The 144,179-nt window shown below is 27.5% G+C and overlaps 2 protein-coding genes across 3 annotated transcripts in view; both read left to right on the forward strand.

The window, feature by feature from the left end:
* The first annotated feature begins 21,680 nt into the window (after positions 1-21,680).
* Positions 21,681-84,604, forward strand: LOC119668038 (bifunctional heparan sulfate N-deacetylase/N-sulfotransferase). Its single transcript, XM_038077408.1, has 5 exons — positions 21,681-23,140; positions 44,376-44,579; positions 74,066-75,917; positions 82,054-82,406; positions 84,271-84,604. Exons 1-5 carry the CDS (start codon positions 22,158-22,160, stop codon positions 84,371-84,373), a joined length of 3,495 nt encoding a protein of 1,164 aa, XP_037933336.1. The 5' UTR covers positions 21,681-22,157; the 3' UTR covers positions 84,374-84,604.
* A 6,068-nt stretch (positions 84,605-90,672) lies between these two features.
* Positions 90,673-144,179, forward strand: part of LOC119673379 (calcium uniporter protein, mitochondrial) — a 151,703-nt gene continuing 98,196 nt past the window's right edge. The window contains exon 1 of one of the 2 annotated variants that reach the window (XM_038084643.1): positions 90,673-91,171. In XM_038084643.1, the coding sequence (XP_037940571.1) occupies positions 91,052-91,171 (120 nt within the window). In that variant the 5' untranslated portion in view covers positions 90,673-91,051. The remainder of the gene's footprint in view (positions 91,172-144,179) is intronic. The other variant, XM_038084644.1, reaches the window with a different exon arrangement.

Genomic DNA, 144,179 nt, shown 5'->3' on the forward strand with positions numbered 1-144,179 from the left:
AAGTAAACAACAACAGCATGGACAGACAGAACACAATCATTTGTTAGCTGCATGAAAACGTTTCGTTAAAAAAAGACCCCATGACGCTTACTTCTGAAATTTTCAACTAGTCCATTGGGGTTAGAGATTTGTTAGTTTCATTTTATTTTTTTAATTTGTGTGTGTTCCATAGTCTATTTGTCTACGATTAGGAAAAAGACTAACGTAAATAAAATAAATGCTCACTGTTTGTGCATTTATCAGTCTTTCTATTTCACTTTGGTGTAGTAATTTATTGATATTTACTAGATTTGTTTAGACTTACGTATTTTTTTTTTTTTTGTAATGTCTTAAAGCTATTGAAGCTACCAAGAAAGTACTGTAGGTCTGTGTTGATGTAAAAGACGAGTTGAATATCTAAATTAATTATAAATGTTAAAAAATTTATAAATATATTAGCCAAAAATTTAATTAATTAAAATAATATATAAAATTAATTTTTATTGTTGAGATTTTCTAAAATCTCTTTATAAAAATATTAAACTTAACTATCTATTTAAATATATATTAAAGACATATATTAACTATAATGGCATTATTAAATGTTAATATCTACACATATTGAGAACATTTTATTTCTGTACATTAAAAAAAAATTCCACGACCTCAAGAAATATACAGTTTGTTTTTCGATTCTTAAAGTAAGCATAAATGAAACACACTAATGATTTACAGTTTCATCAAATTTTTATTGTTATGTATTGAAATTTATTGTTTGAACCTTATCATTTGGTGTGAAATACAACACCATTCAAATGTCATCCATAGAATATATTAGTGTAGGCGTATAAGTGTTATTAGCTCCGCTATAACTTGACAAATTTTCATTATTGCAGCGTCGGAAATTTAAAAATTGTCCCCATCAACAAGATTTTTTGCGTAACGTCACAATATATGTTTTTTATATTACATAATCTTGGTGGATGATAAACAGTTACAAAACATGAAATTATATTTCCGAACAATTTCATATACAACAAAGCCAAAAATTCTACACTGAAATCATATATTTTCCACAATTCTTCAATTTTATCCAAAAAAATATGGTGATCCTATGGGTGAAGTGATCAAAATTAACATACCTGTATACATATTTAAAAAAAAAATAAAAATCTTTTAAATCTCTAAACCAAATATTACCATATATGGTGTTTTTTTATAGATGTTATGGTCTTTCGATAGATACTTGTGGATTTTCGCTATTCCAGATGTGACGACTTTGTATATTAACATATTCACCAAGCGATAAATTAGTCTTATCTCTGAAGAAAATTCGATGCTTAAAACCTTCACCATTTTTGTAGTAATTTTTACAATACAAACACATCCTGTTGATGGTAAGCATTCCATATTGTAAAATGATAAGCTTTGAGCTAAATACACAATGCCATTAAAACAGTGCTGTCAAATTAGAACCACCAAATGGGTGATCCTTAATATATGGAATACCACTAATACTATTTCTTTCGAAATTTCTTTATATTTCTTAAATGTAAAGTTTAATGTAAACACACATTAAAGGAAATAATTAAAGAGTTTTAATTGGGAGTCGCTAAACAAGAGACATTAATATTTTTTACATGATATGTCTTTGATATGTCTTTACATGATATGTCTCTTCCAAACTCTAGAGAAGTTCTAGCTAGTTTTTTTTTTCAAAAATTTATAAAAAATTTTTTAAAATGTATTCATTATTAATCCATCAGTTCTCTACTGTGTCCAATAGTCTATAGATTTTCCGCTCGTGTCTAAATGTGTTCTATAAAATTTTTTTACAAAAATCTGTTAGATAGTTTTGAAGTACATAAGCAATAAAATCTTATTTATATATACATATATGTATAATATAATGAAATATTAAATACATGAACTTAGAATCACTGATGTTTGTATAATAAATTCATTAAATTTTGTTTTTAATTTTGAAACGACTTCATAACTTTTCAGTGAACACAATGTATTATGTTGAATGCAGTAGAGTTTTAACTAAATTATGTTACTCGTACTTATAAACTCTTGCACGAAACTCCACAAATTGAGAAATTCTTTCATTTATTTTATGGACTTTTATTTTTCTGAACTCGAGCAGTAAATTGAATGTGAAACGAAATGAAGCGATACGTAGCAGCGATCTGCGGATGGTGTTAGGTATCCGCTGTTCTCTAAACAGTTCCATTGAATAATGATGGGTGATGGCTTGGCATACGTTGCACGATAACACAAAGGATTGATGTATGGCTGGCAGCTTCAGATGGTGTTTTATGGGTTGTATTTTTGGTATTGGCGCGTGTGTTTAAATTTAGAAAAGGGAAGGAAGGGGTGTAGTGTAAATGGTGTAAATGGTTGAATAATATTAAAGGTCATCAAGCAACAAATTTTATTTTAATGGTATTTTACACTTCAACGATAAAATGATAACGACAAACATTTTAAACACGGGCACATATATGTATGTATTTATTCGTCTATATGATAGCTGATAGAGAATACTGACGTATTTAAGAGCTTAAGTGCTAATTAGAGTCCTTTTATATGTAGAAAGCGATGCGGAGTGAGTTAATAAGGTACACAATTTGTCATTAAATCTCAAGTGCGGATATACATAAGCCTTCATTTAAAATCAATTAGTGGTGACAAGTAATGACACTAATCGATTCTAATATATTTTGTTGGTAATATCTCCATCAAGCTGTTTATATTGTTCCATTTTCAATATGTCAATGCACAATGTTCCTTTCTTTGAATAATTATAAGTATTTAAAAAATTTTTTTTTATTTTAATTTGACAGAGTTTATTTGCTAGGCAATGAAGCGTAAAATTTTTCACCATTTAATTGGAATGAGCTGCCATCAAAATTGACGCTCCTTATTCGTTCTGTTCGTATGCATATATCAACACTTATGTCAATATCAATTATAATAATTACGAGTACTTAAAACACTCAAAAATGTTTTTATTAATTAATGCTTTGAAAGCATTATAAATATTTCAAGCAATTAATTTTTTATGTTCCAATTGAATAAATTTAATAAAATTGAGTCAAAAATTTTTATTAAAAAAAAATAATAAAATTAATTTTATAATGGTCAAGTAAAATTTTTTAAATTTGAAAATCTTTTAAATAAAATCAACATTTTATGAAATGTTTCGTGATATTTTAATATAATAAATTTAATAATAATACATTTATTTTCGCGTTTAAATACATTTGTATTTTATGAACAATTTTTAAAATTAAAATAATTTAAATTTATAAAATAAATAAATATAAAAATAAATGTTTTAATTCACTGAAATAAAAATAAACTAAGAGTTTATTTATTAACAGTTATACGGACTTGCAAATTTGTGATTTTCTCCTGGAAAGCCCATTAGTCAGTTTGCTTCAATGCAAGAAAATAATGTGTGATAGTAACTAAGTGGATTAATTCCTATACCGGTTTTAAGTCCGTAAAACATAATTTAATTTGATGCCTAATATGTCTTCGAGTTCGGAAATTATGGTTATTCAAAGTAATTTTTTTTTGGAAACTTTTCAGTCAATCGTGCTCAAAATCTTAATTTCTCAATCAATGCTTAACTTTTGATTTTTTTTAGGATTCATTTTACACAAATCAACAATTTAATATCCTCGCAAAGAGTTTTCCTACTATCACGCAAAATTTACTGTTCTTCACGCGATATAAAGAAAACATGAATCTATTACTATCATCTATCATCAATCTATTACTAGTGATCAAAAATAAAAAACTCTCAACTGAGTAGTTTTTGGTTTTTAGATTATAGTATACGCATTGCATTTATTTATTTATTTAAAAAATATATATAAAATATTTAAGAAGCGTTAGAAAAAGTATATCACTTTTAAATGAGATTATAGAATGCAAGGAATCTATAGCAAGACCAGCCTGCAACCGCAGACTTTGTATGTACTGGATTCCTGGTCATAAAGGCATAGAGGGAAATGAGACAGTTGATGCTATTGCTAAAAATGGCGCAAAACTTTCAGAGGAACAAACAAGCGAAGTACTTAGACATCTGAAATAAATACATAAACTTCTGGACGAGCACATGATAAGGAGAGCAAAGGTAAGGTGGCGGAACTTAACCACCTGTAGAACAGCTAGAATTATGTGTAGACACATATACGAAGAAAAGTATACCAAGAATGTTATATCGGTTAACCGAAGGAACTGTAGAATATTAATTGGTGTGTTGACAGGTCACTGTTTGGTTGCATCACATGCCCGAAAACTAAACCTAATTCACAACGATGCTTGCAGAAAATGCAATGAGCCGGATGCAAAGGAAACTCTAGAGCATCTGATGTGTAATTGCCCGGCTCTCTCGAGAACTCGACAAAAATACTTGGGAGCTTTCAGTTTTGCGGGACTGGAGTACATACCTGAGGTTTCTGTTGGAATCTTAATAAATTTTGCTAATGAAACGCGCATCCTAAGTGATGCTTACAATCGCTAAAACAAGACTCTGATCTGGTATCGCAATGGACCTTAGTGGTCTACGCGTGGCCTTTTTGGCCTGCCAGCATAATCTAATCTAATCTAATGAGATTATGTTGGTAAGAATGTTGTTTAAAAATTGTTGTTTTATTCAACAGTTTTTTTAATTTATTTGTTAATATCCTTTAATAAAAAAAAAATATGATAAAATGAAATAAATGGTATCGTTGTCCGACAACGTCTATTGCCTATTAATTGTTCCACTAAATATGGTATTTAAGTTACGTTTGTACTAGTTTCTGTGATTAAACTTCATTCAATCAGCCTATCTACCATATATATGCTTACTTCATCAGTTTTTAACTCGGGGTTAGAATTTTCACATAGACATTTTGAAGGTAAATGGAGTTATAGTCCAATCGGATGCAACAAGTATAGCGAATATTTCTGATAATGCTTTACAGATCTTTTTGAAATTGTGTAGAGTATCTTTGCAAATTGATTGTTTTCATTTTTTAAACAAATTAAATTTAAAACTATAACTTGAAAATTATGTTACTACCTGAAATTTATTAATATATTTTTATTTAAATAATTAATTTCTAAAACTTTTGTATAAAATTTCAGTAAAGTAAAATTAATTTTTTTTTATGTTTATGATGAACCATATACAATCAAACTTCCATAACTCGAACTTCCATAACTCGAACTTCCATAACTCGAACTTTCATAACTCGAACTAAGTAGAGTCCAACAGTGTTTAGAGAGCAAATTACATACAATTGCAAAAAAATTCTTTAACTCGAAGTCTTCATAAGTCAAACCTTTTCTTTGCAAGATGGTACTTTCAGTTATGGAAGTTTGATTGTAGAACCTTTTCTTTGCAAAATGGTACTTCGAGTTATGAAAGTATAACTGTATTTAGAGAAAATTAATTTTTCTAACAAATTGATATATGAAATTTAATAAAGTGCAATAAATCGAGTGAACATTTTTGCTTGATTTTAACGTGAGGTAGCTTGAAGTATTTTTTGTATAATACGATTGCAGGCACAATTGCACAATACAAACATAAGTAATATTTTTTGTTTTACTGAAATTGAAACTTTCTCAATATTTTAGTTTTTCCTTTTAAATATATTAGAAAAAGCTCTTCGACTTCTTGGCTGCAAAATGTTTAATCAAGCGCAAAAATGTCCATTTAAAAGAACTTCTGATAATTACTTTAAAGTTTAGTTAAACAAAAGTTAGAAATTCTATTTTTAAATGTAACACTAAAAGTTAAACTAAGTATATTGGTTAATTTAATAAAATTAATATTGATTTTTCAACTTAATATTTATTTTATTTTATAATAAATATGTAATTTAATACTATTTCAAATAAATTTCTTTCTTAGACATAAAGTTTTTTCTTCAGAGTTCAGTTTTTAATATTTATTTTGCTTATGACTTAGAACAGAAATTAATTTATAAAAAAGTAGAGAGAAATTTCTTAATTTTAGCGTAATAAAATATTCTTTATTTATTAAATACAAATTTGGGCTTTTTTTTAGATATTTCTTTTGTGCACAATTTATATTTCGCAGATTTTTATAAATTATCTTAATTTGGCTTTAATAAATTTACAAAACTTCTGAAAAATATTAAATAAAATTAAAAGCAATAAATAATCAATATATATAAAAGTTATGTATGTAGATATATAATATTTATATAAAGATATTTATTATTTGAAGAAAGAATATTATTTAATATATATGTTATAATGTACATATTGATATATAAGTATGTTCTAATAAAAATAGGTTAAAAATAGGTAAAGTATATTAAACATATAAAACCAAATCATAATTTATATAAATAACAATATATTAGTTACTACCATTAGTTAATAACGATGTATAAAAATAAATTAATGATAAGTTGATTGAAATATTTGACATATTCCATTTAGTAGAAATACATTTTATTAATTGCTTTCCTAAATTTGAGCCATTAATTGTTAAGCTTGATTCAACATCGCGTTTATAAAACCTACTACTCGCTCTACAGTTTTCTATGTTCCGAATAACGAATTTTTTCCTTTGATATTAAAGTAGAAAAAATCAATTTGATTTCATCAATTATATTGTCATTTAGTGTTTGGTTGCTTACTCATTTTCAATTCAATTTTTTCATTCAATTTCAATAGCCTCCCCTTGCTGCAAAATAATAACATTTGTTGAGGGAAAGCTTATCTATAGATAAATATTTTGAAACAAATTTCCATATCCAGTGTTTATTTTAACAGATTTACTTGGTTCAATATTGCATTTCAAACGCTTTAAGTAATGGACACTAATTGGTTTGCGCATTAGCACAGCATATTCCGCACCCAGTAGCTGTCTATTAAGTATACCATATTTCTACATTTCCAAAACCATCTAATTGATTTGTAAGTCAGCTAGGAAATAGCTACTGAATTTATAAATTTGTAGAGTTTGATTATTAGATTCAACGTTGTCATAAGCAATTTACGTATTTACTTCAATGAATTTATGTTTCATGATTGATATAACGTAATACAAATATTATTGTTATTAAATTTTTGGTGCTATAGAACCGTAGAACAGTCAAATGAGATCAAGATTGGTGATGAAATGTCTTGATAAGACACTGGCCAAAAGAATTAGTTATGAATCCTCTTGATTTTGCAAAGCATAAACCGAATAATCGAGAATTGGTCAGAGCTTATGTGCACTCCCAACTACAGCAGCGGAAAAGCTTCTCGCAGCAGGCTCAATCGCTATTGAATGGATCAGAGCGAAAATGCGGATGCGCACTGAAACTAAGCGCTGTTTCAGGTGCCATGGCGTAGGACATATTCAAAGAAACTGCAAGGGTCCAGACAGAACGCATATTTGCATCAAATGTGGTGAACCTGGACACAAATTAAAGGATTGCACGAACCCTCCAAAGTGCTACATATGTTCTGACGCTGGCCTTAAAACCGTTGATCACATCGTCGCATCTTTCAAATGTACATCGGTTAAAACTCAGAAATGACAAGACTTCTGCAAGCAAACATGCACCGAAGCTAGACAGCAGACGCCCTTCTATTACAACTCGTGCATGAACGGAACGTGGATGTTGTCATAATCAGCGAACAGTATAGAGAAATCAATAGTGGTGCCTACTTGGCTGATAGCAGTGGAACAGCAGCCATTTGATTTCCATTCGCTGAAAACTTCCCTTTTTTGGTTAGCGGTGCTGGAGACGGATACGTTTGGGTGCGAAACCGCAACTTCACGCTTATGAGCTGCTATCTAACACCTAACGACAGTATCGGCGAGTTACAAACAAAACTAAACGCAATCGAGGATTGCGCCACCCAATCAGGCGGCAACTTCATGATAGCGTCGGACATTCAACTAAATAGATCCAAAAGTTGTATGAAACTTAACAAAAATCACTTAAAATGGTTGAATTATCAATTTACACTAACGAAATTTGGAGGTTCTTCAAGGCAAGTAAAGAGATCGCAAAATATGTATTCAGATACAAATTTACAAATCAATAAAAAATTTATTTATGTATGTATCTTATATTGGAAGAAGAAATAAAATGCAGTAAACTCAATTTAATACTACAATTTATGGAAGGAATTAGATTCAGATAAATACTCTGATTCCTTGAAGATGGCAAAACAAATCATTAGGTTACATATCAAACTACCCGAACTTAAGAACACTTGTATTTAAATTGAAAATGGATATGTTCGAAAGACTTCGAGACCTCTTGATGTTTAATCTTTAAAATGCAGTAAACTCAATTTAATGCTACAATTTATGGAAGGAATTAGATTCAGATAAATACTCTGATTCCTTGAAGATGGCAAAACAAATCATTAGGTTACATATCAAACTACCCGAACTTAAGAACACTTGTATTTAAATTGAAAATGGATATGTTCGAAAGACTTCGAGACCTCTTGATGTTTAATCTTTACGTATATATATATATATATGTGATGACGTAATCAACTTGATAATATATAGAGAGTGTACAGAACACGCCATAACTTTTTAGTATCTGAAATCGAAAATAACATATTCGAAAGTATTTATATTCGAAATTGCATCATAATACAACAACAATCATCTAATCATTAAAGGCTAGGTTAGATTTGTCTCTATATAAAACTTAATAGTTCGTACTGACTCACTGACGCTGGCGAACCTGAAAGTGACTGGGTGAGTGTGGTATTCAAAACCAAAAAAACGTCTTAAGGTCTGTTAGAGAACAGATGGACAAAATGGAAATCCCTCATACTTTTATTCCATACTCTTAGAGAAGTCTTTGAAAAAAAAAAAAAATATTGTCTGTCTGGACTACTAAAGCGATAGTACTGCTTTCGTTAGCTAGACTTGAAAAGTAGCATTCTTAAGTCCACTTGTTAATTACATGTTTCTATTTGTTTTATTAAAAAAAAAAAATTATTCAACATATCTTGTTAGTGTTAAAATCAATCATGGACTAATTTCTATTTACATTATGGTAGACACTTTTTATTTACTGCATTTGTTAAGTTACAATACAATTAATAATAATCATGGACTAATTTCTATTTACATTATGGTAGACACTTTTTATTTATTTCATTTGTTAAGTTACAATACAATTAATAATAAAAATGAAAACATATAAACAGTAAACTGACGTATGTAACCATATCTGTTGCATGTATAAATATTTTAAACGGAATATGAAAAATAAACCCATATATTTAAATGTAACAAACAAATTAAATTGAATTTATTAACTTTCCTATGCCAAAAGAGTAAAAAGTATAACAAATAAATTGTCTCAGCATATATTTATTTATATATTCCAACGTTGACCACTCTATACGTCCATAATTCAAGCACGCCGCCATATCAGGCGCTATCATGTCAAGTTTTTGAAGCATTGTTAAAAAGTAATCAATCTTTTAATAATAAATTTTTACTATGTTCTGTTTTTATACATTTTTTCAATTATTTTGCTCTTTCTGTTCAGTTCATTTGACTACTTGCATTGCATAGACTAATTATATTACTTCTACTTGTATCTACGAATAGATAGATATATGAGTATTGCTAGCTCTTTATGTTTTTATTTATACTCGAAACTTTGTAAATAGTTTCAACAATTCGCGTTCAATGACACTCGAACTCGAACTAAATTTTAGAGTTCAATTACTTTTTCGTGTTACATTTACTTACATTCATCACAAAAAAATAATAATAAAATGACTTCAATTGAAGTAAAAATTGCTTTACCACCAACACAATCACATGCCAACAGATAACAACAGCTCATGTAAATTCACAAAAACATTTAAATGGAAGTAAAAACGAACATTTAAATTAAAAATAAAAATTTTAACTAAAATTAAAAAATGAAGTTTGGATAAGAGAACGGCATTCAAGCTTGTATATTTCAATCGTGGCGGTGAGATGGTTTTCACAATCAGCGAACACAAACATATGTATAAACATGGAAATGGGATGTATATTGTATGTCCTTTAACAAAGTTCCGTACTCGCCTGTAGCAGCTGCAGATAAAATGGCAGTAGAGAGCACAGTGTACGTTAACAATGAGAACGTTTGTTATTATTCTAGCTCACGCTAGCGGAGTTTGAGGTGAAAAGCTGCTGTTCCAGCAGTTCAGCAGCTCCATTTAAACTAATAGACTCATACATTTTATTTTTTATTTTATTTTTTATTTTATTTTTATTTTTTTTTTTATAAAATACCATCGTTTTTACATTCAATTCACTTCAACGTTCCGATATTTTTACTGTATATTTTATTATATTATTTCGAATTGCTTTTAACACGTTTGCAGTTTGAGCTTTATTTCTTCTTTTATTTAAGTGTCGCATTGCTCCAAAGTGTTGCTGCTACTAGTAAATTATCTAAACATTCATTTGTACTACGAGTAGTATTTTGTAGTTGAAAAATCAAATGGGGAAAATCTTCCATATATCGTTTTAAATTAGTACGTCTGTCATTTATTTGTCGAATACGTGCCAGCTGAGGTCAGGGTTAGCATTGCTTTTGAGCTAAATCTGTTATATATTTCCTTTTGCTGTTTAGAAATCCAATAGCTTGGTGTTATCTATGCAAGTAATAAGTACAAATTTAATTTCCGAAAAAAAAAAAAATATAATTAATTAATTCAATTATTCTACAGCTGGTTTATGATTTCACTCTAATATAAATACAGCAAGTGAATTTCTTAATAAAAACTTTCACAGCAAAGTAACAAAACTCCAGAAAAATGTGCGAACATAAAAATTAAGTACGGCTTTAGATCAATTTATTACCCTGAGCTTCAAATTTGGCAGTACATGAGTTCGATTCCTGGTATTTGGAGTCTCAAAAAACTATTTACAAATAATTAAATATAAGAATTATTTCCAAAACCACTCACGATGGGTACTTGGCTATACTCGAAACAGCTCAATATGGTCAGTCAAAAATTCAATTAATTAAAATAAAATAAAATGAATTTTTGTTGTTGTGGTTTATTACTGTTCGATAAAACCTCTCTCGAAAAACGTTATAGTTCAATAGTGCACTTGGATGATTTTATACTATGGTTTGAATTGTATGAAACATTGTCACAAGCTTTATGTAAAAATTTGAATAAACATCTTCTATCATAAAATCCAAAATATTATGATTAAACAGACACAAGTAGCGAGAGCACGAAAATATTGTAATCACAAATAATTAGTGACTTATGAAGATAACTTTTCAAAATAAATATTTTGTTAGTATTTTTCATTATAGCACATAATACTAAAGGTTGAATAAGTGCTAAATGTAAAATAAAAAAAAATATGCTGCACCTTTGTTTGTAAATTTTTGTTCATAAATAATTTGGCAAATATTATTTAATGTATTAGGTTGTCTGAAATAAATATTTTTGTTTCATTTTGATCCAATATCATTTGTTATTCATTGCTATATATATATATTTGTTATTGTGGCAATAGCAAGATTCCATGATCAGAAAAGTTTGAATTAGGTTGTGAATTTAATTAAACTTTAATTTGCTTATGTGGAAAATTAGTGTCTTAATAAAAACTGTAACTTCAAGAAGTTATTTTCGAACCAAAATATAACTACAGCATATCATAACAAAAAAGGTATCCTTAATTTAGTAGCTATACTAAATCAGCTACTTAAGCTATACATTTTCAAAACAATTTATAAAATGAGCTTATATATATATATAATTATAGTTTGAAGACAATTATTTATGTTAAACAATGTTGTGATAGATAGTTCTGAATACATAAGAGATTGCAGTCTGCCATGTCAGCTATTAAGCTATCTGAATTAAATTATTTTGCGATTGACGTAGGCTTAAAAAATATAGAATATATAAGTAAATACTTCAGAGATAAGAGAAAAATTAAATTTGATTGTTTCGAACCTTTCCTACACTTCTTAGAGATAATTGTATTTTAAACTAACAAAATTGGGTTTAGCTTTCGCTATTTCAAATATTTCTGTGTCTTTAGACATTATATACAGAACAGTCTTTTCATTGGTCCAAAGCCTTTCTGTAGGGCGACAAAGAGCTTTACAAATAATTTAATATGTGAACGGGAGAAACGAAATCTGCTTCATTGCTAGAGAGTCCAAACAGGCATGCGGCAGTCAAGAAGATTCATTGATCCGGAATACATCAAAGTTGACGCTATCTTTAACCTTAATAGAAACGATATTAAACTGATCTTCTTACAGGACACTATAGACTTAGTTACCATATGAAGAGTATAAGTGCGGTAGAAACTGATTCCTGTCGACTCTGTTATGAAGAGAAGAAAATATCAGAACATGTTCTATGCAATTGCTCAGCGGCGGCAAGACATAGACTTGACTACCTTGCAAGCGGGGTATTATTCCCAAATTAAGTAAGTCAAATTAGGCACACAGCATTTACAAGATTTAGGATTTATAAATAGTCTAGAATTGTTATAGTTGGGCTTCTAGACGCACAATAGATCATTTAAGTCATTCATAGCCTATTATTTAATAATAATAATAATAATAATAATAATAATAATATACAGAATTACCTTCAACTGATCTTCTAAAATATTAAGCATATTCAAAATAGAAATCGCACAAACAAAAGTTTACAAAAAAGTTTTGTAAAATGGTTTTCGAAAAGTAGTGAACTACAACAACAAAAATTTATTTTATATTATTTTAATTAATTAAATTTTGGCTGACTATAAAGCTGTTTCGAGTATTGTGAAATATCCATCATCGGTGGTCTTGGAAATAATTCTTATATTTAATTATTCGTGAATAATTTTCGTGCTATTTTAATTAATTTTAATTATTTTAATTAATAGAATTTTTGGCTGACTATAAAGCTGTTTCTAGTATTGTGAAATATCCATCATCGGTGGTCTTGGAAATAATTCTTATATTTAATTATTCGTGAATAATTCGTGTCTTGCTTATTTTGAAGCTCAGAGTCAGTGCATCTTAACCAACCGTACTTGAATTTTATGTTTGCACATTTTTCTGGAGTTTTGTTAATTTGCTCTGAATAGTTTTGGTTATAAAGTTCTGTCATTGCTTCTTCTGCAAGCACATGGGGTAATATTTTTGCTTGCTTGAACAGCAGAACAGCAGATCGACTGCTGACATAACTGCCGCGAGGCTCTTATAAGACCGAAATACGTTAAAAGGAATATTAATTTCCAAAGAATATTAGCATATTAATAATTAATATTACAATATATGCAAAAGTACGATACTGATATTATGTTTTTAAAATTAAATTAAATTAAGTCCATACAACTATAAACGGACTATAAACTATTTAAAAAAAAATTCGAATATTTCCTAAGACCACTGTTGATGAGTACTTGGCAACACTCGAAACAGCGTTGTGTAATCAGCCAAATTTCAATAAATTAAATCAATTTTTGTCCTTGTCTTTCCTTTGATATTCGAATCCGTCTAACTTTTAAATAGTTTCTTTTCGTCATAAAGACACATTAGTCTTGGCAAGAAAAAATTAGCATTATAAATTAAATTAAATTTGTAAATAATTTGAAACAATGTTTAAATGACGAATATATTAATTCGTCAATTTATATTAATTCATCAATTTATGTGTTTGTGTGTTCTCATTTATTTCTTCCATGTAATATTCTGATTAAAAACTTATTTAGATTTTTTTAATCAATCAAAATTACTAACCTTGTTCCACTTAGCAAAAACCAATGATGCTTAAAGATTTATCTGCTTCTTCCTAAAAAAAAATCTGCTTTAATTAACGACCTTTGTCTTTGCTCTCTTTAATCATTAAAAATGATGTTCGGGTTAGGTAAGCATTGACCTTTTTGCTCTATTAGATGTGTTCTAATTAATTTTATTTATTTAATGTTTTTTAATGTTCAAAATGTTTATTTTATATTTTATATTTATTTTGGAGCAATAAAATCTGAAAAGTAATTTTCAAATATTTATTACAGTTTTTAAGTATTACACTTAGCAACACAGCATTTTCGAATTTATTGCATTTTTGTTAGTTCCAAGTATGTTATGTTATGTTCTGGTATGGTATTGTATGGTATATATGAGTACGTATATGAGTACATAAAAAACTGAAGTACATTGAAATATAATTGATACTTTTGTGTTAACATCATTAAACCATGTACTGTATGGGACTGTTGCAGTTGTAATCGTAAATCATTTGTTGGTTGGTTCTACTATAAAAATTTTGTGCGTGAGTTGGCAAAATTATGTGTATTTGTGCCTTGTAATGCATTCACTTCCTGCAAAATCAAATTGTTCTCAAATAACATTTTTATTTATATTTGGGTTTCATTTTATGTTGCTGTTTTTGTTTCTGTATTCATAAGAACATACTTACAAATCCATTGACTCCACATATGACTGAGGAGTATTACTGAAAATATTTGTATCTGCATTGAAGCTAAAAGTAAACGAGCATGTGTAATTACAGGAGTAGTTTTGTTATCAAAACTTTTGTTGATTTTATGTTTCTTTGTATGGAAAACGGAGTAGAAGCATTTGCAAAAAGGATTCAATTAAATATTGTTTTAGCAGTTTTAGCAGTAGCCTTGATTAAACAAAGAATTTAATTAATGAATTTGATTTTGTACCAGTTTCATTATTCTGTTGGAATATCTGTATGTATGTTAAAGCGATTTGCAAAGTTTTGTGCTTAATTAGGTATAACATAAAAAAATTACTGTTCGATAGGATTGACTATACAGAGTTTAATATTTAATTTTGATAAGTTTAATGAAATGAACATAAAATGGAAAAAGCTGTGGAAACTTGAATGGTTTTTAAAAATTTATATTGACTTGGAATCTACTGTAATATCTTAATTTAAAACTTGTTTTTTAGTTAGGATAACAAAAATATTTGTTTCAAATTTTTTTTAAATGTATAGATTTTCAAATATAAATTTAATGAAATGAATATATAAAATAGAAAAAGTTATTGAAACTTGAATGGTTTTTAAAAATTTATATTAAATTCGAATCTACTGTAATATTTTAATTTAAAACTTGCTTTTTAATTAGGATAACAAAAATATCTGTCCAAATTTTTTTGAATGTATAGATTTTCAAAAATTTTTGATCCCGTGAAAGAAAACGGGATGTATCGCAAAAAATACAACCATGAGCTAGAACGGCTAGCTAAAACTGATACAATCAACAAATGTATAAAAAAGCAGCGATTAAAATGGGTTGAACACGTGATAAGAATTTCGAATATGAGACTACCGCTTAGGTTTTATGAGAACGAAGTAGGAACCAAGAGAAGAAGAGGGTGATTAAGAAAACGAAAGACAGTGTGCAGCAGCAGGACTTAGAAAAAATGAATATAAGAAATTGTAAAACAATAGCAAAAAACAGAGAAGAATGAAAGACTCTTGTTAAATAGGCTTAGGTCCTACATGGACTGTATAGTCACAGATGATGATAGATTAAAATAATGATAGATAATGATGATGATAGATAAAATATATATATGAATATAATAAAATAAAATTTTGTTTTTTTTATATATCTTTTATGTATTTCTGGTAATTAATAATATTTTTTTTAAATTTATTATATTATTATAAATACTAGAGAATCTTACAAAAGAGAACTCTCCAAAAAATGTTTTAATATTGTTTTTATATATTTGTGTTATTTTAATAATATTTAATTTACTTTACAATAACATTAAATACAAGTACTGAGGAATCCTACAAATCAGAACACATTTTACCAAAATTTATTAGAAATGGAGTCTTAGACATTAAAACGTCCAATTTTAATTTGATTAATTAAAATTAAAAATATGTACAGGTTTTTCAAAAAATTGTTAAGCATACTGTTATATTTGCACGTTTTTCGTGCTATTGACAAGCACTATTGAGTATTTTGGTACTATTTTTCTGACATTATTCATGTGTTCGAATTTTTGACATGAGCCGTAAATTAATTTCGCTAGGGCGTTCATTAATACTTTCAAGAACTACATCGAAGGCAGTTATAAACAGTAGGGGAGATAGTGCGCTGTCTTGTTTTACGTCAATTGATGTCGAGAACAGTTTGTTTAGTCTTTATTCGTGTAGAACTTTACTGGTACACTTCAAGTAGCTATTCTTTATAAGATTATTGATTTTCAATGGTATACCTCTTGAGTTAAGAGCTTCCCATAAAAATTCGCGCATAATCAAATCAAAGTCTATTTCAAAACTACGAAAACGATACACAGTGACAAAAACGATACAATATGGTCTACACAAGATTTGACATGAGTATGTTAAAACCCAGATAACGATATCGACAATTCTAGATAAATTATTTTGTGAACTAAAAGCGTCAATAATTTGATAAATGGTTGACAACTAATTTTTTTTCAAAGCAAATAATTAATCTTTTGATCTTCTCTAAGATTTTGGGGTATTTAATCTAAAAAATCGAAACAATAAAATAATGCTGCTAATCATTTGACAAAAATCGATCATTTGACAATTAATAAAAGAAATTGTAGAAAAAATTAGTGACGTAATTTTAGTCATTATCTTTACTGCAATAAAAGGAACTAGTATATTCTTAGAAACACAGTACTTCTGAACTGTAGCACTCCATTTTTAAAAGAATTTCAAAGAAATTTTAATTAATTTTTGTTTGTGTTAAAAGTTCTTACTGTGCGTAAAAAAACACTATAACTCCAGAAATGATGAATACTCTAGACATAAAGTGGCTGTTAAAATTTTTTTGCATATAATTTTAAAATACAAATGTACACAATATTTAAAAAATTAGTATCCTTGTCAATATCATATCATTATTCTTTTTCAACTAGTTACATTTTATGATTTATGTATACATACGTACATATACATATATTTTGTCCTCATTTATAGAGTCTGCCTTGCCTACCTTAAAATTATACTTCACAACTTTATTGCATACCATATCCCATGAAGCTAGTCCGCTCCATTTCACTGTTGCTATAAAATTAAGCCGAGAAAGAAATAAGTAGGAGTAATTGCTACATGTACATCCGGATAATCGCACGTTTTTGAGCACATGAGTGCTTAAATGTAAACCAACGAATACTACAGTTTTAATATCACTAAGCACCTTTTGTTTTTGTTGTACTTCTGAATGAAAAATTTTAATTGCTTTTTTTTAAACAAAATTTTATTGTACATTTCGTGGGTTTTGTTTTTTTTTTTTTGTTTTTGTTAAAAATAGTTTTTATTGTGGTTTATATCCCTTAACGTGTTATACCACAAATCGTATTAACGAATTAACAATTGGTTTTAGTGTTTTTTTTTTAAGTGACATTTCATAAATATATCATAAAAAATTTTACATTTTTGGTAGAAATTATTTTACCAAAATTAAATTAATGATAAATACATAAAAACTTAATTTTTTTTTTTTATGTGCAATTTCATTATAGACAATATTGTGGATTTTGTTACATTAAAAAAGTTACGAAGGCATTTATATATTAAATTATTTTTATTTTTTTTAATTGAAAAGTTTTTATTGCAAAGTGCTGCGATTCAATTTAAGTTTGGAGCCATTATAATATATTGATATATCAAATAATAAAAGCCTTGTTTTATTTGAATCATATATACGTCATTGCTTAATTAGCAGAAGCGAAGCTAAAAAACGATGTTGCCAATGCCAGTTTATCAATCTACACTTTTAAGTGTTCATACGTTCCACTGTTTTACTGCGTTTCTTTCTCTCTTTAAGAGTTCAAATAAACACAAGTTTTATACGTTCCTGGATTAGGTTCTATACATAAGAAAAAATATATAAATCACGCAACGAATAAATCCTCCACAAACAGAATAGTATTGAAATTTAACGATTAAAAATAATAAAAATATAATTAATAAATTCAATTATTCTACAGCTGATTTATAATTTAGATTTAATATAAATACAGCAAGTGAATTTGTTAATAAAATCTTCACAACAAAGTAACAAAACTTCAGAAAAATGTGCGAACATAAAAGTCAAGTCAAGTACCTCAAATTTGGCAGGACATGAGTTCGATTCCTGGTACTTGCAGTCTCAAAAATTATTCACGAATAATTAAATACAAGAATTATTTCTAATACCACTGATGATGGGTATTTGATAATACTTTAAACAGCTGTTTGGTCAGCTAAAAATTCAATTAATTAAAATAATATAAAATGAATTTTTGTTTTTGTGGTTCACTACTGTTCTAAAAAACCTCCACAACTTATATAAATTTACAAATGAAGATATAGTTAAATAGAAAGTTATGTTCGTTCGCATAACAATATATAAAAGCTGGAACTCATCTGAAGTAATGTATTAATTATAAATATCATTTACCAAAAAATGGCGTGTAAATTAGTGATGCACAAACACAATATGAGAATCCACACCATTTTCAATAATTGCTAAATTGGGCCCTGTGCGAGTTCGAGTAAATTGATGGTAAATTGAGGGAAATAGTAAATGATGTCGGTATGTCTGCGAATGTTGGCATTTACCAAAATTTCGAGTAGGGTAAATTAGATAAAAAACTAGGTAAACTAGGTATTACCATTGCGAAAATTTTTTAATATGTTTAATAAACAAATAAATTTGAAAACTTTTAACCAACTTGAAAACTTTTAATATGTTTAATAAATAAATAAATAAATTTGAAAACTAATAAGTAATTTTGGTGCTTTTTTTTTGTTTAATTAACTTAGCAGCACCGTGAAATTTACTACTGAAAAATTATATCCCCTAATATTATATCCCCTCATAAAACATAAATGTTTACAGCGCGTAGCAAATATTGATCAAAAAAATAGATTAAGAGTATCTATTAGTTATTTTTTTTTATTTTTGATGATTTTAAGATAATAATACATTTATTTTTGTATGAATATCAAAACTACAAGTATATTTATGTACGAGGCATTAAAAGACAAACAAATAAAAAAAAGCTTTTTAAGTAGAAATGGGCCAGAGTAGTTAGTTTGCTACTGAAACATAACAAAAGGTGTTTATTCAAGAAAGGGAATATCAAGAAATTTACCGATTTCGTAATAAAAATTGACATATTTTTATAAAATAATTTTAATACTTAGAATTTATATGATTTTTTTAGTCAATATTTGATTTTTTCAGCTGTACCGTGTATTATATACCGTATCATGCCAAAAACGACACGATACCGCATTACCAACGACATTATTCTGCGCATAAATTTCATATAGAACCAGAATTTAAACCAGCTTAGTTTTAGTTAATATCCCGTGTTCTTTGATTAGATGATTTTTTGCTAAAACGCAGCGATTACAATATTTTATTATTGTCTTAAAGGAGTATAAAGTTTCTTTGAAAAATTAATGCTCCTTGTAGTTCTCTGTTCCGGTAAATCTTACTCCAACAATTGAACGTTAGAGAGATTAGAAGAAATGATAAACTATATCAGGACTATCAGAATTCATAAAAAAAAAATATAAAAAAATTAAAAAGTAGAACTTCCTTGGTAACAGCAAGATTATTGTAAAAAAACTATTATCGATTTCGGTATATTTAAAAAATATCATTAATTCTATTTTATTTGATTACTTATATCTAACCTAATATACTTGAATCTATATAGAGTGGTGGAATTGAACTGCAGCATATTTTAAACAGATATAGCCTTCGATTTAGTGACGAAAATACAGCCATATATCATTCTTATAACATTGAGGAGGTGTTGGAGAGTTGTAATAATTGTCACTTATGGTTTTTAGTTAAAATATAGTGTTATCACATTTTAAATTTGAATTTCATCATTGAAAAAATTTTATCTTAAAAATGGATACGAAAATATTTCCATACGGTTAATGCTACCAGTTCAAATATGATAGCAGTTTGAAGTTTATTTGAGTTAATTGGGTCATTCTGTGAATTTAGTAATGGATATCTTCGTCATATGTTGTAAAAACGGCTATATACAAAAATTTAAATTTCTTTCACAATTGAGTTTTTGTTATTTTGGTTCTATAAATATTTGAAAAGATAAATATTTTTACTGCTATCCTGTCATTTAGTATTTTTTTGGTTGGCATGTTTAAACTACTCAATTAAATTTGCATTGTTGTTACAAAACTAACAGCAATGATATTCTATTTAACGACTGTTACCTAGCGAGGTTTTCTACTATAATCAAATATATCTGATTTAAAATGCGTTTAAAATAGAAATGGTGTTTATTTTCGTTAGCATTACCAATTGTTTACTAATTACATTTTGTAATTGCTTTACAAATTCCATTTAATTTTTATAATTGTAGTTAAGATTTAATTATTTGTACTATGCTTACGCTTTATAGTATATTTATACTATATATATTACTATGTACTGCCAGTTCATTAGTATCAGTACTAAAAAAAAAATAAATGTTAATTTGTATAGAGAGCACGTGCAATATACATATACAATTTTAATTAATTTGAATTTAATATTCTTTTCAAAATATATGAAATATTACTTGTGACAGTATTTATATATTGCAAATGACATATAAAAATAAAAGGCATTAATTGTTTGTCGAGCACATTTACAGAAAATAAAATTTCATTTTTAATAGATTCTATAATTGTTGACAAAGTTAAAGTATATAAAAAGTGAAACTTCGACATTTGTTATCAATTAGTTGTAGATTATATATTTTTGACAAAAAATAAGAATTTTTAATTGCTTTATATATGCGAAAACTTATGAATTAGGAATTTATTGAAATAAATATAACATACACAACTAGCTTTGTAAAATTTCAACTAAAAATAAAAAAAAATTAAAGCAATTTGATTTTTTAATTTTGCACTAAATAATTTATTTATATATTAATTTATTTTTCGTGTTTGTTATTCTTACAGATAAATATGCCACTCACAACAGGTACGCTCGCCTGTCAACTGAAAGCTTAACGACAAAAAATTGGTACTGTTGACAGTTGAATATTAGACAACCGATAAAGCACATATCAATTCACAAGTGAAAAAGCTTTCCATAGCAGGAATAATTTGAAGTACAAATGTTTAAAATTCTGCATCGTTGGAAATATGAAATTTATTCCACAGCAACCAACTCGGCGGCAATACACAAAAAGCAACAACAGTCAACAGTTTTGTCAACAGCATTTAATATATTAAAATGCAAAGATTTTATATTTCGTTTTTACAGTGTTGCCACACTCAACGAAAGTCACAGTTTCAATTTGTTAAACAGTAGACAAAATGGCCTTAGCGCAAAATACACAAATTGTTGAATATATTAAAATTTGGAAACATATCAAGTGGCGAACATTCAAATGATTTTTGTTTTTTACTTAATAAACATTAAACAAAATTAAAAAAATTAAAATTAAAAAAGATTAGGATTTTAAACGAAACGCATGTATACAAGTGTGTGTATATATATTTTAAAAAAATAAAAAAAAAGAATATAATAATTATATATATAATAAAATTATATAAATTGATATATTATATTTTTAATATAGAAAATAAAAGCTTTAATTTAAATTAATTGAAATAATCTATATTATAACAAATTTGTAGTGCCGTACTTAATTTTAATGTAATTTAATTTAAAATCAATTTAATTTAACAAAATAAAAATAAGAAGATAAGAAAAATTTCGCACAAACCGAAGTGTAGTACATTACGAATTTTCGTGCCATAAATAAAAAATTAAAGTTCAATTCTACTACAAAAAAAAGAGACTCAAAGGTCAATAACAACATATCCACTGCTGCCACCAATAACTAACTGTACTGATCGAAAGAGCTACTGCAAGAAATAAATAACGTGAAATAACTTTATTAACTGTCACCACCGAAAAAGGTACGAGACACAGACTTAATTTTGAAAGTTAGAAAACTTTATGACAATATTGATAAAAAATATTCATATAAAAACAGCACATAAAAAATAAATAATCCGATAGTCGAGTCGAGTCGCAGCGAATATTTAATAATTGCAAAACAAGTAAAACAAAACCAATATAAACAAAAATATAATCGTATCCAATATCCACAAGAAGTAGCTCTAATAAAATACGAATAGCAATGCCACGTTCTACGACAAGTAACGCCACAAATGCAACGAATGCAACTAGCAGAATAAATAAACTTTTGCCAGGAAAATCGCTCAAATATGAAAAACTCACAAATCAGAAACGCTCGACCGCTGCCAGAGAAATAAATGAAAACTATGAATACGCACGATTGCTGGAGCAGGAACAAGAGCATCAGCAATGGCCAATTTCAACGACGGAAATGCAAAAATCGGCAGCTTCAATAGCAATGCGAAATTCAACCACATTACCAACAGGAATAACGCCATCAACAACGACAACAAGAACAGCGATAGCAGCAGCAGCAACACCAACAACGGCAGTATCAGCAGCATCAGCAGCGGGACCAAGCAATGGTGAGGAAATGCCTTTACGCTTCAACTATGCCACGTTAAAAACAGCGGAAGAAGGTGGCAATATTAGTTGGCGCACCAGTAGCACCAGTAGTAGCTCTCTAAGTGGCTATAAGCAACAACACCAGGAAAACTATTCACATTTGCATCCTTATGGCAACTCGAGCAATGGCAAATATTTTGGCAATGGCGCCTCTTGTAACGGTTTACATTCGGCGACCATATCCTCATCTATATCTGTGTCCTCGCCTATTACAACAGCTTCCGCCACTACACATTTATTGCCTATAACGACACTGGCAACAACAACATCTACAAATTCATCAGATTTCGCAATTGCACCAAAAAACAAATTATTGAAATCAGCACATCCGTCCACAAATTCTACCACTCCCGCCTCTTTATATACATCATCAGCATCAGCATCATCATCAGCATTATCAACAACGCCAAATTGTGCTGCTGCCTGCAATTGCTGCAGTAATTTAATTGCGCGCTGCTGTTTTGGCATACCACTTTTCAAGGCGATTAATGTTCGTCGCTGTGTGTTGGCACTGCTTGCAATAACAGTTGTAACAATTTTTTATTACACGCATTACGTGGACACTGGCGTTTTTGTGGGGTAAGGCTACTACAATTATTATTTACACTCATATAGTATTAAACACTTTTTTACATTTTAATTAAAAGTCAAAAATAATTGATCTTAGCACACATAAATCGAACACTCAACTAAATGATCCATATTTTAATTGCTAGTAAACAGCACTAATTAATAGTTGACTGATTTTATGTGTATCATTACAGTGAAGCATAAGTAATTTTCTTATGATAATTGTTTGCGCTCTGTAGCTCGTTTATGTAAATCGTTCGAGTTTAACTCGAACGATTTCTTTCGAAAAGTTCTCACTTGCTTTTTCTCACTTCTTTCGAGTTTGCTGTTTATGTAACATGAAAAATTCACCACACGAGAACGTTATGGTGTGATGAGAGAAACTGATGAAAATGGAACGTTTTTTGAAAAAATGGAACGTTTTTTGAAAAAATTGAACGAAAATAAAACAATTTTAAAAGGTTGCTTAGTGCTTGCAAATAGCACTTGTACCAAAAATTTAAATTTATTCACTTTAACTCACTTTTTTTCATTCAAAATTCAAAACTTCTCGCAAGCAATTTGACAGGTGACAAAAACTCGAACGAAAAAAAGTGAGAAAACAATTCACCACAGTTACATAAACACTTCTAGTGAGTAATTGTCATAAGTGAGAAAATCGTTCGAGAAAACGAAGTGAGAAAGTTACATAAACGAGCTACTGGTATTTATATTTTGTACACATTTCTTTGTATGCATGTACAGTACAGCCTATTCGTTAAATTAAAAAATTCGTTAAATCCACTGAGTATATTAAACAAAGATATGTAGTTTTATATAGTTCAGTTACCATTTATTTACTTTTTATTCACTTTAACGCTTTGTAAAACTAGAATTCAGATAAATGTACGTACCTTATTTTCTATAACCTAATAAGTGTTCCACAGCATTTTTATTAGGAACTTCGGATGTTATTTTAGCGAGTGGTTTCTATTCTATTTATTCGTATTTTATTCTGCAATTGGCTATTCTATATAAAAGAAGAGTGAAATTCGTTATAATCGTATGGTCAAGGAATAATACTTTCGCTACATTGAGAAGTTAACGAAATTTAGAATCACCAACAAATAATGCTTATGTATGTAGACGGGACATACGTTAAATTGGGTACTCGTTATATTGGACGTTCACTGTTTATGTTTTTTACATACCTCACATATTTTTATTTTAATGTTACTATATTGATAGAGAGGTTTTGAAAGGTCGTCAACTACAACAACAAAAACTCTTTATTATATACTATTTTATATTATTATTACATTATTTTATTATTATTTTAATTTAATTAAATGAATTTTTGACTGACCATACAGTTGTTTCGAGTATTGCCAAATATCCATCATCAGTGGAACATCAACTTGAAACTATTTCTTGTATTTAATTATTCGTAAATAATTATTTTTGAGACTGCAAGTACCAAGGATTGAACTCGTACCCTGCCAAATATGAATCTCAGAGTCAGCGTTCATTAGCTAACTGATCCAAAGCCTTACTTAACTTGTACGTTCTTTGGAGTTTTGTTAATTTGCTGTGAAAGTTTATTAACAAATTCACTTACTGTGTTATATTAGAGCGAAATCATAAATGTCGTAGATAAAATATATTTATATTTATAGTCTTCAATAACGTAAATACCAACATAGATATAATACATACAAAGCTTTATTCTTTTTATTCCCATGAATGTGAAAACTTTTTTGCGCTGAGGCCCTTTCATTCATTCCTCAAATTCGCTTTTTGTTTTTAATACATACGGTAGATTTCCACTAGTGCTAACCTCTGATAATTTAGATACCCCAGTAATCCGAATAAAATTAGAAAATGCAATATATGTAGTATATGCCTTGTAGCTCGGATCGACTACCGATTTGCTAATCCTGCCTACATAAAAAAAATTGACGGTTTGTGTCATGTCTTCGGCATTTTAAAAAAAGGACTGGACTTTCACGCCTGACTTTTTGTTGTTGCAATAGTCTTTCGATAGAATTGTCATTGCTCATTTGTGACAGTCTTTCTTTTATTTTCTTTTACTGACACATCCACCAAGCGCAAAAAGAAAGTCATCTTTGAGAAATTTCCTTGCAAAAAACCGTCATTCAATAGTTGCTGTTCACATACTTTATCAGTTTGAGTACTACATATTCCAGGATGCATATTGTAAAAACGCAAATCTTGTGAGTAAATATATAATGACTTGAATGACATTTCTGTTGATTACGAAATGGAATAACCATAAATGTTTAAAAATTTCATTTCAATAAAATTTTTAAATTTATAGAAAACAAAAATTATATAAATAATTTGATCCAAATACCCTAATATGTTGATCCTTTTTTCGAGTCAGCGCAATTGGGCACTTTTACTCTTTGATAGCTGGGGGTAGTACAGGGTCCCACCCATCTCATTGGCTAATTTATGTATTGCCTATAAGCTTCACGATTATTCAGTGATTAATCTAAGATCTGCGTACCTCCCCGTGCGGAGAGTGATTACTCTAAGATTAGATAATGGTAAGTATATACTACTTACCTGTCAATTTTCGCATATAACTTTAGGACTCTGTCCCTTATATATTTTTTGATCGGTTCTATTCTGTCTCTTAGCATGACGTTTGTGCGGAGTGGTTGTAGGCAGTGCAGTATATTTGCGCAACTACTTCTTTTGGCTTGTATGTTTGTGCCAAATATGTCATCTGCGTATGTATGAGTTTAATATTAATTAATTGAAATGCATGTTGTTGGAAAAAATCATTAATAACATTTGATCCTTTTAGCGCTTATTTAGTACTGTGCTTCAATTATTTTGTATTATATTGAAATTACAGCTGCTTAAAAGAGATGTGGTTATATTATAACCGTGGCTCATCTTATAAATTGTTACAACAACCCAATCAACGCATCAGCCTCTTCAACGCAATCAAGAATAGCGACTACAATATAATAAAGCAACACCGACCCAAAGACATATTAAATATTAACTTTAGAAATAATTCTTAACATGAATATAAGCACAGGCCGAAGGACCTTGTAGTGCAGTTCCTTATTATTAGATTAGGTTATACCGCCGATCCTTGGTGGATACACTTAAGCGTATTGACCCATTGTGTTACCGTATATATAGAGAAAAAACTCATGGTTTAAAAACCACCTAGAACCTATGGCGAAGCATAAATTGTTATTTAATTCAGTTCCTGTAATTGGTTAAGGTCCTCAAGAAAAGGAGCTCCTAGAGTATTAAGTCGCAGCCGTGCATGAGCTGGGCAAAAACATAGCAGATGAGAGGTACTCCCATCGTCTTCTCCGCAGCTCCGACAGATTTCATTGAAAGGGGGCCTAATGGTTCCCTAATTTAATGTGAGCTGTAAGTAAACCTACCAAAAGACCGATATCTCTTAGTTAACTTTCTTAGTTAAATTTAATATTAATTTTGGAGTTAACTTACAAATAAATAAATAAATATTGGAATTAATGCTGAAATTTAATTGCTTCCTAAGGCGTGAGTACTTGCTCGAAAAAGGATCAACTTTTCTCAATTGATTTAATCTGGTTGATAAGTTTTCACATTTACACTTTACTTTAAAAACAATTTATTACAAAATTAATTTTCCGTTTTAATTTTCACATAAATTACTCCTACATTTCTAATTTCATACTGTAGCCACATGTAGAAGTTTAATTTTTAATTAGCTTTTTTTTTTTGTTTATGAACTTTATTAAAATTTTCCAGCAGCGATATGAATGAAGTGAACTTTCAATGAAGCCATGATTTTAATATTTTGCACTCTGGCACGCTTTACTAAATTCAAATATAGAAGCAAAAAGATACTAAATTCAATGATAATCGATGAATTGTGATCAATGGTACCACAAGTGCAAACAATAAAGTAGCACAAATGTGGATTCTCTGTGCTTCGCCCGAACGAGGGAGGGACACGCATGTTTTACATAAACTTTGTTACATTATATGCAGTAACTACTTTGCATACTGGCGCAAGTAGAAGTAGAAGTTTTTATTGAAACGTTCTAAAATGTTTGTAATTTGTAAACTTTTGTACCGCTTTCGTGAATGTAGGAAATTGTGCGCTCTGCAAGATAGCAAATAAAAAAATGTGCTGTTATATTTTAAAAGTATCTCCAACATTTTATACCCAAATGCTGAATATATAAATAAATTTGTGCGTCAAGATTTTGTGATTGCGTTGCGTAGTTTTACTAAATTGTGGGTTTTGAATGTTACTGAAATGAATAAAATTAGTTAGTAAAAGAATTTAAATTGAGTAAAATGAATAGCGTAATTGCAAACTAACATTTTTAACTTACATCCATTTGTCTGGATGTAGTACACCAATTTTCTCCATAAATTTTGTAATAATGTTATTTAGAAATGATGGGAAAAAAGGAAAAAACGGGGAGAAACCATTTCAGCATTTGCATCCATGACACGTACATATACCCGTTAATAAACAAACATTAAAAACAGCGAAAAGGATGTATCTAAAGTGTTCAGACAGTATGCCTCCTATATGCGGATATTATGCTGTGCAACATTGTCAATGTAAATTATAAGCAAATATACTCGCACTTTACATAGTACACAATACACAATACGTACATGGTTGATAGATGTGACAGTAAACTGGATAGCATTTTGGACTAGGTTTTGCTTTTGTCTTTTGATTTGTTATTACTTTGCAATAATAATACAATAGATACATATATTATAGATTTATAATAAATGATTTATGTAAGTTAATTTTGCCAATATCATATGATGACAAGCTGTTTTAACTCGAATGAGTATTTGTTAAATTTCGAAAAGAAAAGTCTTCATTAAACGTATTTATTTTACTTTTCCACTGAATAGAAAATAAAAGTTTTATATACCATAAGTGTCATTTTTCTTTTATCTGTATTATTATTGCGTGTATGCTAACATACCATAGAAATAAAATATTCATTGTTGTAATGATTATAACTGTAATCTCCTTTATAAATAATCTCTTGTAATGCGAGCTTTAAACCACTGAAGGTTGCTGGTATTTGATGTGCAAACATTTATGCAACACAAAAGGACAAATTCATATATACACATGAAGCGATTGTTCATTTCCATAAAACAATAATGCCGTATTTATGTTTACATTGCAAAAATAAGCACTGATTAAGCTTAAATTTTTAAAATTACCAAGAGTAACAAACTTAACAAAAACACGCAAATATCCATAAAATCGCTTAATGTTTTCATTTGTGGAATAATCGATTTGATATTTGAAATTTTATAAATCCGCTATCAGCGGATAGTTGATAATCGAATTTTGATGGTATACAGTTTAACTGATACGGTACTGTGCAATAGGCGAAATTTTACTATTATTTAGTAATGCCCACTTCAGGATTATGCAGAATTACACAAAAACAGGGTGAGCAAAACAATGCTACATAATTTGAAACATATTTTTTTTATTTAGATTTTTACCAAAACTGACTTTTTATTTAATATTGTTTATTAAATCACCATGAAAAGCTACACAAGTTCATAGCATTATAATTATTTAAATACTTAAAATTTGCATAGTCGCCAGCTTAGTACATAAAGCTCATGAGATACGCTCATAGAAATGAGGTAGCAGTCATGTGGGTTAAAGGACTCATCGGTATTGAGCAAAACGAAAAGACAGATGAACTTCCAAAGCAAAGACGAAGCCATAACTTATGCGGGCCAGAGTCCAGAACACCATTAGCGTACAACATGAATGCAATCTATGTCGATTAGTGGATAACTTCATCTTAACAGATGGAGAGAGATGAGCACCTGCAAACAGACAGGGAACAGGGAAGCGATAAAAGTGCTTAGCTATCCGAGGAGCACCCTAAGCTGGCTAACCTCATTGATTACTGGACTTGAAAAATAAAATTATCACTTCAAAAAGATGACTCTTGTTGAGGAAGACACTTGCTGACTATGCCTAGAAGAAAAGGAGACAGCGGTGCATATATTGTGCCAATGTCCAGCACTGGAAAGTGGGAGAATGACTGTGTTGGAACACCATTGGGTTGGTGATGACTTGGCAGGCAACCTGAAACTAAATGAGCTGCTTGTAATAACAAGAGATGTAGTTATACGAACATAAGTCACTCTATCTTTAACTTAATAACATCCGAGAATTGAAGAGCAAAAAAGGACCCAATACATTTCGTGATCTACTTCGGCTAATTCTTCACTTCAGTGGGGCCACTTGTTCTACGGTGTGGTGTTCCAACGTCCCACAAAATGTATATATATATAAATACTCAAAATTTATTTGCATTATGTTATTATAAAATTTTGGTCAAATTTTAGTGTTTGGGTATTAAGAATCTAATTGATAAAAACATAAATTATCCGCATTTGAGGTCGAGAATATATACATACTGTTCATGTTCATGAAAAATAAATATTTATTAGGGTATAAAAAGTCTAATAGTTTATTGTCTAAAGTCTGAAAGAAGTCATAATGGCCAATAGATGTCTCCAGTTATATTATACGCTCTCTCTATACAATCATAGTATGAAATTGTGATTAAACCGTAATTTTTTTTTAAAAGGCTAATGGTATTGCAGTTAAAGACTGCTACAAAATTGATGATCAATGGATTTTTTTTTTTTCAAAACTCTCAGTGACTTTAAAGTCAGCATTATTTGTAAATAAAATGAAGTAAGTGCAGATTTAGTTGAAAATCTTACAAAAAAATTTATTTTCTAGAAATGAATTTTAAAAAAAAAATCTGTAGCGATCAATTAAGAAATAATTTTGTTTGAATCATAAAATTCATGTTGAAATATCCTATCTCTAATAGATTTATAAAAAAAACTGTATTAACTGTATTATCATCTTATATTGTCCTGCTTGATTTCAAACTGAACATATATCTCACTTAATCAATTATTATAATTTTTTAATCTATATTTTTTAAATTAAAGAGGTTTTTGTAAAGTAGTGAACTACAACAACAAAAATTGTTTTTTATATTATTTTAATTAATTGTATTTTTAGCTGACCATAGAACTGTTTCGAATATTGCGAAATACCCATCATCAGTGGTCTTGGAAATATTTCTTATATTTAATTATTTGTATATAATTTCTTGAGACTGCAAGTATCAGGAATCGAACTTTTTTAAATTTGTAATAATTTCCTTTGATTTAACATGGAATACTTTTAAAAAATTTTTATTTTTGATGGAAATTTTAATCCTTAAATCCTTAAATTCAATATTTTAATATTGAAATATAGTCCTTAATATTTCAAATCATGCAAATTTGAAAAAAAAAAGTTGCTATAAACGGCTTCTAGTTTTATAACTGCTTCGCAAGCAAGAATTCTACTCATGCAATATTTCACTAAAAATCACTTGCAATTTTAATCACACATACGAAGCATATCGCATACTAATATTCACATATGCAGCGTTCGTTCGCTATGTGAAGTCCCCTGATTCGACTGCATTCATTGAAGTTTGCTGGATATAATTTTCAAATTTTCTTGTTTTTCAAATGCATACGGTCACTTTGCGGTCTTGTGGCTTTTGTGATTCAGTTGAGTTAGTTAAAGCTTTCTGTTTAGCATAAATTTTGGTAGAAGCAAATAATTTGTTCGGCACATAAATTATTCCAATTGTTTTTGTTTATATTCGATTTTATGTTTATTATGTTTTGTGTGCCAAGTTGATACAATTTTACAATTTGTATATTAAACTACATTCGGACACCAACACAATTAAATGCTAAATCGCTAAATTCCAAAAAAAATAGATGAAACTTGAAAAATGTTTGTTTTAAAGTTAAGTAAAACTTCCAACAACACTAAATTTAGAAAACATTCCGATTTAAGTTCGTGTTCATGTTGAGTCTTTTTCGAGATAGTGCGTCTGGGCACTTTTACTCGTTGTTAGCATGGGGGCTTCAACAGAGGTCCTCCCTCCTCACTGACTTATTTATATATTCCTCAAAAGCTTGGTGATTATTCGATGACTGATCTCAGATATGCGTACTGCCCATGTGGCTAGAGAATATTTTGAGATTTGAAAGTGATAAGTAGAGCAGCCAGTCGGTTTTCGCGAATAGATTCTGTCCCTTATGTATTTTTTGAGCGGGTCTATTCTAAGGTCTCTTACCATTACATTTGTGCGATTTAAGTGAAACATTTTTAAAACAAAATATTAATTTCACTTGGAAACGTTTAGTGGTAGGTTTTACATAATAAATATTTTTTTTTGTAATGACACTTCATAATTCATTCTTTCATGGGTGATATATTTTTACTTACTATTGATACTATTACTACTGCTATTGTTATTGTTTTTATTATTATTATGTATTGCTGAGTATATACGAATGGATTAAGTCATATTAGAGAAAGATATTCAAATGAATATTTAAGACATGTTAATGAATTTATAATCTTGTCATCTTTATAATTTTATTCACTGATATTTTTGAATCATCACGTGATGATATTATAGCTTTCTACATCAAGAATAAAAACAACGTAATACTCCATGCATCGTTCATAATATTCATGCATTTTTAGTGTAAGGAATTTAACTAAAAAGCGTTAATCGCTTTAACTTCCTCTTAAGAATATGAATTAACAGTGTTTTTGATTTTTTTTGTCAATATAAAACGTGGTGTTATATAGCTTGCACATAAGTTGTACATAAGGCTTGATTTTAAGGTATTTAATACTTGTTTTTTAAAAACAAACTGTTGTTTATATACCACACGACAGACTAATAAAAACAACACCATATTTAAAGAATTTAAATATAGTGATCTTATTCAAAGTGGATACTTTTCTCTTTAAAATACCACATAAAGAAATTTCCATCGCATAAACATCTTTCGAGATTTATAATACCGATTAATTAAAACGCGTTTCTAATAATCCTGAACGATTCATTTATCCCGATAAGTTCACTGCTTATCCATGGGTCTCATAAAAGCATGACAAATTATTACACTATTTGTATAACTATGCATTGGGGTGGAACAATACTGATCCATGCTTTGGAGCATCCATTCATTAAATTAAAGAGCATAAGCCTTGAGTAAGGAAGGAGACACTTCAATAAAAAAAAAATTGAAGTAATTAGAAAACTAAGGCAAAATTAAAGTAGTTTTCAAGTATAGTACTTTTCGTTTAAGATAAACCTTTTTAAACTTAACTTTTGGTTATAACGAACTTTATTTATATATAAAACCATTTTTAATTTTTCAGTTAATAGTTTTTAAAACAACATTCGCTTAATAATTGTTCTGTAACATAATAAGGGTGTAAATTATTTAAAAAATCGCAGAACCATTCTTAGATCTAAAAATAAATATATCCATATATCCTTTATATGTGTATGTATGCAATGTGTTTACGCATATTGATACATAAATTGATATAAGTGTTTGTTTCTTTGATACCAACATTCAGCATAGACTAAAACTTACATGACAAAACATGCCCATTTTGCTTTATGAATTAATTAATGTCAACAAATATTCATTTCAGTGAGACAAACTTGATTAATTTATTTATTAATGTTGCTTAACAAAATCCATTGAAAAAAAATAGAAATTTGAAAATATAAACTAGCCAAAGTGCCAGCTATAACTATTTATTTAAAAACGAACTGTCTTCATTCTTCCTTTGGATTCAAAGTTAAAAAAAAAACTTTTTAATATATATTAACTAATTTCTACTAAATTTGTTTATTGAGTAACTTTAAAGTCTAATATAAGACTATTATATTATCATATTATACTATGAAATTATATTGTCATATTATATTATCTTATTATATTATCATATTGTTATTATATTATATTATTATATAATTTACATATATTTTATAAATTTATTTGTTTTATGACATATTACTGAAAATATATAATTATTATATATATATATATAAATTATTATGTAACATACCTTTTGTTATACGTATTAGCTTTTTTCGTAGTTTTTTTTAATTCATAAATCTTTTTACAAATATGTATATCACTTAGTATTCAATTAAATTTAATAATTACTTCTGTCAAAATTTTAATATTTATTTAAATTGTACTAACTGAAAACGAATTAATTTTTAATTAAATGGAAGTTTTAATTAAATGATTTATTTCTTTAATAATTACAAGCAATTAATGTCATTTATAAATTTCGTTAATATATTCAAAGCATATACAAGGTGCTTCCTAGTCAAATGGAATAAATTTAGGTTGTGATTTCTTGTTACAAAAAACAAAAACAATCATGTCCGAGAGGGATGAGATGGAATAATTATGCTGCCCTTTTTTTTAATAATAATTGAAATATAAATTCAGGATTGTACGAATTCAAGCCTGACAGTCCTGGTACTGGCAGTCTCAAAAAATTATTTACGAATAATTAAATATACGAAATAATTTCAGAAAAACCACTGATAATGGATATTTAGCAATACTCGAAACAACTGAATGGTCAGTTAAAAATTAAATTAATTAAAAATAATAAAAATTTTTTGTTGCAATTCAGTATTGTTCAAAAAACCTCTCTATGGGAATAGAGAATGTTACCAGAATTTCGAGTAGAATAAAAATTATGTAAATTATGTGTTACAATTGTGAAAATTTTATATATTGTTTAAAAAATAAATAAATAAATTTGAAAAATTTTAACCAAAAATAATTAATAAGTGCAATAAATAAATAAATAAATATTTACATAAGTGCAGTGCAAGAAATCTCTAGAAAATTTCAATTTTATTTACCTCAATTTACTCGAACTCGCACACGGCATCAGTATATTCCTTCTTTTTATCATTCCAGAAACATTCGTGTTTCTACAATTGTTTTTTAAGTACCTCATACTTCATTTTTTTATAGAAAAAATTAATGGTAAAGAAAATGTTCATCCATCGAACAGATTATATTTCGAAATACAAGAAAATTGAAAAAAAAATAACATTTACAAAAAAAAAAAATTAAACTTCAGCTTGTAAAAGTATTTGATTTCTAATTAAGTATGCATAAAAACAGAAGGTTTCAAATTATTAAACATTTAATTTAATAAAAATTCGTATATGCCTTTAATTATTTGAATAAACTATTTTGGACATATTTCAGATTTTTGAGCTGAAGATATTTGTAGATATATCTGTATTTGTATTTTCCTTATTGTTGAAAAAAAAAAAAATAGGTCCTCTCCCACATGACATGTCTTCGTTTTTTGTATGAAGAAAATACATTCTGCATTTATTCAATTTCTTTAAGAAACACCCTGTATATATAAGTTCAATTAGTCTGATTTTTTGTTCATACTTTTAATTTTTTTTCACTTAATTATTTGTCATTTATTTAAAGCGTTTTAATTTTTTTAGTTATTTAAATATTTTTACCATTTTTTCTACCACAACATTTTTATAATAGGAAACTGCTATGACTTATTAATTCCATTTTGTTTATATTTTGAAATGCTATTACACCAACCGCATAAAATTAAAATGATTTTTTTGCCATTTAATAATAAAATAAATATTTGCATAATATACAAGCAGTTATGAATTTTTAATATAAAAATTAAAATATAAATTTACAATTAGTATTTTATTATTGCAATTGTAAGTGCAAATGCAAAAGCTTAAATGTCAATTAAATTATAATTATAAATTAGTATGTGATTAGTTACATACATTTACATATAGTTTTTTTGCTTATATTTATTTACTAATATTAATTTAAATTGATTTAAGCAGTGATAATACTGATTGACTTAATACAAATATTAATTAAAAATGTTAAAATGTTGTTCTTAAAATATAAATATTTACAATTCAAATTAAAATTACAAATGTAAATTAAACTGAATTATTAAATACAATTTCATATAATTATTTTTTTTAATTACTGTTTTTTTGTATCATTTTATTAGTACTAAAAAATAGAAATATTTTTTATTGAGATGAAATGCAATGTTGTACGGAAGTTTTTATTTATAATTTCTGCAAATATTAATAAAAATTGCATGCCTTTGCATAAATTTTGAATATTATGAAAAAAACTCAACTGTCAGTAATAATTACAGACAGCTAAAAAAATGTTTTTTTTTATCGACAATATTACTTCAAATGCACAAACAGCATAGACTTGCATATTTACCAAATTGTGCAGTAGATCAGGCAAAGCTTGCAAATATGCTTGCAGCACGCATTTTCGTTATAATTATATGCATTTTCACTTAAGTGGCTGCAGTTTTTTTTATCTCTATGTGGGTGTACATCCTTTTGCTATATAACTGGAAACCTGTATACACTTTTTGCAGTGCTGACTGCTTCATAATGTGCATGAAGTAGTCTGTTATTTTGTCCGTTCTCATTTTATAATGCATTTTGTATGTAAATTTTATGCGTTTGCTATAAAAACTGTTAAAATTAAATTGTTGGTGAAAAAAATTCAATTAATTATAGTAGTATGTTGCTAACAGCAGTGGGTCAGGTTATTATGTACAGGTTGTGTATAAACAAAAAATATTTCCAAAAATTCAATTACAATTCCTTTATGTGGATAATTTAATATTGTGAATGCAATAAAAAGTGTAGTGTTGAATTTTATTAAAGGTGCATATTTATTTACTATCTTTTTTATTCTTAAACTGTGAAATGACGATTGGTCATTGGTCGTTGCTCATTTACCTGCTGCGGTAATTGCTGGCAATTGCAATTTTTAAATTTATATTTTGATTTTTGGTTTTCTGTACTTTAATGGCATGCGACACTTTAACCGCACACCAATATTAAATAACATTAACTGACATTGTAATTAAATTAATTACAAATGAAATTGTCAGCTTCATTTAAAAAAGTTAAAATAATTTGAAATAAACGAGTATAAGCAATTGAAAAATAAGCTTTTTCACAATAAGCTATTTATATATAATTAAATTTAATAACAGTTTAATATAATTTATATTATTTTGCCCGAATAAATAATTTATTTTAATTTCTGTGATGGTTTTTGTGCATGTTGTTATAAATATTCTTTGGTTTAATTAAAATATGCTTAATTCAATTAAAATGACTCAATTATTTTAAATAATAAGTCTCCTAGAATCACAGCAATGAGGTTGCCGACATTAACCTGCGTGGAACAAAGTATTGTTTTAATTTCGCAATTTGCTGTTATAATACAGTTTATAACACGTATTTTATATTTTATATTTATGCTACAAACAATTACTATTATTCATTATACATTAAATAAAATTAAGTCTTTATTGCAGTTAATTTGCCATATAATTTATATGCATTTTAAACTGATTTCCATGCGTGCATTCAACATTGCATGCTTTGAAGTAGATTCTCCTTTGAAGGTATAAACTGTAATGAAAAGTTATAATTAATTTTTTTAATACAAGCAAAAGTTGTTAGTTACTAATATATTGTTTCATAATTAAAAAAGGATTTTTTTGTTTGTATATTTACATTTCGCTTTAGCTTTTATTATAATTGGATGTGTAAACAGTTTTAATGAAATATGAAAATAGCATGAAGGAATTTCCCTTTTTTCAATTCCTTTCATTTCACATTTAACATTCTTTTAACATTCATTTTATTTAAATATAAAAAGAGGTTTAGATTTATTTATCCATAGATAACAATTTTAATGTACGTATATTAATTCTAACTTGCTATTTTATTTTTTACATGTGTTTCTATCTTTCTTGCACATAGTGTAAAAAAGTTATATGTATTATTTTTTTGTCATGAAGTAAACTTTAGGCTTGGTGTTTTCTAACTGAATGACCTAAATAAAAAAGTTAATTCATTGTTCTAATAAACGAAAAAAAAGCTGGATGTAGGATACATATATGGTTAGTATTAACCAAGATACGTGTCAATGAAAATACCATCAAAACTATTTCTGCAATATCTTTTGTTTATGTGCACTGTTAAATTCTTAATATACCAGTTTTTAGTGTACTAAATATTTTAAAAGACTATTCAACTTAAATGTGTTTGGACTGGTTAGTAGGTTGGAGTGGCGGCCTTGTTTCCAAATTACCCACAGGATGACAACTCAGTCACGTCGGTGAGAAAAAGGGATCCGATGATTTTTGATATTCTTCTTCTCTTCCTCCTCAGAGTTACAACCTCGACAAAAGTCATTGAAGGGTAGATCCAGTCTCATAACATGCATTCCTCTCTTGCAATGACTCGTCACCACAGATACCGTTTTGGATTGGACTCATATGATATTTTTTCTTGAACTGAAAATTCATTTATAACAACTCATAGCTACCAATAAGAATTCAAAATGCAAAAATACGAAAATCGTCCTTAAAACGATTTTTTTAAAACAAAATTGAAAACAACGACCATCAGGTCAACAGCAAACTCAATCCAGATCAGCAGTTAATGGAAATTAACTCATGCCATGTGAATAGAAACAAGCCAATTGTGAGTTGCTCATAAGAGTACACGGATTAATCGCCATTTTTTTTTGTTGTTTCAAATTATACTTTCAGAAGAGCACCTACGTGTTCATGTTTAATACAGTCGCTATTTTTTAGCTTATGAATAATTACTAATGTTATTCTTAACTAAATTTTGGGGAGTTGGTCAAGATTTTCCTAATATTCCTTTCGAGCTTATTCTATTTCATTTTATGGGAGAGTAGAATTTGAGTTACCGAGTAGAATTTGGGTTACTAAAAGCAAAAAGAGTTAAAAATGCTAGCAATTTCTAAGAAAGAACGTTTTCTTTATTTGTTATTTTCTAGAATTTATTATTGCCGAACTTAGAACTTTTTATATAAATGCAACTTTTTAATGGCACTTATTCAGAACAACGCTAACTTAATAAAGCATAATTTGGAATATTAAACTTACGATTTTTTGCAATGTTAAAAACTATAAACTAGGTATATTTAAGTAGTAGAGTGTCAGTTATATCAGTTTTTTATTAAGAATAAATCTTAATAAATTATATGCCCTTTATAAATAAATTGTTTATTTATTCATTTATTTTTAGTCAACTATGAACTGTTGCGCATGTGTTTGTTATTTTCAAACACTTTTACAACCTTCTGGCACAGAATGTCAAGAAAAGTTTTCTGCTTTGTACTTACTCATAACATATTACAGAATTACTGCTGATACTTTTTCATTATTATTAAAATTGCTTTATAGTAGTTACCTCTCATTATTTGTTTTCTTTTCATTTTCTGATTGCAACTGATTTCTGATTGAGAGCAAATATGGAGTGTGAATGCACACTTAAGACTCCTTTCATAAAGACTGAATTAGACGGAGTAATTCAGTTGTAGACGGAGTAATGTGAACGGTAAAATACAGATAGAGTAATTAATTATAACAGAATACCCACAACGCAAAACAACATAAAAACAACACAAGCTTAATCCGATCATCAAATACTTTACACACAAATAAAAACAATGTAATCGCTAAATGTTTGTATCAGCTAGCATAAAACTTCTCCTGTCTTAATGTCATGAAAAGAAAACTTAATTATGTAGTTCTTATGGTTTCCCGTGTTTTTACTTCAGTACAAATAATTGAATACATTGTTTTCCACAAGAGTGTCGGATCAACTGATTTCTTACAGCACATCTAATTCAGACTTAAGAAATTTTAAGGCTATATAGTAGATTTGATTTTAGTACTGTTTGTAACATTTAAAACTTTCCGAATACTTATTTATCGCCAATTTATTTATTCTTAAAATTTTCATGATAAATTAATTGCTTGTTTATTTCACTTAAATTTCTAATTAAAAGCTTATTAAGCTCCAAACTCTGAAATATTTATCTTTTTTTAGTATTTCTAAAGGTTAGTAATTAAGGTTTTATTTTCGTTCCTCGTTTGCCTTCTGTCATGCTTTAGAGATCATAATTTTTTTTATTTTATTTTAATATTTGACATTGCACAATAGTCATATAACATAATTCACTAGTCAAGCTTTGCATTGCTTTAGCAGATCCGGTCAGAAGTACTACATCTTCTGCTTCTTTGACTAATAATCCGTTTTGGTATATATCTATGGGAAATGTGATTTTTTTAAAAAGAATTATAGTTTATCTTTAATTTTCTATGAAAAAAAATTAATAAATTTAAATAAAATACGATTGTATCCTTAATATAAATAACGTAATTTTTTTCTAACAACAGCGTCAAAAATTGAATTGTTTTTCGCTTGGACTCTATTATTTTTCACTGCGATTTATAGTTTTTGTTTTTTGAATATATCTTTTAAGACTATTTTGAGTACGAAACAATGAAATTTTATCCTTTGTATACAATCGAAAGCACTATTAATCTTAGCAACAGGATATAATGTGCGATTTTGCAATGCATCCCCATGACGTTAGATTTTGCTTATGTGCAAATTAATTTCAAATGCATAAATTTTGACTTGACTCTGGCTATGCTTTTTTACGAAATCGACAATGTTTTTGCTTTATCCTTGCCATACTCACAAATATATGTTTGTGTACATATATATATATCAGTCTATTTGTCCTTCCGTCGATCTGTTTATGCAGCTTTGTAACTGTATTTTCTTGTTTACGAGTGTTTTGCTTTACCGCCTTCTTAAGATTGTACGCTCGACACCCATTGCCTAGCCTTACGCCTAACGCCTGACAACCAGAGTCATACTACCGCCATAACAGTGCAATGGTGCAAAAACCAAACTTGATTGTAACAACTGAAATTTCCTGATAAATATAAAAAAGAACGGAAACGGAACTTTTCACTGAGCACAAATAAATCACTGCCATTTTAGGGTAATAATTTTGCAAAACAATGTTCTACTTGTGTGTTGTTTATATATATATGGTATATATATAGATAGATATGTATGTGCAAATATGTTGCAACTTATGTGTATTTTTTGTGAAGTCGATACAATGTGGTAAATTTTATGCTTAAGCTGTTGTTACTCCAAATGCTGCCAATGTTTGCAACACAGTTGCAAGCGTCTTTTTGCTTGGTTTTTTGTGTTTTTTGTTTTTTGTTGTTAACTTTTTGCTGCTCAGTGCTGGTATTATCAGATTTGTTGCTATCAGCTCTAACTGCAGCATTGTATAAGCAGCCTAAATGCAATTTGAACACATATGACAGCTGAGCCGAACGTATTTTAGCACTCCCACTTTTCACACACTTCGCATATGGTTGCATTAATTTATTAACTTCATATTGTTATTAAACAACCGGCAGACATGGAGACTTAAAATTCAAAACGAATGTCACTCAAACATTTTCAAATCTAAAATGTAAATTTATATGTTTTGGAAACAGTTGACAGCTGTTAAGTGGATTTTACTTAAACAAACTAACAGACAGTGGTATTGTTCTATGGTATAGTTGTATAGTTTTGACTATGTGCTTTGCTAAAGTTTTAAACGTTATAATGCGAAAATTTATACACAAATTTGTGGATGAAGAAATTTTATGTGCTAAACACTGCACTTTTTCACTTTTACAAGATAGGTTTGACCAGAAATTCGGTCTAACCTTTAGCCTTTAACGCAAAAAACAGTTATACTCGTATGTACATTCTACTGATTGAGCATAATTTAGATGCTGTTCAGCATGGAAACAGCAACCAACCATTTTCCTGATGTAAGCATGAAAGAGTAGTCTTCTTGTGTTTAGGAAATCAACAAAAATACTTTGAGAAATTTTCCAAAATTTTATTTGCAAATATTTTATGGCTTGTAACTATTTCGTTAAGTATTTCATAAACATTTTAAAAGTTTTTGTTGAAAATCGAACAAAGAAGTTGTATGCAGAAAGAGAGCAAAAAATAAAAGTTAAATGAATTGAATTTACATTTGCTTTTATGATTAGTGCTGCACAATACAATAGCAATTCATAGCAAAAAGTATTTATTTATTTATTTGCGTTTATTTTTGCACTTAGCCGCAAACGTTATAATAATAGATATGTAAACAAACAATTCCATACTTACTACTCGTATATAACAATCCTTCTATAGGACGAGCTCAGTATGGAACAAGTTTTCTTTACAAATGGTTTATTGTTTTGCTTCATAACTCAAAGATACACACCATAATGGCTTTTGTTAAGTTGTTTGCACAAATGAAGGTAAAAATTACATAGTTCCTAGACGTAATAAATTCTACATGCTTTACAACCATTTTACACAAATAAGTGCTATAAATATATAAAAAGTACATTAGCAGATACTTAAAACTAAGTAATATTTTAATGAATGTTTTTGTTTAGATGCAGTTTTCTCTGGTTTTTTAATGCATAAATGACTGAAATAGCTTTTATGCTAAATAAGCATCGAATTAGTAGATATAAGTGCAAAAGTGTAACTAATAAAAATTAGTTCTTATACTAGAATAGTTAAATTTCTAACCTTTTATACATTACTTTTTAATATATATATTGATTTTATATATATTGATACAAAATATGAAAAACAAATTTCCTAGCAATATTTACTTCACTATTTCCTAGTACATATAATAGAGGCAAACATTTGCAATTCAAATATTAAAAAGTTGCAAAATTGGCTTATTTCCATATGAAATGCATATATTGTGTAACAAAGAATTATGCTTTGCTAAGAAAATTGTATGAATGCAATTGTGCATCTTTCTTCTGACAGCAAATACAAATGGAAATACTATTTCTGCTTGTTGGAAATTCCTTTTCGTTGGATTGGCTTTGATATGATTCTTTGATTTTTATTTTTACGAAAAATAATACTTACAGATGACTTGCTTCTTGTAGTAAATCTAACATTTGATGAAAATATATTAAAATTTGATTGATGGAATTTTTTATGTTTTAAATTAGATGTTATTATAAAATTTATTCAAAAACTATTTGGTTATTTTGTGCTCATTTTCTATTAATAATATTTTTCTTATTATAGAGTTGTTATAATTCAGTTAAAAAATTACAAAATGTGTGCAAGATTTCAACTATATAAACATATAAAAGCTAAGAAAATGTTTTTATTAAAACTAGTTTAGTATCATAATTCGAAGCTCATACAGTTCATAGCTCTTCGACCTCATAGGGACGAAGAATTTTCTCTCGAATGCTCTTAATACCTTCTCATCACTGTTGGTAATTGCCCAAACTTCTGCACCATACAGCAGGACAGGCATGATAAGAGATTTGTAGAGCGTGATTTTTGTTTGTCGAGAGAGGGCTTTATTTCTCAATTGCTTACTTAGCCCGAAGTAGTCATTTTTGGTGTTTAAGCTGGTTCCTAAATAAACAGAAATTATAGTGAAGTAAAATATTTAGAATTAGGATTTGATATTATAATTTTTTTTCTAATTGTCAGTAAAAAGAGATTCCAATTTATTCATACTCTTATATTCACCATCAGTCACCATAGTATCAATCGTTTGCAAATCTAAATGAAAATTTTGAATGAGTCTTTTACTTCATTCTTGGAAGACTGATGAATAATTTCATTGGTTTGGAAAAGTGAACTTAACTTAACACCAATATAGATTCATACTTAATACAAAAATTTGACTTATCCAATGGACTTTCACATATTTCAATTGGCACGTGACAATATATTTATTCGAGTTATGGAGAAATTCGAGTTATAGAATTTCAAGTTATGAAATCAGAGTTCTATATAATTTGCTCTCTAAAAGCCTGTTGCATTCTTTTTAGTTTGAGTTATAGAAAATTTGCGTTATAGAAGTTATGAAAGTTTGACTGTATTTAGAATGAAATACAATATTTAGAATTTATAAAATTTAGAAATTTCAATATAATATCTTATTGATCATAGTCTATACATAATGTACTATACATAATAGTTCAATAATACTTAATAATATTAACAAAAATATTATACTAGTGCATATTGTAAGTATATGGGTATGTGTCCTTAATTGCATTTATTCATAAGTAAATAAAAAACTCTGACGTTTTTTTATTTGTTGTATCTTAATTATCTTGTGGCAATTTCTTGATTTTTTTCCTTTTTAGTATGTACTATATTTTAATTTAATATTTTTCTTTATGTATTGTAATAATACTTTCATATACAAGAGTTTGTGCTGCTTCAGCTGTTGCTGTTAAGCTCGGAATATGTGAGCATGTACACACGTCCATTTTCATATATGTATGGTAGGCGATACTGGTACAAAAAATGATGTCAACATATATTTTAATAATTTTGAATATATAGAGAACCTAACAAGTAGAGAATTTTACAAGTAATGTTAACTTAAAATGTTTTTAATAATGTACTTGTAAGGATACTTGTAGGGATACTTGTTAAAATTTTGAAGAGTTTATATTGGTAACTTAACAAATTGCCCCAAGATATTTTAGTTATTTGTAAAATACTAAAATAATTTGTTAAATTTAGGTATGCTCTTATATAGCAGGTTATTTTTCATATAAAATGATTTTCATAATTTTAACAATAAAGAAAACTTATTTGTTGTTTTTCTGAATTATAAATATGCATATTTTTTTTAACTATCCTTGACTATAAGAAATCCGTAAAATGGCTACATACTTTGAAATACTATACTGTACTAGGAATCTTCATCGTATGTTTTAGTTTGTTTTTATTTTACGAGTGTTTGTTTCTGATAAAATACATACATTATTTCACAATGCTGGTATGAAGCTTAGAGCTAAATATTTTGTACAAATTTTTAAGTGAAAATGAATCTGCAGGAGTGCATTAAAAGTCTATATGCACACTTAAGCACACTATATAGGAAAAGTGAAATATACACGTACATTTTTATAGTTAAAAAGAGATTTTACACTCGAATTCATGAATGTTTGAAATTATTTTAAATAACTCATTTCCTCTTACTTTTATAGAATCGAAAAGAAAAACTTTTGCGGACTATTTGCTACCGTCAAGGACAAACTTTTTCAAATTTATGCTAATTTTTTCTGCATAATTTTTATTATTTTTTTAAAGCAAAAAAAAAGCCGTAATTGGTTTTTAGTACTTTGAAAATTTTGACTGTCTTTTGCATTTATTTATTATGGAATTTCGTTTTTAATAAAATTAACATTTTTTTTGTCATCACTGCCACTGCTATTGTTGTGATCAATGGCAGGTGTTAAAATTAATTTTCAAAAATATTTTTATTACATTTTTATTTAGTTTTTTGTACTGATAGCAACTTATTAATTCCTTTTCAGACTTATACAACGTGATACACGTCCTTCGCCCATCATCAATTGTCGCATGGTCAATGGGAAACATGCTCGCGGAGCATCACCAGCACCTGACCATCGTTCGGAAGCACGTTTACGCATTGATCCAAAAGTTTTAGTCTTCGTTGAGACCACGTATTCTGGATTGGGACGTGATATTGCGGAATTGCTTGTGTATAATCGAATAAAGTAAGTTCTTAACTTTTTACTATTATTTTTTAAATTATTCTTACAAGTTTTAATACGTTTTTGTGATTCCTAATGAAAATATTTCATAGTCATTAAGTGCAATTGTTATATGAGTTTAAGCTATCAAATTGCAATGTTCAAAAATATAACTATTTTAATTGCAATTATTTATAAAATATTATCAAATTTTTACATTCATTACTATTACATTCATTTATATCTGTATTTGACAGAAATAATATACTCTTTTGGCAATCAAAGCATTTTTGTTAGGTAATTTGTTATGAACATTGTTTATGTGTAATCGTATGCCAAGTAAAATATATAGAGATTTGATAATAACTGGAAGCCAAATGTTTACAATTTCAGCAGTATTTTTTGTTTTTTGTACATAGTTAAAATTTTTTAGTGTAGCGTTACTATGCAAGTAATAGTAAATACTATACAACTATTTCGCTTTTTACTAAACCCTTATCTTATTCACTATATGTGTTTTGAATTACGCTAATTAGAGATGTATCTCATGTATTCTGTAAAAATTACACTAACAACAAATTCTGTGAATTTTGTAAATGTTTTGTTCAAAATGCTACAACTTTCAATGTGATAGCAAATACGGCGTCCATATTTCATCTAATGACAGTTTCTTTTATGAGTTTCAAGCATACAAAAAAATTTGCATCTCAGTTATTTTCTTTAGAAATAGTAAGAAAAATTATGGTTTGATGAAAACACTTCGCAAAGAGTGGCTAAGAAATATATGATACGCTTGATTAAAATTCCTAATTAAGCAATTCTTAAACGATTCAAATTTACTTAACAGAGGAAAGGTTATACTGAAACTTCAGCGAGTACACGAAATCTAGCACTACTTTTAAAATAGTTTGGACGGCTATGATCATCGGTGACTTCTCTGTATTGGTGTTTTTGGATCATAATGTCAATGATTATGCAAATTTCTACCGCAAAAATGTTTTAGAAGGGATTCTAAATAATATTAATATGTTTAAGAAAGTCTATTCGTTAGTGAATCGAAGTTTTGCAGATGCACATTCGTGCAGGGTGCGATGCAATTGATTAAATTAAAAAATCGATATTGATTTCAATATATAAAAATTTTATTTACTAACATTTCTTTGTGTTTGGTTTAGTGTAATTCAAAAAAGGATTATTTTTATAATATTTCATCAAAAGTATCTGTTGAATGAGTATCCCCACAATTAATTCTCTAATTAAGAGAGCTAATCGCTAAAACATTATACTATAGATAAGCATATTTAAAAAATCTGGACCGATTTCTAATTAATTAATATAATTAATTGTTGTGAAATATGTTAATATTATTAATTAGCTAATTAATTTATTAGCATTGAATATAACTCAATATATATCCAAAAGTATATATTAAGTGAATTCTAATTTTTTTTGACATAAATATCCACCTAAATGATATTGAATCTTCGGTAAAGTGAAAATGAACTTTTCTTTCCACTTTTTTCTACATTTATCTATGATTTGTTTCTATGATTGCATTTTTACTAATTTAAGCATTAATTTTAGTTCCTATTTTGTTATGGCTTAAGCTAATAATCATATATCAATCGATACCTGCGCAACATATTCGGCATATGATGGCCTAGAACGATAATGCACTAAACAAACGTAAACAGCGAGATAAGAACAAAGAAGTATGGTTGGATTGGAAACACATTGCGTAAGCCTTATGAAGATATCGCATATGCTGCACTTACTTGGAACCACCAGGGAACTAGGCTCAGAGGAAGACCAGCAATGTCCTGCAGAAGGACAGTTCAGCAGGTGACGGGCAAATCGTTTAACGAGAAATCAGTGGAAATTTTTTTTTTTTGACTCTTTAAGCTCCTAATGACGTATGGAAATAATAATAATAATCTATATTACTATCTTAATGATATTAAGATATTATAAAATTCAGACATTAAGCAATATTCATTGTAATCTCCATAATCCAAACAGATAGAGAGAACCACACCTTAACGATTCGCATTTAACATGTTTTTAGTTTTTTTCTTTAATTACATAAATTTTTCGACTACTATATAACATATAAACAATAGATTTTCATATTATATCTAAAAATAAATAAACAAAAAAAAACTAGGTACTTGACAGGATAATCATTGGAACCTAATTGGCCATATTATTGTACCCATACTGCACTATTAAATATAGCAAAAATAATTATTTTTATTTAAGTATATTATAATTATATATTTAAGTATATTATAACATTTTAATAATATTTTAACTATAAACCTTATCGTCTGCTGGAATTATAAATGTGTAACCTATATTGCGTCATATTTTTGTTGTTGCTTATTTTATTAACATTAAATTCTTACCATAAATTCTTGCAACAATACCATTTGATCTTAATCTTTAATATTTGATGTCTGAAAAAAATTATAGAAAATAATTTGCCAAAAATTCAATTAATTAAAATAATATAAAATGAATTTTTGTTGTTGTAGTTCACTACTGTTCGAAAAATCCCTTTTAGAAAATAATTTTTATAAAAATAAAATTAACTAATTTTTTTAGTGACAGAACCAGTAAAATTAATATAAAAACAATATGTCAATATTAAGTTGTTTTAAAAATTAGTAAAAGAAATCCTTAACAAAATTAAAATCACTAAATTTGGTTAAATTTGATCAAGAATTAGCTTTTTCATTATTTTTAAATCTTATCACTTGACCTTTTTTGAAGTGTACACTTATTTTCCATACTTTTTACAACTAAATTGCTGCTTAGTTTTAACTTTTCTTGCCACTTCCATTGCTGTTTGGCATAAAAACTTTTCAATAACAATTTTTTATGAAAACAAATTGAACCTTTTTTTTACTGCCACATTAAAGGACACAATAGCTGCGGTATAAGGAAAATCGGTAACACTAATGCGGAAAATTGGCATAATATCAAGAAAAATAATAACAAAAATAAAAAAGATACTTTCAGGCTCCCGAACAGAAGACCACCTAATGCCTAATTGAAAAATACTTAAGCATAATTTTGCAATGAACTGCAAAATGTCAACGACAAATTAGCATAATTGAAACATAAAGCGGAAGCCTTATTATTATTGCTGAAAGTGAACTGAACCGTAACACAATTAACATAAGAACATAAATACATATTAAAATTAATTATAATCGATTGATTGAAAACCTATTTAATTTACGAATAAATTTTAAATTTCAAATAAGCTGGATGAATAAGCTGGCAGCCACTGATGTGTTTTAAATCTGCAGGTTTACTTTTCAATTATTGCACATTTATTGAAATGCGGCCGTCGTTATGACACAGAAACTGCAGCATTTCAATTTGTCTATGTAAAATAAATAACAGAAAAAGACCGCAATAAAGTTTAAATGTTTATAGTATTTGATTTAATATATTTATATTATTATTATTTGGCGTACAAATGTGATTTGGAAACCGCACAACATTAGAAAACCACATCACCACAAACCGAGACTCGAAATACTAGCATCAACATCAACAATAACAGCGACACCAGCAGCAGCAGAGAACCAGCATTAACAGCATCCGTAGTAAGTTAAGTAAAGTTCATTGAAAATGTTAAATTCTGAACTTTACATTACTAGCAAGTGTAAAGGCTTTTTGTAATAAAAGCAACCCTGAGTACGTACGCAACCGCAATTATTAGGTTAAAATACTTACAACATTTTGTCGATGGGTGCCGATACAAAGTGTTTGTACCATTTTAAGCGTACACATACTTGCCATTTGCCACTTGCATCTTTGTTGTGAGTTCGTATTAATATTCACACGTGGTTTCAATGTTTTCAACATGAGTCTAGTAGTAGGAAACACTTTGCAAATTCAATTCAATTCTCTACTTTAATAAGATTTTAAGTGACTCTGAAGTCATTTGTTTCTTCGATGGCTTGTTTATCTTAATGTAATTTTTGCGGAGCAAGCAGGTGCTTTATAGATATGAGTTTGCTGAAAATTGTGGTATTTTACAGTACTTCCTAAGTGAGTTAGTGATAATGAAAAAGGTAATGTTGCGTTTCCTTTGTTAGTTACTAAAGATAATAAAGTTTAATGGTTTGCTCTAATAATATCGTTAAATTTATCTTGCGAACAAAGTATTAATTTTAGACTTCAAATAAGTCATAAAATTCTAAATACGTTTATGTGAATAACAGACATAAAGTATTGCTCGGAATTTGCTTACATTTCTTGCACTTTGTGTGATATGTTAATGACAATGAGTACTTCTCCGTCTTCAGTATGCACGAATGTGGTTGTCGTCTACACAACGGAAGTAAATGTTAAATAAAATTTTAAGGAAACGCACATGTTTGTGAGGTGTTAATTAAGTTAAAACTGAATTATTTTGTCTTATCTATTTCTATGTACGTACCAACAATAAAACACTTTATCAAATTTAAAGCACTTAACTTTAAAAATATTTTATTTGTATTAAAATTTTAACGTTCTTCTTTAGCTTGCAAATTTCTTCAATTCAAAAACACACTCACTCACTCATTCATCCACTCATATATTATCTGTAAGTGCACGACATTTAACTGTAGTTTCGTAGCTGAAACTCTTTCGTTTGCTGTTGCCAACAGCAGGTACAACGTCTAGTGCAGCTTATATGCTTTTCCTTCCACGTTTTATTCTAGTGGTGGTAAAATAATACATTGAGCAAGTTGATGTTTCACTTGGTTCTAAGTATTCACTTCCCTTTATTTAGTGGTTTCAGCTAGCTGCCGTACACTAGCGCACTTTAATTGTCGTATTGAGTTTGTCTATAATTTCTCGAGTTCATGATTGCAATTGCCCCCCCACAGGAAAGCACAGCATGTACACAAATTGCCAATGATGGATCATTATTTCATGTTTCCCCAGCATTATAATTTTGTAGTTGAGCATAAGTTTCTGCCAGGCGGCAGTTCTAAGTGGTGCAAAAATTTTATTGAATTTAAATTGATTTAATGGAGCTCTGCCTCTGCCTTTGTTCCGTTAAACTTTCAACTTTAAACGAGCGTTAAAATAGTTTTTGTCTGACAAAATTTTTGGAAAAGTTATATTTACATAAACTTTTCCAACTTGAATTATTTCGAAATACGAGTTTTTGAAATTTTGGTTTCAGCTGTAAAGATTTTATTTTTAATATATTAAACGGTTCAGTTTTCTACAATTACTTATTTATTAATTTATTTTTTTTTTGAATTACAAAATTTAATGATATAACATATAAGGTATTATAAGATTATACCTACAATAAAATAAAAAATTAATAAAATTAATTGTTTGTCTTGTATGTTTACGAAAGGTGAATATTTATAATGGGTTAGGTTGGTTTGGCGGCCTATTTATTTATTTTTATATGTATTTCAATATATATATTTATTATTATATTTATTTATTATTATATTTATTTATAATTATATTTATTTATTATTATATTTATTCATTATTATATTTATTTATAATTATATTTATTTATAATTATATTTCTTTATTATTTTATTAATTTATTATTAGAATATAAAATAGAGTAGAACAAAATAATTGTATTTTTAATTAATTATTAATTTCTTTTTTATTTTGTGTTATGGTTTTATATTTATTTAATTTTTTCTTTTACTTATTTATTTACGTTTTTTTTATTACTGGGCTTACGTTGTTAATTTAACATATAAAAAATTAAAGTGTATTAAAAATTTTATAAAACAATTATAAAAAATTAAAATATAATTAAATATTTAACACACGTAATAACAATTTATTTTCTTATTTATTTATTTTATTCTATTTTTCTTATTTGTTTATTTTATTCTATTTTTCTTATTTGTTTATTTTATTCTATTTTTCTTATTTATTTATTTTATTCTATATTTTTAAATAATATTAAAAGTAGTCTGTTCTATATATAGTGTAAGCAATATAAATTAAAGGTCTATATCTATAAGGATATATTAAGATCTAGTATATAAAAGTGTTATCTCTATCTATTTTGGTCGTTTATCGTTTATATAATTATATAAAGAATTGTTCCTTGCTCTAACAGTAATTTCTTAATTAATATTTTAAAATTAAATTTTTCCGAAAATTTTGTTCTGAAAAATATGCTTTAAAATTGAAATGAAGTCATATTTAACAACATCCTTAATGTATATTTTTATGTAAATATTCAATTAACGGTGGAGAAAGCCATTTTTTTGGTGAAAGATATGTTACTGTTCACCATTAGTTTAATTGAGTCTGATGTTTGTAATTATTCTACTCCTTCAAATACAGTTTAAATACAGCCTTGGTCTAAATCAAGAATTTAATTATAATCTTCAGTCGAATCACTGATGTTAATTCCGAACTTATAAGTTTTGTTGAAATATTCGTCTTACATCTTATTTTGATGCGGATGTGCGAGAATATTAACTCGCATATTAATTATTAATATTTACTATTAATATTTTATATTTGATATAATTAATGAACCTTCAAATTCGTTTAAAAAATATAATAATTCTTGTGTGAGACAAAGTTGAGTTATGATGGTATTATTGCTTTTATCTTATAACATTAATATAATCTTTACATAATGTTATTTGAAATTGTTGATGAGTATACATGGCATTTAAAAATATTATTTTAATTTTCCAGCGATATAATTTTATTTAACAAACAATAATTAATTAAATTATAATTGCATAATAAATTTATCATTGTTAAATATTCAGTATATATATAAATTATTATCAAACTGCATTTTACTTAAAATGAACAAAAACCATAAGTTTGCCACAATAATTTGCAATATAAAATTATCACTTATTTATTAGTAACGCCAACATTTTTTTAATTATAAGTAATATATATATTTTCTCAGATAAGCGCAAGCGTGTATTCAATTCAATATAAATGATCATATTTCAATTTCTTAGAAAAAATTTCATTATCTTCTCATTTAAAGAAGTAATTCTTAAGTTTAAAGAATAATTATTTCCATAATTAAAGTGTATAAATTATTTTTCAATTAATTATCTTTTTATTCAAATAATTAGATAATATAAATTAATTCTTCCTTACGCGCACTCAGAGCTATTTATGTTTTTGTGTGTATATATATGACATTATCTGGTAGTTTAACTTTTATTTTATGCGTTCTCATTTCTTCTTTCCTGCAAAATATTATTTTATTTTGCAATAAACAAACATTTACTTCATGCTTTTCCTAACAACTATTAAATTATTGTTAATGCCGTCAAGTACAGAATATAATTTCGTGTTAAGTATATATAAATGCCACACTCTTGACATAAGAAGCACTTTATATGGTTTCTTGGTAAGGAATTTTTATATCTATTACTTCTGCTACTTAAATCTTAGTTAGTTGCACTAAATACTGCAGTATTAAATTTATTAATGTATTTTAATGATACATCATAAACAATACGAGTACTTATCCTGTTACAAAGCATAGTAACCACAAATCCTTCCACAACATCTGGACAGCATAATTGACATGGTAGAGCATTTCACACTGCTTGGCAGTATCTGTTTGTAACGTAAGCAAAATTACGTTTGCTTCATTTAAAATAAGTTTAGCATTATTACTGCAGCTTCATATACGGCTGGCTTTATAGAATGTTGCCGCAAGTAATTTTCATTGAAAATCACTTTGTGTAGTACAACGATTACATACACTCCATACATATTGAGTGTGATTATGGTAGCGTCTGTCGTTGAAGTATTGAGCTAGAAGATTGTGCGGAACGGATGTGCTGATAACCTTTACACTCTTTTGTAACGCACCAGAACGAATTTTGCACTTATATATGAATTATATAAAGCATATAAATATATAAGCATTAAGTTTATAAAGCTTTTTGATAGCTCCACTGTTATGCGTTTAACTACATTGTACACTGAATAATTTTTATTTAGACATTTTGAAGCCAGTCAGTCAAACCTATTATATTTACATTTTATTTATGTGTGTAGGTTTTAAAGCAGTTAAGAATTTTGTGTTTTAATTTCAGGCTTAACATAATAAAATTACTTTATTCAATTTATCAGAAAATGTAAAGTTTGCACTTGTTCAAATTTTGCAAGCATTTTTTTTCAGTGCAATTTTTCAACGGATAATAAAAAATTCAATTCAAAATTGACTTCGTGCAAAATCATAAATCAAGATGACTGCTTCCGTCTTCCGCAGCATATCAACCGAGTGTTCAGATAATGTCAAGTTAAAGTACTTGCACGCTACAGTGGGACATTATGCACAATAACGACATTTTAATATTTCATATTTTAAAGCACATAATATATGCACAAAAGAAGAAAATAACATAGAAAGTCAAAAATGTTCATGTAAATATTTCCGGGTTGGTCATTTTTATGTTTTTGAAGCTTAAGAAAATTAAAATTGCCTCTAACAACCTTAATACAACTTTGATAAGGCACACCATTGCCTTATGATTTTTGCATTTTACATACTTTTTTTTATCGCACACAGATAAAAGATGTTAGCATAAAAATCAAAAACGGGAGTAGATATACTAGGATAAGTACATTTTTATGTGTTATCCTTCCCTTACGGAAAATAAGTTGCTGTGTCACTTTTAATGTAATCGTTTCATAGCTCTAGTACGAGTATAAGAAAAATCTCATGTGTTATAACAAATCATGTCTCATGTATCTAAACATATATATTATTTTTAAATATATGCATGCATAATTTATATATATATTGATATTTAAATTTTTGTTTAAATTTTCGTTATATCTTTCTTTACATTTGTTTTAACATCCCCAGGCTAAAATGTTCTTCTTAGCATTTTTTTTTAGTTACAGCTATTGAAAATTATGTACATAGAAGGGTTTTCTAAGAAATATTTAAAGCTGAGTTATAAAAAATGTTTAAAAAATACTGCCTGTTACTTCATAAACTACAATTGTGAATGTTTATTTAATAAAACTTTATTAGCATAAAATTGATTTTAAATTCAATTTATATCATTTTTGCCGTAAGTGGAAACTGTTGTTACTTTTTGCATAATGAATATAATACTAAGAGTATATTAAGGATATTGATGTGAAATATTTATTTATTTTACATATTTTATTTAAATAATTTTTATTTATAGAATTTTATTTATTTAAAATGAAATTATAGGTTTCGAAAAGTAGTGTATATTATTTTAATTAATTAAATTTTTGACTGACCATACAGCCAAAATTTATTTAAAGTGAAATAAAATTTTTTAATGTGATATGTATACATTATCAATAAAATAAATATAATGATGTATATATAATATACTTTACTATATTAATTTCAATTGTTTTGTTTTCTTAAAAAAAACTGGGGGTTATTTAAAGAAAAAATTGTGAATAAATAAATAAGTATAAGCTTATAAATAAGTATAAGTTTATAATAAACTATTAGAATATTACCTATTAGTATAGACTTGAAAATTAATTAATTATTATTTAACCTAAGATAAGGTTACAATGTATCTTCTAGTAATTTTTTCAAATTATGTCTTTATAAAAGCAATTTTTTTCTTTATCAGATAATATCTCAAAGTGGGTTATACTTTGGTATTAATACGGTATTCCAAAAGTTTGTCGAAATATAGTCTAATAAATAATATATAGTCTTAATCAGCTGGATCAAAGGAATAAATGTAGTGAAAATTGTATGTTTGTCGGATTCACTTAAACTAGTCTTTCATTTTTTGAGTTAAATGTAAGTCATTTATAATATAAACTCTTTAGGAGTGCATTTTGAAGATCTAAAATCTGATATGTATAACTTCCATACCTACATAAAAACTAAACAATTATAACTGCCTTTTATTTATTATTAAAATGCATTTAATTAAAGTATTAATGAATTTGAGTTACATTCAATATAAATTGTTATAGATTGATTTAGACTTAAGTATAATTATTATGCAAACTGACATAATAACTGATAAATTCCAGATATATTTTTTTAAAGGGAAAAATGTTTTATTTGTTATAGTATTTTTTAAAATATAAAATATAAATAACTTTAAGTAAATGTTGTTATAAAATAATATGTTTTTTAAATCTATAGTCATGTTTTTAAACTATGTTATTCAAACATGTTACAAGGAACTCTTTTAAATTTATTGTGTTGTTTCTTTTACCTTCTAGTGTAAAATATTAAATATTGCAATACATCCCACGTATATTTTAATATATTTGTGTAATTCTGTGCTCCTAGACGAAACTTGTGGACTTCGTCAACAATTTGGAACAAGCTTTTTAATAAGAAAAGGCAACCATGTCGTGTCATGAATAATTTGTATTTTGTGATCTGACTCTTTGCTAATTCTAAGCTTACTAACATATTATATTTTAAGTTACCTAAGACATTCCTAGTAATACAGCAATATATAACATATTTAATATATTTACTACAAGTTATTAATGCATGAACTATGCACTACATTGGTTTGTTTTTAAACTAAACACAAATTTAATTAATTAAGAAAAAGAGTTCATTAAATGTTAATAAGGAATTGCTTAAGGTTGTCTTTTCTGTTACAAACAAAATTAAATTAATTAGCTTTGAAAACATTGAATAGTTTATTTTTGTTATTTAAATTAAATTATTTTAATAACAAAATGAAATAATAATTACTTCCTACTTTTCACCTTTTCAACCTTTAAACAAATACTTTAATTTACTTCCTGTAATAGACTATTCAAGAAGGAGTACTTCGTTAAGACAATGCAATTTGCTTTCTATGTTCTTCACAACAGGAAAATATTTCTTTTGTTGTTACTATAAGGTTTTTTATAACAAAGCGTTTCACCCTTTTTGCGAACTTCCTAAAGGTATTGTTATTATTGAACCGCTAAAGAATGCCTTTTGTGCGTCCTTAACATTGGCTGCGTCTCCCTACGCTAATAGAATATTTTATACTTATGTGACAGCACTTTTTACATCTACTTTTATTTTTCCTGTTGGTTTTAATATAAGAATATTTTATTAAATTTTCTTCCTTGGATGAACATACATATTCTTATCTACAGACCGCAACCATATACTTCTGCTAACAGAAACATGCATATTTGCGTACTTTACAAGGACCTTATACCTATTTTCCTGAGCAATTTTATACGCTTGACTTTCAACGCTTTCGTTTTATTACTTTAATGCTTAAACCTTTTATGTCAGCGCTGTTAAGGTTATGCGCAATTTCTTTGTACCAGATATGTGAGTATGCATGTATATGTTTTTTATCTTTGAATAGAGGATAATTTTCCCTTTGACGACAATTGTTTGCCTTATTTTACTTGGCAGCGTTTTTGATTACAATAACCATGTGTGCCATGCCAAAGGAATAAAGCTTAAATAATTTTACCTTAAGATTTGCCACCAGCATTTATTTCTATACTCACATTGTATCTGGCAGTCGGTATTGTATCTGGTGGTGTGATGCTTGAATATCAAAAAGTAAGTTGCACGTTTATAAAAATTATTTTTTTATATTATTATTATTTCTCATTTTGTTTTATAAAATAATTTTCAAGGGTTTTGCATAAAATTGAAATACTTGTAAATTTATTTTCTTTGAAGTTTTTTTTTTTTGAAATAACAATATAAACACCTGCTTTACAGTTAAAAATTGTAAATAAAATTCGTTACAATTCTTCTACTTAGACACTTAAGTAATAATTTAATTGCCTTCACAATAAGTACACTTATGACACCTTTGGTGAACATATTATATTTGTGTGACATAAGAGAACCTCAAGTTCAAAAGTGAATAATCCTCATTAATATGCGAAAAGCTAAAAAGGAAAACCAGTAATCTGTAATCTGAAAACTCTGAGTATTGAGTTTACAATATGATGTACTTAGTGTAAGAATAATATATTTTTAATGTTTTTATTTTGAGGGGGTTTGAATAACAAAGAAAGAAATAAAGGACAAACACAAAAATTTATTTTAATTTTATTGAAGTTTGGCTGACCAAACAACGCTGTTTCGAGTATTGCCAAGTACTCTTCATCAGTGGTCTTTGGAAATAATCGAATTTTATTTCATTAGTTTATAGTCCGTATATAATTTGTTTGGACTGCAAGTGCCAGGCTTAGAACTCGTGCCTGTCAAATTAGTTTAGTAAAATTTTTTGGTTACAAAAATTTTTCAGAAGAGTCAAGACTAGTTGCAGGTTTCTCTACGTCTGCGAACTATTGGCTAACCACAGTCATATTAAAATTAACAAAAAAGAATACCGCAAGTACTTTCACTCTCAATAGAAGGACATTCTCGATTATTTCTATAACTGATATCTGAAACAAATTATTTTAGGTATTCAGACATTAACTTGATTAAGTGACTAGCCTGATGTAAGTAGTTAACCCACAATGGCTACTCAATGGTCTATCTCTCTGCAGTTTAGTATATCAGATCCTGTTATACATTAATAAAACTTTTACCCGGTATATCACTAAATCGCCGATAAAGTCGGAATTTCAAATGAAGGCGAAGTTGCCTATAAGTTGACAAACTCGACATGAATTCAAGGCACGTTCGTCTGGTTTATTGCTTCTTAATAAATAGTATATTACACTATAATTTAATGTATGTACCATATATGTAATTAATTTTACAACTTATTTTTTGTCTGTAAACATAAAAACAGGTTCCTTATAATAATCCTCTCTTAAATATAAAATGTTATATATTATAATGGTTTTTGTTATAACAAATTTAATAAAATGATTGCAGTCCTCATTTAATCAAATTATATTGTTTTCTAAGTGATGAGAAAAATTTATTTAATTTTTAATAAAAAATGAATTTAAATGTGAATTTGTTACCTTTTCCCCAAGCCTCTGAAATTCAAAGTCTCAACCATCATAACATTAAACATATTAATATTTTAATCTAACATGGAACTACTTTTTGAAAAAGTCTTAATTTGCAGATAATTTTCAAAGTGCCCGTTTAGTTGATAGCAGCATTTATTTTCATATCACATTAAGCGAAAGAAAATTACTTGCCAAGTTTGGATCTTGGCTTAGCATTGTGCTGAACTTTTTTTGTTTTTTTTTTTTGAAATGCTCATGATACTGCAGATCTCTCATATGACAATGGTGCTGCTCTTGATGCTTCCGTTTCCTGTATATATACAGTTATTGTCGTGTTAATGAGGTTACTTACCGGTCTGCTTCCACAATTCTATTTTTGCTCATATGGCAACATCAGTTGTGATTGCAAACACTTCTTTCCATCAGAGTAAGAGCGTATGTGCTGCAGTTGCACTTTTATAACCACATTCACATTTGTGAGTGGTGTGTAAGCATCAGTATGTGGTCTATTAATTTCCAGCAATTATGACTCAACTTAAGCTGCTCTAAGCTCCTTTGCATTGCAAGTATTTCATCTCGTTTTTTCGCACCTTCATGCTATATTTGCTTTAAAAATAATATTCACAGAAATTGTTTGCCTCTCAAGTTTAGAACTTTTGGAAAATAAATGTGGGTAATGTTTATGGATGTAAAGCATTTAACAGACATTTAGAAGAAGAACAAATACTACACAAAACCAAAACAATTTTAACTACAAAATTTTAGTTTTAATAATTTTAATATTTAAAATATGTCTTAATTTTTTTTTTTTTTGTTAAAATAAATGTAAAATATTTATTATGCTGCATTATATATTTGAATAATAACATTCGAACAAAAATGATTTTTTTTATAATAGTATTTTATGTTGAAAATGAATTTTACCATATGTTATGTCAAAAAAAATTTGAAACGTGATATCTGCCAGTTTTACTATAACTGGTTTCATTATTAAAACCATAATATAAAAAATTTTTCATTTCGTTTCGTCTATTTTTAAAATTTTTTTTAATAATTTATCTGTGTATATATTCATATATATCTGTAGATATATTTTTAAAAAATTACCAATAAAGAAACTAAAATATAAATTCCAATTTAAAAAAAAACAGTTATTCACTATATTATATTAGTAGTCTATTGAAGACAATTAAAGACTATAGTTGAAATAACGGTAAACACATATTTTTTGTTTTATATTTTGAATTTTTCTCTTAATATATAATATAATATTATAATATATATAATGAAAAATTTTATCATAGTTAGTTAGTTATAGTAGAGGGAGAAACGAGTTCTCCTCAATAAGCTAAAAAACCCATTTTGAATCCACAAAACCTCGTAATTGTGGGTAATAGAGAAAAGGTCAAGCTAAAACCAACCAGAGGCGTTTATAAAGACAAGAATCTGGCCAATACTAATGTTAAAGATATTGCCTAGTGTGTTAAAGGAGGGGGCAGCCAGAAACTTAAGCCTAGTTCTGGCCAAACCTGGACATAGACACATCAGGTGTTCTGGTGTCCTTTCTTCGAGAGCTGGTAGACACACACTGCAGGAGATACCACAGGGTAAACCAAGTCTAGCTCCATGCCGTCCTATGGTCCAGTGCCCTGTAAAGATAGATATTAACCTAGATATCTAGATTAATTTTACCATAATAAATAAAATATTCTTTGGAGTATTTTTTTTTTTTTTTTTTTTTTTTTATTATTTATTTTTTTATTATCGCTGTTTAATTAGTCTTATCATGTTACTCGCATTATTACTCGATTACTCGTGTGCCAAAGGCAACTTATTTGTATGTATGTTAACCAGACAAACATGTTTTATATTTGCCTGAATAAACTCTTCTTTTTAGACAGTTTTATATAGCTTATGCGAATGCAATGTTCTTCATGACAATAAAAACTAACTCTTAAAGTGTTAAGTTTTTTTTATCTTAAATTAATTACACTAATAGATTAATTACATTTTTTTTTTTTTTTGATTTTTTTAATAATTTTGATTTTTAAATAAAGTATTTGGTTTAATAAATTTATCCTAACATAGAACGGGTAATATTTTCAGATAAGATTTTATATATTTTTATATATATTTTATGCCTTTAAATTTCATTAAACACAATTTTTAAATGCTTTCTTAAATTGTGAAATTCTTACTTACTTTTACCTATAATGCAATTAAATCAGTGTCAAAACAATACTTAAGCATATATTATAAAATTGTATTATAAGTGTCTAAAATTATATAAATAATTTTAGATCTAATCTTAATCTTAATCTTAGATCTAATATCTAAAATTATTATAAACTCTAAAGTTAGTAGATTCTATATACAATTTTATTTAATTTTTATTGAAATTTAGCTGACCATACATTGCCAAGTACTCATCATCAGTGGTCTTAGGAAATAATCAAATTTTTAATTAGTTTATAGTCCGTATATAATTTCTTTGGACTGCAAGTGCCGAGCTTAGAATTCGTGCCTGTCAAATTAGAAGCGATGACTAATCGTGTTTATCCACAAGTAGCCAGTTCTAGGTGCTTTAGTTCCAGGTTTTTAGTGGTCAAATTTTAATAAAAATTAAATAAATTTTTGTGTTTGTCCTTTCTTTCTTTGCTATTCGAAAACCCGCTAAATTTGAATATAGATTCTTTGTCACCTTATATTTGTTTTGCTTTCTTTAATAGTTATACTATTAATTTCAGCTGGTACTTTAATTCCATATCTATCCGAATGAATTATTTTCTTTTAGAATATATCCTTTGTTGTATACAATTATTTTAAAATAAATTTTACACATTTAATAATTTACCAAAATATTTTTGTTCTCTTGGAATACTTTTGTAACATCCACTAATTGTACAATACACTGTTATGGTTGAGTTATCAATTATTCATAAAAATGAAAATAAATTCCATTAAAGATCTGAAAGTCAATTAGGAGGTGGCTTGACTTGTATCAATTGTTAATATAATTTTTTTTTTCTTTAACTTACATTTTACACAAAATTTCCCTTAATTGAACAGAAATCGTACAAATTGCACGTTTCCTGTCAACAAACTGCGAAAAGGGTTAAAAACGTTTTTCCGCTCTATGTAAACATATCAACTTACCCAACTTGTCACAGAAGGATTTACACACACCTGACATGTGGCTTTCTGGTCTTTCGAGGTTGAAAGGTTAGTAAAAAGCTACGCAAGAGTGATGTTGGTATGACATATGCTGATAGGTGTGCACATATGTCAATTTCAAAGTGAAATTCTGCAAAGAAAGTTTTAAAACAAACAGAAAAATTTATATAAATTGTTTTTCTTTTTTCGTGTGCTGCTGCTGTTCCAGATGCTTTTGCTGCTTTGCTGCTTATAAGTGCAACAGTAACTGCAGCGGCAACGATAATGGAAAAAAGCAAATATAACCTGACATAACTGCCAACTGTGTCTGTTTTAAGTGCGTAAATATAATAATATTTCCTACTGCAATGGAGTTATGTGCGAGTATCTCAACGGTAAGTGTGAGTGTAATGCTAAAATTGCAACAGTTGTTGCCAAAAGTTTTTAATCAAAAATGTAAACCCCCTCCTACACATACACATACGTTCATATACGTATATACGCAAACAACACATTGCTATAGCTATAGTTTTCGTTTTCGTTTATATATGTATATGTAGTGCCGTGTTTCCTGAAATTTGTACTCAAAAACTCAAAATTCGCAGCTCGTGGCACTGCTACTATACGTTCCTATAATACTGCAAAAAGTTGACTTTTCATACTTTTTCGAAAGTTTTCATACTTTTATACTTTCATACTCTTTTCAATATATGTGTTTGTTGTTTTTTTGGATTTTTTATGTTGATACTCAAATATGGAAGAAAGGATTTCAAAGTTTATGAAGCGCGCCGGTTTACGTACATTTCGTTATGCCTGCATAATTTTTACAAATTTTTAGAACATATTTTGCCATATTTACTTTATTGTTTCTGACTAAATACTCGTATACTGTACCATATACTGTCATATATATTTTTATTATTGAAATGCCTCTAATGAATCCTTTTTAGTGCTACAAGCACATTCGGTTTATGTTATTTGTACTGTGAATTCCGTGTTTTCAAAGCATAAATATTGGCATATGTAAACAAACAATTCATTTGAAGTGTCTTTAATTGTTGTCGGATTTTACGATCTGACATATATCAGAAATACAACATTAATTCCTATAGGCATAATTTATGTGTACTTTGCATGCACAACACGCAGCTCTGTGCATTTTAATACCATTTTTGTAATCATACTGTAACAGATTTGCATAATGTATTTATTAGTTGCACCAACAGTATTAAGTTTTTATGTATTTCCATATAAACTATTATAGGATACAATATTAAGTATTATAGTTGAACATTATTGAAGCTTTATTGATTTCAAAATTAATAAAAATAAACTATTCGAGTTACTTGGTTCACATGTGCATTAAATATATGCATGCATAAATTTAACGAAATTTAATTTTAAATACTTTTACATATATTTTGCAGTGTAATTAAATAATTTGTTGTATAAATTTGCATAAAAATAAGCCCTACTTAAAATTTACATTTATTATTTTATTTTATGTTCATAATCTGCTCTACCGTGCAACCATTTTAATATATTTATGCAAAATACTCGTAAATCTAAAATAATAAAAATATTTTGGTGTAATTAAGTCATTATCATTCTTAAATTTTACATACATTGTATCTTGTATCTGCAGCAGAAAGATAAACATTCATAAATGAAAATAATAATTAAACGTAATAAACTCCTTTTGCTTAAATATTAAATTTATATCATAAATATCTTGTCTTTAATATTATTAATATTTCGCCTCATAACAATAAATGAATACAATAAAGTGAATTTCACTTAAGCCTAATACACTGAAATAAGTTTACTATTGAACATTTCTATTATTATTATTATTATTCATCATATGATGAAACTTAATCTAATAAACTAAAACCATGTTTGTTCAAGTTTTCATAGCTATGAAATTACAAATCTGTATTCTAAAAACACAATACGATTTAACAAGAATAATAACAAATTTAATTGATATAGAAATATCCAAATCTTGCTATCTTTTGTGTTTGAGACTGTAGTACTTACACCATTTATAACATTTTATCCATCGTTTAGAAATGCAGTCGATCTTAATGTTACCTATTCAAATGCCCATATCTTTTTTGTGTGAAATAATATTTTATTAATTCAAATTACAAAAATTTGTGAAAATAATCGAAATTATAGAATCCATTCACTCCAGCTCGATGTGTTCACCTTTTGCCTATGGTTTTCGAACGGTTAAAAAATTAGTTGCATACTTCACGAATGTGATCTTCCGGTCATTTGGTCCATTTCTGGCTTTTTTCAGCGCATCCATACTGGATTATTTTTTAGTCCTCACCTTGCTCTCAAAAATGGCCCAGATGGAATAGTCCATCGGATTTGCAACTGGCGAATTGAAAAGCCGTTTGACAAAATGAAGTGTGGAACATGATTTTTTAACCATTTTTGTTTCATACGAACTTATCTTGACGGTGCCGAGTCTTGTCGAAAGTCCAAACATGTTATTCCTTTTAATGTGTTTAAATTCACGAATAATAGCTGGTTGTAATTTTCGAGCCAAATATAACGCAATCACACTATAACGTTTGAATTTCATATTGAACAAGTTTTTTCTATAAAACTTAGACGCAAATGTTTAGGGTTTATTGTAAACAATATAAACAGCTGTTATTCGTATGAATTTTACGTAGTTGGCAATATCAGTTTAACAGATATACCTGTGTATACTTGATAACCAGTCAATCCCCTAACCTTGTATACAAAATTTAGCTATGTTCTAACTTATATGTTTATTTCTGAATTAAAAAAGTGTGGACATTGATAAATGCATGGTGAAACTTGTGATAATATCGGGAAATTCACTTTATCTTCCTCAACTACTATTAGCAATTTATGTGATACTAATAAGGAATCCAATATTTTTATATTTTATTAAGTCAACTGTACTAGTTCCGTCAATTTCTTAATAAAACTTTTCGAACGAGTTATATCTTTGGAGAGAACTGGTTGGCTAGTTTTAATAGAAGTTTATACCGGCAACACATCAATCTAGTTACCTTTAAACTTATCAAATAATGTTTTGTAATGCTAAACGGGTTCACAAAATTACTTCTTATATTTGAGAAAGATAAGTTCGTCGTTATTTCAGCAGTGAGTTACGGATACCCAAACTGACCGTCACTTACTGTTTTTTTAGTTGCTTTAGTTTGTTAAAATATAGAATTAGGTATAGGAATCCCTAATTACGATATTATTGCATTATTTTATACTATAATCGTGTGATCTAGAATTTAAATAAGTGTGACACAGAACGTTGTTTGCTGCATTTATTTTATTGAGAGATATGCGGCACATCAATACAAGATTGGCACAATTCCCCTTTTTTCCAAACAGCACCTAGGCGTCATTTTGATATCATATACCTGATAAAACTCATCTTCTTGGTTGGTAAAGGATATATTTTTTTTTTAAATCTATATTTAAGACATCCAACAAGATTCAATTCCATAGTGGTATGACCTATTCTTGTAGGCCTAAGTACTTGCAAAATCTTGTGTTTTCTATTATCGCCCTACAGCAAGTACAATTTAGTTTGAAAGGTATTTCCAATTTTTCAGCGTATGTGCTCATTTGTCAACACTGTCTCATTTTACAACACTGTCTCATTTTGTCAATACTGACTCGAGTTTTGTCACTTCGATCTTAACTTTATTGAATAAAGTATTATTTCTCGAAATGGATTGTTAGTTTGGATTTTTATCAGGCAATGATGGAATTTCATTTTTGTTCTTTAACTTCTAAAAAATGATAATGGATAGGTTTTTAACCACATTTTACTGAGATCAGTATTGAGATTGCCCTCTGAAGATGGTTTCGATCCTTGTCTACCTACTTCATCGGCATTCTTCGCTATTCTAGAATCGAGGTCAATGATATAGTATAACCGTTATAACAACTCGTTGAAATATTTTCATATTTTATAAGGCAAAATGCAGGAGATAGGATTATGTCACCATTAAACCCATCGTAAACGGCGAGACAATTAGAAGGAAAAATAAAAACATTCATTGGGTATGTCATCAAGTTTTATATATGCCTGCAAAATTATCAGATTTTAAACAAATCCCTGTACTAATAATTTCACTTATGTATATAAAAATCGGTTATATTATTTCTATCGTTAAAAATTTTAAGAAAAGGAGAACAGTTAAGTTAAAAAATAATTTTATTAATTTTTAAATTAAGTGAATATAAATTCTAATTGTCATTTCAGTTAGAATCATTCTCTCATATCATACTTAACATCATAGAATATCAAATAAAAAAGATAGTGCAATACAATCCTGTTCTTGCTTTAAGTGCAAACGTGCATCACATGCACTAAGAGCACTTACTGTCCGATTCCATTTGATATCGCATTGTGTGTGGTCATGAACCTATGACAGAAGTGCATCACATTTGAAATATGAAATTTAATATATGCGATAATATTTTACCCATAGTAAAATAATATAATGCTTTTCAAGTCAAGTAACAAGGTGACGTTTAGTTATCACAGAGTGAAATACTATATATAGGAATATATTTGAAATTTAATTTAAAATTATGCATTATGCTAAATATATTTTCTAACGTTGAGGAACACTTAGCGTATGAGTGACATACTACAAGTGATAATCAAATGTTAAACAATATTTATTAATTATTAATGCTGTATTTTATCAAAAATAGTTTTTAATATAAAGCTTTAATCAAACTTCTAAGATTTTAATTTTTAATTACCAAAATTGGTTTTACTTTAAATTTTAAGTTATTTATTTTAGAAAAATTGAAAATATATTAAATATATTTTGCTTTTTCTCTTTTTGCTAGTTTTTATGATATTTAAAAATGTTTTTTTTTTTTTAAATTTTTCTGTTGCTAGTTTTAAAAGCACTGCAACTTTATCTGCTGTCAACAATATTTAAAAAGTTCATAATGAAATTGCAGTCAGTAACTTGGTCAAAAGTGACACTTGACCAACATATATCGACATATGAATTACTCCAGACCAACTTTACTGGATGAGATAGCCAATATGAATGTTTAATGAACATTTTTTTCGTTACACCGCAATTTAATTTAAGTGTTATATCTATATATATATATATGTATATATATATATATTATAAAATATATATAAATATATGTTGGCATATATGCGTAATAACTTTATTTACTTAACTTGTGTATGTGTATGAATAACGTATATGCGCTTTGGATAGATTAATAAAACTTTTAAAGCTATGATATACATTTTCTGATTGAATAATTCATGAGAAAAAGCAAAATTTGTTGCCATTAAAAAGGAATCAATTCTTTTTTTCTTTTAATTTCAATAAAAATGTTCAATTGAAATGGAAAAGTTTTTCACTTGCTTGGGTATTTGTAAGGCGCATATTAAATTTGTTTCTGGTTGAAATATTTTTCAACGTATTCAATGCTATTTGACAGTTTTGATTTACACTTTTTCATAAAAAAATTTTTTTTTTATAAAAGAATATTTTATTTCACATCTTTAATAAAATGTCATAAAAAAGTATATAAATAAAAATATAAATCTTTATTTAATATTCAAAACTGCCAATATGTAAACATACGGTATGCCTGAGTGGTTTTTCGTTAAAATGCTTAAAATTTAAATTGAAAGCAGTATGTATGAAAAGTTTAAATTATAGAGAATTCTGTAATTATTCAAAATAAAAATTTTCACGTAGTTACCATTTTTTACCGCTACTAATTTTCACCGCACGAGTATAAAAATCTAATTTTCATATAGTAATTACACTTGCGCTTAACACATATGCTCGTAAATTGCAATTAACCTCATAAAGAATGAGAATAATTAATAAAATGCTTATCCTCTGTGAAGGTGAAATTATTTTTAAACTAATTTCAGAAGTAAATTTTAATAAATTTGGCATTTAATGTGCATTAAAATAGTAGTAGTTGTAGCTGCTTGTGTCAGTATTTTATTGAGTTTATGCAAGGATATGTGAAATTAATAATATCTCTTATATACCGCACTGTATTCGCACTTTGAACTTTTGTTCAATTATTAAACCATTTTCGCATATCATTTCGAATTCCCAACGTACATTTTTTTATGATTTTATAATGAGTTTGCATAGAATTTGCATAGAATTTGCATTTTAAAATGCACTCACATTATTGTGTTTGTCTGTCCATTAGATATTTTCATGCATAAATGCTATTATATGTAATATTATGCTGCAATGGAGTTTATAAATATGTTTATGTGTTTGAACTTTTTCAATGAACGATATTAAAAAGGATATTGTGCATGATGCACTCACTCAATATCAGTGATTTATGAGGTAGCCAATGCATTTTGACTTTCAACCCGATGTTTGCATTTTTTTTTGTATGTTTTTAATGATACTACTATTATATAAATTGGTAAGTTTATAAAATCAAAACTGATATGAAATAATATAGGTTAGGTTAGGTTATACCGGCAATCCCAAGGGATCCACTTAGGTCCATTGTATTACCGTATAATTAATAACTCAAAATGATATAATGTAAAAATTTATAAAATATCTTAAATAAAATGAAAATTCAAAAAGTCATTATTTAAAAGTTTTAACAATTCCAAGTTTATGGGGGGACTCAAAGTTTATATATGAAGAAATTGTTTAATTTTCTTTTAATAAATTCTACAAATAATAAGGACTAACTACATTAGAAATCCGCAAATCCGGATGTATTAATATTGGGGTCAATAATTCATTGTCCATTACAGTAATCTATATGATAAATTATATGGATTTCCGATGAGTTACTGTATTGCAATAGCAGAATTTTAAACTTAAGATTTTATAGCTTACAATATTTATAGCAAAGAATTATATTTTCGACAACCTAATTCAATGACAACATCAACGACTTCTCAGGCTGTTTTAGATCCAAATGATTTAAATTCAACTCAATCTGGATTGTTTAATTTATATTAAAGTCACACTTCAGTTGAGTTTTGTTTAAGCAATTTTACTATATTTCACTGATTTATAACGACTTTTTAATGTCTTTCTATGCAAGCGTAAAAATGTTATAATAATTTTTTGTAAAGTCTTACAAAAGTCTTTAGTCTCACTTTTTTGAGTTGTTGTCAAGAGCCTGCAGATGTTTATGGTCTTAGAGATGAACTTCTACGCTATACAGGAATCATATATCACTGCAATTGTCACCATTATATAGTATAGAAATATATCAGCTTATTACCACGAAGTTTTTGTTTATTATAGTAAGAGCTTTACAGCCTAGTCTATTCGAAATCCTCTTTATTATATAGCAGTGGTTTCCAACCGGATAAATAGCTTGTAGTTTATCCACTGAGACCTCACTTAGTAGAAAATAAGCACAGAAAATTTCCATATAATTATATACTTTATAAACATTATATATTTTATAATATATATTTTATATTTTATAAACAATATATATGTATTGAATGTACTTATGCACTTATACAATTCATTATATATTATACCAGAGATGCATAAAGCATATTGAAATAATTTTACAGTTTATTATTCATATACTTTGTGGTCTCTATTAAAAACAAAAATAAAATATCATTGTGGTCCTTGGTTACTAAAAGGTTAGAAACCACAGTTATATAGCATTCAAATTATTATATGGCAATATAACAACTTATTTCTACAGATATTTTGTTTATTGTAGTTATATTTTAACAAAAGTATAATAATAGCAATTGAAGTATAAAAAAAAGTAAAAATGTATATAAGAATGTGTAAATCACGTTGAAGCTGTGAAATATTTTTTTGGTAACTAAATTCACAACTTTTTTTTTAAATAATAATTGTACCGTCTGCATCTTATAAAATTTAGTTTAAACATTTATAAATTTAGACTATAATTACTGTTTTCTGAAACGTACCCTAATTTCAAGAATTAGGGTACATTGTTACTTGAAGCTTTTGTAAAAGTAGTGAGATATAAGAAGAGTTCTAACAATAATGAAGAATCAACAACAAAAATTTAATTAATTTATTGAAATTTGGCTGACCATACGACGCTGTTTCGAGTATTACATGATATTAGAAAATATTTGAATTTTTTCATTTAGTTAATATATATATTTCCATATCTTATTTGTTTATGTTCTGAGTATGATACAAAATAAGTAGTGTCTACGTTTAAACTGAAGAAATCTTAAAGTCTTAAATTAAAGTGCATTTTAAAATTTATCTTTGTTAATAAACTGTGTCGCGGTTAGATTAGTTTATCGCGATACACAAGTACGGCACAATATGCATTTTCTTCATTTATTTTAAACTGTTATTTATTTCTGCTCAAATAAATATTATAGTTCATAAAACGGAGCAATATTCAGAAGTTTAAGTGATAAAAGGACAAATGTTTGAACTTCCATTTTTAATATTTTTTCGTTGAAGTCATAAAATTATATTGCTAAAGCAGTGGCTTTTTTTTTTTTTGTTAAGGTAAACTATATAAAATTAAGAAAATAAAAAAAAAGTAGAAAAAATAAATTAAAGATTAAAATAAAATATTTTTTTTCATCAATATTTCTTTATTGATTCAAATTTCAAATTTTAATTTTGTGTAACGCCTCACAATAACAAGAATCATCTGATGTTTTACCGTATACGAGTATCAAAACAATTTTTAAACCTGTCCCAACATTTCGTTAACTACGTAATTCGGTAATGTTAAAAATTCATAAAAACAAAACCATTTAAAATTGTATCACTTTATCGAGTCATTAAGCACGTCTAAATATCCCTAAAGCGGTACTGATTTTGTATAAATGCACGATTTTTGTTACATATGAGCGTAACCTCATATTTTGGTTTTCTTATATGATAATTCAAGGAAACTCATTGCTATAATTGCTGCTTGGTCTCTATACGTATTATGGAGAATCCAAGTTAATTCATAAGAAACAATTTTATACTAATTTGTATTCACTTTTATAAAGCACGAAAAGTCCTAATTAATTAAATTAATTATAAGTTTCTTTATTATCTTTTTTCTTCGAAGAATTACACTCTAATTGGCAAACGGAAAAGTATCTAATAATAGTGCTTAATAAATGGAATGTGAATAATATTGTTTGTAAAAAAAAAATGAAATGAAATTTTATTAAATTTTTATGAAGTGTGTTCGCTGAAGCCTCTCAGTAATTCGTTTCATCAATTAATTTTTAATTGAACAAAAGAAAATTTAAATTTTATTTGTGTTAAAAAAATAATATAATGAAGAATTTTAAATATCTTATATCTTTCTATTCATTACGAATAGTAGCGCAAATATGATTTTTCATTAATTGTACTCATGACTACAGCAGAACAGGAATTTTAATTAACTTATCATAGTTATTGTCGACAGCTTGATACGAATAAGAATACTGGTAGACAGACTCCTTCATTTATTCCTGCTCTAATGCAAATCGATATGTGCGCCAGTGTCGTCGTTCTACTCAAACTAACAAAAAACAAAAACAAAAAAAAATAAAAAACTTAATTAGCGTTAAACTCAACAAACCGCACTGAAATTCGTTATATGGAACATTGAATAAATTTCATTTCTGTAATTGAAGTATCTAACTGGAGAAACCAAAAAGCTGGAGAGAGAGAAAGAAAAAAACAAGAATTAGAATGAATTTTGTGGAATATATTAGTTGTTATCGCAACGGTACAAGTCCTTATATTGACGTGAAACTCCTAATGATTAATAAGTACTTGTGTGGTTGTTGTTAAGTATGCATATGCGCATATCCTTATTAGAAGTAGGAAATAATAATAAAAATTAGTTCGAAGTACGTAATTGTGTGGCAGTTTGGTAAATTGAGTTCTAATATATGTTATGCTGGATCTGAATATGAAAAGTAGAAGCTCTAGCTGTAATAAATACCTTTTTTTCGCATATCACTGAACAAATCAATTAGCAAGTTTTGAAGTAATAATTGCTTATTGTTATAGAAATTAATTAAAATTCATAGAATTTTATTTTTTTTTATTTTTTTAATAAAGCACAAATCCAAATAATAGTCATATAAGCAATATGAGTAATTATAAAATTAATACGTAACTCTAATTATGCTTATATAATTATATGTGAATTTAAATAATTTTATGGTAAAATTTTATGCTATATGAAAACCATACATAAATTTTAAATATTAAATTAATGCGCTAATTGTGGAAAATATTTTAAAATTGCTAACATAAATATTTGTTTTTATAATTATCATATCATTTGTTTTACTATTTAATGTCATTATGTTAGTCTAATAATAATTTTAATTTTCATATTTCATATTTTTATTTTTCATATTTCTACACATTTACATTTTTCATATTTTCTACCAATTTTTCAGATTTTCCACTAATTTTTCATATTTTCGCTTGGACAATCATAATTTTAGAAACCTCAAAATGTGCAATTTCGTTGCCTGCAATTCCTGTGAAAAGTGTTTATATTGTAAATATTTTATATCCTGTCCAACTATTTTTGCACTTCAAATGGTTTGAGCGCAACAAAGTCCATTGGTTGGTTAAACTTCTGTCTGAGGTTATTAAATTCATAATTTAAAAATTTTCAAATACGAGTATAAATTTTTCACTACGTAAAATTTTTATTTATATTTTATGCTTCATAAAATTTGTTCGACAATTTGTAAAATTTTCTCTCAAAGGAAGTGCAAAGTTTTAGCGTTTAGCGTTTAGAAAATTTTTACACTTCCTAAATCAAAAAGTTATCCAATTAAATTTTATGCTATTCAGATACTGTAATTTTGTTTAAGAGAACATTTTTTAATATATTTTATGTACTATGTAATTTTTCTCCTTCTTTTTTCTTAGATATTAGTATGTAGCGAATAAGTTTTCTTTTTCACTGTTGCAGTATAGTATAGTATAGTATATAAATGATGAAAGAAAATTGCAATGAAGAGTTTTATCCTCTTCTTTATACTTAATTTAGTAAAGAGTTTCAGTTGCACAATTTTTCTGGCAATCGATTTTCTTTCAATTCAATATGTTCTGAGTTATGATATCTATAAATTGAGCGTGTCTTTCAAGTCAGTTTATTAATTTTACTTAAAATAAATTGAAACTTTTGCTAGATATTTTTAATTCTGGATATTGATTCCTTCAAAATGTAGCATTGCAATTTGTGGCATTGCTTTATTATAATGAAATTTAACAGAATATCTTACAGTGGTTTAAATTTATTTCCAATTCAGTTAAGAAGATAGATATTTTTCGATTTTAAATTACAGAATAAGTTAAAAAGATCTTGTTATATTTAGCAATAAACAATGTAGTACAGCTTTTTCGAATATATTTATACATAAGCATTTTTTCAGTTAAATTATAGTGCAGTTAGCTGGTGCTTTAACTATTTTCGTTAATTAATGAATGAAAAAAATTGGTGCGGTAGCAAGTGATTTCTGTGGACTCTATCATGAAGAGAATGAAACATCAGAACATGTTCTATGAATCTGCATAACGGCGGCAAGATGTAGACTTGACTAGTGATTCTGTCTTCTCACTTATCATCTTTTGTGCTTAATTATTCCTGTTTGAGGTTAGTACACCCTTTATTAAATTTTCTACTTCAGATGTGTTTATGTCCTTCGTGGACTTTTTGTGGCCATTCAGCGTGAACGCCACTTTTTTTTTGTCAGTGTTGGTGTTTGCTTTGTCAGTTTTGCTTAGTTGGTATTTAAACTCCTTGATGCAATCAAACTTCGTTTGATTTACAGTCACTTATAACGATTTCTCATGGTTATCTATGCAAATCAGGGAGGGCCTATGCTAAACGAGAGTTGACATAATTCCTTATAGCAGATTGTGTTCAGAGCCAGAGTCTGGCACAGATCAGGAGTACTTTCAACTTAACCTGTAGCATCAACTTAACGATGACGAGACATCGAACAAATTGGAGACTTGCCACGTTTTAATAGAACGGAGGAAGATAAAGCATGAGCCAGAAAATATCTATAAAATATTCTATAAAATAATATTCTCATATACTCAGGTAACAGAATAGCACATACGCTAGCACGAAAAAATCATCTAATACTTAATTTAACTGATGGGTTCGATTCTTATGGGTGTATAAACTTTGTATTTATAATCATTTTGCAGTGCCTGCCTTTATGTAGACTAAGTTTGGTACGCATCTTTCTTTTTCGTGCCTGTCATAGTGTTTCGTTGAACACAAAAGGACTCCATCGTTGGTGCAACTGCCTTCTTCTGCCTTTTAAGCCACTTTCTCTCTTTCGCCTGACTGGATTTAAGTCGCCTCTTACAAAAGTTACGCCTTATCGCGCGAAATTTCTAACCACTATTCCCTAGGAGTAATTATTAATAATTATATATTATTAAAATCGGTTTCTTGCTAGAACAACTCATTAGATAATAGACTATCTTTGATATATTGTTTATTATGTTGAAGCTGTTTTGAGCTAGTGCACTTAAGCACGTATACTCTTTTTTAACTCGAGGTTTCTTCAAAACCCCTCTCTACACCTTGACCAGATTATTGTTTATCACTTCATCAGACTAAGTAATAATTGACCTCAGATCTGCATACCTCCCCGAGGAGCCTTTAACCATTTTGAGATTTGATATTATTTAAATTACTAAACTCAATAAAATATAGATGATTCAGAATTTTTTGCTTAAGATTTGGGTATCTTACTGGAAATACATTAATTATATAAAAGCAAGTCTTCTTTACTCAAATGTCTTTATAAATTAAATTTCTTCTCTCTCTCTCTCTCTCTCTCTCTCCCACTTTCTCTCTCTCTCTCTCCCACTTTCTCTATCTCTCTCTCTCACTCTCTCTCTCTCTCTCCCTCTCTGCTTAATATATTTTGATAGAGTAGCACTTCAGTTTAATTATAATAAATAAATAAAGTTATTAAAATAGATAAATAGTTTTACATTATATTAACGAGAATGATGGATAACATTTTGCTTTTTAACCGAAAGTATAAAAATTTTTATACAAAATCATTTTTATATAATTTTTATTTATGTCGTAAAAAATTTGAAAAAACATTTAATTTTATTAAAGTGGAGTAACGCAAACATTTTCAAGTGGTAAAAAAACTGTCAATTTTTTCAATTTATTCAGGCTCAGGCGCTTACACATACAAAAATGTTACCGGAAGGCCTGTAAATATTGAAATATGTGCTTAATGACAGTTGTAACAAGTTTCAGATTCCAAACCGCAAGGCTTTAAATTTGCACAATTTTCAAAAATACTTTTATTTAAATAAATTAAACAAAAAAAAGAATTCTTAAATAAATATCTATATTTTTAACACTAAATTCAATATTTAATTAAATTTATTTTAAATCAAATTAAAATAATTTTCTTTTTTATATTTTAGGTACAAAGTTGAGGTAGCTGGTAAAAGTCTTCCAGTATTGACAAATTTGGATAAAGGTCGTTATGGCGTTATAGTATTTGAGAATTTGGATAAATATCTGCATATGGATAAATGGAATCGGGAATTATTAGATAAATATTGTCGTGAGTACTCGGTTGGCATTGTAGGGTTTGTAACACCTAGTGAAGAAACATTAGTCGCTGCACAATTACGTGGATTTCCATTATTTGTACATACCAATTTAAGACTGCGTGATGCTAGTTTAAATCCAAATTCACCGGTGTTACGTTTAACACGCGCTGGAGAAACTGCTTGGGGTGTCTTACCAGGTGATGACTGGGCGATATTTCAACATAATCATACAACATATGAACCAATTGAGTGGGCACAACGTAATATACAAGATTATCCTGCTGACAGTGGTGGTCAAGTGCAAATGCCGCTTACTACAGTACTGCAGGACCATGGACAATTCGATGGCATACAAAGAGTGTTATTCGGTAGCAGTTTACGATTTTGGTTACATCGCTTACTGTTTTTAGATGCTTTATCATATCTAAGTCATGGTCAACTTAGTCTCAATTTAGAACGCATGATACTGGTCGATATAGATGATATATTTGTTGGTGAAAAAGGTACAAGACTGCGTGTAGATGATGTGCGCGCTTTGGTAGCTACACAAAAAATAATTGCCACTATGGTGCCAGGTTTTCGTTTTAATTTGGGCTTTTCTGGCAAATATTATCATCATGGCTCGAAAGAAGAAAATTTAGGTGATGATTTTCTACTACAAAACGTAGAAGAATTCAATTGGTTCTCACATATGTGGAAGCATCAGCAACCCCACCTATATGATAACTTAACACTACTTATGTCTGAAATGCATTTAAATTATGCTTTCGCTAAAGAACATAACATACCAACAGATTCTGGCTATTCGATATCGCCCCATCATTCTGGTGTTTACCCAGCACATGAAATACTTTATGTTGCGTGGAAAAAAGTGTGGAATGTCAAAGTAACTTCTACAGAAGAATATCCTCATTTGCGACCTGCAAGACTGAGACGCGGTTTTATACACCGTAATATAATGGTGCTACCACGACAAACTTGTGGTTTATTTACGCACACTATGTACATTGATCGTTATCCTGGTGGACGTGATAAACTAGATGAATCAATACAGGGTGGTGAACTCTTCCAAACAATTGTGTATAATCCCATAAATATATTCATGACGCACATGTCTAATTACGGCTCCGATCGTTTAGCTTTATATACATTTCAATCGGTTATTAAGTTCCTGCAATGTTGGACGAATTTAAAACTAGCATCTGCGCCACCAATACAGCTAGCAGAGACATATTTTCGTTTACATCCAGAAGAAGTTGATCCTGTTTGGGGAAATCCATGCGATGATATACGACACAAAAAAATATGGTCGAAAACAAAAAGTTGCGATTCATTGCCGAAATTTTTGGTAATCGGCCCGCAAAAGACTGGCACAACTGCACTTTACACATTCCTGTCTATGCACTCTAGCATCGCTAGTAATGTACCTAGTCCTGACACGTTTGAAGAGATACAATTCTTTAATGGTAATAACTACTATCGTGGCTTAGATTGGTATATGGACTTTTTCCCCATAGAATCAAATACAACTACGCGATACATGTTCGAGAAAAGTGCCACTTATTTTGATGGTGAAATGGTGCCCAAACGTGCACATGCACTATTGCCGCACGTTAAAATAGTAACGATATTAATTTCTCCTGCAAAACGTGCTTACTCATGGTATCAGCACCAGCGCGCACATGGTGACATTATAGCGAATAATTACAGCTTTTATCAGGTGAGTTAGAAACTTTTAAATTTAATTTGTTATAAAAATTTTTTTTTTTAAAAAATAATAGTATTAAAGTAATATAGAAAAAAATGTTGAAGATTTTTATGTCATTTAATTTATAAAGTTATTTGAACTTAGGATCTATATTTGGAATTGTACCTTGTGTAATTCTTTGCATTACTTCAACTGGATTTATTCTCTTATTTAGTTTCTTACAATTGTTCAAATAATGGTTGTCGTAACTTAGGTTTGTAGGTTTATACCTATAGAACAAGTACTAACTTTTGCACCTTTTTAATCAACTATTTAACACGTAGGCGCTTTGCTATAAATTATATGGGAAATATATATTTAATAATAGATTTTGTCACAAAAAAAAATTAAATTAATTTTTGGGAAGAATTCTGTCTAAGATTTTAAATAAATATGCATTTTTATAATAACTAACTTCCATTAAATTTGCGATAGCATTCATTCAACAACAATTAAGCTTACTCTCATAAGAAAAGACATTCTAAAGAAGTTAGCTACCAAAATGAGTAGGAATTAAACTAAAAAGCAAAAAAAAATTACTTATATGAGGAGAACTGATACACTCTTTTGACTATATAGAGCTTTCTAAGTGAAACAAGTTCTTTTATTATACGACTACACGATATTGTTAGTAGGTCTCATACCAAAAATACAATGTGTTCAATAACAACACATAAATGGATGTTGTAGAATGCTGTAGACCCTTAGCTATGTTGTTAAGTATCAAATTCACATGTGCTCATTTGTAGGTATTGCACGATATCAAAATATGACTTGATTTAAATAAATTTAAAATGTACTCAGTGCTAAGGAAGCCTCAGCGAATAGTATTCCAAGAACAATTATGGGCAGCTAATAGAACCTACTATGCACATTTCAAGCTTCTATAGTCCAAAATTATGACATTGACATAAAATTGCACTAACAAAAATCTACTTAGTCCCATATTATCAATTTATATAACGTTTGAACACTGAAAGCGCTATTTCGAAACTGGTATCTGTAGTTTATAATTTGAAATGTCATCCACCAAGCACTAGGTTTCTCGGACATGTCCTTATGTTATTTTTTTTGTATACGCGATATATCCAAACAAGAAAATTCATTGAAGAGAACTAAAAATATATGGAGGATCATTCGCTGGCAGAGGTGTATTGTATTCTATCAGCGAGCAACACTTTTACTTTAATAAGTTCGGGTGTTTACAGTCAAAGAATGTATATGACCGACAGAAATCTATAACCTTATAGAACACATAGCTTTTTGAATCCGCTACAATAATAAGACAGTCAGTATAAAAAAAAATTATAATGTAAAACAAATCCCATCGCTTAAGAGTTTGAATCACTTAGTAAGTATTGTATGAGTGTCTGTTGATATCGCAGCGAAACGAGCATTGGAGCATTTAAAAGCATCGTCTGGGAAACGAATGTAACGGATATAGAGCGAACGATAGTAATGGTTAAAGATACATTATTTTACTAATTCATAATATAACATTTATACTTCGAATCAAATTTCAATTAATTTTGGAAGAAATTCAAAACATATAAGCAATATTTTTTTAGTTTGAAATTACCATAGTTGCTTTAAGCTACACTACATGTTTATGGGAGCATTGAGACTGTCCGGATTATTTTTTATATAATTTTAAAAGTTTAGTTCATAAATTAATAAGGTATTTTATAAGTTCATTTATATATTTTAAATGTCACAGTTGACTTTGTAAGTCATTTAAAATATGTTATTCTTCTTAACTTATATTTATTTATTTGAAATTGTTCTAGTTATTTTAAAATACACCACATATTTATATTATAAATTTATGATATAACATGTTACATCTTTCTTACACAAAATCTGTCATCAGAAGATTTTATTTTACTTCAAACTTTCTAAGGAGCCACAAAAGCTTCCTTACACAAATACCACAAATGCAACTTAATTAAGAGCAAAAACTATTTAATTTTCCATAAATGAATTAAATGACCACAACTCAGTAATTTTGAAATAAAATTTGCCATGAGTTCGTTTATCAAATGGCAGCGTTACAAGGATCTACTAGTAGTGACCTCAAGAGAATATGTGCAGCATCTCTTTGTGCAATTTCGTTAACTAAAACCAGCCACATGTGTGCTTTCATATATGAACTTACATTTCCTGGCTGTTGCCGCAGTGTAACCGCCTATAAAGCTCAGTATGAGTCCATATTGAAACGCACTCATGCAACATAATCCTCTTGACTGGTTTTTCACCTGATAACTTTCGATTAAATTTTGAGTGTAATATTGTTTGATTTGTATATAAATTGATAGAACATGGCACGGACATTTCGTTTAATGTATTATCTCAGCCCATACAAATATATAAACATTGAATATATATACTTTATATATATATATATCTATCTACGTACCTTGATTGCTTTTCCCATAATTACTGCTCGTCAGTTACTGCCACTGGTTCGGTCATTGTTTGTATATTTTAATCGTACTGATTCACACATTTACTTCTTTTATGTTTTCCAAACTGTTTTCTAACACTACACACACTCAGTTCATTTAAATTCTAGCATTTATTCGTATTCTTCCCGAATTATGCCGAAATACAGATTTAGATAGAAAACTAGTAAAGCAGTTTTATTATTCTCGTATTTTACAAAATGCATTGTCATTTTTAAATTGCAAAAATGTCAATAGATGTTTCTGGCATTTGTATGCTTAACAGGACTCTTACTTATCCTCTCAATTTAAATTTTTATTAGTTGTTATTTCTTCGGCACATGCATATGGTATGCAATGCGATATACTATGGCTTATACTTTTAATTTCAACATTTCTTTACTCCCCATGGTGTTAATAATAATTTAATATATTCATGAAAATAATTGAAAAATTGATTTATTTTACAATATTTGCATTTCTGCAATGTGGTATCAATATGAAATGCTATATATCATTGCAATGCAAATACGAACACTTAAAAAATTTTAATAAATTTTTCATTCGTTGTTCGGTTTGCCAGTTATTGTAATTAAAATTCATAATTTCTCATAAATTTATGTTTTATTGTTTAGGCTGTGAAATCAATTTTACAGTGAATAATTTTCAATATTTATTAACAATTTTTTTAAAGTTAATCAAAGTAAAAAACCCATTTTATAAAATAAAAACTCAATAAAAGGTTTGGGGGGTGATCAGAGGTGAACCAACACTTATTTATTTAGCACAGGATTATAAATTCATAGCTACTGCAATTCGTCGACGTATTTTGAAAGAATTTATCATTCCTTCCATTATTTTCTCCAACATTTTACGTTACGTTAAGTGTCTATATTATTTGGTTCTCATGATATCAACCTTTTAATATTTTTTATGTTATAACGTCCTAAGAAAATCAATTTAAATCTCCCCAAAAAAAGGAATAATTTTTTGGAGTGACGCATTTAGTATCCATATAACATTTATGAGAGTTGAAGTATATTATGGAAATCAATCGGCATAGAAAACTTATGACTTATGACTCATTGTCGGTAAATAAACAGGAAACTACTTTGATTACCAGTGGATATTATAGTTATATTATTAAATTGGATATTATATATTGCGCTCTAAAAGTTCCGTTTTTCATTGACTACACTAACAGCAATCTAAACCAGTTATTATTTATCGTTGTTTGTGAAATTTATTTAAAGACATTATATATTAGTTGCCACTAGATGCCATTACTAGGTTTTACTTATGTAAATAATATATAAATATACAACTTTAAGTTCCGATATCCTGAGAATCAAGCTATATCGACATATAGATAAATTAAAAAACCTTTTGCTTAAGTTCGTCTTCTTAGACTGCTCTTATTATTCTTTTTAATTCTTAATTGTAGTCAACGGAATTGTCGAAAATGATGATGAAAATCTCTTTATTCAGTAGAACTCAGTGAACAAAGCATTCTCTCGAAAACTGCCAACTACCCGAGTTGTATTTATGAGGTAGTCATATGATATGTGTTGCACTGAGGTGCTACATATGACTATATAGCATAGTTTCTTCACATGGAAGTTCCTCTCCATGGCGAACGATTTTTCTGGTGAAATATTTGCTTCAAAAGAAGAGGCTTCTGAAATTCGACTGTCTCAATTTTTTTGTTAATAAAGACGAAGACTTATATGACAGAGATATAATGAAGTTATTTTCAAAAGACAAAGAGTTATTGAACAAAACGTCGCATATTTAAACTTAATCGAATCGTTCTAACTATATTAAATCAGCCTTCAATTTTATGTAAAAATAATGTATTTCTTTTCACTTTGCCGAAATTCTTTGTTAAATAGCAATGTCTTGAAAAAAAATTATTCCTCTTTATTTAGTCATAGTAATTCCTAATTTTTATTCTAATATCTTAAGTTTTTATTATGCTATCTAAGAATAGAAACTAAATAATTCGTAATTAGTGATTTTTAGTGTTGTAGAAATAGATCACAAAATATTTTTTACGATGCTGTCATTGTAAAACAGGTGTAAAGATCCTGGCCGATTATGCATTCGTACCACTGCCTTAAAAACAATAATAGAATGTCATATTCAGGTACTATTTAGTTAGCTTCCTATCTTTGAATAATTACTAAAGTCAATATTAGAGTGAGGTTTTTTTTAATAAAATTTATTCGTTGGAGTAGGAGCCTTATGTACCAAAACTTACATGAGTATAAATAATGGCCCATTGTGATACAATAGATGAGATACTATCAATATCGCTGACCTAAAGAACTACACTATAGACAGAAGTCCGCAAGATCTAGCATTCCTTTGAGAAGATGCGACACTGCGATTCAAGTAGAAGAAAACCAACCTGTCAAGTCTATACGCTAAGTATTGTTCCAAATTTTGACGGATCATAGCTCTTTTAGATTAATTAGAATAAACATCCCAAATAATTCGAGTTTTCTTCTAGACTATAATAAGCACTGATATATGAGGAGAGTATACTTTCCTCCTCTGGAAAAATTGTTAAGCGACTTACCAAATCTTACTGTTCTCAAGTTAGCACTAGGTAGGCTTCGTTTCAGTTGAAGTAATTTACTGATAAATCTTGTTCAACAAAGTCACTCCAATTTAAATGTAGTTCAAAATATTAACCAAATGGTACCTTAACTCGAAATTTCATTACCGCTTTCACAACCGCCCATAGTCATCAGGACTACTTAGCAATGAAAATCGAAACGACAATGTTGCAGAAAATAAAAGAATATTTGCTGAAGTATATACCATAAGTTTAATTTTCTTCAATTCTTTCAAATGTGGCTGAATTTTTCTTTGCATTTATACTTTATACAAAAATATATATTGCATACATTTTCCTTCCTCTTTTTTTAAGGTCTCGTTTTAGTGAATATAGTCACATTTTTCAAATATGGTAATTTTGTGCGTAGTAGGTGGGTAGTCAGGAACATCTTAAAATCAGTAATAACAACTGATATAAGGGCAAGAAAAAAATTCTATTATCTATTTGACGAAAGAAACTAAATTCTTAATAGAAACTATTGTTTTCAATAGAGTGATTTTTATCAAACAGTCGTAAAATTGCAACAACAAAATCTTTTACTATTTTTAATTAATCGATATATCGATTTACAAATAAATTTGGCAAATTATTATAGTAAATTTTGCATAGAATAAAAATCTAAACTAGAGCCGTCAATAATTGTGTCAAAAATTTAAATTCCATATCTCTTAATGGAACATGAAAACCATTTCGTATGCTATCGTAATAATTCCTTTTATAGCATAATGTTATGTTGAGACACCAGGCGATGCATTTATGAGCAATATTTGTACTTTAAAAATTATACGAAGCACTCTAATGGATTTTTATCGTATACTCTTTTCTTTAATTCATTTATCAAATGGATATCTTTTATAATATTCAACTGTAGCATAGTTCATATAACATATGAATATGAATAACTTAAACTCTGTTTTTTTAACCATTAAACAATATAAAATGGATTTCCATAAAAATTTTAAATGTTAACACTTAACTTTATATTCATATACAGACAGCTTCTATTTGTTTTTGAACATATACTATTCCCCTTTCTTCTTTGCAGATTATCACAGCAACGGATTCAGCACCGAAAGCTCTAAAGGATTTGCGTAATCGTTGCCTTAATCCCGGTAAATATGCACAACACCTGGAACATTGGCTTGCTTATTATCCCGCCCAGCAGTTGCACATTATTGATGGTGAACAATTACGCTCAAATCCAGTGGATGTGATGAATGATTTGCAACGTTTCCTAAAAATTCAACCGGCATTCGATTATTCGAACCATTTGCGTTTCGATATTAAAAAGGGTTTTTACTGCCAAATTGTGAATGAGAAACGTAATAAGTGCCTAGGCAAATCCAAAGGACGTCAATATCCACCAATGGATGAACGTAGTGCAAAATTATTACAACGGTAAGGCAGCTCAGTGATTTTTGAATACAGTTTTCTTTTGTTTATGTGGTTTCTTGCTTAGAAGGTTTTTTTTTGTGGTTTTACTTTGTATCTTTTTTTCCTTTGTACACAATACATCGTAAATCCATTAAAGACCATTTGGAATTTTACTTCCATTTTTGTAGATTTTTTTCAAACTAGGTTGATTTTGCAATTCGCTTACGCATATCTTAAATTTTGGTTAAGATATCTTAACTGAATTCAAGTTATAAAGCGTGCTCGTTTAAAAATTGTAGAACTAATTTTTATTGCCAGTGTTTACTAGAATTCATCTATATTTTATAATTCTCGCTGTTTAAGCAATTAGTTAGTTCTATATTGAGTAATTTAACTTTTCTACATTACTCTATCTTATTACTTAATATTTGAAGATATACGATTACAGCTTAAAAGACAATCGTTAAGAAGTGAAACTAAAAATTTTGATTAAAATGGGATTCATAAAATTAACTCTTATAAATAAATTAACTCTTATAATAGTTATATTTTTTATTTTAATGGAGGAGTTCTCAACCGTTGGTTATTTTTGGAGAAATTAAACAAAGAAATATATTCAGTGTTTTACCAGTATTTTTAAGACTTATTAAATATTTTTCCGACCCGTAATACGTTTTGGTTTAAAAAGTGCTGTTCAACTGCACTTGTTAAATACTAAGTTAAAATCTTATAATTGTATTCATTGTAATAGCTAAATATCGTTATTAACTCGTCTTCAGTTAGATATAGTCTTCCAGAAAACTCTTTTAATACTGAACACCTATTTAAGAAGTGAGTAACGTTTTTCTTTTCATCCAAAGTACAATAGTAACATACTATCCAAATCTAAGCCACCTATAATTATTAACACTTAATTTAAGAAAATCAATCCAAGCTTTCATTATTCATGAATCTATAATTGCATTATACTCTAAACCTTTCGCTTTCAGAAAGTTATTCTCTCCACACTTATAATATAGAATCAAAATCATATCAAATAATAAATTTGGTTCGCCCATAAAATATTTTTTCCACGTATATCTTTTGACTAGATACTTTGTAGTCTTACCTTAAATCAAATGAAAAGTGTTTTTTAGACGTATGTTAATTAAAGATCTAATTTATAAGAGTCCATATTCTAGATAGGTTTGTAGGGCGGTTACGTATGTAGAGTTATCATTTTTTTATTATTTTTTTATTAGACCCTTGCAGTCCAAGTATTATATACCGACTATCAAACCAATAGATGTATTCAAAGACCACTGAAAAGGAATCTTTTGCAGTATCTACACTAATAAAAAAAAACAAGTTATTAAAAAATGACATTTTTGAATTTATCAGTTTCCTCTCTTTTATCGACCTTTCTCAGGTCGAATTAGATATCTTGCCGGAGTACGTAAAAATTTTAATTATAAAAATTTTGAAAATAAATTTTTATTTATTTGTTTGTTTTTGATTATTTTTTGAACTATGTAAATTTACAAACATTTTCTCCACACCATCGATAAGTCTACGGTTTAGGGTCATGCTTTAATAGCTTTGTGCGCCCCAATTGATTTCACCTTTAAGCTGTTGTCAGTTTAGTTTAACTGACAATTCTTTGTAGTCACATAAATGTTTCTTTGACTAATTAACTGTAAGTGAAAAACATTAAATTGAATTTATAGGATTTCTTGCTGTAGGTGTTAACCTTTTATAACGTCTATTTCACTTTTTGTTACACTTTTTTCGCTCTGTATTGACTTCTCCTACACAATTTACACTTTTTCGTATTTGTTTATTTAAATTTTATTCACTTTTAATAATAAAATTATTTCAATTTAATGTTTTCTCTTTACGATTTTCGCAGATACTATCTTAGTCACAATACAGCGTTAGTAAAATTGCTGAAGAAACTTGGTTCTCGTCCCATACCCCAATGGCTTAAAGATGATTTATCGACGGGTACGTGATAGCTGGTGAAGCATCGAAGACTGCGTGCAAAACTACGTAAGCACTTGCAATTGGTCTTCGCCAGTTTGGAGCATACAAATGAGCTTCAAAATTCTAATGAACCGAAAAATAAGCAATATCGACATCACAAACATAACAGTTGGACGCACATGTAGCAGGAATTATAAATAAAAAAAATACTAATTTATAATTAAGAGAGCAAATTAATATTTTAATAAAACAAAAATAACACGAATAGCTTTAAGGGTGTAAAAAAGAAAATTTCTGAATAAGTCAATATTAGTTTAAGTTTAAATATAAAAAATGTTAATTAAAAAATAAATTTAGCATAGCAAGAAATAAATGCATTAATTAAATAATATTACCATTAAAAAAAAAACTATGCAGATAAATGTGAAAAGAATTAGCTTAATTGTTGCTTAAATGTTGTATATAGCTATTGTAGTTTAAATGTATATTAAAAAATATTCTTAGTATGTATGAGTATATGTCTATGTCTAAACATAAACAAAATGCATATAAACAAATGTAATTCTGTTCCGTTATGTATATAGAAATATTGTACTTTTTCCAATTTCCTCTAGCCTTACAGTGTGTTATTCAGCCATACCAATTACAAACCTAATTAAGTCAATAATTTTCTGAGTATATTATGCACAATAATTATACATGTATATGTATTCGACAGTATGTATGTTTGTTAAAATAATTATTAAAATTAGTATGTATTGAGGTCAAATGAAAAAATTGGTTGCTCTAGGATTTGGTTAAAAATTATGTCACAGTGTAATTATTTTTTATATTATAAAGCCATAATATGCTTATGGGTACATTTAAATTTAATTTATTAACTCATAATTTTAATTTTATCTTTTTCTTTGTATATTTTTATTTACATTTTTTTAATATTAATAATTTAATAATATTTTTTGTTTTTATTTCAATTTTCTATATATTCTATATTTCTATATATATATTGATTTTTTATATTGGTTTTGTAGATTATTTTTATTATATTTTTTTTTAATTCATTTATTAAATTAATTTAATTAGTATTTTTATAAATATTGGTATAGAAGATATAAGATTTTTTTTTAAATATGAATATTAAAATCAAAAAAAAAATATTGTAATTTTTATCTTTTAGAATTTAATAAAAAAATGACCTTAAACCCGAAAAAAAAGCAAATACTTTAAAAATATCTATCGAAATTAATTATCCGTATATAATTTTGAGATTGCAAGTATCAAGCTAAAAAATATTTCCAAATACCACTGTTAATGAGTATTTAGCCAGCTGTATGGACAGTCAAAAAATTAAATAAATTAATTAAAATAAAATTTTATTTTAATTAATTACTATTTATACTTTTTAAAATTTAAAATAATTTCGTCGTCACATTTGACTTAAAATAACTTTTAAAAATAATTTATAAATTCATCTCTTCTATATATTTTTGTTTTATATTTCAGTTTCTTATTGATCTTATTTATTTTTAAACTAAATAGACAATTTTAATTTCTTCTATTATTTATATTTTAATGAAATAAGCACTTAGTGCAACCTTTGAAATTCTCAAATTATTAATTAATATTTTTTTTTTAAATATCAACTCAATTTTTTCAATATACTAAAAATATACATATTAATATACAAAAATTGAAATTACGTTTAATATAAAAATATTATATATTCTTTATTATAAACTGTTTTTTTTTTCTCTTTGTTATAATAATGGCGTTTAACAAATTTATATTGATTATTCTTATTTTAGTATTTTTTTATTAATTTAATTATAATTCAGTTACATATCAAATATATTTTATATTATTTTATTGGCCTTGAAAGCAATTTGTTGTTGCTTTATTTTTGTTAACTATATTTAATTTATAAACATCACGAAATCTTATGTTTTTTAAAATATATACAATATATTTAATTTTTAATATAACAAAATCATATCAATGCAAGCTGAAGTTTTATACATACAAATTTATTATTAGTGAACTAGTCTGCATATAGCAGACTTGTATTATAAATTTATTTTATTTTATTAGCTTTTACATCACTACTATTGTGTATATTTTTAAATTTAAATAAATTTATAAGTTTACATTTAATTAAATTAAAATATGCAGACAAAATTTTGAGTACCATTAATTGTTATGAATTAATATTATGAACTTAAGTTTAAATACATAAATCTGTAGTTGAAGCGTAGCAATATTTAAATAACGAATTGAAATTAACAAACATACATACTTAATGTAATAACAGCAATAAGATATATTAAAAATTTGAAGTATTTTTTATATTTCAAAAATGTTTATTTTATCCGTTAATGGAATAAAGAATATTGAAAATATTTTTAATTTAGAAATAATAAATAAATATTGAAAATTTTAAATATATTTATTCTTTATTTCACATGATAATGGAACAAAGAATATTAAAAATACGTTTATATAAATAAGAAATATATTTGAGAGCATTTCAAATTTAAATATATAAATATATATGCATGTATTGTATTTTTGAGCATTTCATTCTGCATTTAATTCTTAATTTATATAAGTTGTTTAAACAGTTTATATTAATTGAATAATATTCATACTAAAATTCAGAAAATTTAAAACTAATCTATTATAAATAAAGTTTTTTAATATCTACTAGATATTTAAGACAAATTGCTTAATTAGCGAATAACGCATTTTTGCTGCTATTGTTTTTATTTGTATCAAAAGCTTTCCATTGTCATTTTAACTTTAATGCATATTTGCCAATACCTTTTAAGCATTAAATATTTTTTAAAAATATTGAGTATCATAAAAAGCAGTTTATTCAATATATAAATTTAATATATCATAATGTTCACTTTTATTAAAATGTATTAATTAGAAAACAAAATCATACATAAAAATTAGTAATTCAAAAATTATAAATATATGGTATGAACTACATATCTCTTATCTAAAACGTATTCAAAATTGGTAATTTAAATAATTTAAACAAATTTATTGGTAGGTGAAGTATAAGAACTATACTCGAAACTTCCTCAATTAGCTACAAAAAATTTTAGATTACAAATTTCTTTTTTGGAGAGAATGTTAAATATTTCAAATCCAGATTGAAGCATTAATGAATGTGGAGTGAGCTGAAGAATCTTATGTCTTTTTCTCAAATTTAACTCTGGATTAGCTTGAATATAACAGATATTCCTGTGTTATTTCGTGGAGTGTCGTTGAATATGATCTACAGGTGTTATAGGGAAATTTTTAAAAATATACTAATTTTTATTATTGAATTATAATTCAATTAATAATAAAATAAATAGCATTATGCTCCATCAAAATTATGTTCCAATAGAACTGCAATAGAACTTAAATTTAATTTTGATATTATATCTTAAATCTTATATTCGTTCTCAAAGTGTGACATTAAAGACAGTTGAGTTGCTTCAACTTAAAATTTTCATTGGTGCATAATCCTTTCGAAAGAGGATTAAAAAGTCGTGATGTTATTAATTCACAGACATTACCGATTTGCAAAATTTAGTCGGATTATGTATTTTTGAATATTACAACAAAGAATTTGAAATCAATAAACTTTTTTAAATATTTGTACTATCTACTTAACATCAAACAATTAACAATTATTAAAAAAAAACGCTTTAGATATCAGCTTGAGTTTTATATTAAATTTATATATATATTAACTGCTTTTTATATGTATAAAGTAGATTGAAATACTAAAGGATAGTTTAGAAATAAAGAAAAAATTTATTTATAATATTATAATATTTTTATACCTCAAATCCGCATTGTACAATATTATCTTAATACTTTATATGTGTGCTGAAATTAATTATAATGTCTAAACCTTAATGTCAGAAAAAAAAAAGAATTTTTAATAGTAAATATTAATGTTAAGTCATAAAAAATTTTTACTCCCATTTTTTTGTCTATGCTAAATTAAAAATTATGTGGCTTTATTACTCTTTTCCTTTTAACAATTGTACAAAGTTAACAGAAGTTTGAAAAGCTAATTGTATAAAGTTTATTATTAAAATTATTATTAAAGCTAATGTGTCTAGAAGATTAAACAAATTATGAAAATTAAAAATAAAAACAAACATTTTAGAAAAAGAAACATATTCATAAAGAGACAATAAAATAAAAAAAATATCGATAATTAGAATGAGCGTCTGTTTTACTTTTTAGTGTACATTAGGTAGTCAGTATAATAGATCTTCTATTGTAGCGGTGTTCTGCTTGAACAGTTCTTTTTTTTTTTTTGAATGTTTTTCTTCACAATGTTCTTTGCTTTTACTTTACCCGATTCTTTCTTTTTTCCTTTCTCTTTCTCTACTTTGTTTTTATTCCCGATATTGTACATACATATATTCCTCTAGTTTTAGTCTGCATTGTTCTAATATCGATCCAGAGTCTTTTACATTAAAAAGCTATTTCAGCGATTTATGATCGGTTCTGATTAAAAATTTCTTACCATAGAAATATAGTCTAAATACTTCTACGGCTCAAACAATGGTCAAATATTATTTTTGTAGTGCTATAATTTTGCTCTGCATTATTTAAACTCATATTAATAAACGGAGTTGGCATATCTCCACGGCCACTCTCTTGTGATAGCTCTGCATTTAGACTTTTATTCGAAGCATCTGTTGTAACGATGAAATTATTTGCAAAATCTTGAAAGTGCAAACTTACTACATTGACTAAACTATCTTTCAGTTTCTCAAATGCTTTGTCCTAGTCGTACCGATTAAACTATCAATTAAATTTAACTCAACTTCTTTTCTAAGAAGTTAATTAATAGGTGCTGCTATTTTGCTAAAATCTTTATTAAATCTTTTATAATAGTTGATCGCTACCATGAATGAGTGTATTTCTTTAATACTTTTCAATGGAGATTATCGCCGAGACTTCATCTCGATTAAGTTGAAGACCTCGCCTTCTAACACAATAACCCAAATATGCAACATCTTTCCTTAGAGATTCACATTTAGCTGCTTATAGCTTAATATCAACTTTCCTTAGTTGCTCGAAAACATCCCTTAGTTTTTCATTATGATCTGTTAAGTCATTAACGTACATCACAATATCATTCACGTATACATTTAACATTCCTTTTACATTCATTTAGTTCCTTGTACAGGGCAATTTTGACCCTGTTACTTAAAAGTCTTTCGAAAGATGTTTGAAAGATAGAAAAAAACGCAGTTTGAGAGATTTTCTCTCGCAAAAGTCTTTCAAAAAAAGTTTTATCTTTTTTAATTATATATGTATAAATAACTATATTAAATATACATTTTGCAGCTTTTCATTACTTTTGTATTCAAGTTAAATGGTTTCAGTTGGATGCGGTACCGATTAACAATTTTTCTGGATTTCCCCACGAAACCAAAAGCACAAATTAGCTTTTAACCACGAATTACAAATGATGAAACTTTTTTTTGAAAAATTTTTGCGTCAGAATAGCTAAAATCTCTCAAACTGTCTTTCGTTCTAACTTTCAAATATCTTTTGAAAGGCTTTTAAGTATTTTTATTATTGCACAGTTAATTCAGTTATTTTTAGTACGCACTCGTACTTTCTGCCCCCACTTTTTTTTTATAAAGATGTTTTTGATTGATGCACAAGTGTTTCAAAAGTTTTGTCAAAAGAACTTTTTTGCCGGCACTTAGTGAATCCTTATTATTTCTAGAGGCTAGAAAATGACACAAGGAAATGGTTCATGAACTCATCATTTTGTATATTCCTGCATTTCTGAATATTTGTTAGTCCTTATTACCTTATAATATAACCCAAAAGGTTTTAGCAAAAACTGATTCCCAATACTTCTGGCAGCTAAAATAATATGTTTTTCCAATAAGCTTTTTTTTAAAACAAGCTTTTTGAAATAAGCTTTTTATGCAAGCTTAGAATTAAGAATTTTATACTTAATAAGATTAAGCTCAAACATATGGCAAATTTGTTGAAAGTTTTAAGTTACATTATTTAAAATTTTACAAAACAAAATTTTTTAAAAAATATAATATTTTAAAAATTTTAATAAAACACCATAAATAATATTATAAATATATTTTTTTATTTAAATTTGGTTTGAATATATTTTTGACATATGGGTATTGCAAACTTTCAAATAAGCACATGTCAAAATGTTTAATACGCTACGTTGTTGTAAGCTTTTTGAATTAAATTTGTGTATTTCTTGTGTCAACAGAACAGAAGAAGACACAAGAAGAAGAACACCCCAAATGAAGTAAAGAAATGTGGAAAAACTAGTATGTCTTGGACTTTAATGCGTTGCGGTAGTATTTCGTGCGGTAAAATGTGGTACAAGTGTTAGAAAAAAGTGCGTCGCAACGCGCAACGCGGCTGCCGTTTATATTACTAACAAATGTGCAAAAATTTATATGTGTGAAAAAGGAATAAAAAAATAATAATTGTTATAAATTTATTCGTTGTTAATTGTGCAATAAACTTGGCTTATAAATATTTTAAATATGTTTTTGTGATGATTTAAAAAAAAAAAATTTCAGTGCTTTTATGAAAAGTAAAAAATAAAATAAAATTTCCTTCAGCAATTTGGGCAAAAAAAAGCGGGTAGAGTTTTTAGGTGTGGTACAAACGTTGTAAGTGAGGGGAGTAGTAACATGGCGCCCGGCGTATGTGTAACAAGTTTCCGTATGCTTCTAAGGCATAAAGCAAGTTTTGTCCGTTCGGGACGCACAATACCCTTGGCTTGGAATCCATTTCGAGGAACCATCACAGTGGTAAGCTAAAATATTAATGTTACTTAAATTAAAAAAAAATAAATTGGGTTTTAATAAATGTTAATTTATTAAAAACGTGTCTCCAAAGCTGCTGAAAAAAAACAAAATAAATTCACTAAACTTATAAATCAAAAACCAAAAAAAAAATGTGATACACAACAGCTCTTGCTTTACAAACTAAAATCCAAATGTGCCAAAAATACAAAAAAAAAACTTAAAAAACTTTGCAATTTATGTGTCTGTTTTTAAAACATATCAAAAAAAAATTTAAAAATTAAATTCTTAAAAAATGTGATAAAAAGATTCTGCCAAAGGCGTACCCATAACGGATTTTTATGTTATTCAGACAACATAAAAAGAATATGCAGAACTAAGAACAAGACGTAAACTTTTTACTTTATTTTCCTTTTGTTTATTATCAACATTTTCTTTTGATAATTTTCTTTTCCGTTGAACTTGAACACATTTTCCGATGAAATACCTATAGCAGCTCCCCTACCACGCAGCCTCCTGCAACACACAATTAACTTGTTTTTATTTTTGAAGTTAACAGAAATAAATGTCAAACGCGAAGAGAGCAACAACCACAAAAATATTCTCTCTCATTTTATTGTTGTTGATTTCGCTGCTTGTTTTTTATATGCCGGTCGGTGGGTATATTTTTGTTATTTATACATTCTTCATTATTCATTGATATTGAATGTATGAACAATTTTGTCACCCTCCTACGGCTTTGCATGTTACCTCTTTCAGTTTTAGGAGTTCACATCGCTACGCAACAGAGTTTATTTTCACATTACGTAGCTGCGGCTTATCCAAGTTCTAGTCAGTGACGACGACAAGTCAGTTTGAAAATAAACATGAAAAAAATTAAAAATTCGATAGCCACAATTGTTGTTGTTTGGTAAATAATTTTGATTGGATTTGTTCAATTATTTGCGGCTGTGGACAATTATTTGCATTTCGGTCAGTTGAATTAGATGAAAATAATTTTAAATGAAAATACAAAAAAAAATGGAATATATATTTTTTTTTGCTGATACTGTCAAACTTCCATAACTCGAAGTACTATTTTGCAAAGAAAAGATTCGACTTCGAGTTAGAGAATTTATATATTTTTTTTTAATTTTTGGAAGAATCTAGAATTATATTTTAAGTTACATATTTATTAACTTGAAATCAAATATTGTACAGAAGTTATAGTGAAGTGAAACATTTAGAAATTAGGTTTTGGGATTTCAATTTCTTTTTCTTATTTTCAATAAAACAGATTCCAATTTATTCCAAGCCTTTTAGTGATAATCAGTTGGAGAATCATTCCTTTGTAATTAAAAATTCTTCTGCTATATGAGACTTCTACTTCATTCTTATAAGGCTGCTGAACAATTTCATCCACCGAACCCTCATCATCACTTTCCGTTGCACTTAGAATCGGATCCACTATAATGAGATATATAGAGAGTTATAATGCTCAATAATATCGTCATCTGTAAGAAAGCTTGATGTACAAATTTCTTTCACAAGCACAATATAGTCGTTTTGAGTAGCATTGGAAATTATTTAATTTACATTAAACCACGTTTAATAATTCTGTTCCATAAATGCACGGTCTTCATTAATATTGTTTAAGAAAACTAAAGGAATGTCTTCCTGTTCGTCCCATGTGGAAAATTGGTCAAATCCAGCATTTCTAGAGCAATGCGCTATCGTTTGACTACTCACATCAATATCTCAAGCTTATGTTAGATGATTTATGCAATCTATAAGTGTAATATCCTGCTTTTAGTTTATTTCTATACGCTTTAGAACTTTTTTTACGATTCTGTTGCGATAGTTACACTTTAAATTTTGAAGTACTTCCTGATCAAGTGGCCTATGGGTTCGTTGGATAGTGATTCGGTTTTCTACAGAAATTCAATAATATATTTATTTCTAATTCGAGTGCTAACTGTAACACAATATAAAATTTTTATTTTTAAGAATTTTGCAAGCTAATATCGATAACTAGCTTCTAAGAGTAAATTAAGATTTTCTGCTTTTTCTGAAGGCTGTCCTTATGTACAGTGAATGAGTCCTTTGTCATCTGTTTGAGAGCGACCAAAGATCGTCAATTAGGACTCCAACTTTTTGCGGGTTTTGATTCTACTAAAACCATCTCTTAAAAATGAATAGGAAAAATTTTCACCAACATGGAACTTATTACAGTAATTAAGGGAGTGAATTAAGATAAAACAGCATATAGATATTAGGTTTGGTTTGGAGAGAAGGAAATTAGGTGAAGAGTTATTGTGTAAGTGCTAAGGGTAGGCTAATTGTATGGACGGAGTGATGAAAGCATTCGAATGCCTCTCATCGAAATTAGAATGTCAATAAAACATTTATGTTTTTCATTTGAAATATAATATTGTGCAGTAACATGAAATGGAATAAATGGCTACATAATATAGTCGTTTTCAGAAAAAGTTTCATTTGATGATTATCACCATTTTTAAATTATATATTTTGTATAAGTACCGCTGACTGATTTCTGATCTATGCATTTATAAACTGATCTGATAATAATTATTTATTAACCGTATGTAAAAACTAACTACCTTTTAGTTATAAGACCATTCTTTAAGATACCTATATTCAGTTGATTATTTTAACCAATTAGCTTCCGAAATAAATTCAGATAGAGTTGAATGTAAAATACCCCATTAAATAATAGACCCTTCCGAAAAATAGATCACTTCCGCTTACCAGCGCGTAGAACCGAAAGATAGCCAAGATTAAATTTCAACTACTGTCCAAATTTTAGTATATATGGAATATTAGATTTATATAGTATGAAACAATTTGTTATCATCTATTCCAAAAATTTTTTAATTGAAATAACCAAACTTTAATGTTTTTAAAGTAACCAATAAACGGGACCGTTTAGCCTAAAATTAATCACAAAATAATGCTTAAAACACATTTAATTTAACAATAAAAATAATAAGTTTTGTCAATTTATCTTACAGAAATTAGTATAAGAAAAACACATTTTTTAATTTATTATTTTTAAAAATAATGCTACATAAATATACAAAAGTGATTTATTTGAATTTTTGGTAGCATTGAACATATTTATGTTTATATAAGTTACAACATTCTACACATAACTTGAGTAGATTAACAATACGGTTAATACACAATATAGACATATTATATACGTAGTTCCTAGACTTCTGTAATCTTCTAAAATTGAGATAAAATTTATATGTAAATGGAAATTTGATTTAATGAAAAGTTAAAAAATTATATTACTTTAATCTAAAAGAAAGTCAAGAAACTTTTTCACAAAAAGATGTGACCGAAAATGTCTGATCAGTACATTCAAATGATTTACTGTTGTGACAAAAAAGCGTAGGAGTCAAATACAACATATTTTTTTGAATAAAAATAAGAGAAATTTTTGCATAAAAATAAAGACAATCCTTCGCATATTTTATAGACCATCGACCATATTTTATAGACCAGTTTTTCAAATGTGAATCGTATATCTTCATTAATATTAAAAACTGTATTATACTTATAGTCGATTGAAAACTAAATTCGACTATTAACAAATTCAAGATCTTGAAACACAATTATTTATATTTGAATCAATATTAATTAGCAGCTATAATTTATTTTTCAATAAAAGTTAGTTAAATTCTATGCTAAAAAGCATTTGTCCGTTTCGACAACTAACGAATGCTTGTGTTGAATCGGACAGATTGACAAAAGGTAATGGTTGGATGGATGAAATGATTCAGAAAACATATTCATATTTATAAAGTTACGTGGTCGTACGTGTATATTTAAATATTATACATAATAAAATGTAATATATTATGAAATATATAATAAAAAAGTAGTATAGCATATAAAAAAACATTTATATTTATGCTTTATTTTATTTTATTGGAAATATGAAATCTCCAGCAATACAAAACTTCACATGAAAAATCCATAATCAGTGAGATTCTTCATGTATTTTTTTTTTTTTTTGTACAATGACATCATTATGAACTTTCGAATGAACTTTGAGTTATTAATTAATATGTTTGAAAGATTTCATTTTATACGCAATGTAAATAATATATTTACTTCATATACTGAAATATTTACTTAAAGATAATTATCTATTCTCAAACTTCATTGTTATATGTAAGTCTTGGCGATGCATAAATTTTGTTTATTTTAAGTATACTTTTTTTCTATTGTATGTTGTATTATTCTAATGAAATATAGATATATATATTTATGTTAATTTTTTATTGTATGTTTAACTATAATTACATTACTTATATGGCGATAAATATTGAAATTTCGGTGCTAATGCCCTTTTGCACAATCTAATATGTCAGACTGTCAGAGAATGAAATAAGCTAAGAAGAAGAGAACAAAATGAAACAATTTTGCTGTTAAATAAATAAATTATTTTTTTTTTTGTCTCAACACAACTTGAATATGAAATTTATTCAATGAAATGCAAGTTAAAGTCTAAATAATAAAATATTCTCAGAGAAACTCAAATTATCGATAAAAACTTTTTGTGAGCTTTTGCTTAATTTTATTATTATTTTTTTTTGTTAAATATTCACATTGTTAAATGTTGCAGATATTCATACATTTTTATAAATATTAATTTATTTTATTTTTTTAATTATTTCAGTTTTTAATTTGTAGTGATCTACTGTTTTTGCTACTTGAATATTTAAAAATAATGTGTGGTTATTTCTAGTTATATATATAATCCACTATTTATATACTTCCAACAGGCATTTGACAATATTAAATACTCTTGGATGGAGTCTACTTTTATAAAATCTGGAACATTAAATATACATAGCAGTCTGGTTAAAATCATGATGAAAATCTAGCTTACTAATGTAATTAGAATACCATTGTGTGTTTAATAGTGCGAAGACCCCTATTCCGCTTGCCTTTTCTCCGTTCAACATAATGTCTTATTGTATTTTAAGTTCCTCGAATTAGTGGCTTTAAGTACTGACATTATTTTATATGACTGAAATCGCTTAATATAATAATGAAGTTAGTTTTTTGGTACTTATATGAGAAGACCTAAAATACTGCATTTTTACTTTTTGATTTTAGTCTTCCTCTGTTTTCTTGGGATTCAATGACCATCTATTGTTAAAAGCAGTCCTTTATGTACCATTTAATAATTTCGATTCTTAAGTATGTATAGTTCTACTGTTTCATACATATTATGTTGCTTTTCGAAATCTTCTTAATACAATATTTTGGTAAGCCCCGATTTTTCATTTGATACTTTATAACTACCGCATTAAGTATGGCTCCGATTTTTTCAATAAAGTAAAATGCTACGTTTCTTTATGGGTAATAGCGACTACGCATCACAATGAAGACCTATTTGTTTGGAAACTAACATTTTGTTTTTGATGCTGAATTTGTCACCTAATTAAATCCTCTCATTCTTACTTTTATCAAAAATAGCTCTTCAAAAAATAATTTGCAATCGAAAGTCAAGCCCAGACATCTTACTTTAATCTCCTAATTTAAATTGGAGTAGTTAAAAGTTATAAAGTTTTCTGAAAGTTTGGTTTCTTTAACTTATTTTGAAGATTGTTTTTGATCTTAATGCAATGTTTAAATTTTCAAAAAAATATCAGACTATACATTATAAAAAATTGACCTCGAATTTTCTCGTATTTTCAGATATAAAATAAAGCAAAGAATAAAAAAAAACTATAAGGTACTACATTAAACTATATTTAAGAATTTTAAAAAACTTCACTACTGAAGTTGCATTTATAATTTATAAATAACCTTCTTCAAGGCAGAGTATATATTAAGATCATAGCATAGACCTAATGATAACCCGTTCATAATAATTATTAATGTATTTGAAAATGTGTAAGAATTTAAATACATTGGAATAGTATTAAGTTCAAAATAAGCACTTTTGAGCATTCCTTTAAATATTGGATATCGGATTGGTTTTAAAGGTTGATCTTCAGTGAAATAAATTTTTCTTGATGCATTAGGTATACTGTTCTATTCTAGAAAATATAACTCCCAATCGATATAATATTTTCCATATACTAGTTTTACATCTATTATACAGGATTACAATAACAAAATACCAAAGTATCGTGCGTTAAATTTTCAACTATTGCATTTTATACCAATTAAATTGAATTGATTTTTTCACAAAAAAAATTAACAAAAAGGAATTTAAAGTTATTTTAATATACATATTTAGAATGTTGGCATCTACATTGATTGTATAATATTAAATATTAGGCGTAGTTCAGCGTTCGAAGTTCGGCTATATAATAGAAAAACTGATTTGTTTCAATTTAATTTATTTACTACTCGTAATATTTAAGATCTAATAAAAATTTGAGCTTGAATTTCATGACTTAATAATACAAACTTATGTTTTTATCAAGTTTGATCTGGAGCAGGGCTGACCAAAGATTGATCCGCGGCTAATGTTTGGGCGGCCCGCGACATCTTTTTAATCTACTATAATTACGTAAATTTTCTTTTGGCGTAATGGTGAAGCTACATTATTTTGTTTTATTGATATACCAAGTACAGTAATTTAAAGTGATAAATTAATAAAACTAAATTTAATATTATAACTTTTATTTATTTAATATAATAAATTTAATATTTATAATGTTATAATGTATTTATTATAACAACTATGAACGTAACATATGTATTTGTTTCTGCGGCCCTAAAATCTGTACAGAAATTTGTATTGACCCGCGATCGAATTGTCTGCACAGCTCTAATCTTGAATATTATCTCAAACGTATGGCCAAATTTTCCTCAAGCTTCAAACCTGCTAAAGAATTTCCATTGATTCTGAGTGAATTTTAACTGAAAATTTGATCAATATCAAAGTTTAATATCAAATTCGCTTTTTTTTTTGAATGGAATGGTTTTTAACTGAACCCCATATTAATATTCAGCTTTGAAAATATATCTATCGCTTAATCTCAAGTGTACCTTAAGTTTGTTATTGAGTTTAAATATTTATTGAGATCTTACTATCTCTAAAATTTTACTAATACATATTTTCTTCTTGTTTTGAAATCTAATAAAATAAAAATTATTCTTAGTGTTATAAATTATACTTTATACTGTATAAATTTTAGACAGATTAGATTTTATTTAAAAAGATTGTACTATATTCACACAAGTATTATCTTTGAATTTATTCTTAAATAAACTAATTTAATTATTTTTTGATTAAACTTTAACATCAACATCACACCTTTATTTTCAAAGTATTCCGGTACACATTACTTTCTGTTTAGTAGATAAAAATATTATGAATAAAATATAGCTTTTTGGTGGTTTTTATCAAATTTAAGAAATTTTCTTCTCATCCCAAAGCGGCTTCACTAAGTTTTGTTCATTGTTTACATAAATTTAGTAAGTATCTTTTGGCCACATGCTTTTCATTATACGTTTCCGGTTTGTTGCTAAAAGTGTTCTGCTTGTGTCATACCTTGCCACCTCGCTATAATCATAAAACTTTGCTATGAGTAACTGAATTAACAAATGCCATGCACTCACATTTTACGTCTACGCTCTTATTAAATATATTAAATAATTATAAACATTTTTATGTGCATTTTTGCCGATGATTAATTTTGTTTTTATGTGTAAGTCTGAATCATTAAATATTGAAATAAATCACTGGATGACATTAGCTAAATATTATCAGTAAAATACTTCTCTTCAAAGTTCATAAAATTATTTTTATTTTATTTTTTATAGTTTTAGTATTTTAAATAATCATATAAATAATTTTGTATCATATACGAGTATGAAGACATATTTTATTTTATTTTATTATCAAGTATAAAAATAAAAAAAATATTTGATGTCATTTTTTTTTATTTGTTTATTACTGTCACATGTCTAACAAAATGCAAAAATGCATAAATTTTATAGAAGACATTCTGGCGTCCTTGTGTTGTGAACGAAAAATTCATTTTCCAAATGTATCTCAACACGATAATTGTAATATACATTTTAGTTCATTTCTATATTCAAAAGTAAGCATTTAATAATTTTCAATTACGCATAAAATATTATAACAAAATATAAAAATATACTTTCTCGGTTCGAAGTAATTGATATCAGTCGAAATATAAATTTATTTTAATTTATTTCTGAATCTTGCTTTAAATGTCAGTTGCAATTGACTGCAATTAATCATATTGTCATGCAAATTTTGTAGATACTTCTTTTTTTATTTTTGTACTAATTTTTGTTAAAAGGAAAGTATTTTATGTTTAAATGACATGTACCATGATATGAATTTGATTTCAAATACCCTACACACACTCGAGAAAGTGATACTTGTAAATAATTAATATTTTCTTGACGGACTAAACATTTGAAAGATTTAGTTATTTCAAGAGTTTTCTAGTTATGTTATAAAAAAGTTTTCTAATTTTAATCTGCTAAAAAAAAAATATTAAGTGGTCTTACTATATTTAAAAACAATTTTTTACAAATATACTGCATATATATAGTATACTATATTTTGTAAGGCTTGTTTGGCTACTTTTAAACAAAACCATTTACGGGCTGTTTCTATATACAGTCAAACTTCCATAACTCGAACTTCCATAACTTGAATTTTCTATAACTCAAACTAAAAAGAGTGCAAGAGTGTTTAGAGAGTAAATTATATATAATTGCAAAAAAAAAATTCTTCAACTCAAAGTCTTCATAAGTCGAACCTTCTCTTTGGGAAATGGTACTTTGAGTTCTAGAAGTTTGACTGTACTTTTATGTGTAACAAGTTTTAGTCGCAAGTTTGTTTGTTTTTTATTAGTAATGTAATGAGTAATAAGTAGAATTTGTTAATTTAGTATTGCTTAACGACTATACATATTGAAGTTCTTTCAATTATTAGTTTAAGCAAACTAACCACAAATTGTCCCATTCCTATGAATAATAAATATTTTTAATTTAAGCAATAGTAAAATGTCAATATTTATTTATTTATTTCTATTTGAGCCAGTGCACTTGAGCACTTTTACTCTTTCTTAACTCGAAGTATTTTTAAAACCCCTCTTTACGCCTTGACTGGATTATTGTTTATCACTTCATCAGACTAAGCAATAATTGACCTCTGATCTCTATTTATATTAAAATTAATAAATTAAATATTTCTTTTTATATTTATATTATAATATTTATTTTAATAGTCAATCAGGGGAAACAGGAGAAATCGTATGCAGCAGAAGCGTCTGAAGAGAGAAGTACAGTGTTAGTACTGTATCAGTACTCCAATCAGGAAACTCACTAATAGTTTGTTATGGCCATATAAATTAGTAAAATTCGAATATTTAAGCTGCTATATATATAAAATTTCTGGAAAAATAAGTCCAAGTTCGTTGAAACCTACATCAGTCTATAAGAGCACTTTCATCACGTTAAAGTTAAATATGTTAGGGGACATTGATTTTCTTTCTCTTTTTAAATAGAATACCTTTTAGCAAAACGTAAAGAAAGTATTAAAAAGACGATAGTTCACAAGTTTGCTGGTAGTACTAAGTGTCTTCATATCGTTGGCAATCTAGTTCTTTCACCTGAGATGCTGTGTCGTCTACAGCATTTTCCGCCAGCAAAAGTAATTAATATATTTCATAATTATTTCAAATTTGTTGTTAGGATCTCTTCATTACTTTCTAAAAATTTTTCCCTTATTTTCTTAAATCCATACCTTATGTGATTATAAATAAGTAATTCTATGGTAGGCATCGCGTTAAGAAAAGTGTTATGGTGAAGAATGCGTGATAATTCTTCACCATAACCACCAATTTTATACACTATATAGAATATAACCTTTTAAAATTCTTATTTTTTTAAAAACATGTTTGCTGTGTTTTTCAATTAGTAATTTTTTTAATACCATCAATACCAATATCTTTCACTTGTGATTGTAATGTCGTATTCATGTTAGATTATAATGTTAAGATTATATTGATAAGATTATCATATTATAATGTTAAGACCTTTTAAAGAGATTTCCTTAAAAGCTTTCTTAATTTTGGTCGAATTTTATGAATTTTAGAGATATCATTCGGGTTTACATAGCTTTGTATATATGTTAAGTTGGCTTGTAAATTTATTAGATTAATCTGAAAGATCAGATTAAAGACTTTAAAAGATACCGAATTTTTACCTAACGTTGTTGTCCCATATTTTTTCGAATAGACACATTTTTGTAAATTTTTTTTGTAACTATAGGTCTTTTTATAGCTTTTTTATACAATTTTTTTACTAAAATACAAATTAATTTTGTTTATACTAAAAACTAAATTATCTATCCGTCTTTAAATATTTAATACAACACAAAATAAATTTAAAATTTTCATTGATTAGGGTTCAGTATACAAACTATGCCTTAAAACGCAAATATTTCAATTTAATTTTTTAAAATAACATCAAAATTGTAATATATAATATTTTCATTTGTGCATTTTTCATTTAAATTCTCATAAAACCTAAATAATTTAATACTAGAATATTTTGCTTTTTGGTTCACTGCATGCATTGTTAATCGAATTTTGTTGTACATTTCCAAAATTTATTTAAATTCAAATGAAGTTTTATTTGTAGCAAATAAAATTTTTTTATTATTCATGCTGAAGTTTATCATGTAAAACACAATAAATATCAAAATATTTTAGTATTTTTATATAGAGACTTGAATTACGAATAAAAAGCATAACATTTTATTACAAAGTGAAATTACTTACTTGTAGATATTTTTATGTTTCATTGAAATACAATTTGAAAAAAAAACACTTTCGATATTAAGTAATTGCACTTGATATAAAAATTTGTTAACAGGGTTCAAATGAGGTCGTTGAGTTAGACAAAAGTTGAGCAATAAATACTGAAGTGTTTCCTTTAGAACAGTGTCAACAGTTTCTAATTATAATAATATAATTTAGCTCTTAATGAATATATTAACCATATTTAGTCAGAAATGGTATAACTGCATACATGCAATAAGAAAAGTGAATAAATATTTTCAGAAATATGCAATTTAACCCCTTTAAAAAACAAAAGAATAAGTTCAAAAAAGTACCAGCTAATTGCACTAAAAAAAATTGAAGAATGATTTTATAAAAAAAACATTTACCTGGAAAACTTTTGAACAAACATTTTCAATATTGTAGTAGTAGTAGCTTTATTTTTACTTCATTTTAAAGTTATTATATTACATCGAAGTTATATAATAATTATAATACATATAATTATAATAAATATACATAAAGCTTACAGCTATGGCATTTTAGCCCTCTGCCGGAAGTTTAGATTAATCTAATAGCTAATTAACTAATAACTAATTAATCCAATTTTTATAAATATTAAATAGGTATTCTTGGTTATGAACTCAATACAACATAAAAATTAAATTAAATTACTTTAACAAAAATAATAGATTTTATATAAGTTAATTTAAAAGTCTTCATTAATAATATTTTGCCTATATTTAAATGTAGTTTTAATAAACGCCGTTAACAATCTCCAGTTGGGGACATTCAGCAACCGTATGGTTTCATTGACATCGAGCGCGGGTTTACCGAAGTACAGCAATCTATGTTCTTTAAAAATTGGGCATTCACCTACTAAGTGTATAACATCGCCTTTCAATTTAAGGTTGCATATCGTGCACAGCGTGTCTAGACTTTCATGCGGTACGTAGCACAATCGTAGGAGCTCGCCGCGGGTTTTGAAGATTGTCCTTATTGTTTCTAGGTCATATTGCTCGTGAAAGTAATTATTGACACCTAGATCATAATTCAACTTATTATATGCATCTCTCGATATACTGTTTCTTGCCGTTTCTACAAAATTTCTACGTTCTTCAATACTTAGTTTCGTTATTATATTTTTTTGCCACATTTTCCAGTTTTTCACTAATACTCAAACATTTTCAATATAAGAAGAATTTTAACTATACTTCAAAAATTTACTTTATTAATTTAAAGTATCTCTTATTAATTTATACTAATTATTACAACTATTGTCGTAAATTCACCCAACAGCCAGTACTGCGGTCGGAAGAGTTATATTGTACCAAATTCCACTCTTAATTACACAAACCCATTTAAACCTTTGTTAACAAAATCCGGAACTAAATCTGAAGAAGAGCTCTTAATCTGTTGTGGTGACAGAAATTTCATATGGAATAAGTTTCTTCTGTGCATTGTTAAAGCTACACAATCACAAATAATATGCATGGTTGTTTTCTCATCTTCGAGCCATAATCTACATCCCGAATTAGCTGATAATCGAAGTTTATATAGGTTATATTTCACCTATAATGACTCGTAATGAAATCCGTTAGCAGCCTTAAATTACCTTTTCAGACTTTAAGAATGTTTTTGCAGGAATACGGTTTTATTAATGTTTGGCTTTGTTTAAGTCGGGGGGAATCTTCCCAGTACATCAGCAGCAAAAGATTCTCCCTCTCCTTGATTATTTGTCTTGTACTGACCCAGTATAACCCATAGAGGGATTGAGGGTTGAGGGCCTGTAAAAGCAATTTTTGATGCAGTTCTGGCAGGCTCAAGAGCTTGTTCATTTTCAAAAACCCCTATGATCTGGAACTCAATAATGACTTACCTTATTTCAAGCTGCAAGTAGTTATAGAAGCTCGTAATACTTAAGGACATGTTTTAATTTAAAAGTCCAAAAAGGCAGAGCATTAAAAGCAAAGTTTTAAGAAAGTAATAATATAAGTATCTTAATTTTTACCTTATTACAGTTTCGCTTTTTAAAAAATTGTAATTTTAAAGTTAACATATTTTAATTGCTCTTTAAATTCTTAGAAAATTATTTAAAGTAACATTAAATGTTTATTTTTTCTCAACAATTATGTATGTAAGCATGTATAAAAGATATATATAATTTTTTATCTTTTAAACGATGTCATTTGCAGACAAAATAAAACCATTGTCTACGTTGACGCACTTCTTCAAAATTATTCAAGGATAAAATTTCTTGTGTGTAATTAGCATAAAAATCACTTCATTAAATTAAATTAAATGGGATTCTGTTGATTATACGTGAATTCATTAAAAAAATAATTGATATACATTAACAAAGTTTTTGTTTTCAGCTACAAAAGAGAAGAAAATCCATAATCTAAATATTCGTTTAATGAAAGAAAAATATTAAAATTGACAAATGTTTGAATAGATATAGTTTTTGTATGAAAAAATTTTTTTTTGTTATTATATATATTTTTTTATAAAACAAAAATATTTTTATTAAATTAAAGCACAATAAATTAAAGTGAAAACTTTTAAATAATCTTAATTTAAATAATAGCAATTGTATTAAAAAATATTATTCTTTATTTTTATTGGAAAGTTGAAGAATATCTTATCTTACCTAAATATTAATCGTAGTTGCTCTAATTTTTTATTGTGCAAGATAAATATTTTAATTAGATTATTGCATATATAATAATAACTGCAAGTAAGTTAGAATAAGAGCTAAACGGTAACAACGTCTTAAGTTTATTTGATATTCAGAATAGTATATAATCCTATTACTTTAGAGTCATGTGAATGGGAGGGCCACAGCATTTGTAGATTTTACGAGATATGGAATAAAACATTTTCTGCGATTGCCAGTAAACGAATCCAGTAGCTTTATTTGACTTTATTTGAATTGAATAATATGTTTTTGAAGTGATATCATAGGTTATAGTCTATCATTATCTCTTCTAATAATAGAAATATAGTTTAACAAGATAATCATAATTATTTAAATCATATAAGTATAAGTAATAGAAACATCCTAATTAATTATCGTAATTGTGAAGAATTGTTACTGAAAATTAAAAGATAAAAGATCTTCTGAAAGATCTTCCAGCCAAACCACTATGAACGGTTTTAATGTTTCAAAAATCTTTGTCTCAAAACCCTTAAAAGAAAAATTCGGTGAATATTTTTATAATAACATTAGATCATATTGAACTATGATCTATGAAAATTATTAACTAGTTTGTACAGTTGGTTATTACAGCTGATAATTATGTTATTGCTTTCGATTCAATTTTTAGATCACGACTGTTGAGCAGAAGCACTCACTTCCCTTTTTTATCGTTTAAAAGTAAAAATTTTGTTATATTGTATTGTTTATACTAAGTTTTGGTGCTTAGACAAAATTCAATTGGTTTAAGACATAATCCATTTAATAATAATATTGTTTGGTTATTTACTCGGTAAAGTTGGATAAAGTTGGATTAGATGGTTTCAATTTTTATACAGAAATATTGCTGGCCACTGGCCAATGCCAGTAATGTTGTGTTACATAGAGAGATAAATAGAGAGATATAGAGAGATAAATATGACAAAAATATCCGTATTTGCCTTATAATTTTGGCAGTTCTTTGATTGCACAAAGCCAACGTCAACGTTTTTGACAAAAAATTAAAAATTAAAGAAATTCATTGATCATGCATTGTATTTATTTCATCGAGTCTCCATATGCTTTTTTTGTCTTTTCAGTACTAAAATTACCAATTCGAGGAAGTCTTTTCAATTCCGGATATAAAACAATACTTAATGAAGTGCTTTAATGCTATACCTCATTTAACCTATATTATTATTATTAAAACTATTGTCGTGAAATCGCCCAACAGCCGATACTGCGGCCAGAAGAGTCCTATTGCTTCAAATTCCACAAAGCCCTTTAAAGTTTTAAAAACAAAATCCAGATCTAAATCTGAAGAAGAGCTCTTAATCTATTCTGGTGACAGAAACTCCATATCGAATAAGTTTCTTCTGTGCATTGTTAAGGCTGGACAATCACAAAGAATATGCATAGTTGTTTTCTCATCTTCGAGGCATAATTTACATTCCGAATTAGCTGTTAATCAAAGTTTATATAGGTGATATTTCAGACCATAATGACCCGTAATCAACCTAAAATTACGTTTTAATAATTTAAGAATGTTTTTGTAGGAGTACGGTTTTATTAGTACTTGGCTTTGTTTAAGTCGTGGGAGATCTTTCCAGTACACTAGCCGCAAACGATGCTCTTTCTCCTTGATTACTTATTTTGAACTTGCCTAGTTTAACCCACAAAATGGTTGAAGGCCTATAAAAGCCATAGCATATTTAGCCTAGAAAAACTGTATAGAACTCAAAATAAATTTTATATGATTTTTGCAGATTTTTTCATGCTTTACTGAATAACCTTGGATATTCTTTGTACAAAATGTACTGATATCGATGGTAACAATGAAAATGATAGTCTCGTTAAGCTTGAATATATTCATTGTTGGAAAGATATATATACAGTAATTGACTGAAAATCTAAACCTAAAGATAAAGCTTAAATAAGCAATGGTGCTCATTCGTTATCTCCTCATTCGTGATCTCTTTGAGTTATTGCAATTTTTGAGTGTTTCCACTTTCTGTTCTGCAGGTACAAAATCTGGAATCGCTAAATTGAGAAAATTAAAATTTTTTTTGCTTAACTTGACAGAAAATTCTGCTACATTTCGTTGATTTAATTGTGCGCATACGTTGACTGCTGGCTGTTGACGTTTCACTTCTCGACTTTTTTGTCACAAAATTCAGTTTTTTGTTGTCGTATCTCTTGTTTGTGTTTGTTTACCCACTTGAAAAATTGTTATTCATGTCACAATTTGACTTTGTATGTGTGGATTTGTGTGCAAAGTTAATATTTGGTATCATTTTTTTCATGCTCTAATATAATGTTCATTGTGGAGGGGGGATTAAGCGCTTTGATGACAAAGGGGCAAAATCGCACCCATTCCCGAATTCACATAACGTGTTGGGGTGCATTTTATTTATACATTTTGTGTTTTTTCACGAAAAAAAGAAAAATAAATAAAAAAGAACAAATGTAGCGCCGGTGGGCTTTCGTATATCTCAGGTTCTTATTTTCTGGTGACACATTTAACTTCACACTTGATTTTTGATGTTCATTTGTTAGCTTCCCTCTCGTATGGTCGTACGGTCGTATGGTCGTTTGCGTCGAAATGAGTTATATGAGGTGCTTCTACTGTTATCGTTCATCGCATTTTTTATGACTTGCTTTTATCTGATGAATTAAGCCACATGTTCTCTTATAGTTCATGAATGAATGCCGATTTCTATGAATATTATTTGCATATTTTGTTTGTTTTACTTGTGTATACTTTGTGGAAAATACTTCACAAATGATTTTTATATCGCATTATATACAAACAAATTGCAAGAAAAAAAATTTCAATTCATTACTGACATTTTTGTACATTAATAATTAAAAAATTCATGTCAGTTTTAATAACATTTTGATTACCATGTCCTGGAAGTGAAAGCTATAAAATAATGACTTTACATCATATCTAATGATATTAAAAAATCGATTTATGCAAATTTAACATTCCTTACATTTTTGCGTTCATGTTATATTAAAATATTAAAACACAATTAAAAAAATTTAGTCATAAAAAATTAGTATCATATTTATGTCATATTTGTGTTAATAACTTAGAACAACAACTCCAAATTTATAAATTAATGATGGTGAAAACAGATCATTGACTAAAATTTAAAAAAAAAAATTCTTTTCGTTTGCATAGACCAAATATATACCTAGATTGATACCAGATGAAGAACTAGAACTCGCAAGGTTGCTTCCATACTACAATTTTTTCAAATAAATTGAACACTCCGTAAAATGCCTTGTATCCGTGAAGAGAGTGCATTAAGTAGATCTCTAAGTCACAGTCCTATAGTCCTTGGGCCCATCACCCATCGACTCACAAAACCTTGATAATCAAACATATCATAGTATGATAAATCCCCCTGCTTTGGCATCAGATACAAGGATTTTGAAGGTGACAAATCCCTGTACGAGAATCATAATGAATGAAACCAATACCATAGAGGCCCTATGCTCCACTGGGAGATGACGATAAGAAGAAAAAGTAACAGTGCGACATCCGCTTACCTAATAATAATACTGATTGTTATGACAATAAATAACTTCTGAAAAGTTTAAATTTGTAATAGTCAATATTTCTGCATATTTTTGTTTAGCCCTAACTTTACATTTAAAATATGTACGCTATATGAAAGATTATTCATGGTTAAACTGTTTACTTTTCAAAGAGATACTTCTTAGATTAAATTAGCTGTAGGATAGTTTCATTCTTTGCAGGATGGAACTACAAATACAACTGTTCATTTAACAAAATGGCTACAGAAAATTTAGAACACTATTCTGGAAATCGTATTCGGTTAGAATATTTGATACAAAAACCTCATAAAACTTTTAATCTTTTTATTATTAGATCTACACTGCTCCTAATTTTTGCTACTAATTCAAACAAAGTGTCAATTAGAAAACACTTCCTTATCCTTTTAAATCGTTACTTTTTTTCTTTTTTTTTTCTATATATTTTTTTAAAACATTTTAATGATATATATTCCTATTTCTTTTAAGCGATTTTCCTAAAAACAAACATTCAGGTCCAATTAAGAATAGACTTTAAGCACTCATTCCGCCATTTCTAACATATGTATCGAATACTTTAAAAATTCGGAAATGTTCGAACTATTCAAATATATATAAGCTGCTTAAATTGTAAATCTGATATATGTTTTTTATGTTCGTCCATCACATGTACCTCAATATAATATTGCTTTCTAAATTTCACAAAATAGTTGCGTAGGAATGATTTTTCTATATTGGTTTGACTTGTTAATAAAAACCACTATTTTAAACTAATTTAGAAAATGGTATAAAACTTTTAAAATTTTTATTCGATTTTTATGTTAAGGCATTCAAAACGTTTGTATTAAAATAGTCTTTATATCAATCAAAAAATAAAAAGTTGTTTTAATATTTCTGTGGGAGTCGCATTACATTGAAAATCGCAAAAAAAGTAAAAAACTGGGCATCAAGGAAACCATGGAGTATTTCTTCTGTTTCTTGTTATGCTCTCTCGAAAACTTGAATACAATTTTTTGAATCGACTATTTTTTAAACGCTGTTGTACTTTATCCCTGATATTGCAGTGAATTCTCTCTTAAAATTTGCTAATGATAGACAACATTAAATAAAGTGTACTATCATTAAGTACCCTAAGAAATCTTATCTAGTATTGCTGCGGATCTATCAGGACTATGCGTGCTGGAAAAGAAATAAGAGACATTAACATGATGCTACAGCCAAATTTGCAAGACTTTCTTACTAGGAACTGTAACAATAATAACAATGATATTTTTTAAATTTGATTTTTACGTCAATACAACAGTAGATATTATTTTTACTTTAATAAAAACTGTGATATTTTAGAGAGTTTACGAAAAGTTGTGTTTAACACCAACAGAAATCCTTTTAATATTATTCTAATTAATTGAATTTTTGACTGACCATACAGTTGTGTCGACTATTGCCAAATACCCAACATCCGTAGTCTTGGAATTATTTCTTGTATTTAATTAATCGTAAATAAATGTTTGAGACAGCAAGTACCAGGAATTAAACTCGTGCCCTGCCAAACCTGAAGTTTAGAGTCAGTGTTCATTGGCCAACTGACCGCTACTTTTTGAAACTTCTCCAATAATAATTTTTGTTATAATAATAAAATAATTTTTGATATAATGTAAAGAGATATAGAAAAATAGTAACCGTATTCCAATAAGTCTAGGTATGAGGCTGTTATTGGATAGTCCCTTACTTATTTATTTTGATTGAATTTGTATGTATTTTTAATACACTGTGCAAAAACTTTAGCTATTAACTGTCGAAAAAAAATTACTAAATGAAACAACTTTTTAGTTCCGACTCATTTTAAAAAATTGTGAGCTTATTTAATCCATATATAAATAAATACTGAGTTAACAGTTGAAATAAAATACATATTGCACTCTGTTTAGGTTTATAATTACCCATAAAACTCAAGTGCTACAGTATTTAACTATAATAAAAAAAAATTTCATTAAAAGCTATAATTATGAACTCTTTTCAAAATAATTAATTTAAAATTAAACCACAAGAGTATATTCTAGCTAAGATATCCATTTCACTTGTGGACCCAACAATATGTTTCACACCATCACATAAAAAGTGCGGCAGTGAACCACAAATGATATATTTGATCCCTTTTTCGCTTTTTCCTTTGTTAGCTTTTGGCTTATGTATTTTGACGCTAACTTTCCGGCAATGAAAAGTTAAGTTTCGGTTGCCCAAAGTAGCTGTCAATTTTTTGTGCCCTTCACACAAGAAATTTATATTTATTTCCCCAAAAATATCTTGTAAAAAGATATCGTTTTCAAGAAAAAGTAATTTAATGCTAAAGTTGTTATGTTAATTATTTTTTTTGAACTTATTTTCACTACTATCTTAAATTCGTGCTACATTTTACAAAAAATAATTTGTTTTTGGGCTAAAAATTGGAACTAAAAACAGAGCGAAAAATTGAGATAAAATACAAAAATAACAAAACTTTTTTGGCAATTAAAGCAGGCGGCTCCTGTGTATTTAAGTCTAATTTATGATACCCAAAACCAAATGTACCCGCAGAAATAGTCAAATTTTACAAAAAACAAAAAAACAAGAAATAGGTCAAAGAGAAAATTTTTATAGTAGAGATAAAATTTTTTATGTTTTTATCTAACAATTTTCAAGTTTAATTGCTTCTAAATGAAACAATTTTCATTGAAGTACTTTTTATTAAATGTCCTAAATTCAATTCAAGTTCTAAAGTGCATTGACTATAAATAACAGTGCGAAAATACTTGCCAAACCTTGTGTTAGATAGAGTATGAAATAAATAATAATTCAGAAGCTTAGTAAGTAGGTCATTCAAATTATAAATCGAATGCATCATATGGCGAAATATATTTCTAAATTATTTGAATAATAATTTCAAAATTTAAATATAAACAATAAATAAATATATATAAGTTATTTTGGCTCGACGTAAACCACACAGTGACCTATTGGTCATAAACGATGCCAAATGGAGCATGACTTTTATGTAGATTTGTAGTAGGTACTTTTTGTGAAGTTAAGTAGTGCCTAAAGCTACATTCCTGAGACGTGAAATAATATCTAAATAATTAAAATGTAAATATTCAAATAATCTGAAGTTGAATTTTTTAAAGTTTACTAGTTCTGATAAGTTAAATTTACCTCGTCGATTTTTTTTCAAATTCTCTTCCAGAAAAATCTTTTTCAACAACTTCTTGAATCTAGAGATTAGTAGTCTTTGTTCTGTTTTTAAGCTAATTACTCAAAACATATTTGATGAATCTAGACAGCTTAAATCAACAAATTATAGTTGTGATTGATTGCTATTTACAAAGCAGAGTACTTCAATAATTACCTTGAGGTGACGTTCAAAAATCGATGTTTAAACAAACTCGCCGAAAAATTCATGAATCTCATACAATTTATAATTTTTTTTTCAGTAATTTTTCAATAAACACTCAAAATTATATATATAATTATTATATTTATATATTAATTGTATATAATATTTATATTATTACGTATTATAAGTATAAATCTTCTTTCTTTTGAATAAAGTTTTATCTAAGTATAGTTCAATATCTAAAAGTGTCGATACTTTTTCACATGAGAATTTTATAAAAGTATTTTCCCTATAGTAATAGGCCTTTTTCAAAACATTTTTTTTTGTTATGTTGGTACACCCTTTCTTAATATATGGCACAAATTTGAGCGCCATCTGTCAATTAGCGTGTTTACAGCAGCTGTTAATGTGAGACTACCTCAAGTGCATTTAGCGATTCTTGTTGTACGCGACAACACAGCACCACTGTCATCGATCAGGCGCCATATTCGCCAGATCTAGTTCCGTGCGACTTTTTCCTGTTCCCGAAACTCAAATTGCCCCTTCGTGGTAAGCGTTTTGAGTTGATTGAATCGGTAAAAGAGAATTCGCTGAAGAAACTAATAGCCATACCTTTACGGGCCTACGATAAGTGTATGGAAGATTGGGTTAAGTGTTGGCATATGTGTATCGCTTCAGAAGGAGCATATTTTGAAGGATATAAAATAAATTTTGAATAAAATTTAAATTTGTGTTTTATTTACAAAATCCGAGTAATCCAAGGCATGCATGATTAGGTTGAAAGTATCGATGATGTGAGTACGTTCAAAAATTTTAAATATAAAAAATAAAAGTCTTTCTTTCATAAACGAACCATTGTAATTGCTTAAATGTGGTATAAAAGAGCTTGATATTGACCAAACAAATCATATGTATCATATTGACTCACATATGATACATATATAATACAGATTTACTTTTTAGTCGAATTAATTAATTGTTTTTTGTGCTGTTATAATTAATATTAGGAATTTGTATAAGCTTTAGTTTCTTTCAGTATCATGATTTAAACGATAGTGTATGTAAGTAGTCTGCTCTCGTCGTTTAAGTCCATAATTTTCGGGTCGTTTTATGCAAATTTTATCCTCTGCTCCTCAATCACGTACACTTGAAACAACTTTTTTTCTGACTGTGACTTTACAAATTTAATAGTTATTAGACTAAATGACATCTATATCATATTCGATACTATCCATCCCACTCTAATAAGTTCAGGTCAAACATATTTTTAGTATTCTTTAAATTATGTTAAATTAGATAACTGAATCAGCTCACACCTCACACCCACATGTTGTTACAGGACCTTTATTAGTACCTTTTATATCTTTATTTTCATTTTTACTTACTTCTTTAGTGACTATATTTATATATTTTTATATTTTTTATATATAATATTTTATAATATTATATTTTATAAGTCATTGTTGATTTTTTTTTTATTGGCTTGAAAAAATTTTTCAATTTATTATAATTGATAACAAATTTAAGTTTATAAAAATATTTACTATTTTCATTATGAAACTAATAGATTTGTAGTCGCTATGGTAAGGAGTTTAATCCACAAACACTTAGGTGAAGATAAAGCAAAGTGTATAATAATTAAGCCAAATTAAAGAAAAAGAGATAACTTAATAATAGTAAATATCAGGTGCGATAAAATAATTGATTGAAGTAGCTTCAATTTGTTTTACTCTTATCAGTCATAAGTCTTTATATCTTTTATAAAAATTTTGTATTAATTATATTTTCGCTCGAAAAAAGTTTAAAAAGATATTTATTACTCATCAAATTTTTTTTATTTACTTTTAATGTGTTTCAATTTTTTAATGTATTTCTTCCAATTTTTAAGTTACCCAATTCTCGTCCATATTTTGACTGCTTTTTGTCGCAGTATAAAATGAAACGTGACTTTTATTTCAAACCATTTCTGGACAAAAAAAAATGTTTTTTCTTCAGATTTCAGGAACATTTGTTAACTTTGACAAGTCGTAAATATAAAAATGATTGCCTAATGTTTGTACTCAGTAATGTGTAAATTTTTTATATCTTAGGGCTGTGTAATAAATTATCTACATTTTTCTTTTATTTTAAATTTAAGGTTTTTAACATTTGAATCCTAAATAACATTAATTTGCACAAATTTTATAAAATGTATCTTTTATTATGAATTGTGTCACAATGACTGTGCTTATTTATTGATGTAATAATAGATTATGTGCAAATTTGGTTTTACAAATATATTATTTACTCTAATATGTATATAATAATATTTATCTCGTTTTTTTTTACCTTCATTAATCGATATTAAATATAATATTTATAATATTACATTTAATATTTCCAATATCAACTTGTTGCTGTGAAAGTACAACAAATAAAAATAAAAAAATCTATGATATATTTTAGCAACTGAAATTGTGTAGATTAATATTTTTGATATTAAGCAAAAGTTATTTTTCAATTGTATTCAAATTGTTTATATTATTATTTTGATTTTGATACTTCTTTTCATTGTGAATTCATTATTAATATTATTTTTGCATTATTCATTATTATTATTATATTTGCATTTTACTGGAAGATTTTTCAAACATACAGGGTGATTTTTGTCAATTATGCGTTTTCAAAAGTCAACGTAAAGAAATATATTTTCGATAGACTTTTTGGTTAACTTTTTATTTTCAGATATTGTTTGAACAAATAGGTGTGAAATACAATATCATTTTAACATCCTCACGTGATGTCTTACAGTATTGGATCCTTTTAAAATAATTTTTCTTGACTGAGCAACTATCTCGAGCATAAATTGACTGATTTTTGTATTCAAAATGCAGAGAGTATGATATTTGTTCACTAAAATACTATCCATTGATTGACCTCACAATAAAATTCAAATGGTGACTTTAATGTTGACTTCATAACGTTCTCACTTTATGAAAAGCAACCTCCCATTCACCCATATGGGAAGTTTCTTAATACATCGACCTGTTAAAATCATATATGTTCCATATATTTTCAATTTCAAGTTAGAAAAGTCGATCCTACCATAAATTTAAACAAAATGCAGCATCATACAATAACTTTTTATACTTGTAATGGGCTTTAGGTAGTCTAAATCAGGACTGTCCAGACCACATCGCAGACCAATTCAAATAACTAAATAGGTTCTAGGGTCGGATAAATAAAAATATACGTTCATTATTTTATTTGTCATAACATAAAAAAAAGCGGCGATATTGTTAAATTTAGTTTTATTAATTCTTTATTAATTTATTATTTACAATTCCATCAACATCAAAATTATTACTATTAGTTGTTGCCATACGAAAAATATATTATTTTTAATATAATGACTTACAGCACTGGTACGAATTTTTTAAATGTTTAAATTACAAACAAAAATTTGTCTAATTGTGGTAGATGAGAAAAATGTCGCTGGCCGATTAAAGTCCGTGGGTCTTGCCTTTGACATACCTGGTCTAAATTCAAATCGCTATCACTAATTAGAATATTGAAGCTGTAGATTATTATTAGATTATTAAGAATTAAACTTTAATACGAAAAAAAACTTGAGACTTTTTACATAAAACATATTATAGATACATTTACGGTAAAGTTCATGAAACTCATTTTAACTGCAAGCATATTTTTTCTACACTAATAAAAAATATGCTGACTTGTTCACATTAGTAATGAAGTAAGTAATGCTGAAATCAATGATTTGTGTAAACTGACATGACTTTTTCCTCAATTAAAAAAAAATGCAAAAGAATTTAAGCAAAGAACTGACTTAGAGATAAAATTAAAATTAACAACTTTTAATTCTGCAATATTTTTCTTATGTTAAAAAAAAAATTATGTCTTATTATTAATTACTTTAATTTATATATATAATAAAATAAACTAAAATTTTCTTAAACAATATTTAAATTTGCTTTAGTAAGACACTGGTTTTTTTTCTACCTGTAAACAGCTTAAATACTTAACAACGGTTTCTAGATGTTCATTATAAATGTTGTCGTTACAAATTTTAATAATATTTAAGCTCAACTCATAATCTTCCATTGTCAATATAGTTTGCAAAAGTACCCAACATCTTTTCTACAAAACATTTTGAAAATTTTTTGTGCATCCCTTAGAGCTGTTGTCATGTCTAACTACTCGTAAACTGCATAAAATTATCATTAATTATTTACTTACGTAAAAAACGTAATGTAAACAGGAATGGGTATAAAATAGTTTACGAACATTCTCAGAAAGTTGCTTAAAATTTAATAAATATTTTGCTCACATGTAGTCACATACATTTTAAACGAGTCGTAGAATGCATTGAAGTACTCTTAAGAAATTGTTGGGGAAATATGTTATTAAATTAATTTTAAACTATAACCTAATGTCTTCCTTGTTACATCACATCGTTTTTTTACGATGTATTTTTACAATTAGTGTACAATGCAATAAATAATGTTTCTTTTTCATCTACAAGAGACTCTTCAAAATCTTAAATAAAATGACCATAAAATTATTGGCTCAAAAGAATAAATCCAAGAATAAATCAAAAGAAACCCAAATTGCAAAAGTAAAATAGCGACAACTTTTCTGCATTCAATGGACTGATATATTGGCGAATTCAGTTTTATCTATTGGTAGATACTTTAACAATCATTCCTGTTTATTACTCTACTACTACTCTAGACTACTTCAAATGGACTTAAAATAATATATCACTTCCGCTTACCACCGCGTAGAATCGGAAGCCAACACATGCTCGCTTTTAGCCAATACACAAATTTAAATATATAGAAGATAAGAACGATTTAGGTCGCATAAACCAATATTGTTACCATCAATGTTGCCAGTATTTATTTAATCGAAGTAGCTTTTCAAAGCATTTGTAATCCAAAGTAACCAATAAACGGGGCATTGTAGCCTAAAATTAATCACTAAATAATACTTAAAACACAACAGAAATTAACAGAAATAAGTATTTGTGAATTACATTTCTTAAAAGTACATTTATGTTCTTTTTTTTGTGTTTTTGTTTAATAAAAACGTATTTTTTTTATTGTGAATTACAATATAATGTGGTTATTAAATATAATGAATAACGAAGAAAATATTTGATTACATTTTTTAAATTTAATAACTTTTAAAATAATGCTACATAAAAATGTTAAATATGTTTATATAAGTTTATAGATCCTATACATAGCTTGAGTAGATTAGCAATACGCTTAATGTATTATATAGATATATAACATATCCAGTAATATGGAAATATGTGATCTGATAAAATTGAGATAAAATTCATATTTAAATTTAAAGTATATTTAATGAAAAATCAAAAAAATTATATGACTTACTTTATTTAAATCTAAAAGAAAGTTAGAAAACCTTCTTATGAAAAGATGTGGCCAAAACCGTCTGAATCCACTTGATTTACTATTGTGACGGAGAAGCGTAAGAATCAAATTTAACATATTTTTCTAATAAAAATAAGAGCAATTTTTACATAGAAATAAAGACAGTCCTTAATCTCGAGTGTTATACATTTTGCCACAGATTTACGAATCGAAAATAAAAATTACACCAAAAGTACATTAAAAAAGTATCTCGATTGAATAAATTACACTAGATTTACCAATTTAAAATGCCATAAGAAAAATAATTTGAAATGTAAGACTTAAATAATTTATTGATATGCTTTTTTGAAGCACTATTTGTTTTTAACTTTAACTATAAACCATGAAAATTAGTATAAAGGCTCTAATGCGTATCTGAATGGTTGTAATTGAAGTTGATTTCATATAAAGTATTAACAAAAAAAGGGGTACTCCCTTGTCACTGATACATGTTACTCTTGCATTACATTCACTATTTTGATGCTCGTTTTTTTTGTTTTTTTTTTGTTAAATCAACTTCAGGTATAATCATTGAGTTATGTATTAATGTTTTAATACTAAATTTCTTAGACCATAATGATATTACCCACGTATTCTACACGCCAAGATTTATTATTCTATATATTACAGCTATATATATAAATTGTATTTATTTTAAGAAAATAAATTGTAATAATTCTTTACATAAAATTGTCAAACATAGATTCAAATAACAGTTATATATATTGGCAGACAAATAACATTATATATTGGCAGAATAATTAACTTCCTCTTAACTAATTATTCTTAAAATTTTTTTGCAACCTTTAAACCTAATATTAGTGTTTTTAACATATACTAATTTGTAGCTCATTATTACAATATGAAAATAAATAGTCCATGAAACACCACGTCACACCACATTTATGTTTTACAGTTTTAATATATTGTAATATGGTAGGTAACATATTGGTTTATCCAACCTTGCTTTTAAAAACAAAATTACTAATGTTCCTGTTGTTAATGACATTAACTTTTCACACGTATCGTTTGGTGATTACTACTTTCTACATGGATTGTTCGGTATCGACAGACACCTATGCTCTAATATACTAAAATACTTCACAAACAGAAAATTTTCCGTTAGTTACCAGGACGGAAGTTCCACTTTGAAAACCGCTGCTAGGGCTCATGCTGTACAACATGCTGCTGGCTGACATCCAAGTAAGAAGTACTTGAATATATACTGACGATATACTACTCTTAGCATCGCAACCTAGGACCTCGAAGGCTAACAGCATGTTGAACAAAGAATTGGAGCACCTATACAAATACTTGACCAGGTAGAAACTGAGATTTAACATTGCCAAGTGCCAAAGCACAATAATAAAAGGAACAAAGAAATTCCTAATTTCAGCTAGAAGAAAATACATATCAAGAATAGTCATTAATAGGCAGGAGAAATAGTCCTTTAGCACGTTGTATTCATAGACAGCAAATACACTTTCATACTACACATACACACATGTATTTTTCGCAGAGCTGAGTTTCTAAGGAAGAATATTGAGACCAGTCAACCTAAAAAAAAGAAGTTCAACCTTAAAATATAACTCAAGTACCAGCTAACTAATTAGAATTAAATACTCTTAGATAAATACTCTTAAGAACTAACTAAAACTATGTAAGCAGTGGCGTAACTACAGGGAAGCAACTGGAAGCAACGCTTTCGGGCCCCCGAATTTAGGGGGCCCCACTATAAATTTTTGTATTCATTGTATTTCTTTTTAATAAATTCTCAAAAGTGGGACGAAATGTTTTTTGTTGGAATAACTTCATATTGCATTTTATAAAAGTTACGTATCTTTTATAAAATGTATTTTAAATTTAAAGTACATAATATGTATGTACTTCAAATAAAATATTAAACCTATTTATGAAATAAAAAAGTTTTTCTAAGAAAAATATGTGTCTTGATCGAGAGTTTATATGGAAGCTATATCTAAATTTAAACCCATTTGAAAATAATTTTGTACGTTGTCTTTTGCAAATATCAGTACTGTATACACCAAATTCCATTTGAATACCTTTATTAAAAACTGAGAAACCTCATATCCGATTGTTAAGTTTATATCACAGCTACAAGAAATAGACGTCCAATTTCAATCAAATCAAATGGTGAACAGGGTGCGCTTCCGAAAAGTATGTGTATAAAATTTCATTCGAAGAGTTCAAAAGCTAAAGAGTAGTTTGAACTATAAAAGTATACTGATATATACTTAATGGTATTTCCTTTATTGCGTTACGAAAATCTTGACAAACCTTATACACCCTTTTTACATTTTTTCGTGTAAAGAGTACAAAAAGAGGGGCCCCTTAGTATGTTGGTAGGGGCCCCTTAGTTAGAATTTGCTTACAGGCCTAAAAAATGTAGTTACGCCACTGTATGTAAGCCTAACTTTAAGGAATCTATGTAAATGAAATTTATTTAATAAAACAGATATATAAAACATCACCACTTTCTTTAAAATATATATTTTGTATGGCTTGTTTTTGCTTACAATCAGTGATGTGATATCAATTATTTTGAAATGTATTTCTTTACTATTTAAGCTCTTTAAGCCTAAAAATGGTTTAACTAACCCAACTGAGAGTTTAAATTAAGTTAAATAAGTTTATCATTATTAAAGGCGGAAGAAACAGAGGAGATATGTTTTAAAAAATTATTTAGCGCTATCAACCGCATCTAAATTTCATAAATATTTAAACATGTCATGAACATGAAAATGAAGTTATTTTAAGAAGAAACTAAATAACATTTTGTTGCATATTCCATGTTCCTCAATGTTCTGCTGCTTTTATTTTCCTTAAAGGTTTATGACTTGCATGAGTACTTTATAGTCTGCGTGCTGAAGCTTATTTCGCTTTTCACTAGATTTAGTTTACTACCAATTTTATGCTTCAGTCATGCAATGCTTTCAATGAAAAAAACTGCAAGGAAATCTTTTAGTATTTCAATTGAAAATACCTCCACAAAATTGTTTGCACTTTAAATTATTAACACGTAAAAAATATTGAAAAGAGTGCAATTTCCGTTTCTGTGCCCTTAGAATTATAATTTAACACCACATTAAGAATGCTATTGCCTACATTAATTATAAATACAGGTTGTGGGAATACTCGGCATGCACACAATCAGTCAACAGTCTACTCAGTGGTTCCAAACATAACCTTAAATACCTATCGTACATGTACACTCAAACCATTCTGTGGCTTATGCATCACAGAAATAAACTACCAAACTGTCATGGCAATTTATTGGTAATTTAGGCAAATAAAGCGTCCCTCCATATATCTAGGCAATTTGTTGTTGCAAATTGGCTCTAAGGATTTTATATAATTATAAATAAATTGAAGAGAAAGGCACGTGTAGGCCATGTGCTTGCTTGAGATATTGCGATAAAAAGTTTGTCTATCATAGACGTCGCCTTGTATGGTTTGTTTTCCTTTTAGTTAAAATAAATTTCACTAGTTTATATTCTCGCGCTTGACTGAAGACTTGGGTCATGGTTACATAGATGCTTGTCAGTTGCTGAAATTGTTACCAAACTTTTAAGACTATGAGAACTCCAATTTCCTTCACGGTTACATGCTGCAGTTGCTTGCATTTTCTTGCAGTGGCAATCCTCAAATCATACAAACTTTAATTGGTTTTTGGACATAAATACTAAAATAAATTGTTTTTGTAATGGAGATTGAAGGGTTTAAAATTTTGTTTGTAACAAACTTGGGAAGAAAACAGTTTTGAGAAAAATTTTTTTGAAACTTCAAAAATATTTCCCATACAAATATATTGAATTTTTGTTATTAAATGTATGTCTTTCAGTTACTTTAAACTAAAAACCAAACCAAAACTTGATGTTTATATATATAATTTATATATAATATATATATATATATATATATATATATATATATAAAATTTATTTATAATTTATATAAATGCATACAACAAAATACTTAATGAGCTGAGTGAATTAGTGTAAACCAATTAAGATTAGTTGACTTCGGCTTTAGGTTGACAGAGCTTTAATATTTACCACATAGGTATTTGTGTTAATAAAATAAATACAATTAATTTACAAATTAGTTTTTGTAATAAGTATCCGGATTTTGTTGTTTGTTAACTACTCCTTAAGTAATAAACCTTTTTCAAAAATTTAAGAATTTTTTGTTATGTTGGTACACACTTTCTTGACATATGGTACAAATTTGAGCGCCATCTGTCTATTAGTTTGTTTACAGCAGCTGTTAATGTGAAACTACCTTAAGTGCATTTACCGATTTTTACTATGGAAAATTCTTGTTGTACGCGATTTTTTGACCAAACACGGCACCACTGTCATCGCTTAGGCACCATATTCGCCAGATCTGACGCCATGCGACTTTTTCCTGTTCCCGAAACTCAAATTGCACCTTCGTGGTAAGCATTTTGACTCGATTGAATCGGTAAAAAAGAATTCGCCGAAGAAATTAAAAGCCATACCTGCACGGACCTACGAAAAGTGTATGGAAGATTGGGTTAAGCGCTGGCATATCTGTATCGATTCAGATGGAGCATATTTTAAAGGAGATAAAGTAAATTTGGAATAAAATCTAAATTTGTGTGTTTTATTTACAAAATCCGAGTAATTTTTGAGCAGAAGGTACATGAGTACAAATATTCATATCAGAAAGTATTCAAGATATTCATATGCAGACATATGCATCCATATGGAAAATATATTATCAAATTCATATATATATATATATATATATATATATGTTCATATATTAACTGAATATTTTTTATATAACATGATAAGAAGTGGCATAATATCGATGGCTCTATATTTTTTGCTTATATCGATGGTTATTTAAACTGTTCAAAAAAAATAAATAAAATATTTATGTAGAGATAGAAAATCTTTTTAAACTTTCAATAGACCTAATCATTAAACTTCGTTGTTATAACATATTTACAACGCAAGTGGGAAACAAAGTATTGTCAGTAATACATCATTTTAGTTTTATACAAAATTTTGGTGACCTCATATGACTTTCAAAAACTTATATCTTAAAATTTCTTGGGCGACTATTTTTTTTATATGATAGATTATTTATAATTCGAAAATTATTTCCTTCACTATCAATAGTCTCTAATAGTTTATCATAGTGTGTCGATAGGCACATTATGCCATCGAAATCACAGCTGATTCTCTCTCTCTTATCCTTATCTTCCAGTGGAGAATAGGGCCTCTACCATCTTTTTATATAATGTATATATATATATATGTATATACTATATATATATTACCGCGTATATATATATTATATATATTATATCTTATATATAAAATTAACATTGTCAAAATGTTAGTTACCGTACTCCTCCGAAACGGCTTTACCGATTTTTACCAAATTTTATATGCGTATTCAGTAGGTCTGGGAATCGGCTACTATCTATTTTTCATACCGCTAAAGTGATTAGGGTGTCCCTATCCAGCAAAAATATCTTTATTGCTTTAACAAAAATTTTTTTATTTTTTTGACATAAATTTTTTTATATTTTTGAAAAAGAAAACTTGCTATGATATGTAAAGTTGTTGTCTATGAAAATACTGAATTCATAAAACTGCCCTCTAAAATCTGCACTATCGTTGATTCCCAAAATGCTCTCATTGACCGCGTATTTCCAGATGTACACATACAATACATAAATCATGGGTGGCTGGCAGAAAGAGCCATTGGCAGCAAAAAAAACGTGGACGTTGATGAATTAAACTTCAAGATAAAACAGACATTGCCAGGCGACTTAATATCATACAAATCGATCGATACATTTTGTGATACCAACGAAGTTGTAAACTATCCAGCAGAGTTTTTAAACTCACTGGATTTGCCAGGCATGCCACCACACATTTTACGACTGAAAGTTGGATCACCGATTATTTTACTTTGGAATTTGAACCCACCACGGCTATGCAATAGTACGCGATTGGTAATTAAAAAATTGATAAAAAAACATTATCGGAGCCACCATTTTGAATGGTAAGTTCCGAAACGAAAAAGTTTTATTGCCACGAATTCTAATGATTCTCACAGACAAGCCAATTTAATTCAAATGCGTTCAATTTTCTATTAGATTGGCATTTGCAAAGACCATCAATAAGTCACAAGGCCAAACGATGTCTGTTTGTGGTCTTATATATAAAATTTCCATGTCACAATGTTAGTTACCGTACTCCTCCGAAACGGCTTTACCGATTTTTACCAATTTTTATAGGCGTATTCAGTAGGTCTGAGAATCGGCTACTATCTATTTTTCATACCGCTAAAGTGATTAGGGAGTCCCTACCCAGCAAAAATATCCTTATTGCTTTAACAAAAAATTTTTATTTTTTTGACATAAATTTACATCCACTTCGTTTCTTCGTCTTCGCCTTGCATGGTAGATGGAAAATGTACTAAAAATTTTTCTAAAGATTTCACTAATGATACTATAACAAATACCGACGGATATCCAATATATCGTCGAAGAAATCCCGATAATGGGGGAAAATGGTGGGTGGTGCCGTATTCGCCTCTGCTAAGCAAGACATACAATGCTCATATTAATGTTGAGTTTTGCAGTTCTGTGAAGAGCATCAAATATATAAGTACGTCCATAAAGGCAGTGATATAGCTGTGTTTAGAGTAGAAAATACTAATGTAAATGCTTCAATGAACAAAAACGGTGAAATTATGCTCTACCAAATTGGTCGGTACATCAGCACCAATAAAGCTGCTTGGCGTATCTTCGGTTTTCTAATTCATGAACGGGATCTAGCAGCTGTTCAGTTAGTCGTCCATCTTGAAAACGGTCAGCGTGTATTTTTCACGAACGAGACAGTGATTGATCGTGGTACAAATCCACCTAAATCTACACTCACTGCATTTTTTGAATTGTGTAATAGTACGGATGATTTTGGTGCCTTTGCAAGAACATTACTCTATTCACAAGTACCACGCTGTTTCACATGGGCTCAAACAATAAATGGATGCCCCGCAAGCAAGTTTCAGCAGTTGATGCATGTCTCAATTTATTTAAATCGAACGCTTATTTACAGTTAATCCAAGACACACTGAGTGCTTTTATCTCCGACTGTTGTTGGTTAATGTTACTGGCCCATTATCATTATTATTATTTACAGTCAATCCAAGACAATTTAAATTTGAAGATACAACAGTTGTTGCCAGAGAACTTGGTATCATACAAATCTATTGATTTTAAATTAATAATTTAATAAATAAACTATAATAACTTAAAAATAATATTGTTTGGCTTTTGTTATTTTTATTTTCCTTTTCGTTCATAGCGCTCCATGCCTATTTCATGCATATACCACATACTTACACACTTATAATAAGTAAATTACTTTTTGTCTACACTAGAATTTATCTAGAAACTAGAAATAATTTATAAGGCAAAACAACGTTTGTCGTGTTATCTAGTATATATATATATATATATATATGTATATATGTGTATACTATAGAAAGCATTACTTGAAGTCAATTGCAATTCCCTTTAAACTAAAAATCAATGAGATTTAGATGAAAGCATTAGTGGGTTTGCTCATCCCACTAATGGGATTTTAAAAACTAGATCATTTTTTTGTTAGCTCTATATAGTCCATGCCAATGAAAAAATTTGTATAAAGATTTCATATTTCGATGAATGCAATCAAATCTATTATTAACAGTAAATATAGAATTTAAATCATTCACTACTGCGTCATTGTGACTCTATAAAATCCAGAAAATATCAACACCTTTTTATGCTTTTTATTGATTTCATTATTTAGAAACTCTCAGAAGCATTAAATCGATTCAAACTATCAAAGCTACCTGCATTGTTTTCCAATGTCCTTCTAGCAATTGTGTTATTATTCGTTTTTAAAACTCTTTCTATACAAATAATTTTTTCAATTTTTTATAGCTTTTCTATTGTGTATATTGTTTTGTTTTGTGAAATTCACAGAAACTACTTAGAAAAAATATTAAAATCCTTTGTACTCAATTAAAAATTTCTAAATCAAAATTAATTAAAATTTCTCTTTAAAGGATTTCTAAATAAAATTCTGTTCAAATTCTTTTAAAGAATTTTTTGGTGAATGTGAAATTTTTCGTTATAAAATTCTGTTTAAAGAAAGGAACATCTAATTAAAAATATAAACATTATTATTCCTTATTCCTGCTTCAAACGAGATATTTGAAGCAAATTGCAGCAATCCGTACAACATTTTTCACGGCCTAGAAGATTAAGTAACATTTCAACTGTAAAACTATAATAACCGTTAAGACAGTCGTATATTAAAATGAAAAGAAAATGCTGCTTTTCTTACTCGTATTTGTTGGAATTCAACATTGGGTAATACCATGATGAAGATATAAAAATTCCTCATAGGTACCTAACAGGCCGTAGGAACTTTTGTTCAGCTTTGTTTAAATTTGTATGAAAAATGCTTTTCAACATTATTCCTTGCTCTGTGCTTGGAATGCCTTATTAAACCCAAAGTCATGGAGCTTAGAAAATTTTTCTCGTCCTATTTTTTTCACTTATTTTTAACAGCAATGACTGCAATGCTGTTGTATAGAATTTGCCTTTAGTTGTGCTAGAATATATTTAGTAAGTAAAAATGTTCAATATCCGCAAATAGATACTTTGGCACTTTTATATTCCGTTGAACATAAACGTACGATTGGGAATTATTTTCTGCTCGGAAGTTAAGTAAATATTTTATTGAATTTTTTGTTGCTGAAAATAAGCTGTCAAAGACCATTAGTGGTGATGTTTTCATTGAGAAGAAATTTATAAAATTAAACATTCGATTTTATATGAAAATATTTAGACATAAAGTTCTTATTTATTTCAATATTCATTTTAGATTTTAATAATTAAATTTTAAAATTATAATGAGGTTTTTCGCATAGTAGTGAACTACAACAACAAAAATTCATTTAATGTTATTTTAGTTAATTGAATTTTAGGCTGGCCCTACAGCTGCTTCGAGTATTGCCAAATACCTTGAAATTATTTCTTGTATTTAATTATTCGTAAATTATTTTTTTGAGACTGCAAGTATCGAACTCGTGCTCTACCAAATTTGAAGCTCAGAGTCAGCGCACCTTAACCAACTGACCCAAAGCCGTAGTTGATTTTTATGTTCGCAAATTTTTCTGAAGTTTTGTTACTTTGCTGTGAAAGTTTTTGTTAGAAAATCCACTTGCTGTGTTTATATTTGACCTGTAGAATAATTGAATTAATTAATTATATTTTTTTTTGTTTTTAATTGTTAAATTTCAATACTATTCTGTTTGTAGAGGCATTATTTGTTACATGATATATATATTATTTCCTATATATAGAACCTAATCTAGGAAAGTAATAATGAGAAAGTCATGCTAATGATACTCTAAGAGTCGCACGGTCGAGACCAATATTTTACAAAATTTTAAAAACTGTGTTAGATAGAGAATCTCAATAACAAATATTCTTCTTAACATCTGAGGTGCATTCTTTTAAACAGACAGTTTTATCCTACTTGTTTTCATCCTAATTAACTCTGTATACGCTTCATAAAAACTGTTTATGTTTACTTTAATAAGAAAAAAATTATTGGTTCTTAAAAGGATTTCATTCAAGTGTTTTTCTTTTAGGTTCCAGAGGGGTTAGTTGAATTTCACTTGTATTGCATTTTAAATAATTTATGTGCTAAAAAACACTCTTCCTAAAAGTCAAAGCAAACAATTTCTTTTTAATTTTATTATAAAGCTTCTAAGTCTTTTTAATTTTATTTTTGCTTTCATTACCCTTTTTCATTTTCTAACGCGTTTTTACTTTAATATATCGTCCTTTCAAAAAGTCATCAACATTTAGCAAAGATTCATTTTGCAAATTGTCGTGGCACATTTAATGCTTTTTCTTTCAAATAAATTAAAAAATAATAGTATTTGCCAATGTTTTATAGAAATTTCATTTACTTTTATGTATTCGAAATTATATTGTATTGCCTTTTACTCGCCTTCATTTCGTTTTTGTTATAATTTTTTGCTGACAAAATCGTCCTAATGAATGTCCGACGTGAACTCAAGAAATTGGGAAAATCAAGCAGAAAAATTTTCCTTCTGTAGTTAATAGTATACGCTTTCATTTTACTGTGATTGCTTTCCAATATAAACGGAAATTGATAGCCGATTTTGATGTGGGTGACTGATTTAATTCGTATAAATTAGGCTCAAGGATTAGAGCCAAGCTATAGACGTGAGCATATTTGTTAAAACATTACTACATTACTGGAAAACCAATAACCATTTCTACATTTCTGTGTGTATATTATTAAGGAGTGCTCATTTAATGTGGATAAAAGGTTAAGTACCAAGTGTAATTTATTTTAAACAGTTTGAGAAAAGTTCAATTTTGTTTAGGGTTAATGAATATTTAAGTTTTATAATATAATTCATTATTGAAATTAAAAACACCAGGAGTTTCAGTATCCAAAAAAAAAGGGAATATGGTTACAATTCTGAAAAACTTTAGAATTTTTGTCAGTAAGAACTATATAAATATAATGCTATATAAAGTTACAATATAATATAATAAGTAATTAACTAATAAAGTTTGGAATAAAATTCAGTATGACTATATAATATTTTAAAAAACCTATTCAATAACATTTTAATTTTCAATTTAAAATTTAAAGTAAACTGCAATACACAAAACAAAATGTAAAACGTTTAGATATTGAATGGTACGAAGATCTGTAATTAGAACAAATTGATATATATCTGGTTGCAATAATACATCAATGCGGAAAGTACCATCATTAAATAAACCCAATCACAAAAGATAGTAACGTAGTCCAACAGTTAAAACATACAAAAATAGAAAACATTAAATTAATTCTAAAATACGAAGGCGCCCAGCGAACTACAAACATTCTTGCAAAGTCGCAGCAGTGGAAATAATAAATTTACATAAAAATTGTAGATAAAACTCAGCGTACAATTCAAAAACCTCCTATCCAAATCTATACAAAATTACAAACAAAGTAAAATCGCAACGGTTTTCTAGCTTACTGAAGAGAATACGATTCTCGTTCTTCGTACCTTGGCAGAACAAAATAAGAAAAGATAGTACAAGAAACAAACTACAAGTTATTATCCAACATGAAGTCGGTAAAAGCCAAATTGAATGGTTCGGTAATGTGTCTTAAAAATGCAAAGGTCTAGATCTCCCAAATGTGTCGTCGGAATAAAACTTAAAAAAAGAAGAAGATTTCTTGGACATATAAAACTAATATTCAAGAACAAAATGAAATACAAACAATGAAAAGAATAAGAAATCTGATGGATGAATTTGGAAAGTGATTCCGCACCATTAAGAATGCAAGAGATTTTTCGATATATAACTTTTGATATATAATTAAAGTAACGAAAATATTAGAAAAAGAATGATTAGCTTGTGATTTAAATTAACCATTTACATACATAATTTTATTATCAAACTGTTAGCAATATACTATTTTTTACTAACTAATTTTAATTAAGCAATTTTAATTTTCAATTCTATCATCACATCAAGATAAATACAGCCGCTAAGAAATTAAAGAATTTTGCAATTGTCAATTACAGTCAAAGCTGTGCAGTAAAGTAATTAAAACTTTTGTAATTACATTACTCTTAATTTCTAACTGCAAGGTAATTAGAAGGAAGAAGAGCTATCGGAACTTCTAAATAATATCTATCAATTTACTAATTGCTTAGAAGTTCCAAACCCTGGCTACTTATACAGAGGCCCCTTAAAATAATTTACAAATCATTATATATTTCATGTAAGATTATTAGTCTTTATGATTCTAAAACTTATTTTTAGGCTTTAATTTACAGCGATTCAATAAAGACATATTGTTTGTTAAATAATAAAACTATATATCTATTCACATCCCATAAGAACAATAATAAAATCCAAACTTTATTAAACTTATCTGTAATTACTAATTTCACCCTTTATCCAAATCATCTTTTAATTGTCTGTCAATTCTGCCATCTAAAATTTCCCTAAAATCGATTCTCTCCGACTTTCAGAACTGAAAGTCGTATAATCATGGAATCAAATAAACAATTGTCTAATCCTGATTCACTAAGTAAAGTTTTAAAACCCTACACACATTATTACTATTACTAAAATCTATTACTTAAGTAATAGAGTTTCTGAAATCATTAAATATTTTTAATAACATAAATATATACTTCATAAAGAGGTTTTTTCGAACAGTAGTGATACACAACAACAAAAATTTATTTTTTATATTATTTTAGTAATTGAATTTTTGGCTGACCATACAGCTGTTTCGAGTATTGCCAAATACCCATCATCAGTGGTCGTGGAAATAATTCTTGTATTTATAATTCTTTATGTATTTATTTTTTGAGACTGCAAGTACCAGGAATAGAACTCGGGTCCTGCCAAATGTGAAGCTCAGAATGTGAAGCACCTTAACCAACTGATGCAAAGCCGTACTTGACTTTTTTGTAAATATATACTTAAATGTAAAATCCAAACAAAAAGTTTAAATAATGATAATTATATGTTAAAGTAATTTGATAATAATAATAATAGAAACAGTGTAAGCTTAACGCTACGACGCCATGTCATTTGTTTGTATATTTTAGTTATAATTTTTTATTGTATTTCAGCTTATAACAAACAAATAAATAAATATAAATCTGGAAGGATGTCTGACGTACACATATTTGAATAAACTTAATTTACCTACAAAGGACACAAAAGTACAAAGGGTATAAGAAAAACTACACTAGTTTCACTTCAAACAATTGCTTCAACCATTTTTAATTTAATCTATTGATTTTTGTATGCTACCCTTATTTTCTAGTATCTAATCATGTACTTTAGCTAACCCATTTTCAGTCTTTTTCAAAACTAATATCACTCGCACGTATGCTAGTCACTCCTCATATGAATATGATTGCTTTTATTATACTATTGGTAACATACTAATAATACGTGCGTATAACATACAATTGGTTACAAAAATGATTAATAATGTTAATGTAATTTTATATTATTTTCAAACTTTTGTCCTGTGGGAATTATAATTATTCCTAAAATATATATGTAAATACAAAATAAGCAAAGTAATGGTTAAACGTGCTTCAGTAGTCGATAGTTTATTACAAACTACACTTTTATTGTAGTTATACTGTGGTGGCTATTTTCATATAATTTTATTTCCAACATAAAACTTCTTTGGCTTACCACTGGGAACAATAAATATATTAACTATTTTAGTTACAATAAATATATCTCAACTATAATCATAATAAATAATACCTGATTATAATAGAATAGCCCAAAAATATCTTAATAGTTTTAATGGATTTAATAAAAATTTAAAAACAGGAGTTTTTTCCGTATTTACTTTAAGTACTATTTTTGGCAAGTTTTAATAAATAAATAAAATAACTATTGTATAGCTTTAAGTAACCAAAAGGTAAAAAAATACGAGGGCGGTTTGATAAGTCAGTGACTTTTTAAATTTCCCGCGCAGTTACTCTAAATGCAACAGTGCTGTAATCTATCAGTGGGCAACTTTCTAATTTTGAGCAAAAACTAGCTAATTTTACTCAAAGCAGTTATGTTTTAGAACGTTGTGGGGGATACTTCATAATGACGGTATAAATCTTTTGGATGACTTTTACATATACGAGTGCGGTTTGATAAGGCAGTGACTTTTTGAATTTTCCGCGTCGTTACTCGTTCAGTTAGTGTTTGATAGCCGTTCAAAGCAGACAACCTAGTGAATTTTTACGAAAATGGAAAAAAGTGAATTTCATGTGCTGATTAATAATTACGACCCCAAATCCACGAATTGGGATACGAACTGCTACCCCATCCAGCATATTCTCCAGATTTAGCCCCCTGCGAATATTTTCTGTTTCCAAACCTAAAGAAATGGCTGGGCGGTAAGAGATTTGAGTCCAATAAAGAAGTCATTACCGAAACAAACGCTTATTTTGAGAGCTTTTAGAAAACCTATTATTTGAAGAGAATAAGAAAATTAAATAAACGCTAAAAGGTGATTATGTAGAAAAATAAAATGTTTACTTGCCGAAAAAAAATTTGTTTTATTAAAAAAGTGACTGACTTCTCAAACCGCCCTCGTATTACAAATAAAACTTTTCATACGTTACATTTAACCACTGAATTATTTCATAAAATGTGCTTATTGAATTGAAGATGCAGGATAATATGCCACACCGACAGGATATAAAATTGCATGGTTAGCCGAGCTATAAATTGTGCAAAGACGACAAAGAAAAGAAAAATCATTTACCTGACCTGAAAATTAATATAAAATGAAATTTATTTCAACAAAAAACATAAAATAAATTTTCAAAATAGATTTTTGAAGATTTGTGTGAATATCCTTTTTTTATTATATGATATTTTAAAATCTTAGCTTTATGATTTATATGGTATGACATTTTCTGATTACTTTTATGACAGTGATGTATGATGAGTAAAATTGCCAACAGTGTCAATTTTTTTACTAAAATATAATATTAGAGAATAATAGAAATTTTCTTTATAAAAATTTTTTTTTAAGTTTTGTCCATATATTTAATACTTCATAAGTTTAAGAATAAAATTGAGTAGCCCAATTAAGCTGTAGCTTTTTGTTTTATTTGAAATTAATTTTAATTGAATTCACAAACGTGAATTTGATACTTTGAAATTTAAGAAGGTTCATATTTTTTAAATTTTACAATATGTATGACAATAATAGCCTACATGGCTTTAAGTCTGGCAATGATTAGATTACACAAATCTGCGTACTTACAAAGACTTTATTGAAAAACAAAAAGGTCTTTCTTTAGCGTATCAATAATATAGTAGAATTCATAATAGATATTGCATATTTGGTGATCGAATTAATACTACCCACATATATTATTTAAATATTATAGCATCTATTTATATTTAGATTATAATTTTTTTTACTTCTATTGTAAAAACTGGTTTCTTCTATCTATAAGTAAATATCAACAAATAGATAAACCTTCGTTTTCCTTTAAGTACTTTTGCGAAGTTCCATGGAATTAGGAACTGGATTTTTCAATTTTAATTCTACTTGTAATTTAGTTACTTAATTCCAATTTCTTATACTTATTAATTGGGTTTAAACAATTCCAATTGCACTTGTAATATAGCAACTTAATTCGCAAATCTATTCAAATTAAAATTTTTTTTATTTCTATTGTAGAAACTAATTTCTTCTATCTATAAGTAAAAATCAACAAATAGATAAACCACAGTTAAAAACTATATGTGTATGTTTTAATAACGTAAAGAATCATTTTTTTTTAATATTTTGACTTTAATATTTTGGTGTATTTCTTAATTTTCATATTTTTTAATTATTTTTTTAACGAGGTATAAAGCAATCGAAAGCTTCAACCCACTAAACTCACCCCGATGTCCGACGGTTAGCATTCTAGAGGTAATCGATTTCGTATTTTATCAAGACGCCATTCAGTACACGAAGCTGAAGTGTCTATTTTTTTGTCATTTATATTTATATTTCTTTATTTATTTATTTATTTATAATTTTTGTGTGTGTCTGTTGTGCTGTTGTGCAAGTGCTCTTATTGGAAATGCACTCCCTCGTTATACGAATTGTAGTAGCATTCTCTTTTAAATGAGAAATAGATAGTCCCTACTGTTCAAATTGTCAAAAATTAAAAACTATCCTGCCAGCTGAAAACAGTATAGATATTCCAATAGTTATAACTGGCAGAAAGCATTTCGAGACTCATCCATTGGATCCTAACTGCACCCACCACTTGCTAGGCTTTTATATATAAAACATATACATTGTTCTAATAAAATATCACTTGGACTTACTTGGACGTATCACTTTCATGAACATCTAACATATATATGTGTCGATATTAAAAGTATGTACTATTTTTTTCTTGATCTTTCATATCGATAAGGATTCTTATATGAGCACATCCGAATGCGTTGACACTTAGGTTAAAAAAAATTTCATAGAAAGTATTTTTCTATCGTTAAGGATATTAAGGTTTAAAAAAAGATTTAAGAAAAAGAAAAAAAAGATATATACATGTATATTATATTATTATGTATATTATGAGAATAAAATTTTGTTATTTACGCATTTCTTTGTTTTTCATTATTTGCTTTAAATAGCCAACTATATAATATTTCATAATTTTATTTCTGTTTTATTTTAACAATATTTTATCTTGTTTTTTTTTATTTAACCATAAATAAAGTTAAAAGCTCTGAGCAAAGATAATAAATTACTGAAAATGTATATGTTTTATACATTTGCATACTTGTTTTTAATTGTTCATAATTATTTTAATTTATAAATTTTACGGTAGAATTATTTTGACCATTTTTTCTTATTTATTTACAAATGTAATTTATAAATTATGCAATTAATTAATTTAATAGATTTAAAAATTACAATGAGGATATAATAAGAACTTAGCAAATAATTATATTTGGATTTTAAGCTATCAGTTTAAATTTAAATCGTTATATGTTATGTATTAATTAAATTTGTTAATATTTATTTATTAATCAATGTAAAATATGTTTATACATATTTCATGAGCTTTATTTATTATCATTTTTCACATGTATAAATTATGTGTTCAAATGGTATTAATTAATGAAGCATGCCAACAATAATGACATGAGCAAATTCGCACAAATGAAACCGTTGAAAAGGTGTAAAAATCATTCAACGATTTTTCTGTCAACAATTCGAGGCTCACATTATGCTTATTTTTAATCTTATGTCCGCCCATTCACACAACACATTTATGCATATATACATAAGAGTATATGAGTATAAGAGTATATGTGTGTACACAAAGAGCCTTTTGTTTTCATTACTAATTTGCCTTATTTATGCCTCTGTCGTCGTCTACCTGTTCAATGATGCATTCATGCCAGCAATTCAGCAACTGCAAATGTTGGAGGCTAATTTTTATCCCTCTCAGTTTAATGAGGTTTGTGTTTTTCTTTCAAAAAATGTTTTCATATGGTGAGCATATGTTGTTGTTGGGGACGACACACCAGTAGTGGGGTGAACACTGTATACACTGTATACATTTGATTTCATATTTTCTCGTGTTTGTTTTTGTTTTTGTATTTAGTTACAATTTTAATTTTGTGTGTAATTTAGCATGTGCTTTTTTTCGGTTTCTACCAGCTCAGTCCCCCAATGCTTTCAAACTGAACGAAAGCTGGCACACATAGCGTATGTGTGTTATTTTAACGTGGGCGGTGATTACGACGCGACAACTGCTGTTTTTTTGTCAGTGTGATGGTTATTTGGTTTGTTAGTAACCTACTTAATGAATATCCGTTAATGGACACAGCTCAGACACGTGCGTGTGGTAGCATATATGTGTGGGTTCTGCTTACTAATGTTTGGATATATTTGTGTTAACGTTTATTTTGTAAGCGCATGTTAATTAAAATTGGAAATGCAACCATCTACACACATACAAATGCAAATATGTACAGAATAGTGCTTTGAAAAGGACTAGCGGGGCTGAAGTTTAAATTATTAAAAAAGGTTGAAAAAGTAAATATTTTCTAGAAAAAAACTTTTTTGTGTTTCTTACTATAAACAAATTTATTAATTATAGTCTATTTATCTTGCATACTAAAAAATTTTTTAATTGCAGGCTTTTTATCTTGCACATAAAATATTAAAAATTATAGTGAAATTATATTATTAAACAGAAATGTGTGACTTAGTTAACAGACCCACAGATATATGAGGGTACTTAGTTGAGATAGATGAAGTAATAATTGAATATTTCCCTTGTATTTATTTTTATATATTAAATGTGTTGAGTACTAATAAATTTAATTGGATTCTTTGACAATTTGATTTTGTGAGGCTTACTTCATTGATTAATAATTTATTCATTTTTTATTAGATACTCATAGCAATAAATTATAAAGTGCTACTTCATATAAATCATTGATAAAAAAAGGAGTTGAACTAGAATATGTTAATAAAAATAATTCAACTGATATAGTTAAAGTTTCTAAATTGATATTCAATAAACTTAGACAAAATTGATCAGGTGCTATACCACATGAATTAATTAGAACCAGTAAATCATTCCACCCTGGGTTGAACCATTGTTTTGATATAACAAGTCGCAGGAGCTTTGGTAAAAAACCCTGGCTGATAATAACCAGGGTTACTAACATTTAAATGTTGTATAATAAATAACATAAATTAGAACATTTAAATAAAAAATGTTAACATAGTGACGATTTTTTTTTATTTTAACAATATGTTTTTATTGAATCACTTTAAATTAAAGCCTAACAATATGTTTTAGTATCTTAAAGACTAATAACATGACATTACAAATTATTTCATATAAACATACTATAATGAAATATAGGATTTGTAAATTATTTCAAGGGGCCTCTAAATAAGTACCCAGAGCTTATTTACCTGATATCACGGCGTATAATTTGAATTAATTAGGGTAATCTTTAGGAAAGCAGGATGGCGGGTCTATCATTCCGTTTCAGTCTAGAGAAATTTGCCATATTAGCAAGAGGTCTAGCTAGCGGACTTACATGGTTTTCAAGATTTGAAATATATTTCTGCCTTATTCTCTCGAACTCGACTTTAACTATCGGAACTCTCAAATCGAATGGAATTTTTTCATTTCTAATATACCAGGATACACCAATTATCATTCTCAAAATCTTTGCTTGAGCTCTTTGCAGGTTTTCCAGATACATTTGACGAACAGGCATTGCCATATAGCTGTAAACCATACATCCAGATTGGCTTTATGACATACATAGTGCCGGTTTTTTTTTATTTCCTTTTTTGCAGTAGTCATATTGGATGTAGTATCCATGCGATCTATCAGACAGTGTTGACACGTATTGAAATTGAAATTTTAGTTCTGTGTATTTAAAGAAGCTTCTGTGAAATGAAGTGTATAATAAAGTTCCCAAAAAAGTAAGATTCAAAAGAACTTAACGGGCGTAGTGTAGAGTAATTCCTTAAAAATTTAATGAAAAAGAGGAAAAAAAACCTATTGTTTATATATTGAATTTTAATTAAATTAAATTTTAAAATTTATAATTGTAGTTTCCCAAAAGAGTAAGATTCAATAGAATTATGTAGAATTATGTTTTATGATTTTCAAGTACTTAACGACAAAGAAGAAGAAGAAAAGAATGCAACTATTTACAAAACCCCAGGATGTGTTCTTGTAATTTTCAATTAAATATTGATTATAAATTTTTATTTAGAATACAAACTATTTAATTAATTAACCCCATCTCTGTGGGCGTTAAATTATAAATGTTTAAAAATTGTGGAAAATTAAACATTTAAAATAATTGATTTACGTTTTAAATTAAATAAACTAAAATGAAATAAACATTTTTTCCTTTATTCCAGAGCACAATTTCACAAAGTATATTTGCCAAGTTTATTACAAAGCATTTAAAAATTTAGTATGGAAAACTTTTAATTTCAAAAGTGCTCGGATATTTTTATACTAAAACAAATATTTACGTATGTGTACTTGTACACTTTTGGTTTTCCCCCAACATTTATTTTGCAAATATGCTTATAAAGAACAAAAACTATAAAAATAGCATCGAATATAAAAATAGAGTTAAACGATTCTACTAAAAATTATACAATTTGTTTTCATAAATGTTTTTGAATGTTTTTAGATGCATAGATGTTTACAAATTGAAACAACAACAACAACAGAAGTAATAGGAAACATAAACAAAAACAAAGAATGGAATATACTAGTAACGGAGCTTAGGGAATATTTTTGAATGAGTTTGTAATGCTTTGATGATTGTTTACTTAACAAACGAGGATCTTGAATTTGAGGAAGTTTGATTTCTGTCAGCCATAACAGCTTAACTTGTCTTTATACACAAAGGATAATACAATAGTATGCATATTCTGAAATTGTCATGCTCTGGGAGTGCTAAAAAGTTATTAAACTAAAAATGAAACAAGTTTTTAAACAATAAAGTTAAAATAGTTCTGGGTTGGTGAAAACTAACTTTTGATATTAAAAATGAAAAGCATGAAAATATTTAATATAGTGTGTACTTCAATTATCTAAGTTTTTAAGATATGATGTAAGATATACATACACATACAATAGTATATAGAGTATTTTTTAAATTTTAATAAAACAAACATAATTTGTGCAATCTATTAAATATTTTTTATTCAATACATAATTTTCTAGTATTAATGATAAAAAACAATTTCGGTCAATTAGCTCCTAAGAAAATATCTATTTTTAACCCCCAACCTTTAATATTTTCTTTAAATACTTTAAGACCATATCTCCGAAATAAAGGACTCAATATCAACCTTTAAGGCTGAAATCGTTGTAAACTTACTTACGTAGATCAATTTTTTTTAAATATTGTACTTACTCCAAAAGACGTAAATCATAGCATTGGGAGGCCCCTTTTTGAAAACAATACTTTAGTTAGCGAAAAATTATTTTAATAACTTGTCGATTTCTCTGACAATATAATGTGTGATACTACATCTATATACGTACTTAGTTTAGATAGTTAAAGTACTAATATAATATTTTCTAAATAATTGTTGTTATAGATCTAATATGATAATTGAGTATTAATAAATTTAATTGAATGGTTTTACAATTTTATATGGTATTTTATATCATATAATCTCAAAGAAAGCAAAAGTTGTGCACGTTCTCGTAATAATCGAATCTAACATATTAGGTTAGTTGTATTATTTTTCACCTTTTTCATTTATATATGGATACTTAAGATAAAGATAACTATATTATTTTGTTTAAATAAAAAATATATTTTTTTATTTCAAGGATTAAAAATGAAAATTAATAAAAAAGTTAATATTAAACAAAATACATCACAATAACGTTTTCATATCTATATAAAAATGTCACACTTATATGAACAGGCACTAAACTGCATTCATATCAATTATGAAGTTAAGCAGTTGACTCTGTCATGTAAGCAGTCAGTATTCAACTTAACTTATTCGGTCACTTGTATATATTATTAAAAAATTAAACATTAAAGTGCTATAACCAACAGCATCAAAATTGAGAAGGTAAAATAGGCACGTAATAAAAAACAAAATAATAACTCTGAAAATGTAAGGAAACTAAAAATAAGTTAGCAAAGTAATGACCTCCAAATAATAAGTAAATATATTTTGCTTATATATGTTTGGGTATTATATATATGTCTAAAGAATACATATTTATATTATATTTTATATACCTTTAATGAGGCTCTGCAAATCAAAATTAAAAATAATCTGGTAAAATTTTTTATCTCTGAAACAAAAATATTTTTAAAAGATGTATAAAACATGGTCGCCATAGTTTTTCAATATACAAGTATAAAAATACTGATTCTGGCGTAGAATCTAAATCTTTGAAGTGTGTCTTTTCTATAAAATTGGTCTACGAAAACTAAATAAATTTGAGTTCATATATATATATTTGGTTGTTTGCAATATAAATAAGAAATAAGCTATTTTGACATTTATAATTTAACATACAAACATATTTATTTTATAGTTACATACATTTCAACATAAGAGTGAGGATGTGTTAAGAATATTTTCATCATATATCTAAAAATATATTTTTAAAATATTGTAAATTATTTTGTGTATGATGTGAAAATTAAGCTAAAGTAAGGAACTGATTATGTGCCAAGAAAATAAATTAATTTTCACAGCGGTTCGCACATGTCTTTTTAAATAATTACGAAAAATTTTTAATGTCTCTTGACTGGTTAATACTGAATATGAATTTTTATTTCTAGATCATTGTTACGTCATTTATGTATGTTATACCTTTAAATTGACAATTATTTTAAAATTTAACAACGACGTGAAAAAATTACAATTAATAAATTAAATAGAATATAATTTGCGTAAAATAATCACAAAATTGACAAATTAAAAATTGTAAATGTTAATAGAATAAATAAGTCATACCTTATAGTTTAGCTATAGATTTTGAAGATACGTGAATTGATGGTATGAAATTTTTTTTTTACTACATACATTTTTACATATTCTTTGGAAGAATAATTTTGAATTTCCAAAGAAACTATTAAAGTGACTCTTTCTCATGTAAAACATATTAACCAAAATAATAGATAGACACCATATAAAAGTTCTTATTTATATACATATATAATAATATTTATTAGAATTTAATTATTAAATTAAATTTTTAAAGTCAATTATGATGAAAGAAACCATATTTTTAAATAGAAACTCCTTTTTTAATAGAGAGGCATTTTGAGCAGTAGTGAATTACAACAACAAAATTTTATCAATTTTATATTTCATTAAGTAACAATATTAGAAATTTATAACAATTTTCTTTACTCATATATTTTTAATACTTTATAATACTACAATTTTTAGATTTGGGTATTCTGATATATGAGTCAAGCTTCAGTTCAGTTTCACACATTCGTTCTTATTCTTTTATTTTTTTATATTTTACATTAATTTATTATATCTTTCTATGGAAAGCTAACAATAATTTTTGTAATATTTATACTAATATATAATTTTTTTCTATATTTTAACACAAGAAAATATTTTAATTACAATATAAATATGGATTTATTTATTAAGATTTGTAACACAAGAAAATATTTTAATTACAACGTATATATAGATTTATAGGATATAAGATTTATATAGATTTATAGGATTAATATAGATTGACTTTGTGATATATAATATATTTTAAGCCATCACATTTTATATTTCGATATAATAATTATTTAATGTTCTGTTCTGGCGTTTCCGTAGCTTTGTTTGCTCCTATACAAATTGTCTCAATTTCTAAACGTTCATTACGTTGTTTTCCATTTTTATTTTCCTTATTTAGTTTTTTATGCATTGCACTTTTTTGAGTAAACCTTTAAATATTATGATAGCACTCGTACTTTTGAACAATAAAATATAATAATAATATCATTAGTTATAAAAAAAAAATAAATTTATTTAAAATAGATTTTATTTTTGCTTATTCATATATTAAAACTTTTTTTTAAATATTTTTGATTATTCATATATTAAAATTCTCTTTTAAATATTTTTAAAAAATATATAAAAAACATTATTTTTAAAAAAGTTTTTAGCATTAAAATACAAGGTGAGATGAAAAAACTGCAACCAACTTCAGACTGCTGTCATTTCTAAACCGCTCGTCCCACAGCTGTCAGATTTATTCTAGTGACAGCTCATTATATTGTTTACAAGCGCACAAAAGCATTTTGGTGGGAATTTTTCAAAAAAAAAGTTATTTGTGATGGAATTCAAGCGTGATAGTGTGATTGCTTTGCATTTGGCTGGAAAACCACAAGTGGCTATCGTTAGAGCCCTCCAGCATTTAGAAGTGAATAAATGTTTTGTGTCTCGTACCATCGCTCGTTACCATGATACTGGTAGCGTAGCCCGACGTCAAGGAAGTGGACGAAAAAAAACAGCAACATCGGCAGAAATGGTTCGAAAAGTGAAAAAGCGAATTGAACGAAATCCGCGTCGCAGTGGACGAAAAATGGCTCGTGAGCTGAACATATCGCAATATGCCATTCGGCAAATATTGAAAAATGAGCTTGGACTAAAGCCATTCAAGTTCCAAAAAGTGCAAGATCTTACTGATGCGCAAAAAAAAGTTAGACTCGAAAAAGCTAAAGAGTTGTTTCGCTTGGCCGAAAGTGGTGAACTGCCGAATTTGGTTTTCTCCGATGAGAAACCATTCGTTATCCAGCAGTTTGTAAACAAACAAAATGATCGTGTTTACTTGCCAGAGAGGTCAGCTGAAAATTTGCAACTTCGGTTGGCCATCACAACTCAAAAGCCGGCCATGGTGATGGTGTGGGCCGCCATAACAGCCGATGGTCGCTCGCCGCTCGTATTCATCGACCGTGGTGTCAAATTAAATGCGCAAATCTATCGCGAAAATATTTTGGAGGGAGTTCTGAAGCCCTGGGCACGCAAACATTTCGGCCGCAGACCTTGGACATTCCAACAGGACTCAGCACCATCGCACTCAGCACGCGCCATCCAAGAATGGTTAAGAAATGAGGTTCCTCGCTTCATTTCCACCGCACAATGGCCACCAAAATCTCCGGATGCCAATCCGTTGGACTATTGTGCCTGGGGTATTTTGGAAAGCAAGGTTGGAACTAAAAAATACCAAAGTGTCGATCATCTCAAGCAAGCGCTTCGCCGAGAATGGGACAAAATACCGCAGAGCCACTTTCGTGTGATGGTTTCATTGGCGTTGAAGGCCATATTCGTGCCAAAGTGGCCAATTCGAACAAATCTAAACCGATTCTCAAATTTGATGTTATTTCCGACATTTTTTGCTTTCATTCAATAAAATTTAAAAAAAAATGAAAAAATTATGGCGTTTTACTTTGTTGCAGTTTTTTCATCTCACCCTGTATACTAAAAAAGGAAAAATTTTAACATTTTCTTTATGAATGTTCAAGTCCAAGTCCAAGTTTAGCTTCCAGCAGAAACAGGTTTATAGGGAAGTACTTTTTTTGACAATTTGTCAAACTGTTTATCGGTAAGGATAAAAGATTTATTAAAGTACCTAAATTCAACGATATGGAATTAGTTTATATTTTTTTATGAAGAATTCGATGATAAAATTATGAAAACCGAAATATCTGAATTTGAATCTTGTTTTAGTAGATAACGGATAATTAATGCCATAAAATTATGTAAAAAATAAAAATAATATTTGATTTAATGTTTAACTTTATTTTATTTTTACTGTATTTGAAAATACAGTCTACGCACTACTTACAAAAATATTCACATATATTAATATACACATATATAAATATATATAGATACAAAAAAAGGTAAATTAAGGTTCACTTTAAAATCTTATTTTATACGGAATCTATTTATAGTGTAAACTTACCCTTGATTTTTATATGCATCTGATTCAGATTCACAAAATTTTTATGTGCAAAGTTTATTTAAACAATTTGTTTAACACGTTAGGATATAAATTAATTTATAAAAGAATTTTATATTCGATTTAATGTTCATTATCGAATAATTGTAATATTTTTTCATCAAATCTTATATCTTTAGCTTATCTAACAAAATCAAATTTTATATAAAACACCTAATAACATTTCAATAATATTCTTTTTACTTAATTTTTCACATTTAAAGTTAAATCTCAGTAAAACGTATTTGAAACAATAAATCATATCATTCATTTTTGGTCACATTTGTGTTTATAATACATCAAACATAATAATTCCATAGGAGCTGTTTGATTTTCTTCTTTATAATAATTTTTCTCGAACCTCAAAGAGTTGATTTGAATTGCAAAAGCACTCACTTCCATATGTACAATCTGGGTTGGAAGATTTACTTGGTCAAATAATAAAAAATAAACTACTTTCTTGGTTTAAAAAACAGAAGAGACTCACAAAGTCAAGTAAAAAGGAAAACGTTTATTTATCCTTAAGATAAATAACTTCTGCTGTTTTCTCAACACTTGCCTATCATTTATTTAGCCCACATATTTCTTTAAGTGTACGAGGGAGGACTGCTGTTTATGACACAGAGAAAATTCTGAATGAAGTATATATTGTCACGTGCTATTTCTCAGTTTTGTGTCTTCTATTTATTTAAGTTTCATTATTATTTTTTTAATATATTTTATTTGGGTGAAGTTTGTTTAGGAAAATGAAAAAAGATGTATATCTCTTTGTTTGTATGTGTTAGAATTCCTTTGTGTGCATAACTAAAATAAAATATAAAGCATAAAGTATAATCTCGTTATTAAATCTGAACGTTCAACACTTCTAACACTTTCAACATCGTTATGCAGTCTAGTTATATTGTTTTCACTACTTTTTATATTTTTGACGTTGCAGTTTTAAAATAAATAAAAAAAATCCACAATAAAGCATTATAAAAGGACACTTGCCGCCATTCGCTTGCTATGCAAATTGTTACGTCACAATATAAAATGGAACTTAAATGAATGGTGTTCTGGTATGCAATTTCTAGCACTTTTTTGTTTTATAATTTTAACATTTTTATCACATTTTTTATTGCTGCATTGCACTTGTGTTAATAGCTCAAAAGCGATAAGTTAAAATAACTGCTGCCACTGCATATAATTATGTATACAAAACAAAACATGATAGGATGATGGGATGATAGGAGTAGGGGGAGTACGAGATGAATGAGGAGAGGCAATACATTGTCAGAACAACTCTTGCACTTACCGAACACAATGGACACTCACACCTCTCTAGTGCCCTTAACCTTTTTAATAAAGCGATTGTTAGCGTTAACTGCTATGAACTATCTGACTATCTGTGCTATACAAATACTGCGCTTGGCTTCGCCTATTGTGCTAACTAGGATGTTTGCTGACTGTAAGATACACAATTGTTAACTTGAAATGCTACTGCAACGACCATAAACTATAGAGGCATACTTGTATTTTGCTTAACTTGAGGCATGTGTTTGTTTCGGCTTTTATTGTTGTTAACCTTTTGTATAAAACGGAAAGTTCTCTGTTTGCGTTTTATTTATGTGAATTTTGGCTTTGTGGTATGCCGACATTTCATTTGCAATTGGCATTTTTCTTCTTTTGATATTTTTATCTGCAACATTTTTTTGTTTGTCGAAGCTACGTTAAAACACGCATTTTGTTTGTTAATTCCAACCATGGCGTATGGAGATGCTTTTGTATATGCCTATGTCAAAGAAAGAACACACAAACCCATTATGACACAGTTTTTTTTATTTAATTTTTTATTCATTTCATATATTCTTTTTTTTTTTGGTTATTTTGTAAACGTTGTCGACCATAAAATGTCAACCTTATCACCGTTTGGTGGCCTTTAACGCATTCTTTGGTTTTGCTATAAAATATGCAAACAATATATAAACGTAGATATTGTATATATTAAAATATATTTAACGGC

This window comes from Teleopsis dalmanni, chromosome 1 (genome assembly GCF_002237135.1).
Source record: "Teleopsis dalmanni isolate 2A chromosome 1, ASM223713v2, whole genome shotgun sequence".
Taxonomy (NCBI): domain Eukaryota; kingdom Metazoa; phylum Arthropoda; class Insecta; order Diptera; family Diopsidae; genus Teleopsis; species Teleopsis dalmanni.

Bases quoted from the DNA above. Each gene is read 5' to 3' on its own strand.
- LOC119668038 (XM_038077408.1), top strand. From the start codon at position 22,158: ATGCCACGTTCTACGACAAGTAACGCCACAAATGCAACGAATGCAACT. The intron at 44,580-74,065 runs GTAAGTTCTTAA...TTTATATTTTAG, and splicing joins CTTGTGTATAATCGAATAAA to GTACAAAGTTGAGGTAGCTG. The intron at 75,918-82,053 runs GTGAGTTAGAAA...TCTTCTTTGCAG, and splicing joins ATAATTACAGCTTTTATCAG to ATTATCACAGCAACGGATTC.